The sequence below is a fragment of the Gnatocerus cornutus genome, unplaced genomic scaffold (genome assembly GCF_029298725.1).
Source record: "Gnatocerus cornutus isolate USDA-ARS CGAHR unplaced genomic scaffold, icGnaCorn1.1 ctg00000063.1, whole genome shotgun sequence".
NCBI lineage: Eukaryota > Metazoa > Arthropoda > Insecta > Coleoptera > Tenebrionidae > Gnatocerus > Gnatocerus cornutus.
This window is the reverse complement of record NW_028275408.1, coordinates 105,475-249,653: the sequence shown is the minus strand read 5'-3', so window position 1 is coordinate 249,653 and position 144,179 is coordinate 105,475. Positions and strand designations below refer to the sequence as shown.

Sequence of the window (144,179 nt, the reverse complement as noted above, 5' to 3'; positions counted from 1 at the left end):
AGATTTTTACGAAACCAAATAACGTTACCTATTGAGGTTTTTACATCTGAAAAACTAAAACTCGAGAAAATGTATAAATTGATGCTTCAAAAATTATAAATGCTAGTTGACTATAATCAGTAAAACATGTAAACAGTTTAGCAAATTTACCAACACTAGTATTGTTGCCAAATTTTTAATAGCACTAGGATTGTCAAATGTGCTTTTATACAATCTACTGCTAAAGTGATACTGTTACTCTAACAATTTAGAATGAAATGAAATATTTAGCATTATGTTAAAGTGGCATAAGTAAGTTGCAAGTTTAATTTCAATTATTGCATTAAACCGGCCTATACTTAGTTACTTACTATTGGTCGAATTAAAAATCGATTGTTCTAAAATTTACTTTTTTTAGCAATGAAAGTGAATTATGTGAAGAAAAATGAACGTTAGAATAATCAATAATTTTACGAAATAAATCAGAAATTAAAAATTACATCTTTAATTAAAATTAATATTTAATTCCATCAAATGTCAGAAATCAAACTGAATTAAATGCGTGATTAATTTAATCGCAATCAACTTAGAGTGGAAATGATTGAAACATTGAACATTGATTCAAAATTTCTTTCAATGTTTTTCAAATCATGTTGTTTACTCGACTCAATCTGCATGAGTTTTCAAGTGAGTTGGAAATAAAATTTTGCTTGGCTGACGCACCCCTGTACAAAAACTGACGCTCAGATCTCAAGCAGACGAACCCAAAAGTTCTAGGGGTAAAATGTATTGTTGGGTGCATATTCTATTCATACCATGGTGCATTATTTTTGGACGCTATTGTACTACATAATTTTCCAAAAAATCTATCCAAATCGAAGCAAATTGTTTAATGTTTATTACAGCCAAGATAGAATACAAAAATGGAAACATAATTACAACAAATTTACAAAGAACATACATAAAACAATTTAAAATTTAAAGAGCATATTTACAATATGGCTACAAGAGATAACTCATCAGCAGTAAGCTATTTTTCATAGTTACCTCACAATTATCAAATGAATTGATCGGTTAATAACAAAGCATTTTTCACTACTAGCTTCAGAACATATCATTATTTCGTCTGCTTTCAAACTATGAAATCTGATTTTTCTCCTACAAGGAGATGATGAAAAGTGTATTTTGGATTGCCTGTATAAGCAATTTAGGGAGGAGTGGGAATAAAAACAAACGTCATGTATACGTCAAAAATGAAGATATTTTAGATTTTAGGTTAGAAATTTGAAAATGAGAAATCACGAAAATTAATTGTACATTCATTTGTTTTAAAATGACAAGCTTTTAATGGCAACAGAGCTTTTAATGTATGTAACGTTTTAAGTATACCATAACACTTTCTATAGACATATGTAACATGACTAGACGTGCTAAGATTCTTATTTACAATTACACCTAACCTCTGAATCAATAGAAATATTACAATTATTAACACATATGTTTACAACATTAAATACAACATCGCGAATTTTTTAGGTCCAAAAATTATTACATGAGATTTATCGGAGTTTATTTTAAGATTACGTCTCATACAATGATCACTCAAATTGCTGAGGTTTCTATTTATTGTACTAAGACTAAGTGTATCAGTGTCGTTGTTAAATAACATATATAGCTGGGTATAATAGTGAGTGCAAATCAGAATGAAGTTCTGCTATATACAGGATAAATAACAGTGGGCCCAGAATTGACCCTTGTGGCACCTCATGAACCACAGGCAAGCAGCCAGGTATGTCATAGTTATGCTCGCTCACCACTCACTCGCTGTAACCTGTTATTTGAGTAGCTATCAAACCAGTAGCGCCCTTAGAAAAACCAAAATAGTGCAGTTTCGATAGCAATAATTGATGATCTACTGTGTCAAAAGCCTTGGAAAAATCGAGCAAAATCAAATCAAAATATTTTATATTTCGTCAAAAAATCTTGCTATTAATTTCTCCAAAATTTTTGACAACATTGTAAGATACAATTAGGTCTCAGATCATTAAGACAACTTGGTGGATTTACTTTTGCTAGAGGTACTAATTCACCAAGTTTCCACTGACTGGGAAAGACATTGCTTAAGATAGAAGTTTTAATAACATCTGTTAGTGGTTCTATAATATATTCTACAATTAACTCGAACATAATTTTAGATATTCCGTCTGCACCAGCGGCATTGCTTTTAAAAGTCTTAAAGACTAAATAAATTCTAAAAAATTCTTCGGCATGAAGACTTCCTTCTGCTACGAGGTTATAAAAACACAAGTGTGAACCTGCAAGTTCGTTTTGTAATACAGGGTAGTGACGTTGGATTTTGGGACCATAAGCACTCCCTATAAATCCACAGTAAACACGAATTTTTTATTATTCAATCATCGAATATAGAAGTCAGAAAGTCACGACCTTTAACTTTAACTGGTCTAATTTTTGATCTTGAGGAAGTCTTTTCACAAAATCAGAGAAGGAACTCTTCTCCTCTTCCTCTGAGGTCTGATCACTTCGATCATCATGGTCAGAGTCAATTACCAGCTCATCATCAGAGTCCTCTTCAACAGATTCACAGATGGAGATTATCACTCATGTTGAATAAAAATTGCCTGATTGTGTCATGATCTGAATGCGACAGTTCAACCTTTTGAGTAATAGCTGCTAGACTAGTACCCGACATTTCTTCGACTTTTCGAGTGAGAGTCGTACTAGATGTTATCTCTTGAGATTTCATAGGGAAGGCTAACAGTTGTGATTCTGGCAGGCTCTGGTGCTTCATTTCTGATTATTCCAGTGGGACTGATATAGGTACGTTCTAAAAAAACGTTTGCAGTTGTCGATGTTGTTACCAAACCAGATTTAATAATAAGTCTTGTTACTGCGTAAATTTAAATTAAAAGTTTTTTCACCGAAGAACTTTTAATTAAAATAATTGAGTTTTTCAAAATTCGTGGGAACTGTCACATCTGACATTTCGTGATCTGTCAATTCTGTCGATGCTTCACAAAAAGTTCACAAGATGGCGCTGTTAAAAAAAAATTCAAAATAACATCTTAATTACTAAAATAATTTGAGTAGATGCCACTTTGTTGACCAATCTTCATTATACCAAAGAGATTTTAATTTATAAACGCATCTGAAGAAGATTTGAAGTTGGCAGTTAGAACTTTCGAGACCTCTAAAGTCCGTTTTTTTATTAAAAAACCGCCAACACCGCACTCTCCCAGCACTTTACAACCGGCAACATCGTCGATGATGACTTTTTGGTCATAAAATCAATTAGGTTAGCTGCCTAATTGACAATTTGATTACACAAAACGGCATTTCAGGCTGTGCCGAGTCTTTTCACTATTAAATCCTTTGATTTGCAATCCAACAGGCTGTAAAAGAAACACGTTTTTAACGGAAACACTGCCTAATTTTTAGAAATGTCAAAAATTTGACAACTATTTTCTCACCAAAAATCTCCCTAGGCAACGTTACCGGTTGTAATGCAATGTTTAAAAAAAAACGGACTTTAGAAGCGGCATTATTTTATGGGAGTACAATTTGTCGATTATATTTTCCACAGATTTGAACGCAATCTGAACAATTCTCAGTAATAACTCAAAGCGATTTCTCGACATTACATTTTTGGCAAAATTATTACTGAAAACTTCATCATTACTTCAATATTCTGCAAATGATTTGACGAGACCCATACATACAATCAGACCGAACAAAATTCATACATACAGGTGGGTTTTATTATTAGACATATTTTCATTTCGTGTTTTGATTGGAATTATAATAAAAATTGCTCGTAGGTGGTTTTGTTTCTCTTTTTCTTTTTGTTGCAGGGAAACTTTTTTTTATCAAGTTATTCGTTATTTAATTCATGCCTAGTCTTACGACTCGCAGAGGATTGTATATCAGTACTAATCAACATAAACCGTGTTTCAAAATGATTTTCATCTATGTAGTTGCCTTCTCAAAACTCGCTCTACGATTGAGGTTAACTACAAATGTCATTGAAAAATCTAAACCCGCATTTAAAATGAGCGGCAGATTTCTCTGACATTTCATAGCCACCCTTGATGCTAGAAACATTTATAAACACCTTGTTCTAGTTCTTTCACTTTGGATTTTTGTCAATGGTGTCTCTTATCAAACGTTAAAATCGCCAATTGGGAAAGAATTTAAACAACAAATACCAAAATTAAGCAAAGGTTGAGTCAGTTTTATTCCCCCAGCGATCCAGCCGTCTAGGACACCTGTATACCTCGCAATTGAACCTATCAATTTTCAAAATGGCGAGGTTCTGATAGTGAATGGTGTTTTCTTATGATTTATCGTTCGTCTAATGTACGATTTTCTTGTTTGTTTCGTTTTATTTTGGCCAACATTTAAAACATTTTAATACCCTTTGGAGCTGTTTAATTTTTGTTCCAAGTAATGATTAGTAAAGATTAGTAAATCAGTTATTTAATTTGAGTAGACGTGAAAGATGTTTGCGTTTCTGAATAACCAATTGCGTTTGTGCTATATTTATTGTATTCTCGATATTTCAAAATGCGTCGAGACATTATTTACTCATATGGCCGGTTTTTCAATCGCTGATTAATTGTTAGTTAGTCTATAATTTGTAATTAACGAAATTTGTCAGTTTTTAAAGTGTCATTTAATCAAAAAGTTTATGTTAACGTGCAGATTACTTAATCATTGAAATATCTAATAATTAACTTCCAATTTTCTAATGTTAAAAAAAAGTTGAAAACATCAATCTGAATCTTCATTATGTGGTATTAAGATATAAACGCATACAGCAGTGACGAAGAGGTTCGTAGACCTAAAACTGTAAAAAATTTCTTTTCATTTATTAGCAGCTTTTGTTCTAAAATTTTTATCCTAAGTTCGTGTTCTTCTAAGAATTTTTCTCGCTGTAACTTCACAAAATTTAATTTTTCTTCTACAAGTATATGCCCAAGGCCAATATATTTTTTGGTACCACTTGTTTTAACAATTTTTCTACATGTAATCATGTTAATTAAAGATTTAAGAATTTGTGTTGGAGTAACTTTTACTTTGGAGTTTTTTGGTCACAGGTTCTCTCAAATTTCTTGTTGCATATGAACTCCAGTTTGTTTCAGAAGATGGCTCATCATTTGATGTACTGGGTCCTCCACCTGATTGATTAAATTAATTATAATCATTATAAAGTAAATGTATTTACTTTTTTATCATTTGAGTCGAGAATTGTAATCTTCAACGTCAACAGCACCAGAAACCGTGTCTATAACTGCTGGTTTTGTGATCAGATCGATCAGAGACTCTCTTCTTAAAGCAACTTCTAAAAAGTGTGCGTTAAAATAGCAGACAAACAAATTTAAATTATTTACCATTGGTGTTATTTGAGTCGCTGTCGTAATTATTACATAAACCTTCAATCTGTTCGCCCAACATTTCTTTGATTGCCTTAACTACCACAGTTAGTGTAACTTCTTCAGAATTTCCACCACCTGTTTTTAAAAAAATTTTGTTTGTTATGGGCGCATTTTTGTTTCGTCGTTCGCTTTAGGTTCGCATATTTTTCTTTTAGCCCTTCACATTATGAAAATAACTTTTGCCACTGCGGCAGTTAAATTCTCTTTCAATTTTCTTCCATACGTGTCCTTTTTCTTTCCAGACTTTTTACACTCAATAATATTTTTATTTTGGTCTACTAATGCAGCTAGCAGTGTTTCCTCTTCTACAGTAAAGTTGGTGGATCGTTTGCTAGGCTTTTCCATCGCACAGGAACACTTTTCCGTTTCACTTTTAATAAAATGTTGAAGCAACTTTTGTTTGACAATGTCAAATGTTTGATGCAACTTCACAGCTATACACGGTTGTACCAACTTAACGACTTTTTGATTAATTGAGAATCGGCTAATTAAGAATTAAAAAATCATTGAAAAATGCCATTTTCGATATCCAAACGTTAACTTTTGGTTAATCAAAAATTGTCAGTTACGTGATCAGCTAATTAATCAGTAATTGAAAAAACGGCTCTTAATGAAATTTTGAAATCAAACAATTGGAGCTATTTTATACAAATAAAGACGGCGTTTTTTGAATGTTCTAGAATCGCGGTTTCTAAAATGTAAACCACCGAGTAATCCGGCAACATCTCAATATCTACCAAAAATTAATAAATAATTGTGGAAACAAGACGATCACTCAATTTATTAGCAATCTTCACCTAGAAATTTCCACTTAAACCTTAGGCAAATTGGTTATTTACATAGGTAAGTGTTTCTGCTTGCCAAGTAACACAGCTGTACACTATAAAAACACTCAATAGTAAGTTTTCGTGACACTTTAATTCAAAATGAACCGAAAATACAAATATAAAATCAAAAAATAAAATAACAAACATAAAGATCAACAGAATGCAACATTAACTCGTAGTTCAGTTGTCGCGACGTAGCGAAAAAATCACTGCATTTCTATTGGCGGGGACTACAATATTGTGGAAAGCCGCCTCTTTAGACAGAAATATCATGTTGGGAGAATGACACAGTGGTCAACACGTTTCCTTCGGATATCTAGAAACATTTATGGGCTCTCGTCCTGCAGGTTTGGTAGAGAGATTTGAGACAGACGCTGCATGGAGTGATCTTGAGCTAAACGATTGATCGTTTTCTATGAGATGGTGCTAGGGCATATCTCGTCTTCAGAGTCCGATATTCACAACAACGGTTGTTATCCATATCTGAAAAATAAGAAGTGAAATTAATGAGCGTAATTTGAGATAGATTCAGGATTCAATGTCAAGTAATAAAATAAGCACTTTTACACATTTTATTAGAGAACTAGGTGGCCCTCGGAATTCTGTAGATCTCTTTTTTCGTGAACCTCGCTTTTCCGTGGCGTTGGATTTTAATTTGAGATTGTTTATTTGACATATGTACTATGAAACAAAGATGGCCTCGGAAAAATTAGGTTTACAAAAAACCGAGTTCTAAAGAATTCCGATGGCCACCTAGTTAATTGCATTTTGTCATTTAACATTTAACAAAGAAAGTGTTAAGATAACTTCATATTTTGTGGTTTTCGTTTTTTGAAACTCTGATAGAAATAAGTACGCATGGCAAAATGTAGATTTTCCTGAAAATTTTAGAATCAAAAAAAGAATAAAAGGTTTTAAGGTTTTTAAACCAACGCGCTTCGCTATTAAAAATTTAACCGTACTACGCAGAAAATTCATAAATCAGACAGGCTTCGTCTTTCGTGGTTTCTGAGTCTATTGCAAATTCTATTACTCATACAAGAAAAGAAGAAAAAATATAAGACACGTCCCTCATTTGGGCACCACGTCATAGCAAGAAAAAAATATACAACAGAATCTCGCAAATTTATATAAATTGGAGAGTTTCTATGAATACAGGCGATTTCTGAGTTGGTGTCCTCTAAGCCATAAAATGAGGCTGTTGTAAATCAGTAATAATCATCTCCTAATTACCCAATTTACGATTTTCTTTTGTGAATGTGATGCGGTACGACTCTCGATCTTTGTTCAAAACATCTGATGACAGGGGTGGAAAAGGAAAACAACAAACCATCGACAATAGAGCAGCAGTTACATAACTGGTCCAAAAAAGATTATAAAGAATAACATAGTTCGCTCTCTTACTAAATTTCTATTTAATCAAAGAAATAAAAAAAAATATAAATAAATAGAATATTGACGTAGCCCGTGATGTTAACGGAGATAGATGATTGAAGTTAGAAAATTTGTCTAATCTTTTACGGTCGCTTTTGCGTTTGAGAAGCTCTGGTACCTGTCATAGGTCCCAACCATGTTATGACTTAACAGAAATCGCCTGTAAATTCGTTAAATCGCAAATAAACATTGCATTTCAATATTCTCGATAATAAAAATTATTATACACTTTCGAGATTTTCGCTGTCATATTTAAAATGGACATACAGAAAAATGGTCGAGTCAAAAAATTTTAGAACATTTTGAGATGTGAGCAATAATTATAAATGGGTTACAGTAATTTATATTTTGGGATCCATTGTTTGGAAACGACCTGTTTGTTTAAGTTTATTCATTTATAAATTGGTATTGACCAGGGGCTGAGTTCACCTGATTTTGTCGCTGATTGTCTTGTGATTTTGTCTAACTTCCCCTGATTTCCGTGTGATTTCGTCTAACTTTCCCTGATTTTTTTTTGATGTCGCGTCTAACTCCTGATTTTCTATTGATTTCTTAATGATTTTCCCATATTGTCTGTCTGGTGATTTCTTATTGATAAGATGACTTGTCAAAAATGGCACACACTTAACTGCCTTTTATTTTCTCGCTAATTTCCCCTGATTTCCTTTTGATTTCGCCTAACTTCCCTGATTTCCTTGTGATTTCGTCTGACAATCCCTGGTTTCCTATTGAATGCCCCTGATGTTCTAATAATTTTCCATCGATTTCGTCTAACTGTCTTTGTTTTTTTGTATTTCGTCAAAGCTTCCCTGATTTCGTAATGAATTCCTCTGATTCATAGTGATTTCCTAAGACTAACACACTGATTTTTCAGGAAGATTAATCCTAGAAGTTAATATTTTTCAAAAATGGCATACGACAAACTTCCCTTGATTTCCTTGTGTTTTCGATTAACATTCTCGGATTTTCTTGTAATTTCGTCCAAATTCTCCTGATTTTCTTGGGATTTCGTCTAATTTTCCCTGACTTCCTAGTGATTTCCTATGATTTTCTAATGATTGGCCCCCGATGTTCTAATATTTTCTCCTGATTTTTAGTGATTTCCTCTAACTGCCCCTGATTTTCGAGTGATTCTCGAATATTGATAAGCAGACCCGCTGCTTGCAAAAAAGGTTATTTGCGGTTTTTTTTGAATTCATGCAATCACACAATAGATTCTCAATTTAAGAAGAAAAAATGCTGTTGATAATTTTTTATGGAATTCTCCAGTTACCTTTCAAAACATTCTTTTTTTACCGAAATAGGGACCTAAAAAACTCATATAGCTCACTCAAAGCGAATACTTGTATCCGAAACATGCGTGAAAAATCGTATTTTTTTGTAAATTGAGAGTACGGATCCGTAATTAATTAATGTCAGATTTTGTTTTCTTCACAGCTCGGACTGATTTTAATAAGTGCCGTTTCTCTCGAGGAAAACAATATTTTATGTATTTAAACATTGTTTAATTATAGACGTACTTTTTGGGGTATTTAAGGTTCTGTTTTTTTTTGTTAGATTAAAATAAAACGATTATCAGGATGTCCGGTCCCATTGTTCAGAGATTTCGCATTCTTCATTCCTTGTGAATTTATTGTTTTCTTCGAATTCATATTTATTTATCGGTTCATTTATACAACGAAAATTTATTGGATCAATTCTTGGTGATGTTGACAAATTTGTGATGATGGGATTCGGGTACCAAATAATCGAAGTCAAATTGCGGGGAAGTTCTATTCACACTTTCTTTACACATTGACAATACATTGATGGTGAGGACGATGACTCTTACTGACTATACATTTTATGGCAACTATTTATAACAAACCAATTCAGTTGTATCAGCAGATTTACCTGCAATAACCATTACCATATATGGAAGTATTTCGCTAAAGGTAATGGGTATTGAACTCATTACTCAATTGCGTTCTCAGCAATTGGTAGAGGTAACTGTCCGCTTTGTTGGACTTTAAACAATAGTTTAAATAAGCAAATTTAACATAATAAAATATTTTACCATTACACCTCCCCCGCAAGAGGAAAAAAAAAAATACAATTTACAATTTTTTTTTTTTTATATATAACTTAACATTACCTAACCCCATCTAAATTGTTCTTAAACTACTTTACAATTTTAATTATTAATTTATACAATCTAACATTATGTACTTAACATTTTACTTAAAATATGGCTTACACTGGTTTTTATGTACAATTATTTCCTTATCATTTAAACTTATAACTACATTTGGCGTATTTTCTTTAATTACACAATAAGGTCCTTTAAATAAATGTTGCATCTTATTTTGCACATTATTTTTTACTAAAACTAAATCACCTGTCTTATAACTAATTAATTTAGAAGTATGCTGATCGTATATTTCTTTACGTTTAATCTTTGCATTAACTAATTTTTGACTTGCGTCATGCCATGCTTCTTGCAACCTAAATTTGAGTTCTAAGGGGTAATTATCAAATGTGTATAAAGGATCTACTTTTGCATTGATATTAGACGGTAACCTTGCTATTTGACCAAACACTAACTCATACGGTGTATACTGAGTAGTTGTATGAACCGTTGTATTATAAGCAAAACACCAAAAAGGTAACCAAGTGCTCCAAGCATTCGGGTGATGAGCTACTTGCACTCTCAAATATGCACCCAAATGTTTATGATTATTTTCTAAAGCACCTATGGTCTGATGATGATATGCGGTAGACTTTAGTTGTTTGATGTTTAAAATCTTACACGATTCTGAAAAAATTAAGGATAGAAATTCAGTTCCTTGGTCGGTTACAACTTCTGCTGGTATTCCATATCTTAGAATGAAATTATCCACAAAAAAACGAGCTACAGTTATTGCTTCTTTGTTTGGTAAAGGATAAGCTTCTACAAATTTAGACAAGTCGCATTGTATTGTAAGTATATATTTATTATCATTTATATCAGGATCTAATGGTCCCACTAAGTCTAAGAAAATTTTTTGGAAAGCTGACGATGCTGTTGACGTTATAGTTAAGGGTTCTACATGAGGTTTTGCATGTTTATACCGTTGACAGTCGTCGCATTTTTTCACAAACTTTTCGACATCTGTGTGAAGACCTATCCAAAAATAATATTTTTTAATGTTGTTATACATTCTGTTAATACCTGCATGTCCACCCGTCGGTAGCATGTGAAAATCATTTAAAATAAGTTGTCTTGTTGGTAAATCATTAATAGTATTTACGTTTCTTAAAATTGACAATTTTATAGAATTTTCATTAATTATTTTGGAAAACTTACATATTTCTTTAATAAATTTTTCTTTCATTGTACACCTATCGTCTCTTACGATAATTATTTCCGGAATTTTAAATCGTGTACATATATGTTGAAGATCTTTCAACGACGCTCGCAGAGCAGACGCGGAACAAGAACTCCACTCGAAGTAAATTATATGCAACGTTGCATCATATATAAATTGTTTGTTTGAGAACTCGTATTGTTTTCCATTTAGTAATTTTTTGTACATTTGCAAAATGGGTCGCAATTCGATTGAATCTTTTGGTCGTTTGAGAAGTTCCACGGTTCCAGGGTGATCAGTCCCGGTTACGTTTTCTTCTTTTGTCTGGTTTTGTGTTTGATTGTCTTTCAATTGTTTTGAACGTGCGCGGGTTAAAATATTTAGTGATTCGGTAACATTTTTTGACATTTCTCGTAAATCATTAATTTTAATTCTTGATAAAGCATCAGCCGTCACGTTTTCCTTTCCTTTGATATACTGAATTTCAAAGTCGTATTCTTCCAAAGTTAAGCGAAATTTAGTTAGTCGACTTGACGGATTTGCCATACCAAATAGATACACTAATGGCCTATGGTCAGTTTGTATAAGAAATTTTCGTCCATACAAATAAGGTCTAAAATGTTTTACGCTCCACACAATCGCTAAAAGTTCTTTTTCAATAGTACAGTAGTTTCGTTCTGCAGGATTTAAAGCTCTGCTTGCGTAAGCTACTGGTTTATCGTTCATATTTGATAGTACTGAGCCAATGGCATTACCCGAAGCATCAGTTTTAAGTATGAAGCAATTGTTTTCTGAAAAATCTGGATATTGAAGTATAGGAGGGTTTACTAAAGCTGATTTTAAAAGTTCAAAGGAGTTTTGACATTCTTTAGTCCATTTAAATTCAATAGATTTCCGTGTTAAATAATTTAGAGGTGCAGCAATATCTGCAAAATTTTGAATAAAATTTCTATAATAATTTGAGAAAGCAACGAATCTTTTTGTTTCCTGTGCATCTTTTGGTACTGGAAACTGCAACATAGTTTGAATTTTTTCCGGATCTGGAGACACACCTGAAGCTGAAATAACGTGTCCTAAATACAAAATTTCTTTCCTCAAAAAATTACATTTACTTGGATTCAATTTTAAATTTACTTCTCTTAATCTTTGCAATACTTGTACAAGATTTTTATTGTGGTTTGATAAACTGTTTCCGAATACAATTAAATCATCTAAATAAATGAAACATCTTTCGTAATTTAATCCAGACATTGCAATTGTCATTGCTCGAGAAAAAACATTTGGACTAACTTTCAATCCCATCGGTAATCTTGTCATTTGATATTGTCCTTTATTAGTAGTAAATGCAGTATAGGGACGACAAGAAGGTTCTAGTTCAACTTGATAGTATCCTTGAGATAAATCTAAATGTGAGAAATACATAGCTCCCGACAGAGAATCAAGAATTTCAGCTATGCATGGTAAAGGAAATTTATCTTCTTTTAATCGCGTATTTAGCATTCGATAATCAACCACTACTCTCCATTTACGTGTACCATTATTATCTGGTTTTTTAGGAACAACTAAAAGAGGTGCGGACCACGCGGATCTCGCTGGTTCAATAATTCCATTTTTTAACATTTTTTCAATTTGATTTTCAATTACTGATTTCTGAGTTTGAGGTAATCTATAAGGTTTCACGTACGTTGGTGTCGCATTATCTTCTACTTGTATCGCGTGTTTATAAACATTTGTTACAGTTAAAGGATCGTCTGGTAAATGAAACACGTCAGCAAATTTTGCTATAATATGATCTACTGCACGTTTTTCTTCTTTATTTAAATGGTCTATTTTAATTAATGCAAGAACTTGTTCTACACGATTTACTGATGTTACACTTTTATTTTCGAAGTTGCATATATGATAATCATTAATGTTCCCGATTTTTGGTTTGAAATTTGTTAATTTTACTTCTTTGTCTGAAATATTTAGTATTCGAACCGGAATATGTCCTAATTTTCCATCTCCAAGACTACCCGCTATGAAAACACCGTTTTCGATTTCTTCTGGTAGAATTAAACACTCACCCGTTGTTTCTGTTTGACAGTATCTAATTACTTCGCACCGTGGCGGAATTAATATATCTCTAGTACAATTTGATTCTATAGGTAGTATAATTTTTTCACCGTTTACATAAAAAGAGAATGTGAATTTTTCGTAGTCAATTGACGCTCGATGTTTTTCAAAGAAATCTGATCCTAGAATGCCGTGCATATTATTACTAAGTGCTGAGATAATCATAAAATCATGACGTATGCGCTTGTCATTAACCTTCAATGAAATGTACGCTGATCCACTTGACACTGTTGACCCAGATATCCCGCTAATTCTTATTTTGTTCTGTGAATTAATTGTTTGATTTTTACTTAAAAATTTTGAGAAAAAAACACTTATAGAAGCACCTGTATCTAATAGTAATAAAATTTCTTGACAATTGTATATCATTCGAATAAAATTTAGACTGTTTAAATTAAAAATAACCTGATCTTTACTGATTTGGGGCCCGAAAAAACGTTTTTTCTTGATTTACGTTTTGGAATGTTTCACTTGTATCGGTACTTGATGCTGTAAATATTTGTGATCGTATGTTTCCACGATTATTTTCACTATTATTATTTCGATATGAATTTCCACCTTGTTGATTGAAATTTTTGTACCCGTTTCCCGATTGTTGATTACTTGAAGTGTCATTTCCGCGTTTAAAATTCTTTGACTGTTGACCACCAAAATTATTCTATTTATAGTGATTATTTCCTGATTGTTGCCTGTTAAAATTTTCGCGTTTATAATTATTATTTCCGGACTGTGAATAATTATTATAATATCGTTGCGAATTATTAGGATTTGAACGGTAGTTTTGCGATGAAAATCTGTTAAATTGTTTTTTAGCGTTTTTATAATGGAACACCGACTCGGTTGTATGATCAAGAACGGTTTCTTCCTTAGCCGCCGCTATCGCATCTTTCAATGAGTCATATTTTCGCGCTTTTATGATAGTGCGTAGCTCACCATTTCGAATACCTCGTGCAAAAACGTCTATAGCTACCTTTTCGTTTTCTCGACGGAACGTTTCCTTTTCGTTCATATTATCTCCCGCTTGTGTCAGTGTTAAATTTGACATTAACTCAGCAATTTTTTCACCAAATTGTTCAATTGATTTATTCCCTTGTTTTGTGGTTTGTAGTTGAGCTGCTAGTGCTGCAGCGGATTGCTTTGGTAAAAAGTTTTTCCTAATATCTGCCAATAAAGACTCGACTGAATTATAATTTGAATTTAAATAAATTTTGTCTTTATGCAGTATACACGCTTTTAACACGTAATTTATAAGTAAAGGTTTGCTGGTGTTTTCTAAGGCTGGATTGTATAGCTCAATCCCTTGAATTAATCGATAGGTACTCTCTACTGTACCATCTAATTTAGGAAGCAAGCTTGACGCCGTTTTAAAACAAAATTTTTCAGTCATTTTGACGCTGTCTGAATTACAATTTGTACGATCAGTATCTTCTTGGCGTTGTGATAAAACAGTGACTATTTCTACAATTTTCCTGTCTATCCGTTCTACAAAATTTTTAACTAACACGTCTTCTTCTTTTGAGACCGATTTTTTCGCAAATTCAGTTACTAACCTTTCTCTATAGTCTTTACACCTTGCGATTTCTTGTAGCTTGCGTTCGGTGACGGACCTATCCTGACGCCTTGCTGTGTTGTCCTTTTTGAGATTTTCCAAAAATGTCCTTAGCTCAGTATTGAATTCCTCAAACTTGTCCAACAACATCACTTTGGCACCAACACATAGCTTTATTTTCTTCTTTTTAGGAGAATTACACTATCTTATTTAATTGCCCATATTTAAAACACCACTTCACTTACACTAACTATAGGTATAATCACTAACTTTATCTTTGTGTTTTAATTGTTGTCAATACTTGCTGTTGACTTCCTTAAGGCTTCTATTTCAAATTCACGCCTGATTTTCGTCCTCTCTGATTTCCTCCATTTCTTAATACCGTACCATATAAACCCAGCAATAATTAAAGCGAAAAAGACCACCATCATCCATTCGGTTCTGTTCAGTTTCATGCTCTCCTCCGCTTGGTTTTGTCCCATACCAGCTGCTTCAATGATAATTTGTTCCTTTTTAGACTGTCTGCTTCCACACATTTTTTCTTCCGGTTTCTATCTTCTTACGGTCTGTCCAAGGTTTGTTCCGTTGGCAGGATCGCCATGTGATGATGGGATTCGGGTACCAAATAATCGAAGTCAAATTGCGGGGAAGTTCACTTTCTTTACACATTGACAATACATTGATGGTGAGGACGATGACTCTTACTGACTATACATTTTATGGCAACTATTTATAACAAACCAATTCAGTTGTATCAGCAGATTTACCTGCAATAACCATTACCATATATGGAAGTATTTCGCTAAAGGTAATGGGTATTGAACTCATTACTCAATTGCGTTCTCAGCAATTGGTAGAGGTAACTGTCCGCTTTGTTGGACTTTAAACAATAGTTTAAATAAGCAAATTTAACATAATAAAATATTTTACCATTACAAATTATCAAAATTACAATTTATTCCCCAAACACCAAATTTGACAAAAAATGCTGACGCGCGTTTCGATAGCAATGCTATCATCATCAGAGCGATGATTAAAACAGTTTTATTTAACACAGTTTTAATCATCGCTCTGATGATGATAGCATTGCTATCGAAACGCGCGTCAGCATTTTTTGTCAAATTTGGTGTTTGGGGAATAAATTGTAATTTTGATAATTTGGTTCATTTATAGTGAACATTATTTTAACAAATCCTTATATACCTCCTCCTTATCTCTGCTTGAACAGTGACTTTAAGTCTTAATTGGAGTACTCACTACACAATAGTACCAAACTACCAAATAGCAGATTTTGTTATTGATGAAAAATATCGGTAAAATGAGCCACCCGACTATCCCTGTCTGATGGTCGGTTTTTTTCTGGTGAGAAAGGGTGTGAAGTGGATGTCGGTACTTATAAATACTCATAAATAACAAAACTCAAGTGCTGTGATGGTGTACTCCTTTTGTGTAATAAGTACGTTAATTAAATCATACACATTTGCATTTTTAGTCTCTCTAATATCTATTATGTACTGCTTTAGAACAATTAAATGTCGGCCGAGTCGTAAATGGTACTTACGTTTCGGGGTATTTATGATGAACGGTTCGTTTTTCTTTTTTTGTTAAACTACAATAAAACGACCATCAGGACTTCTTAATCCCTTGTTAATTTATTGTTTTAGTCAAATTCATATTTGTTTATCGCGACTATCGCTGTGTGATGGTCGTTTTTTTAATTGTGTGAAGGGGAATGGGGTGACGCCGATTTAGAACTAATAATTAAATTATGAAGAATATTTAATTTATATCATCAGAACAGAATAAGTTAGGATTTCGTTGTAGATATGATTTTTTTTGTAACTTCTCCTCGTACCAAAATCACACGCTTGCGATAAAATTTCCATCGGTAGCTTTTCGAGAAATATCCCAATATGCGAAAAATTAATGAAAAATCGTATTATTTCGAAACGCTATTGTTGTAGTAGGTTGGGAATGGATTAAAATTTAGAAAGTCGAAATTGATTACACGTTCGTTTCTTTGATTATGCTTTAAGTAATAAAGTCTTCGTCACCCGGAAGGGGCAGTTTGTTTAGATACCACTTCAGATCCCAAGAAGAGACGTAAAAAATACTGGTCATAACATTCGGGCAGTATTTGAAGCTCCGTTGTCAAGTTACAGTTGCAGCAGGTACCAAATAGTGATTTTATGGCTTAATTGCAGTACTCACTATACAAAAGCATTAAACGGGTAAATTAGCAGATTCTTAAATTTTCTTATCTTTTACATCTTTTGTGTAATGAGTTCCCGCAATTACGCCTAACACACTTGCATTTTTTGTCTCTCTAATATCTACTGCCGCCGAACGATTAAAAATCGACCGAGTCGTAATAAAATTCGATACTCGTCGCGTTCATTTGATTTATCTGTTGTACTTTTGCATAAGTACCCCTAAAAAGAGCCTGTTAGATACTTGGTATTTATGCAAATTTTTTATGCAGAGTGTCAACAAATGTTTGTCCATCAAATGATGATCTGTGATTAAACAATTAATTCGCGCTTGTAAAGAGGAGTTCCGAAACATGCTTCCAGATTTTCAAGTGTAAGTTTCGCGCATACATACCGAAAACACACCTTGATGGTCAAAGAGATCCTGTATTAAAAATAAGCCGAACTCGATTAAAGAAATCAATCTCCGCGAATGTTTCCTTCGTTGCTCGGACCGATTTAAATAAGTGCCGAGACAAAAAAAACCGCTACCGTATATGTTGTGTATACAAAAAATCAGGCCCTTTTCTGAAATGTTTATTGCATCTTTATAGTCTCTCTCGACTTAATGGTTATGGTTTTGTCCCCACGAACAGCATTTTGAAACATCTACCACGTCAGCAAAGCCGGACGAACGAAAACGATTTTTAAAAATTTATTTGTCGAAAACCAAACGGCCGAAAAGGACGAAAACCGGCCACTTTGTTAGTTTGGAAACTCGTCGATTTTTCTAGCGGGGCAAAAGGAGCGAGAATGGTACGGTTCGGGAGGAGATAATTTTGAAAGTACGTACACGGTCGAACTCGAACATCTCAACTTTTAGAGTGAGGGTTACCCTACACGTTTTAGTATAGAGTTAACAACAGTTTACTTTTCTGTACGGATGCTCAACTTCTAAATGCTAAAAAAAAAATTAATTTTAAAAAAGAGTACAACTATATTTTTATTTATTTATTATTTATTTATTTATGAACCGATTTTAAAAATTTAAAAAACAAATTAAATGGCTTTTAATTTACTATAAGCTGATGATTTTAGAATGTTTCTAAATGTCTTAGTATATTTTGGGCAATATTCAACTTTCTTATTTTAAATTGGGACCCATATTTTTTTTTCATAATTTGGAAGATATTAATTTTCTTGATTCAGAAATGTGTAAAATGTTTTACTTTTACAAAAAAATATCAAAATTGAAAAAAAATAGGCAGTAAAAGTTAATAAAATCTTGGTGCGTGGTGTCAAATAAGAGAATGCCGTTATTGTAATATCAAAACTAAACTAAACTAGGCTAAACTAGACTAAACACACTCACTACAGGTCTAACGGTCCGTTGCATTGCTAGTTTTTCATTTTCCATGTTCTAAGTCACTAACTACACTAATTTCCCAAAGCAAATAACATCAATGATCAACGTTAACTAATACAGCTCTCCAACCCATTTGTTGTTTTATTTCTCTCTTCCGTTTGTGTCGCTTTTGCCCGTTGCACTAAAGAACCGAGGTCCGTTTACTAAATTTTCTCTAGTAATTTTGTTTTTCTCAAACACAACGTAGGTCCTAACCATTTTTGACAATCACAGCCAAACTTTGGATTTTAAATTTCGCGGTCTTTTAGCACCATTTTCAAATACAGGGTGATTTTTTTAAAACGACAGGCGTTGTAGAATTTTTATTTATGAACCGATTTCAAAAATTTAAAAAACAAATTAAATGGTTTTTAATTTACTATAAACTGATGATTTTAAAATTTTTCTAAATGTCTTAGTATCTTTTGGGCGATACTCAACTTTCTTATTTTAAATTGACACCCATATTTTTTTTTTCATAATTTAGAAGATATTAATTTTCTTGATTCAGAAATGTGTAATATGTTCTACTTTTACAAAAAATATTTAAAAAAAAAATCAAAAATGAAAAAATTTAGGCAATAAAAGTTAATAAAATCTAGGTGCGTGGTGTCAAATAACACAATATCCAAATAACAAAAAGAACAAGTTTTCTTTCAACAAGATGGTGCTACACCTTACAATGCACAATGCATTTCTCGTAGGTGTCAATTGTGCAATGAAAAAAACGGGATGGCGTTTCAACAGTATTTTAATTAAATTAGGTAGTTGTTTTTTCTGATTTTTAATTATTATTGTCTTTTGTTATTAATAGTTTCAAAAAAAAAAATGCCGATCCTTTCTGTTATTTGCTGCTTTTTGACATTACAATACGGCATTCTTTTATTTGACACCATGCAATAGATTTTATTAACTTTTATTGCTTATTTTTTTTCAATTTTGATAATTTTTTAAAAAATATTTTTGGTAGAAGTAGAACATATTGCACATTTCTGAATCAAGAAAATTAATATCTTCCAAATTATGAAAAAAAAATATGGGTTCCAATTTAAAATAAGAAAGTTGAGTATCGCCCAAAAGATACTAAGACATTTAGAAAATTTTTAAAATCATCAGTTTATAGTAAATTAAAAACCATTTAATTTGTTTTTTAAATTTTTGAAATCGGTTCATAAATAAAAATTCTACAACGCCTGCCGTTTTAAAAAAATCACCCTGTATATGTTTTGTGTGCATGTTAATGTTTTTGGCGGGCCTTTTGGGTTATTACAGTATCCTTTGATTAATATTATTAAGAATCACCTGTAGAACATATTACGCATTTCTGAATCAAAAAAATTACTATCTTCCCAATCATGAAGAAAAAAAAAGGTCAAAATTTAAAATAAGACTAAGACATTTAGAAAAATTCTAAAATTATCAGCTTATATTAAATTAAAAGCCATTGAAGCCTGACGTTTTTTAAAAATCACCCTGTACAACGAAAGATTTTTTCCTTACCTCTTTACTCTATGGTTCGCATTCATGACAATCACACTTGAGAATATCGGGCTGCATCTTCTTCCCTCTTAGACCCGGATACGCTCGCGCAACATCTCTAAGAAAACGATCATATTGAGCGGTCAAGTCATCGGAGAGCTTGTTCAAAATGTTGTGCCTATACATCCACTCTCCGATATAACCATCGGCTAGCTCAAAATTGTTCAACGTTCCCAGCGTCTTCTCTAAATCTCTCCATGAACGTTCAAATTTGTTTGTCGAAACGCAAAATGCTTCTTCCATACCTTGTGGACGAGGACCGATAAATGTTTGCAGACATCTGGGATGAAACGTGTCTGCCGGTGCCCAAAATGGATCTTCATCCTCCGGTGGAATCACAAAATTTTCGCAGTGATTGACAGTCAAGTGGCCGGCAAATGCTTGCCCCACTACATCACGATATGCTGGGAATTCGTTTGAAAATATCACCGAGTCACAGTCGACAAATTGTTGCAGCAATGGCAAAAGCGTGTCGCTGTCACGGCTAGGCACCAATACGCCAAACCTCTGCTGAGTAGTACGTGAAATTCCCCCAAATAACCAGTTGTGTTTCCATTCTGTCAATTTTCCAACACGATATTTTCGTTTGAAGAGATGAGTTTCGTCGATCTCGACAATATCGTGATCACCGCCGATCGGGGTAAAGTCGTGCCACGCAATTTTTCTTGCCACGTCGCGACAGTAACCGTACCACGCGTTGATGGTGTCGCTGGAGCAATGAACAGTTTGGTTGCACACAACTTGAGTAAGGTCTGAAATTCCAGTTATTATTCGAATCGTTTAAGTGGCGAGCTTGGTACCTTGCAACCAGCAACATATTATCTTAAGGATCCTAGATCCACCGATGTCGTTCAACCGGGCTCGCTCGAGAAAGGTACCACTGAAGCGTGAGCGCTTGTGGCCATGAGGACAACAAAAGCGCCATCCGTCCCTCGCGTTGTCTGTGACCGTCGTCATCAAAACAGGAGGATTTCGATTACAAACGGGACAAGGTGGATTTTGGTGGGCTCGACTCGGTACCACTTTACAATGCTCAAATAGTTTCATTGCTTGACTGTTGGCGTCCTGGCGGTTCCTGCCAGGGTGTCTGTCTCTTCCGCAGAACCACCCGAGAGAAGCAAGATTGATGCCGTCTTCATAGAGGGCGAACAAATCCATTTTGCTGTTTAGACATTATCAATGCATTATTAATTTAATTTGCTTCTTAATATCTAATAACAGTTGTGGGGGTCGATTGCCAAAAATTGAAAGAATTTAGAAATCTATGTCGTTGCAAAGAAAATTAATGAAAATTTCGGAATTTTAAGTTAAATGGTCTTCAAGAATGCTCGGATTTCGTTGCAAAAATTCTAAGATCCTGCACTTCTTAAAATCCATAAAACTTGTTTGATTTAACATAAAAATTTTTGGTTTTTCTGGTTTTGTCATTGAAAAAGAGGCAAGCACTAATAGGGAATAATAATTTCACAGACTGAATCACCTTTATGTTGACGATGACATGGTGCAAAAATGTTAACTTTTTTTTCAATTTTCTTTGTTGTAAATCTATTTACAAAATATAAAATGGATCGAATTTTTAATCTGACCATAACACCTGTCAGCAACAGTATTGCCAAACTGAACGCCGTTTTTGTCGTGTTGTTCTAACAGCATGAGAAGTGCACTCGTGTTTTACAACTTAAACTAGAATCTTAAAATAAAACCTAGAAAAATAATGTTATTGATAGAATTTTTTTTTGGAAAAATGGGCCACACAAGGTTGAGGACGAGAGCAGTGATTCCACTCCAATTACAGCCCAATTACATTCTCTTAATTGGAGCCCGTTGGGTAAAACTCTATGCAACGAATATATGGACATAGAATTGAAAATAATGTGTTATTCTAAAATTTAATGAGATAGGCTCGTTTGTTGGATAAATATTGACATGCGCCTGCACAAAACAATGGATTTAGTTTCACAAAATAAACTCAGTTTAAAATTTATGAAAAAAATTAAAGACGCCTCTACGTTTCAACGTTATGATCGCTGTATGATAAATTACGGAATAAAAACCACAAAAATTAAGGTTTTTCACATTCACATTCACATTTGATTAAAAACTATCAGTTCTTATCTGGTATCGGTTATGCTAAGTCGTCATTTTAGATTTTAAGAAAATTCTGTTCAGTATATGAGGAAAAGATGCTGTTTTATCAAGTTAGTGTTTAAATTTATAACACAACAATTCGTAATGATTTTGAAAACTAACTTGATAAAACAGATTTGATCTTCAACGGTCAAAAAGTGCGCCCCTCTGTAACTCTATAGAAACAGTTGAAGTGACCGGTTTTCGCCTTTTTTTCGACAGCGAAAGAGTAGAAAGTTCCATAGGCGGCGCGACAGAATTAAAATATGAGGTTTCTTGAGGCAATTCTCATGCTGAAATTTCGCTTTATTATCAATAGAAGCACGACTTATTTACAAGTGAATGTGTACCATAAAGAAAAGTCTCAAAAAACCGGAATGATAAACTTATTATCCTGTTTAACAGCGGTGTAACAAGAGTCGCTCATGTGCACGATAAATGTCGTTGTCGGCGATGTCAGTTGTCAAAATCAAAAATTATTAAACGCACGTCTAGCGTTCGTAACCACCGACTTTAATAAGTTTGAAACTAACGAATGAAAGTAAATTTATTGACAGTTTAGATGTTTTTTTTTACTTTTGTTTTTATAAATGAGTTCATGTAAAAATTTCTATTTTATTCTGATTCGTTGGCTTACAGGGCTTTCCACAAAAAGACTTACTTCTACTCTTAATGATATAATTTTCTATTTTTCACATTGTTTCAAACACAATTTGCATAAGAATAGAGCAAATAAAAACAGATTTTTTTTTTCAGATAGGGGAAAAAATGCGTTTTTTTTCTCCAATGTTTGTGTGGCTTCTGGACTCTGAAATCTTATTCGTAGAAATGTTGGCATGTCCGTTAACGTTTGACGTTCCATTGAATTTTCATATAATTCGTTGGTTCTGATATCCCATTTTTGGTTGTTACATGAATTTTTATAATTGGATCCTAAGAGTCAGTGTCGATAACCAAGTAACTTGATCGATTCTAAACATTCTTTTATTGTGTCATAGAAAGTTTTCAACTTTTCTGCAAATTCGTGGTTCAACACCCAAAGATCTATTATCTTATCCAATAATTTGGCTAGAGCTGATTTGGAAGTGCTGAATGGTCTTGCTTACTTCCCGTCTTACATTGGGTTTAAGGTTCTGTCTGCATTTTCTCCCCGTTCGTGAGCGTCGTATTTGTGTTATAATGGCTTTGGTGAATTTAATTGCTTGGTAGTTTGACGTTTGGCCATTAGACTGACTACTTATGGCACGAATCTACACGAAATCATAAAAATTGCTAAAACATGCTAAACGACGGTTACTCGCTGATTCTCGCTGTTTTCGCAAAGAAGAGCTCGAAATTTACAAAACCACCAGTTTTTATCAAGATTCAACGGCTGAATAGCGAGAAAACAGCAGACATCTGCACGAAATCATCAAAATTCTTAGAGAAATCCGCTTATTTCGATGCTAAACGACGATTTCTCGCTGATTCTCGTTGTTTTCTGGCTTGAGTTCGCAAAGAGGAGCTTGAAATCTACAAAACCACCAATTTTTATCTAGATTCAACGGCTGAAAGTTTTTCAGAAACGTTTGTATGTATTTACGTCTGATTTCAAGAAATCGATTTTTCAATAATATTCATCAGTGAATTTGCTTTCGTATTACAGCTATGTTGAAAACAATTTGAATTTCCACAAAAAACTCAAAAATCGCTAATAATTATATCTTTATGAGTCACGACGCTAAAATAAGGGTGCCAAAAATTGTTATTTTCGTACCAAAGCTAAAAGTGTTTCTTTGTTGGCTGAGCCTTATTTTAGACAAGGCGAGAGCAAAATGGCACTTTTGGGAGTAATAAACACAAGATTTTTTAGGCGATTTACAAGTTATATAATGTTTATTCATGATTTATTTAATCATTTATAACAATAATAATAATTGCAATTATTAATGGAGCCTTCAGAAAAGTATACATATTTGCTTTATTTACATTTGTAATTTCGGTCATTTTTCGTCCGCATTTGAGTTTTTCTTTTCTCCCAACGTCACAAAAGTCACTATTTTTCAGTCGTTTTTAGACAGTAAAGTAGGCAGTTTTGTTATATATTATAAATATTCTGGTGGCAAACAGCGAAATTGGAGAAAATATTTTTGCAAAATTTTTAAAACATGTTTTAAAAATTCACAAATAATTTCACAATTCTAGTAACAATGCGCCAAATGAAGAGAAAAAAAAACAAACCGCTGATTTTGGAGGTTAGCAGGGAAACATTTTTCTCCATTAATTTTGTGACAATTTGTCTGTTAATTCTTGAATATCAGTTTGAAAAAAAAAATCTCAAATTTTTATTTTTATTTGTAAAAATTCAATTTGCGTTCACTCATTGTTGGTCGTGGAAATAAATCTAAGGTTTGGAGAAAAAGTGGCATTTGTTATTTGACCGAAAAGTGGCTTTGTTTCGCTACGCTTCGCCTTGCCACTGCAGTTTAATTGCTGGACAAAAAGTACCACTTTTCTGCCGTATAACAAAATCTAATATACATGTCAAAATATTACAATGAGACAGAAGTTAAAAACAAACTGCTAAAAGCAGCGCCATCTTATCGACAGTAATGTTTGCCATGTGAGGTCGATTCGACGCTGCACGCCGGCTTGAAGGTTAATAGAATGATCGAGCGTTCATCTCTATTTAAGTTGAGTTTTCCACCCGATAAATCGATAAATCTTATATTTGAGATCGAATTTAACCTCGTTCGAATGATAAAGCAATAGTAATTTTCATTTTTACTTACCACGATAGAAACGCAGTGGTCGGGAGCCGGTCTAGACTACTAAAGTGACTCCCTGTCGGTTTGTATTGTATCGAGGTCGTAAGTTTTTATGTTGTGTCTCGGCAAGACCGGTCCTGCATAAACGATTATATATTATCTGAATGCGCAGCGCACGAATTTGTTCGTTTGAAAATTGTATAAAACCGTAATTTAAATGGTTTGTTGTTTCGCAATAAACTTAGAAAGTTTGTTTAAAATAAGCTGAAAAATAGTTTATACAGGGTGATTTTAAAAAAACGGCACGCGCTGTAGAATTTTTATTTATGAACCGATTTCAAAAATTTAAAAAATAAATTAAATAGTTTTTAATTTATTATAAATTGATGATTTTAGAATTTTTCTAAATATCTTAGGATCGTTTGGGCGATATTCAACTTTCTTATTTTAAATTGGCACCCATACTTTTTTTTTCATAATTTGGAAGATATGAATTTTCTTGATACAGAAGTGTATAATATGTTCTACTTTTACAAAAAATATTAAAAAAAAAATATTAAAAATAAAAAAAAACTTGCAATAAAAGTTAATAAGTAAAAATGGTTGCGAAGAATAACGGGATTTGCCCTCTACTCAAATTATCATTTAATTGAATAAATTAAATTAATAATAAGGAAATAGATATTGAAGTATTCCTGATGTTATGGGGGATGATTGAACTTCCAAATTTATTTATTTCGAATTTGAAAAAAGTCATTTTTTTTCCCTCTGGACTTATTTTCCAAATCTAGTTCGGTCGAAATCTCGCTTATTTTTGAAGCAAACTTGCGTTATTTGGTATTTCGCGCAGATTCTAAAACTGGGCTCAAAATCGACGTATAAAATAAAAAAAATAATTAACCGAGTCAATACCGTTTACCATCGTTCTTGCGTTTTTTTACACAAGAATAAAATCCTAACTCAATTTTTTTATTTATGGTTTTTGAGACTTTTGTTTTTTGATTTTTGAACTGGACAAATTTGAGATCGATCGGACAAATATTTTACTAGTTTTGGCCCAAAAACAAAAAATTGAAAAATTTTTATGGATTAAGTCGAAAATCGCCCATCGAATTTTGGGCATTTAAGACCTTTTTGGAAAGGAAAATGAGCCGAGAAAAGCGATGGCGCAAAGTATTGCTCAATATCTGTAATAGTTTCCAAGATATACAATAGGTGAAGTGAATATTTTTAGCTATTTTTACATAATAATAATAGCCATTTGTGTACCGAGGCCAAAAACTGATTCTTTTTTGGCCGAGCCTTTTTTTAATAGCCGAGGCGCTAGCCAGAAAGAAGGCGGGGGCAAAATGGCACTTTTTGGCCGTGATACACACAAGATTTTTTAGGCGACATCATTAAATTTACAAGTTAATTAATTTTTATTTATGATTTATTGATTTCATCGATTATAGCATCTGAATAATTGTAAATATTTATAAATCCTTCAAAAAAGTTCATATTTTCTTTATTTACATTTGCAGTTTCGGCATGTGTAGCTTCACAATTTGCATGAATTCGGTTTGATGTGCTTTTTGATGTTGTTGCAGCAGCACTGCTAGACATGTTCATTTTCAATAATTCAACACGTCTTTATTGCACTTTATAGCAGTTTGTGGATTTGATTTTAACCAAAAAATTAAAAAATTGGTGGTAATGTCGGTATCTTGATGTAATAAGCAAAACTATGGATAGATGTCGCCTCTATAGATCGGCCAAAAATGATTGCGGCCAGAAAAGAGTTACTTTTAGGCCGCTTTTGAGGCCTAAAAATTCCATTTTTAGTATAAGTCGCATAAAAAATTCTTTGTACGTCAAAGTTATTTCATTTGTTTATTAAACATTAAACATCGTTTTATATACAGGGTGTTTTTAAGAGGCATGTATAAGAAGAATGTGGTAATTCCTTGTCACAAATTGAGCCTATTAAGAGTTTTAGTAAAAAAAAAATTACACAAAAATTTCAATGAATTTCAAAAACATTCTGTATATGATGGTTGTAGCGGTGATGCACAAAATTTTTATTTATGTAGTGGGAGAAAAATATGCCGTTTGATTTATTTTCAATTGATTTTCAATAAATTACACAAAATTAGTTAATTACAAAATTAACAATAAAAGACAAGAAACAAATATTAAAGAAATACCTTTCAAATACAAATATAGGAAACTACGAAGAATATCAATTCTCAAGATCAAGAACAAACAGTAAGATGAAACAAAAAAAGGAAAGAACATGGAAAAAAATTAAGAAGAAAATAGCAAAAACAATCTTCAGAACGATAAACACTATCTCTTCTGTCACATTAGTCCAAAGCGCGCCAGCCGTGTTTAACTCTCAACGTCTCAACAGAATTTGTACTGTTTTTACATGTTTTAATTGTTAAAATTCTTATAGCGAAGAAAAATTAAAAATTATTGCACTTAAACTTGAATACAAAAGTTACCATTAAAGAATTAATAATGATTTATTACACAGCTCAACAAAAAAAAAAATTTTTTTTGTTTCCCTTAATATCTGCGGATTTCTATGTTTTTAAGACCATAGTTTTCGAATATATTCTTGAAAGTACTGAATTGGCTCTGGTTTTTATGATTTTGGCGTATTTTATATTTGTAATAATTTTGACTTTGAGTTGGCTCTTCAGAACACGAATTATAATAAAGTGTTATTATTATGATAAAATTCGCTTTTATGCACGCCACGTGACCAACAAAAGTTGAATTGCTTCAAGATTTTCAGTAAATAGGGGCATACAAAATTTAAAAGACGTGCTTATAAAATGCCTATTTTTAAAGTTTAACATAAGTTTTATATTTTTTTTTCTTTTTCAACTTCTATGTACATTAATTAACCATTCAAACGAAACAATTTGTAATAATAATATACTTGCTATTTCTTTCTCAATTTTACAGATTTTTAGTAAAATATGAAAAGCAATATTAAAAAAAAATAGTTTATTACAATTGTTTTGATATTTGCTCAATTACAATGTTGCATTTTTGCACCTGTACATTAAGATTGGCTGCTTCAGTGTTTAGTTTCTTTCGCTTCATGTTAATCACCTGAAGCAGCTTTTCTTCTTTTTTGTTGAGCTCTTGCAGGGCCCTCTCTATGCTCTCCAGATGGTAGAGATGTTTTCGTTTCTCTCCCATCAGGCGCTTCCTGCAGCTTCGCATAGTTGTCGTGGTGGAGTCTTCTGCTTCCACCACAGCTTCTTCTTCTAGGGAGCTCTGAGACGTTGGCTCCTCGTATTTAGCAAAGTCATTCTTTAATAAGGCCAAATTTTTCCCCCTTGATGCGGTTGGGATCGGAGATTTGACAAGTTTTCTTAGGGGAGGTGGCCAATTTTCCAAAACCATTTATAGCTTCGTGAATTGTTGGCATAGAAGTATTCTAAACCACTCTTACATCAAGGGCAACAAAATCACTGTTGACCAGTGTTATTATTATTAACTTATTAGTCACTGTTTTTCTTAAACTACGTACCTACTTCATAAAGAAACGTAACTACCTAAATGGAAGATTAGGCAAGTTACTGAAATAACAAAACTTTTAACACTAAAAGAATATTTTATAATAAAAATATGGCAGATTCAATATACATACATACAGGATGTCCGGAAAGTCGCGCACCACGGTGAAACTGTATCATCGGACAATGCCATAGATCACCAAAAAAATGTTAAAAAAAAATCCATGTCTTCAATTTTTCGAGATATGATGGATTGAAGAGTAAAAGTTTAATGTCAAAATTAACGATTTCCGAGCAATAATTTTAGGTTCAAATAAATTTGTTACCTAAAGGATATTTTGCGCAAAGGCATGCTGCAAAAAAATCGGAAAAATCTTGTACGAAATGCCTGAAAACTGTTAACAAGATTTTTGAATCAACAATCTCGATCAGTGTGGCATCGTTCACATGAAACCATAGTTACATGACTCGTTCATGAACCAACCTGACTAACGCCAACAATACAACAGCAACGTTACTATGGCTTTGAATACTAGAAATTTAAATTATTGGGGGAACAGTTGAGCAGTGTTGCCATTTTCCTAATTTTCTTTTGGTCATCCTGCGAAAACAGAGAGACTGGAATTTTTTTTAACATTTTTTGGTACTCTTTGGTATCACCCAATTACCCCCTTTCAAGGTGGTGCGCCACTTTCCGGACACCCTGTATGTACCAACATTAACATTAACTATTAAATTAATTAGTATAAGCAGTGAAGATTAGAATGCATGGATGTGTGTTGATGAAACAAAAATGAAACTTAATACAGTTGACTTTAACTATGGTTACAGGAAATACATAAAATTAATTCACAATTTTTCGCATTTTTCTTGCTGTTTTTTTTTCTTCTGCTGTTGGGTCATTTGATTTTCGCTTTAGAGTTTTACGTTCATGGCTTTTACCATTCAACCATTTGATTTTTATGTAGGTCTTCTGAAGCACGAAAGCTTAATCACTTCCTCGGGTAAATCAGTTCTATTTTTTATTGAATGCACAATGCGTTTTGTAATTAAATTATCTTTATTTATTCGTGTATTCGAAACCATCTTTTTCATTTGCTTTTTCATCTATCTCTGAAACGGACGTGGTTGACAAAGAGGAGCTAAGATCAGCAATATCTTTGCTATTTTCTGGAGGCTGAAGAGAAATGGTTACTCCAGCTTGAATAATAACGTTTGCCACTATATACTTATCCATTTGGTTCTGGTTGAGTATTTGTTTTCTCTTGTATAAATCCAGGATTTTTCCTTAACATAATTAATTTGATTCTATGGATTGCATTTAGGTGCGACGGATGATCGTGAAGACCTCCTGTATGTCTATTTTGTGAAAAAAAAATCTCTAATGTATCTTGATTTAAGCAATGTGTAATTAAATATGTGATGTTATATGTTTTCTTAGAATTTCTTTCTGAAAAACTTGCATTGCATTTTTATTGCTACATTTCATATTTCCGATTAAGGTAGCAGTTTCTTCTAAACTTGCGTTTTGTTCTTCTAGTAACAAACTTTTTTCACTTTTTCACATTTTCTTTTGGCTTTTTTATTAAATGTTTATAGGAAAGAAACCAGTACTCTTCGCAGGCTCCCATCATTGTCCTCAACATAAGATGGTGAGTCTGAATTTTCTTGTTTACCGGTTTTTGAATGTCCCATTAAACTAATTTAGATTAAAAAAAGAATAAAAATTAATTAAAGATGCTGCCAGGTGTAAAGGTTTCGATTCCAACATTGTTGATAAAATAGTTAGAAAATTTAGATTTTAAAATTTGGTCAATGAATGTTCTACTTTTCAGAAAACACCTGAGAAGACTTTTTTTGTAACAATTTCTTGCTCACCTTCAGTGACAAAAGGAAAGAATTTTCCAGGGTTTAGATCTCGAACATCGGGTCCTAGCCTCCAGTCTTTTAGGCGATCCTAAAGAACAAGTAGAAACAACAAAAAAGTGGGGGTTTATGAAATTAATTGTAAAGATTGTGATCAGAAATACAGGGTGTACCCGAATAAAGTGCAAAGATTTTAACCCCAATATCACACAACGCAGTTTGACATAATAGCCAAATTTCGGGTTCCGAAACGTCAACGTTTTCGAGAAAAAAAAAGATCATGATGTGCGCCACTGAGGTCTATTAGTTCAGGTCAGTTCGTTGTCAAGTTCAGTCCAGGCCATCAAAATAAGTTGGGAATAAAAACGCTAATAAACAAGTGGCAAAAGTGTCTTTATCGAAATTCCAGTCAGTTTAACATTAATAGTGGTGGAGAAATGTGAAATCGTCATATACTTTTCCAACTGAGCTAACGTTATATGGTTATCATAAAAGTCTGCTATTGTGTAAAAGTTTACATAAAAAAAATGTATAAACAATCTGGTCCACTGTAAAGATTGACGTTAGAATGACAGGCTTCAATAAATCTAACTCATATTGCACTTACTGGTTGACGAGCGTTGAATGACAAGTGACACAGCGGTAGGACAACTGACACAGTGGAAATCCAACGGCGTTTCTTTTGGTTTCCCTCGCTTGCTGGTTTCCTAATTGGTGTCTGGTGTTAACAAATATCTTAATACGGCTCATACGCCTCAAAATGTGTCTTATTTTTGGAGAGTGCTATCGAAATTCAGCGTTAGCAGCAACTAAACGGACAACTAAACGATTCCTTGTGTTATTTATCGGGCTAGACAGAGTGGTTAGTTATTAACAGATCGGCGCAAGCTGCTAGACTTCTTCCTCTGGGGTCAAAATGTTATTTATGTTGTGCCGCTAAATACTGAAGCAGAGCTCAGATAACGCATTCAGGGAGCTGCGGATGAGATCACGCATGACGTGATTTAAAATGCATGTTAATGTGTGGTTAGAAGACCTCATATGTGTGTCCAAAATAATGACAAAACAAATTGCATTTTTGGCGTCCTGATTGCTGTCGGCATTCGCTCTTTTTCGGCTAGCCGCGAGTTCTGGGACACCCTGTATATTTTAAATAAAGACTTTTAAACCTCGCGTGTGAGTTTAGAAGGGTAATTTAAAACCAATTTATACGACACGATTGAGTCACTCATTGAATGAGTCGTTTCAAAATTACACAACTCATGATTTAACTAGAAGTCTTTAAGCTATAATGGGGTAAAAATTTTAAACACTTTCTAACTGCCACAGAATTTTTATTTTTCTCGAACATTGCCATTCCAGAGCAGAATGTCGCTCAAATTAAACCTCATTGTTTCGTTGTCGTACATTTGTAAAATTTTGTGTGTTTTGAACACCAAATCAACAGTTTTAAACTACAAAATTACATACTCGGATTCGATTAAGAAAGAATTCTATAGTTCACAAATTATTTCTCTTCCACCTACTAATCATAGCCACACAACATTAAAAGTTTTAAATCGGAATATTCCGAAACATCTTTGCAACGTTTTAAATTTTACTCGCGATTTTCAAATTTTGTTTCTGTCAAACTGTGGAATTTCCATGTTAGAAGAAAATTGCTTGTCTGAAAAACTACGAAAGGTTTCCCGAAAACTTGACATGAGTTCCAATAAATTGAAGGTGATTAAAAGGGGAACATTTACAAATCTAAAATTAATAGAACTAGACCTCGATAGAAATTTCATTTCGACGATCGAAGATGCTGCTTTTGTCAATTTAACCAATCTAAGTTTGATAAACTTTGCTTTTAACCGACTGACTACTTTTAATTCGGCAGGTTTCATCAACATTGTCCAACTCAGCGTTTTGTCTTTGCAAAATAACTATATCTCTACTTTATCCAAAGGTTTCTTTGGTCATCTGCAATTTCGATCTCCGCAACTTGGATTAATGTGTAACAACATTTCTGAAGTTGATGAATATGTCTTTGATGATTTTAAAGTTAATGGTCTCATTCGTCTACAATTACAAGGTAACAACATCGAGGAATTACCAGAGCAAATTTTTGATAACTACAATTTTTCCCATGTTGTTTTAACTTACAATCCATTGAAACGGATTCCTGTTTGTAATCACAACTGTTTTGTGGAACGTGTGGTTCACGATTGCAATTGCACCACTGCAATGTTGCAAAATAATGTTGGTCAAAATGAAAATGTTTTTTTTGTAAAACGGGCTCGTAAAAGTATTTGTCCAAAGAGACAAAATGGTCAAGGAGCCATATTAGAACATAGCTTTATTATACATTTAGTTTTACTTGTTAACTCTTTTAACATTTTTTTATAATTTTTTTAGGTGTTGGTGCACGTGTATCTCAGAATTGTGCAAATAAATAAAATACCTTACCTATTTATGACCATTTAGTTATTTGCTCATAACGTAGTTTATTTAAAACTAGAACTCGTGTAGATGTGAAATTCATCGCGGGCTGTGATTGGCTAAAATCATTTAGTTATTGTTATAATTCAATGTTTTAACAATTTATCTTGGTAATCAATGAAAACTACTGTTAGACCTGTTGACAGTGGGTCAACTTGTCTTAGTTCCTGCTATATTGTGAATTATTTTGAGAATTCAACTAACTATACAGGATGTGTCGTAAGTCACCATGTTTGGAAAGTTAAATATAATCTATTGCTGAAAAAATTATTTTTGATAATAGCACACTCCTTGAGATGTTGAGTGGTATTCTTGAGCTAATTTAGCAACACTTGACTAATATGTACTTATTAAGATTGATTTTAATAAAGTAACGTAAAGTAAATTACTTAGTAACGTGCATTTTTGAATTCAGAATTAATAATGTATGTACTAGGTCATAATTAATTAATTGAAACTTAGTTATTTCATAACATGTTAGTTTATTTCTCAAATAACAAAAAACGCAAAACAAGTTATGCATCAAAAATTCTTTGTTGCAATTCGTAAACCATGTCTTTCATGTATCTCCAGAAGAAAAAATCCATAGGATTTAGATCCGGCGAACGTGGAGGCCAGGCATTTGGAGAACCACGTCCTCTCCATCTATTTTCATAATTCTTGTTCAGTCATTGCCTTACAAGCAGCTCAAAATGAGGTGGAGCGCCATCCATCTGCAACCATATGTCCCGTCTCACAGCTAAAGGAAGATTATCCAATAAGTGGTTTTCCAAATTATTTTGAAGGAAATGAAAAAATTCTACACCTTCCAAACAATTAGGTAAAACATGTGGTCCAATCAAATATGTATACTAATTCGATGCTGATGGCCATGTTCAAATGTCATATGTGGATTTTCCTCTTTTGGAACTGCGCTTCTATTGTCCCTTAGCCTTTGATCTAAGCTTCTTATGGCGTTCATGCTAGGTTGCCATCTCCTCGCATGATATTCTGAGAAGAGGTATCGAAGCATTTCCACCGCATTCCCCAAGAACTAGGTACATCTCACAATACTCATTTGCAGAAAATTACATGAGTGAATGTTTGCAAGTCAAAATTTTTGACAATTGTAAATTAAGTCCTTGTTCTTTCCTCCACAAGGAGGTTAATCGGAAGTTCTGCGGCCAGCACCTGAAGGACGACTGTCGGCGCAGTGCGATATGCGCTAACTATTCTCAGTAGTGCTTTGAGTTGAGTGCTTTCAAGTATCACCTTGTTTAGCTTAGAATAAAGTTAATTAAGTACATAGAGATGTTTTTCATTTGCAAGCAGGCGATAATTTTTTCCCACGTGGCTGTGTTAAAAGCATTTTTAACATCTAGTGTGACGAGGGCGCATCATTTTACATTTCGTTTCTTTGAATTGGCTTTGGCTCGCTGCGTCAGTTGTCCAAATTAATTTTCCTAAAGAATCCGTTCTTCTTTTACTTCTTGAACGACTATAGCTGCTATAAAGTTGTTCCAGCAGTTTGCTCACGGTGTTTAACAGACATATTGGTGTTTAGGATGAGGGAATACCTGGGCTCTTTCTACTTTTCGGGATCGCTTGTTTTCCACCCATCCGGAAATGTTTGGGAAACCAGTAGTTTATTCATCATGTCTTGCATGAGTTGCGGATTTGTTTCAACTATAATTTTGATTACCTCTGGTGGTAGACCGACCGGGCCAGGTGCTTTGCCGGCTTTCTGATCAAATGCTCAGTTGTTTGGATACGATCTTATATCCGTTCTGACCTGACCTGGCCTTTTTTTTTCATTTCCAGTCCATATTTTCCATGTAGTGCTTTAACCAGTTGTATCAGGTAAGAGTTTATATTATTTTTTTTAAGGGCCTGGATTATAAGCCCTCAGCCTGCTGAGTTGAATGCATTTTTTACATCTAAAGTGACTAGCATACAAAGTTTTCTATGTTTCCATGTTTTTTCTTTCACTTTATCAACAATTTTGGTGAGTTCTCTTAGAGCGTCTATTGTTGATCTTCCTGTCGTAAAACCACATTGATTTGTTGCTAGACCACCGTAGTTTTCAATTTCTTTCACCAGTCTTGTTTTAATTAAAATTTCAAATAGCTTACCCACTTCATTTAGGATGCATATGGGCCGATACTGTTGGGTACTTAAAGGATTTAACTTTAGGTAACTTTCCACTCTTTCGGAAAACTGCCTCTTTTAACCAAGTGGTTTATAAGATCTAGTACGGTCGTGGTCTAATTCTTTACCAAACTAACTATTATTTCCACAGGAATACCGTCCGTGGCTACAGCTTTCTTCAATTTCAAACTCCTAGCTGCCTGCATAAGTTCTGTTTCGTCAAACATATTATTAGTTTTCATTTTTATTATCTTTTCCTTATATGTATCACCTGTATGTATCACCTGGCTTTTCAGAAACAATTTTTGCGCTCTCTCTTTGCTTATCAAACACCTTGTTCTTAATTACGTCTTGTTCTAAGATATTTTTTGATTTAGCCCCGGTCCATTTGCGCCGTGCTCTTTGGCAGCTCGTCCGTGCTACTTTAATATCATTGTTTCACCAGTATACACTTCTTTTATGTCCACATCCCGCTGTTATATTTTGGAAACTATCCTTAATATGCATTTTTTAGAGCTTTACTAAAATTAAGCATCTTATCTTTTTTGTCTTCCCGCCCTATGTGCCATTGAAATTGTTCTACAAATTTACCAACTCTCTTTTCTTCAAAAATCCATTTAATATTCACTTTTTATTCCTCTAGTATAACATCAAACATAATATGTAGATGGTCAGTCAGGTTTTCATCTAAAAGTGTTGTCCATCCACTAACGTTTTTTGCAAACTTTTTAGTTGTTAGTGTAATATCAATCACGAAGGAAGAGTTGTTTCGAATGAAAGTTGGATCACTCGTCTTTTAGCTGCAAACCAGTCAGTTAGAAATTTTCCTCTTGTGTCCTCTTTCCTGCTGCCTCATGCTTCTGACTTGGCATTAAAATCCCCGCATATTACTGTTGTTTGAGGAAGTATAAGGGTAGAGGGTAGATGAAATGAGATAATCAACCACTCTCGATGAATGTTATTTTAAGACTGTCTATTCTGACTATTCAACAATAATTTACATACTATTGGCCTACTTATTTACAATTAATTCTACACATTAAACTACGTTTTGCTGAGTCGACAAATGAAACTATTGTTAAGGTGGCAATGATGCCTTAACATCTTTCCGGGACGAGAAAAAATAGATCTGCCGCAGTGTTGTTGAGCTCTTGTGGTTGCATTTCGACTTCGTCGATGACTGAGCACACTCCGCTGGCTGGTTGCGGCGGAGTCGCTCTCCTCTGCAACGAAGCAGTATCGTACAACTAAAGAACAGAACAATTATTAAAATGACAAGGACTACTACTATAAGTAGGCTTGTCAAAACGGCGTGATGAGTAATCTTGGTCCAATGAACGTTCCTGAGATCCTCGTCAATTGTCCGCTGACTCTAAGGACTGAAGATCGTCGGACGGTCTGATGACCTTATCTTGGATTGGAGTGATCGACGCTGGCCTTGATGATCTTTCAATATTCGCCCAATCTACCGGAATGGCCACAAGGCCATTTAACAATAAATGCGGCAACTACTGATATGCCTTCCATTCATCGAGGTGTTAATGTCATCTTCTTCGTGGCCACGATGCAGTTTTGTGAGATTGTCAGGAACCCAGTTTGGTTTAAATACACGGCCCTGCGATTGCCATTACAAGTAATTGCAATTCTAGCCACTCCAGGCAAGATAAACAACCAGGAGTTGCTCGGGTATAGTTGTTTCCAGATGTTCGGCGACAATTTTTTACGACTAATGGCTAATCAATGATGCACTGTGAACTATTCTCAATGTTAAGCACATTAGATAAAGAAACGATGAACGATCCATTTTTAATTTTGGTAGCAAAATTTAGCTCATTTTCGTTGACTTCAAAATAACTCTGCGTATTGTAATCAATCGCAATCAGATCTTTGTCAATATCTAGTGTCCAATAAAACGATTTTTGAATTTTATAGGGAATAGGGATGACCTTAATTAACAAAAATTCTGTGATTTCTATGACGATTCTTATCTATCTTTTTTCCAGTTCCTCTACTAGTTTTGAAACCTTTTCATGTTTGATGTTTGGACTGATATAACAGCCAATTCGTTTGCACTATTTTAACACGGCTTATTTTTTTATCTTATTCTAGAATGTCATGTGCCATAATTTTCCCCCTTTTTTTACTATTCCAGTTGTCTTTTTTGTTATGCAGGCTCTTCCCTATTTGGTTACAAATTTGTCATAGCTGCACGTCACCCCATGCTTGGGGTGTCGCGTTAATTGATCCAGCCAACTTGTTTTTTTCTTTCCTGGGGTTTTATGTTTTCCTTTTCTTTTCTTGGCGCGGCTTTGCTTCTTTTAACGTGCTACTTTTGTAGCTACATTGCAGATAGGGCAGAATGCTAGTTTAGTACATTCTTCTCTTTTGTGCCCTTTCTCACCACATTTTTCACAATTTTTGTTGTTGTCCATTGTATTCCTTATGTCCATATTTCCAGCATTTATAGCCTTTCAAAATGTTGACCTTTTCTTGTATTTTACACATAGACAAGCCAAGCCAATCCTAACTTTTCAATTTGTCCATAATCCTTATCTCCATACCAGTCTCTTCATATTCACTCCTTAGTTCTTGTTTCAAAACTTCCTTTATTTCTTTACCTTCAACTGTCGGGTCTAGGTCTAGCAGCAACACTGTTTCTTTCCTCATTTTGACCTTTACTTCGGCCACTTCCTTCATTTCTCCTGTTAATGTTGCTTTAAATGCTTCTTTTTTTTCCCGGCTGTCCGCCTTAATCTTTAGAAGCACTTCGCCGCTTTCGTTTTTTGTCAGGCTATCTACAATGACTTCTCCCGTGGCGACTTTTTGTTTCATGCTTTTTATTATATCCACGTTTCTGTCACGCTTTTGCTTCTATTTCTTCCCTTTGTGGTTCCGTAAGTTTTCATTTCTGGACCATACTAAACGTTATCTCTGACAGTTTCCTGACGTATTGACTTGACCTGACCTGACGTTTAAAATATCAAAGTATTGAGAAGTTGTCAATTCAGAATTGTCATGACTGAAGTATTTAAAGCCGATAAAATCAATCTTTTTAATACAGAGTGGTATAATCTCTCTGCTTAATAATGTCAGGTCCTTGGAAATACCGACAATTTTATCCATTTTGAAATTAAAAAATTAAAACTGGGAAAATTGACAATTTAAAAAAGTAAGGTTTCAAATTCTAAGTGGGGTTTTACACCATGTGACAATTAGATAACATTGACGTCCAAGATTTTTTGTCCCTGCCTAATTCATAAAAATTACTTTGAATAATGAATCCGTACTCCAGTTTTCAAATCAAGCGCTTTTTGACAAGTTTTTGACTCCACAATACGGAGTGATCATTTTAATTTGTGATCCAAGCGACTTTGACCCAAATTAACGTAGGTCTCCTGCTAACAATTTTAACAGTTTTAGATTTTTACCTTTGAAAGTGGTGGTACTCTAATAAATCGTCATGAAATAACCATTGTAACATCCTGTCGGACATTAAAACACTTTGAGCAGCAGTTTAGTACAGGCTTAACGTTTCGGCAGAAAATTTTTACCATGATTTGTAAATTTGAGGTTATGTCCAATTTGGTAAAGTAACTCTCAGACATGACTTGAAACAAAATTCGCAAAAATAATGTTTAAATTTTTATTAACATATTAGAAAATTACATAGCCATTTCTTTCACTTCAGTGAAATGCATTTTTTAACCATTTCTTAGTTATAATTTAACAAAAATGTTAATTCTAGTTTTTTAAATTTCGTAAAAAACTTTAGTTTTTACCCTGTTATTATTTTTGTTTGCCTAACATGTTCTATCTGTTTTTTTCAATTTAAAATAACTTAAAAACACATAATAATAAAAAAGAAAAGTCCGTAAAGACCAAGAAATGAAATTGTATAAACCACAAATTTTAAATATACAGTAAACCCTCAACATTTTCGGGGGTTCTGTTCCAACTTTTAGACTATTATTAACTTGTGTAATTAGATTTAGGGTTAAATTAAAAAAAACGCTATGTAAACTAAAAATTAAATTCTATTAGATAAAAAACGTAATTGATTATATAAATATTACTATATATATAAAACGTGTACAGGCGGAACGCCTCTAATAAAACGAGAATACCGCCGAACGAGTTACGTAGTTTTGCGCGAGTACCTTCTTTCACCGATTTTTTCTCGACACTTTCGCCGAGCTTTCCCAAACGTACACTTTCCCGAGATTCCGGTGGTTGTGGTTTTGTCCTTTTCCGATTTTTGCTTTTCGCGTGAGAGACTTTTGAAAATCGTTTTCGTTCGTCCGGCTTTGCTGACGTGGTAGATGTTTCAAATGCTTTAATGTTCGTGGGGACAAAACCATGACCATTAAGTCGAGAGACTCAGTCATAAACATCTCAAAAGGGTCTGATTTTTTGTACACACAACATGTACGGTAGCGGCTTTTTTTGTCTCGGCACTTATTTAAATCGGTTCGAGCAACGAAGGAAACATTAGCGGAGATTGATTTATTAATCGAATTCGACTTATTTTTAATACAGGATCTCTTTGACCATCAAGGTGTGTTTTGGGTATGTATGCGTAACTTACACATGAAAATCTTTAAGCATATTTCAAAACTTCAATTTACAAGCGCGAATTCATTATTTAATCACAGATTATTATCATTTGATGGACAAACATTTCTTGATACTCTGTATAAAAAATTTGCATAAATACCAAGTATCTAAGAGGCTATTTTTAAGGATACTTATGCGAAAGTTCAACAGATAAATGAAATGAACGTGACGATTATCGAATTTTATTACGACTCCGTCGATTTTTAATCGTTGATATTAGAGAGACTAAAAATGCGGGAAATCTTTACACAAAAGGAGTAAAAAATAAGAAAATTTCAGAATCTGCTAATTTACTGGTTTAATGCTTTTGTATAGTGAGTTCTGCAATTAAGCCATGAAATCACTATTTGGTACCTGCTGTAACTTGACAGCGAAGCTTCAAATACTACTGTATTTTTTACCTCCTCTGTTGGGATCTGAAGTGGTAAACAAACTGGACCGCCGCTTTCGGGTGACGAAGACTTTATTACTTAAAGCATAATCAAAGAAACGAACGTGTAATCAATTTCGTTTTTTTAAATTTTAATCCATTCCCGACCTACAAAGTCGTACTTTATTATCTCTCGAAACCGTAGCGTATCATTTTTCATTAATTTTTCGCATATTGGGATATTTCTCGAAACAGTTACCGATGGAAATTTTATTCCAAGCGTGTGAATTTGGTACGGGGAGAAGTTACAAAAAAAACATATCTACAAATAAATCCTAACTTATTCTGTTCTGACGATATAAATAAAATATTCTTTATAATTTAATTCTTAATTCTAAATCGACATCACTGCATTCCTGTTCACACAACTAAAACAACGACCATCACACAGCGATAGTCGCGATAAACAAATATGAACTGGACGAAAACAATAAATTAACAAGGGATTAAGAAGTCCTGATGGTCGTTTTATTGTAGTTTAACAAAAAAAGAAAAGGGAACCGTTCATCATAAATAGGTACCCCAAAACGCAAGTACCATTTACGACTCGGCCAACTTATAATCGTTCTAAAGCAGTAAATAGATATTAGACGAGACTAAAAGTGCAAGTGTGTAAAGTTTTGCAGATAGAAATTGGTTTTTATGGTAGGGTCCCATTGTGCCGCAGTTAAGTATGCCAACAATGGAGCAATACCGCAAATATTACCCTGTCATAAATAATATGCTGAAGCGTAATATTAACGCAAAATTTTAAAATTCACCTACTTTGAAAAAATAAGTAACTTTTTGTAATCTTGGATCATTCATACAGTCTGATCTTTGGATATGTGATATGTAGCTACTTTAGACTACCTACTTATATTTATTATTGGTTCTTAATGATCTGATAATGCATTTAGAAATATTAAATATTGTCGTCATTAATCTGTAGCAGAATTTATTGTGACAAATTTTTGCCGTTTCACTTTTATCTGTTGAATGATGGTACCAACCCTTACTATTACAACGTAGCTCGCAGGTAGTACTCTCAGCGTGTAAACAATCCCGGCCCTGTGGAATATCGGAACAATATGATTTATTGTGGGTACGGTCAGCTCTCGGAGGGCTGTGGTAATGACTAGATAATTTTTATTTCGCTGCCATAAAACCAATTTCTATCTGCAAAACTGTATGACTTAATAAGGTACTTATTACACAAAAAGAGTACATCATCTGAGTTAGTTTTGTTATTTATGAGTATTTATAAGTACCGACATCCACTCCACACCCTTTGTCACCAGAAAAAAAACGACCATCAGACAGGGATAGTCGGGTGGCACATTTTACCGATGTTTTTCATCAATAACAAAATCTGCTATTCGGTAAATTGGTACTATTGTGTAGTGAGTTTTAAAGTAATGCCGACAACTGTTCAAGCGGAGATAAGAAGGAGGTATATGAGAATTGGATAAATAAAAGTGACTTTGCTGTTCGCAATTTTGCATACGCTACGCTTCGCCTTGCTACTACAATTTAATTGCTCGACAAAAAGTAGCACTTTTCTGCCGTCTAAAAAAATCTATTTTTTCAAACGTCAAAAATTTGACAGTTTTCACGACCGAACTATTCTATTCTATACTATTCTCGCTCCTTTTGCCCTTTTGCCGACGAGTTTCCAAACTAACAAAGTGGCGGGTTTTCGTCCTCTTCGGCCGTTTGATTTTAGCAAAATCAATTTTTAAATATCGCGGTACGTCGGTCGTCGCGGGGACAAAACCATAACCATAATGTGGAGAGAGTCATAAAGATCTATCACCGTTCCAAAAAAGGGTCTGATTTTTTGTATACATAACAAGTACGGTAGCTGCTTTTTTTCTCGGCACTTATTTCAATCGGTCCGAGCAACGAAGAAAACATCGGCGGAGATTGATTTATTAATCGAGTTCGGCTTATTTTTAATACAGAATCTTTTTGACCGTCAAGGTATGTATGTGTATCTTACACTTGAACATCTGAAAGCATGTTTCGAAACTCCTCTTTACAAGCGCGAATTAATTGTTCATTTGATGAACAAACATTTGTCGACACTCTGTATAAAAAATTTGCATAGATAGCAAGTATCTAACCAGGTCTTTTTTGAAATTTCGACTATCAAAAAATAGATTGCCGTGATTTTATCGAAAGTCAAGGCAGATCTCCACGGTCCACACCCATCCTCACCTGAAAAAACGACCATCAGACAAGCGACTGGTGAATTTTACCGAATTTGCTAATTTACCGGTTTAATGCTTTTGTGAAGTGAGTACTCTAATTAAGCCATAAAATCACTATTTGGTACCTGCTGTAACTGTAACTTGACAGCGGAGCTTCAAGTGTTGCCCGAGTATTATGACCAGTATTTTTTACCTCTTTTCTTGGGATTTGAAGTGGTATAAACAAACTTGACCGCCCTTTCTCGGTGACGAAGACTTTATTACTTAAAGCATAATCAAAGAACCGAACCTGTAGTGAATTTCGTTTTTCTAAATTTTAATCCATTCCCGACCCACTACAACAAAGTCGTACTTTATTATCTCTGGAAACCGTAGCGTATCGAGACAAATACGATTTTTCATTCATTTTTCGCATATTGGGATATTTCTCGAAACAGTTACCGATGGAAATTTTATTGCAAGCGTGTGATTTTGGTACGAGGAGAAGTTACAAAAAAAAATCTTCAAATGAATCCTAACTTATTCTGTTCTGATGATATAAAAAAATATTCTTCATTGTATAATAATGAATGAACGGATAAACAACTCGAAGAAAACAAAAAATTCTCAAGGAGCCTGTTCGGCGCTTATTTTTAATATGTAGTACACAATATTGATACATTTTCAATGCCAAGTAGCAAGCTATTTTTTTCAAAGTGTCAATTCCGACTAAATATCAACAAACAGATTTGCACAATCTTATCGAAAGTCAAAGCAGACGTAAAAAGGATACTATATACTTGCAGTTAACAATATTTCAACAGATAAATTAAATTGACGCGACGAGTTCAAATTTTGGTGAACATTTACGATTCGGTCAAATTTTTAATCGTTGTGAGACAGCAGATATTAGAGGGATTAAACAAATTAAGCGAATTTTACCGATGTCTTTAACAATGAGAAAATTTTAGAATCTGCTATTTGGTGGTTTTGTTCTATTGGGTAGTGACTACCCCAATTAAGCCATAAAATCATTATTTGGTACCGACAACTAGAAGTTCATAGCCGAGCTTCGAATGTTGTTCGATTCTTTCGCGGGGTCTGTAGTAATTTGAGAGGAACTGATGGAATTAATGATGTACGATCGAATAAAATAATGTTCATTACGATTGAACTGATAAACAAATATGAACTCCAAGAAAACAATAAAATAACAAGAGATAAAGAATGCTAAACCTATATAAAAAATGCGATCGGACGTCCTGATAGTCGTTTTATTTTAGTTTAAAAAAAACAGAATCGTTGAACATAAATACCCCAAAACTAAGTACTATTTACGACTCGGCCGATTTTTAATCGTTCTAAAGCAGTAGATATTAGGGAGACTAAAAATGCAAGTATGTATGGCTTAATTGGGGTACTCATTACACAAAAAGAGTAAACCATCACACTACATGATTCTTAATTAGTTTTGTTATTTACGACAAGTATCGAGATCACTCCACACCCTTTCTCACCAGAAAAAACTGACCATCTTGATGGTCGTTTTATTGTAGTTCAACAAAAAAAAAACAGAACCTTTGGACAAACCCCAAACCGTACATCTACAATTACACGATGTTTATACAAAATGTTTAAATACATAAAATATAGTTTACGGTAGCGGCTTCTTTTCTTTGAAAGAATCTCCACTTATTAAAATCAGTCCGAGCTCTGAAAAAAACATAATTTGACATTAATTAATTACGAAACCGTACTCTCAATTTACAAGAAAATACGATTTTTCATGCATGTTTCGGATACAATTATTTGCTTTGGGTGTGCTAAATGAGTTCTTTAGGTCCTTATTTCGGTAAAAAAAAAGAATATTTTGGAAGGTACAGGCGATTTCTGAGTTGGTGTCCTCTAAACCATAAAATGGAGCTGCTGTAAATCAGTAATAATCACATCCTATTTACCCTTTTCTTTTGTGAATGTGGTACGGGTACGACTCTCGATTAAGTGTTTTTCATCTTCGTTCATAACTTATGATAACAGGGGTTGGAAAAGGAAAACAATAAACCACCTAAACGGTATTGATAATAGAACAGCAGTAACAAAACTTATCCAAAAAAGGTTGTCAAGAATAACAGAATTCGCCTTCTGCCTACATTTTCATATAAACATAGAAATAAAATAATACAAAATAAATAGAATATTGAAGTAGCAATGATGTTATCGGGGATAATTGAAGTTACAAAATTTGTTCAATTTTTTGCTGTCGGTTTTGCGTTTGAGAAGGTGTGAGACCTGTCATGGGTTCCAACCATTTTATGACTTAGCGGACACTAACTTAGAAATCGCCTTAATTACTGTGGAATTCTATGAATTGAACTGTCGTCATAAACAAAAATTATCAACAGCGTAGTACTGTTAAATTTTTAATAGCGAAGTCCGTTGGTTATTTTTTTTAAACCTTTCAGTCTGTTTTTTCTCTAATATTTTCAGAAAATTCTTCATTTTGCCATGCGTAGTTATTTGTATCAGAGTTTCAAAAATCAAAAAACAAAAAATATTTTTAAAACTTTCTTTGCTAAATGTTAAATGACAAAATACAATTAAAATTTTACAAAATGGCCCTCGGAATTCTGTAAAACTCGCCTTTTTTGTTTCTTAATCTAACAAATAAACAATTTCAAATTAATATGCAACGCCACGGAAAAGCGAGGTCCACGAAAAAAGCGAGTCTACAGAATTTCGAGGGCCACCTAGTACTTAATAATATTTTTTGAAAACCTACACCCACTTTTACTCTGTCTAAAATTTTTTTTTTTTTCCTAAGGAAAAGGACTATTTTTTCCCTTTATTACGAACTTGACTTTGGTCAACATTTCATAGAATTGTTCCAAAAACACATAAAAGCCGTATGACATGCTCATAATAATAAGATTTTAATGAATTTCAATTTAATGTTTTATTAAACTTTTATGGTATCGAGGAAGTGAAGTTTAGATTCTTAGTTAAGTCTTATTAGAAGCATTTGCGTCCCAAGATGTTATTTATCGTTTCAGGGGGGTCTCGAACGTTGAATTCGCAAATGAAACCCGCGAATGTTGAGGAATATCTTCTTCCATATGTTGTTCAAAAAACTGGCGTCAACATTAATATAAATTATTTGAAAATGAATTATCATCACAAATAGGTCATTGAAGAAATATTCAAAATTCTAGGTAACTAACTCCTAAAAACGGGTAAAACATTGATAACATTTTTTTTAATAATTCGATAGCCGTAAGGTACTTATTTTGTCACATAGGCGTAGCCAAAAATTTGGCACAACACAGTTGCAGTCTTGATAAATAGAAACTTGAAATTTTTCCTTGTCATCAAATTTTATCGAACGTTTTTTCATGTTCATTTTGAATGCTATTATATTTTCTGCAATAACGTAGTGTTATAAACTCTTCTCTTCTAAACATATTTCCCTCATTTTCTGTAATTAGGCGAAAATGTTCACATTCCTATAACATGAAACGAAAATTTTAGTTTCAATAAAATAAATTTTAATTGGAAAATCTTGTTAAGTTGATGGCGAGAAGTGCGGGAAAATAGAACTACTAATAAGGCAATTGCAATGTGTGTGTGAAGAAAAATACGTACCACAGTAAATTCAAAAAAGCTTTGAAAATTTCCATTAGCAGCTTTGCTATTGCAATTTATAATACAACAAACACGCGTCATTTTTAATTTGTCCACGAAATGTCATAAGTTGACCATGTGATGCGCCGTAGCCAGCCGTAGCCAATATTAGAGAGGATGCGCAGACGCTACCGCGCAGAGCCCGGCAAGCTCGCGACGATTTCTGACTCGCGTATTCCGACGCGCGGCATACATGATTGACAGATTCTGAAGTTGAAAAAAAAGATGTTGAAAACTGTGACGTTTCATGGGAATCCCATATCAAATTTGACTTATTATATGAGCTACTAATGACGGTTTTGCCTTAGGTTATTACAGGATTTTGTTTTTAGTTACTTATCACGGACTTCTAGATTGACAATTTAGATTTTACTTCAGTTTTGAAAAATGAAAACGAGGCGGCGAAGAGTTATGACTAGAAGTTGTTAATTTCGGGTTTGAATTGGTTAAATTAGGGGGACAAGATACACAAAAATTCAAATAATATTTTATTTAAAATATAAAAATATAAACTCTGAATACAAAAACATCGAAAAATTTGATCACACAATCTGTTTTTTAATAAATTCGTTCCAACATTATTAACACATTGACCATATCCGGCCGGTTCTTCGCCAACGAATGCACACACCCCTTCCCTATATTAATAATTTTGTTAAAATACTCCTCACCTCCTGGAGCCCTCGGATCCTTCAACTCCAGAATTTGTCCTTCTCCATAATTTACAACATAATCTCTTAAAAACCGATCCTCCCTTTTCCGTGTCCTTGAAAAAGCACTCGCCCCCGTAGCCAATTCAAGCAGAACAACCCCAAAACTATAAGTATCAACTTTAGCGGAAAATTTTTTGTACCGCATGAATTCATCGGGAAGATACGGTCTAGTCCCGTGAACTGTCGTAATCTTCACGTAGTCCTGGGAAGGACCCTCTCGAGCTAACCCGAAATCGCCGATCCGAGGAGAGTCATTGGAGTCCAAAAGAATGTTGGCTGATTTGATATCACCGTGGACCAAAGGCTTTCCGCGAATTGTGTGGAGGAATTGGAGGCCACGGGCCGTTCCGGTGGCGATTTTGAGACGGGTGGGCCATGGCAGGACGGAGGAGGGGTTTCGGATGTGGAGGCGGGACTCCAGGGAGCCCCCTGACATGTATTGGTAGACGAGGCACGGCTGAGGGCCGCCGACGCTAAACCTGAAAAAATTGTTTCATTTAAAATGGTGGAAACACTTCGTGTAGGACTAATTGACTAATTCGCGGAACAAACAGGAAGAGAGTCCAAGACAAAATGATGGATTGAACATGGCGGAAACTCTAGAAATTGAGAGATTTATGTAGGAACAAATACTAAATCGCGAAAGTTAAGACAGATTTTGAATCGCAAGACAAAGTGGCTTATCGAAGGTAGCGGAAAACTTCAAAAATAACGCTTTTACAGTTTAACAAACGCTCTAGTGCGGTAATGGCTGTGACTTTTTAAATCGTTTGTAGCCACCTTACCGCAAACCCCCATAAACAAAATAACGCTCAAACGGTTGGGTCTCATCTAATAAATAATTTTTCCCAACTGGTCAGTCTTACAAACCAATTACTTACAGGCCTACATTTCGAGGTGATTTTGTTACTCAACTGACCCAAACTTACTCAAATTGATGATAAACGCAATTATATTAATTGGGGATATTAAAGAAACAAATACTTGTATTGGAACATTTGGAAATTTGTGGAGTTTATAAGTCTTGACTGTCTTATTAATAATACCAATTTAGAAAAATGTAAACCAAAAAGGAGTATATTTAGAAATTTTTATTTGGACAACTGAAAATGTCAATATTTTAAACACTGTAATTTCGTTATTTCTAGTGCGAGAGGAACGAAATTTATGCATGTCGTTTCTTTCGTTTGTTTTAGTAATATCACTAATTTACAAAAATTTAGATCAAAAAGTCTAATTTTTACAAATTTTCAAAAAAATGCCACCAATTTTTTTAATCCTATAATTTCTTTATTTTTTATGCGATTTTAACGGAATTTGTGTCGATTATCACTCTCGACTGCCTTATTAAGAGCGTCGATTTAGAAAAATTTAGACCAAAAAAGAGAATTTTTTGAAATTTTGATTTGTACAACAGTGAAAATGTCAATTTTTTTCAACACTGTAATTTCGTTACTTTTAGTGCGACAAGGACGAAATTTATGCATGTTGTTTCTTTTGTTTGTTTTAGTAATATCACTAATTTGCAAAAATTTAGATCAAAAAAGATGGCACCAATTTTTTTTAATCCTAAAATTTCTTAGTTTTTTATGTGATTTTAACGAAATTTGTGGAGATTATCACTCTCGGCTGTCCTATTAAGAGTGTCGAATTAGAAAAATTTAGACCGAAAAACAGAATTTTTAGAAATTTTGATTTCGAGGAGTCAAGAAAAATTTTTGTTTTCTGACCAAAAATTTTTAACGATCTGTAAGTTCTTCATTTTTAATGCTACTATAACCAAATTTGTGGACTTTATAGGTCTTGACTGTCTTATTAAGTGAACCAATTTAGAAAAATTTGGAGCAAAACGGAGAATATTTAGAAATTTTTATTTGGACAACTGTAAAAATGTCAATTTTCTTCAACACTGTAATTTCGTTACTTTTACTGCGACAAGGACGAAATTTATGCATATTGTTTCTTTTGTTTGTTTTAGTAATATCACTAATTTGCAAAAATTTAGATCAAAAAGTCGATATTTTAGAAATTTTTGTTGTAAGACCAAAAAAAATCCACCATTTTTTTTTTAAGATTTTGTAATTTCTTTATTTTTTATACGATTTTAACGACATTTGTGGAGATTATCACTTTCGACTGTCTTACTAAGAGTGTCGATTTAGAAAAATTTAGACCGAAAAAGAGAATTTGTAGAAATTTTTATTTCGAGCAGCTAAAAAAATTACAAAAAAAACTTGAGTGCGCTTTAATTTCGACATTTTTGGTGTCACAAGAACGAAATTTGTGGGAGTTTTATTTAAGGTTGAATTAATTATTAGAAGTTGCTAAATTTGGGTTAATTAATATATCTTCATTAGCCATTATTTCTAATAACGTATTAAGTTTTTTTTTATAAAAACGTTGTTTTTTTTTTGAAAATTTCTCTTACTAAGTGGGACTTAGGTTCAGATAATCTAATTTTTCTTAGAAGCATAAGGAACCAAGCGTAACAATATGCCCAAAAAATATTTTTGGATAAAAAATTACGACTATTACGCACGATTTGAAATAAATAGTCATCAATAACTCGCAATTCGCTTTTAAATTGCATATTTGAAAAGGGACTGAGAATATTTATTGCGGTTCATTTCAAGCCAGATATAAAACCCAACCACTCGAGGGCTATTATTATTATGGGGGTTTGCGGTTAGGTGGCTACAAACGGCTTAAAAAGTCAAAGCCATAACCGCACTAGAGCGTTGGATAAACTGTAAGTATCCACTCACCCATATAGTGGTAAAATGTTATCATGCCGATAAGCATTCAAACAGTGCAGCTCAGTGTTGGACTGCACAATCTGCTCGCAAGTCGACTTGGGAGTGTCTTCCTTCTTCTCAAGCCTCTTTATGGCCACCTGCGTGAACTTCCACGTCCCCCTGAAGACAATCCCGAATCCTCCTTTCCCCAGGATATTCGCGTTGTCCCAATTATTCGTAGATCTTTGCAACTCCTCATAAGGGATCTGTGGAATCAGCCCTGCAGACTCCATCATTATGGAAGTATCGGAAGCTCCCACAAGTCCCCGGAAAGCCGACCTCGTATTAACCAAATCCTTCTGGTCAGTGGTGACATTTTCATCACGAGTTTGGATAGTGTCATGTGGAGCCCCATTTAAAATTTTTACCGATTGAGGGGGTTGCGTAACATCCTTAATGTACTGATGAAACTTTCGATCAACGAATGGTTTTAGTACCTTCATGGCTTCAAACTGTTTTATTTTATAAAGGAGAATAAACAGCTCTAGGACTGTGTGTCCGAAAGTATTCCATTCGCTCAAAAGGGTGTCTATGGGGGTGCGCCTGGACTTGTTACATTCTAAAAGAATAGCCTAAGGGAAACAATTGTAGATGGAGAGTGTTTTGAGGGCTTTACCTGTAGTGTTGGGACTTCAAACTGCATGTATTTGGAACCCAATTCGTGAAAACAGTTCTCGGATTCCAAAATGGTGCAAATTGTGCGTCTTTCGTCGTAGGGCAGGTCGCTAATACGCATTTTTGGAACCTGGAAGAGAATAGTTATTTGTTTCATTACGCTAGAAAATGGTCTTATGGTAGTGTGACCACTAACGTCATTCCGTCATTTAGGTGAATTTCATTAGCTGGAAAATAGGTTGGTAGCACCCCATTTAAATCAAACGATTGCAGATTGATTTAAATTCAAATATGTTTCAGCAAATTTTTGTGGTATCTTTGCTTAATTTATCTACCTTTATTATTTTCGAAGGTCATTGGCCTCCAAATCGGCACACAAATTGACACAATTGATATTTATACAGCGATGCCAACTTGCAAAATAAAACCAACTATTCGAAATGTCACGTTTGACTGCCTAGACATTCAAAAGGTGATTTTCTTGCCGCAAATGAGTATCACAAATCGCATGAAAAATGACGGAGGCGCACAAAATATTTTATTATTTTCAGTTGTAAGAATTTTGTTAGTTTTGGTCAATTATAAAAACGGCTGCGCACGCAAATTTAAGTCTTATTTGATAAAAGGTGAATAATAAAAGATTTCTATACCTCATGTGGGTGTTTTGTTGACTAGTAAACATGTTTGTAAACAAATCGTCTATTTTTCTGAATTGAACTTTTAGGCAACCATTTTGCATTCTTGCCCAAAAAGATGCATTGATCTGAACGTGCACTGTTTGAACTGTATTTTGTTCAAATTCAGAGTAAAATTCCAGTGGTAAAAAGTGATATTTTCTCGATAGCTCTGAATGAAGTGATAAATTTTGGAGACATAACCTCGAAATTTATGTCAAAATAGAAATTCAAAATCGTAATTCTGAGTTAAAATTCTTAAAATTAAGGTAATTGTAAACTTTTGAGCATTTGATAAGCTTATAAACAAAGAATAAATGCAAACAAAAGTTTAAAAGCCACGCAATGACATTTATTGTTTCGATCGAGAAACAAAATCACACCCCAGATTTTATATAATATATCCAGGGTGGGGTAACGAAAACGCAACAGAGGCCTTTCGTTTTCGTTGGCCCACCTCGTAAAATATATATAACATACCTTTATGAAAATAAGGATCTTCTATTGTTAGTCTTGAGAAAGACTGTTTGAAACTCGAACTCGAAACTCAGGAACCAAAGAATACACAGAAAAAACAGAAAGACACACGTTGGCGAAGCTGAATTCTACTAGAGACTGATTATTTTCAAAAGTGGATGCAGTAAAGTGAATGCTCACCCCCACCATTTGCCCTTTTACTTTAACTTTAAACCGACATGATAAAAGACACTGAAAAGTTCCAGAAACTTGGCGCCTTGGTGAGTTTATATACCTGGGATAATCAGATTATGCCATCCATTTTCATCCACCTTCCAAGAAAAATTTTATACTCTCATTAGCCCTTGCCTGCAGGTTATGAGGGCCAAAGATCAAAAATGCCAAAAAAAACATAGAAACTCCCCGTCATCCTAGACGTGTTTTGAATGTAGTGTCTTGATTATTATAGGTCAATTAAATTCAGTATAGTAATAAACTAGACGTCCAAAATCAGATATGTAGTTTCAAAAGTTAACGATAATAAAAAATCCATTCCATTGTCGATAATGATTTACTCAAAAAAGAATTATGTTAAGAATTTCTCCCGCTGTATTCGTACGACTATTAATAATTGTAATTGTAGAATTTCTAATAACTGCTCTATCAGAATGATAAACGCTAGATATTTTGAGGAACTTCATTGTTTCGATTTGTAAGATGACCAGCTAGGTAAAAATATTTATTACTGTTCATTTCAAGGCAGATAAAACCCAACTACTTCAGGGTTATTATGTTTATGGGGGTTTGCGTTAAGGTGGCTGTAAACGATTTAAAAAGTCAAAGCCGTAACCGCACTAGACCATTTTTGGGTAAATTTTCTATTTCAAAAACTTCATCTGATTACTCTGACTCAAAACTCTTTTGGAAGTCGTCCTAACATTTTTCATAACCAGTAATGGGATAAAGTAGTGGAGCTATCACCCTCTAAAAGTCTTTTTTAAAGTAGGTATACTAAGAAAGCGAAATCCTTTTTTAATTGCTTTTGAATGATTTGAAGTTTAGGGATTTACAATATTTTCTTGAAATTGGAATTATATTGTTCGCTTCGGCATTTTTGAAAGCAAAAAGTCTTTTTTGGAATCGTGTCAAATCCACCGGTTGCAGGTAATGATTAGCTTGTTTGAGAGGGAATTTTCATGTACAATTCGTAGGATTGAAGACACAAGTGGATAAAGGTATCCTATTTAGAAAAAAGTTTTTGCATAATTATAATTTTTTGGCTTAAGGCTCTGTCCTACCCCGGCCGAAGTGCATAGGAAATAGCGGAAAACGCCATTACTTTTGACGGCCACAAATTAAGAGTTGGAGTTTTTATTTTTTTTGTACGTGGAGATAACATCGAAATGTACCCGGGAAACTCTTTGATTTTCAAATATTTCTTATAAATTTATTTAAAAAAAATAAAAACTGAAAAAACGCCATGTCGTTTTACGGGCGCAGTTTTAGGAATTTTTGCTTGAACTACGACTCGATAGATGAGGAATTTGATTCTACATCCGGGAAACTCCTTGATATTTTCCCCACATGAATAGTTTGTTTCGAAAAAAATAAAATGTAATGTAAAAATGATTCTCAATTTTCTAAAAGTCGGGAACCAACACTTCAATGTTCCCATGATTTACAGCCCCTCACAACAGGGGGTCTCTAATCCTAATCACGGTGCGACGACTACAGCTCGACCGACCGGCGATTGACCATTGGGACCCCGAATTTATACCTATTTCCTACCAAGAATTGCAGACTGCCGCATCTGAATATAAAAACATTTTAACCCTCATGCAAGATTTCTAAAAATAAATTTTAATACATTTTGTCGACATTTTAATAATTAGATTAACGATTGCAAGAAATTTTTAATCGTTAATCTAACTAAAAAGTCACTGTTCAAAACCTTTTTTTTTCTCAGTTGAGTGTGGAATTTTGAGTTTAGATTTAGTGCAATCAAACTCATCTTTATTGACAAAAAATTCGCTTTTGACTCTTGAAGCAAACCTCAATTAACAACTTGCATTACAACATTGCATTTAAACAGTCTATTGTATACAGGACAACGGATTAATTGCATTTCATACATTGATTGTTATGCATTTTATTGCAACTTTGACCATTTGGTCCTTTGCCGCAAGCAGGGTGGAATGTTTTCTCAAGTAGCCATAAGACCAAAAAGGTCAGCACCGAGTTGTCTCCCATACATGACCGTCAGGTTAAAATAAAAAAATTAGACGATTGAAAGCTTTTTAGCGCTCCCGTAACTATTTGATTTTTAGATACCAACATAGCTCTATATTGTTACTTCTGTGTTTTAGCAATTTTCCCAACTTTGTTACAATAATTACCCAAAACATGATTTTACATTTTCAATGATTTCTGTATACATATCTCAAATTGTGCTACTTTAGCAACTTTTTAAACTTTTCCAAAATGATGAAAACATTCATTGAGGTGGACATTTGTTTTCAGTTTTTGAAATATTTAGTTATGTCAAGATATATTATTTTTTAATTTTTCGTGATGCTTATAAAATGTATAGTTTTTTGACGTCCACGTATAAAAAGTAAAAACAAATTATTGTTAAAGACACGTTAATACAAGTAGCTGATGGCAAAAGTACAACTACACAAATTTTACTAGCTATTTGTGTATTAAGAGCGTAAAAATTACATTGCCGATTGAAAGAGACAAAAAGACTAAAGTTGCGTGGCAACCTCTCGAAAACGGCAATTTGAATTTGCGCTCGAAATACACACAATATTTTTTCTACAATCTTGGATCTTTTTTTATTAAAAACAACTTCTACATCTAATTTTTAGATTATAAACACCCAACCGCACACCACCTTCTATGTTGCCATGGATAAAAATACCTATGGCAAAAGCGATTTATCGAAAAAAAAATTGTGATCGAGTGTTTTTTCAATTTTATAAAAAAAATTGTAGCTCTAGAACATATGTATTCTTTACCTACCTGTAATATTTTGTGTTATTCGGAAGTATCCAAATATCCGTTGTAAAATTTGATAGAATTGATTTTATTAAATATCCGCGGATGCGTTGAAACACAAGAAATGACAAGATGAACTAATATCTAAATCTAATTTATTTAAATTTATTATCAATTAAAACACTGCGTGACAAAATTTTAGTAGCAAAAAAACTGTTATGTTCTATAGGTAACCCACCTTTTGAAAAAACATATGCCGTTAACAGCAAGTCACCACCAAATTTTATATTTAATTTTAAAAGTAAAATTTTATGACTTTGTAAGTTTTAAACATTTTTGTTTCCAAAATATTTAAATGTGTTTACATTATCAAATAGAATCAATTTCAAATTACTGTAATAAAATCGAATTTTGTAATGAAAAGTAAAAAAATCGTATTAAAGTTGGCGGCTAAATAAGTTATGATTTGCATATAATTTTTTGAAATTTTAGTATTTTATATGTGTTTTAAATATTGATAACCATTCCATAACATTAAAATCATAAGTAAAATAGAAAAACAATCTCTTTTCTATGTTTTTTTTTAACTACTTATGTTAAAAATTGACGTAACAAAAAGAACGTGAAGGTTATTAGGTAAGGACTAGGTGGCCCTCGGAATTCTGTAGATCTCTTTTTTCGTGAACCTCGCTTTTCCGTGGCGTTGGATTTTAATTTGAGATTGTTTATTTGACATATGTACTATGAAACAAAGATGGCCTCGGAAAAATTAGGTTTACAAAAAACCGAGTTCTAAAGAATTCCGATGGCCACCTAGTTAATTGCATTTTGTCATTTAACATTTAACAAAGAAAGTGTTAAGATAACTTCATATTTTGTGGTTTTCGTTTTTTGAAACTCTGATAGAAATAAGTACGCATGGCAAAATGTAGATTTTCCTGAAAATTTTAGAATCAAAAAAAGAATAAAAGGTTTTAAGGTTTTTAAACCAACGCGCTTCGCTATTAAAAATTTAACCGTACTACGCAGAAAATTCATAAATCAGACAGGCTTCGTCTTTCGTGGTTTCTGAGTCTATTGCAAATTCTATTACTCATACAATAAAAGAAGAAAAAATATAAGACACGTCCCTCATTTGGGCACCACGTCATAGCAAGAAAAAAATATACAACAGAATCTCGCAAATTTATATAAATTGGAGAGTTTCTATGAATACAGGCGATTTCTGAGTTGGTGTCCTCTAAGCCATAAAATGAGGCTGTTGTAAATCAGTAATAATCATCTCCTAATTACCCAATTTACGATTTTCTTTTGTGAATGTGATGCGGTACGACTCTCGATCTTTGTTCAAAACATCTGATGACAGGGGTGGAAAAGGAAAACAACAAACCATCGACAATAGAGCAGCAGTTACATAACTGGTCCAAAAAAGATTATAAAGAATAACATAGTTCGCTCTCTTACTAAATTTCTATTTAATCAAAGAAATAAAAAAAAATATAAATAAATAGAATATTGACGTAGCCCGTGATGTTAACGGAGATAGATGATTGAAGTTAGAAAATTTGTCTAATCTTTTACGGTCGCTTTTGCGTTTGAGAAGCTCTGGTACCTGTCATAGGTCCCAACCATGTTATGACTTAACAGAAATCGCCTGTAAATTCGTTAAATCGCAAATAAACATTGCATTTCAATATTCTCGATAATAAAAATTATTATACACTTTCGAGATTTTCGCTGTCATATTTAAAATGGACATACAGAAAAATGGTCGAGTCAAAAAATTTTAGAACATTTTGAGATGTGAGCAATAATTATAAATGGGTTACAGTAATTTATATTTTGGGATCCATTGTTTGGAAACGACCTGTTTGTTTAAGTTTATTCATTTATAAATTGGTATTGACCAGGGGCTGAGTTCACCTGATTTTGTCGCTGATTGTCTTGTGATTTTGTCTAACTTCCCCTGATTTCCGTGTGATTTCGTCTAACTTTCCCTGATTTTTTTTTGATGTCGCGTCTAACTCCTGATTTTCTATTGATTTCTTAATGATTTTCCCATATTGTCTGTCTGGTGATTTCTTATTGATAAGATGACTTGTCAAAAATGGCACACACTTAACTGCCTTTTATTTTCTCGCTAATTTCCCCTGATTTCCTTTTGATTTCGCCTAACTTCCCTGATTTCCTTGTGATTTCGTCTGACAATCCCTGGTTTCCTATTGAATGCCCCTGATGTTCTAATAATTTTCCATCGATTTCGTCTAACTGTCTTTGTTTTTTTGTATTTCGTCAAAGCTTCCCTGATTTCGTAATGAATTCCTCTGATTCATAGTGATTTCCTAAGACTAACACACTGATTTTTCAGGAAGATTAATCCTAGAAGTTAATATTTTTCAAAAATGGCATACAACAAACTTCCCTTGATTTCCTTGTGTTTTCGATTAACATTCTCGGATTTTCTTGTAATTTCGTCCAAATTCTCCTGATTTTCTTGGGATTTCGTCTAATTTTCCCTGACTTCCTAGTGATTTCCTCTGATTTTCTAATGATTGGCCCCCGATGTTCTAATATTTTCTCCTGATTTTTAGTGATTTCCTCTAACTGCCCCTGATTTTCGAGTGATTCTCGAGTATTGATAAGCAGACCCGCTGCTTGCAAAAAAGGTTATTTGCGGTTTTTTTTGAACTCATGCAATCACACAATAGATTCTCAATTTAAGAAGAAAAAATGCTGTTGATAATTTTTTATGGAATTCTCCAGTTACCTTTCAAAACATTCTTTTTTTACCGAAATAGGGACCTAAAAAACTCATATAGCTCACTCAAAGCGAATATTTGTATCCGAAACATGCGTGAAAAATCGTATTTTTTTGTAAATTGAGAGTACGGATCCGTAATTAATTAATGTCAGATTTTGTTTTCTTCACAGCTCGGACTGATTTTAATAAGTGCCGTTTCTCTCGAGGAAAACAATATTTTATGTATTTAAACATTGTTTAATTATAGACGTACTTTTTGGGGTATTTAAGGTTCTGTTTTTTTTTGTTAGATTAAAATAAAACGATTATCAGGATGTCCGGTCCCATTCTTCAGAGATTTCGCATTCTTCATTCCTTGTGAATTTATTGTTTTCTTCGAATTCATATTTATTTATCGGTTCATTTATACAACGAAAATTTATTGGATCAATTCTTGGTGATGTTGACAAATTATCAAAATTACAATTTATTCCCCAAACACCAAATTTGACAAAAAATGCTGACGCGCGTTTCGATAGCAATGCTATCATCATCAGAGCGATGATCAAAACAGTTTTATTTAACACAGTTTTAATCATCGCTCTGATGATGATAGCATTGCTATCGAAACGCGCGTCAGCATTTTTTGTCAAATTTGGTGTTTGGGGAATAAATTGTAATTTTGATAATTTGGTTCATTTATAGTGAACATTATTTTAACAAATCCTTATATACCTCCTCCTTATCTCTGCTTGAACAGTGACTTTAAGTCTTGATTGGAGTACTCACTACACAATAGTACCAAACTACCAAATAGCAGATTTTGTTATTGATGAAAAATATCGGTAAAATGAGCCACCCGACTATCCCTGTCTGATGGTCGGTTTTTTTCTGGTGAGAAAGGGTGTGAAGTGGATGTCGGTACTTATAAATACTCATAAATAACAAAACTCAAGTGCTGTGATGGTGTACTCCTTTTGTGTAATAAGTACGTTAATTAAATCATACACATTTGCATTTTTAGTCTCTCTAATATCTATTATGTACTGCTTTAGAACAATTAAATGTCGGCCGAGTCGTAAATGGTACTTACGTTTCGGGGTATTTATGATGAACGGTTCGTTTTTCTTTTTTTGTTAAACTACAATAAAACGACCATCAGGACTTCTTAATCCCTTGTTAATTTATTGTTTTAGTCAAATTCATATTTGTTTATCGCGACTATCGCTGTGTGATGGTCGTTTTTTTAATTGTGTGAAGGGGAATGGGGTGACGCCGATTTAGAACTAATAATTAAATTATGAAGAATATTTAATTTATATCATCAGAACAGAATAAGTTAGGATTTCGTTGTAGATATGATTTTTTTTGTAACTTCTCCTCGTACCAAAATCACACGCTTGCAATAAAATTTCCATCGGTAGCTTTTCGAGAAATATCCCAATATGCGAAAAATTAATGAAAAATCGTATTATTTCGAAACGCTATTGTTGTAGTAGGTTGGGAATGGATTAAAATTTAGAAAGTCGAAATTGATTACACGTTCGTTTCTTTGATTATGCTTTAAGTAATAAAGTCTTCGTCACCCGGAAGGGGCAGTTTGTTTAGATACCACTTCAGATCCCAAGAAGAGACGTAAAAAATACTGGTCATAACATTCGGGCAGTATTTGAAGCTCCGTTGTCAAGTTACAGTTGCAGCAGGTACCAAATAGTGATTTTATGGCTTAATTGCAGTACTCACTATACAAAAGCATTAAACGGGTAAATTAGCCGATTCTTAAATTTTCTTATCTTTTACATCTTTTGTGTAATGAGTTACCGCAATTACGCCTAACACACTTGCATTTTTTGTCTCTGTAATATCTACTGCCGCCGAACGATTAAAAATCGACCGAGTCGTAATAAAATTCGATACTCGTCGCGTTCATTTGATTTATCTGTTGTACTTTTGCATAAGTACCCCTAAAAAGAGCCTGTTAGATACTTGGTATTTATGCAAATTTTTTATGCAGAGTGTCAACAAATGTTTGTCCATCAAATGATGATCTGTGATTAAACAATTAATTCGCGCTTGTAAAGAGGAGTTCCGAAACATGCTTCCAGATTTTCAAGTGTAAGTTTCGCGCATACATACCGAAAACACACCTTGATGGTCAAAGAGATCCTGTATTAAAAATAAGCCGAACTCGATTAAAGAAATCAATCTCCGCGAATGTTTCCTTCGTTGCTCGGACCGATTTAAATAAGTGCCGAGACAAAAAAAACCGCTACCGTATATGTTGTGTATACAAAAAATCAGACCCTTTTCTGAAATGTTTATTGCATCTTTATAGTCTCTCTCGACTTAATGGTTATGGTTTTGTCCCCACGAACAGCATTTTGAAACATCTACCACGTCAGCAAAGCCGGACGAACGAAAACGATTTTTAAAAATTTATTTCTCGAAAACCAAACGGCCGAAAAGGACGAAAACCGGCCACTTTGTTAGTTTGGAAACTCGTCGATTTTTCTAGCGGGGCAAAAGGAGCGAGAATGGTACGGTTCGGGAGGAGATAATTTTGAAAGTACGTACACGGTCGAACTCGAACATCTCAACTTTTAGAGTGAGGGTTACCCTACACGTTTTAGTATAGAGTTAATGTCCTTTTGGTATGTATAGTGGGCAGATTTTACCATGGCGTACCTGACTTTTAGAGTCGAATATTATCTTATTGCGCTCATAATGTGGAGGGTGTAAACAGGCTATTGTGTCCGAAAATTAAAATTTACGACATCTCCAAGTAGGTAGAAAAATGTGGACCCGTGCCTCTTCCAGGTATTAGCGTGGAGGCTCAAGGTGATTGTTGATCCCTTCACCGTGTTTTTTTTAATGAGGTTGATAAGCTTTTAATTTTTGTTTATTAATTTAAATTTTAAAGAAGTTAAAAAAATCGACTGCTATCAAGTTTTTAAAATTTTACAATGAGAACGAAAAAATTTCATCATTTTAATGTGGAACGTGTATTTCACACAATTATAAAGAATTTTCGAATCCTAACACAAATACATGTAAGTAATTCAAAATGTAATATCAACATAATACTTCTGAATTTGTGAAATGAATTATAAACATTCGTTTCCTTCTCATTGTTTTCTCATACGCAAAATTAGTTTTCTATCGCAATCCAATTTTGCTGTTTAATTAATCCACAAATAGGTACTTTCCAGAATCTTTTGTAAGAACTCTGTTTACCTATTTGTTCTTAATTCTTTAATTCTTAGAAAAAGTGGGGACTTTAAGTGGAACATTAAAATGTTGTTAAACTAAAAGGTTTTTGTAAACAATCTATTTGGAGTGATAATATGTATAAAGACGATTTTGAAACGCCACCAAATAGAGGAAAGAGGATCGTCCTCTTGGCAGCAGGTAATAAAAATGGATTTATTCCTAATTCATTTATTTTAGCGACCAATAACATAAAGGACAGCAGCGCCGATTACCACGATGATATGAACAATCAAATTTTCGAGGATTGGTTCAAGAATCGGCTTCCTCCAGAATTAACACTGAACTCTGTAATTGTTCTGGATAACGCTTCGTACCACTCCAGACAATACCGAAAAATCCCAATTAAATCTTCAAAAAAGGATGCCTTATTGAAATTCGTCCAGGAAGAGAACATTCCCATTCCCGAAGGTCTAAAGCAGACAAAAAAGAATTTGGTTGCATTAATTACACAAAGTGACGTGGATAAGTCCAAATCATATGCAATTGACAACTTTGCTGAAAACTGTGGACACCAGGTTTTTGCGACTTTCACCATACCACTGTGTGCTAAATCCCATCGAGTTGGTGTGGAGCCAACTCAAACACAGAGTTAGGAAGGGTAATTTAACGCCAAATTTGACTAATTTTGTCGTCAATTTGATTCGCGGAGAGGCTCAAAAAATTGACGGTATTCTTTGGTCCAATTGTATTGACCACACAGTTCACGTGGAAAACAATTTCCTAAGTCGAAATGACTTTCCAGAACTCATCATAAACACTAATGATGACAGTGATGGTTCTGATGAGAAATGATTAATTTGTAGTTTTTTTATAACTTTATATAAATTTCATAATTTTTGTTTAATTTTTAATTAGATAGATAGGATTAGTATGTTCTTTATAATTTTTTATATAATTATGTAAATACACATGTTCCAATATTATTTTTTTTAATTTTTTTGTTCTTATCGTAAAAACTTGATGTCTCTCGGTTTTTTCAAATTAATAAACAAAAATTAAAAATTTAATAACGTTTTTAAAAGAAAACATATTGAAGGGAGCAATAATAATCATCTTGAGCTAATATCTGGAAGAGGCACGGGTCCACATTTTTCTACCTACTTGGAGATGTCGCAAATTTTAATTTTCGGACACAATAGCCTGTTTACACCTTCCACATTATGAGCGCAATAAGATAATATTCAACTCTAAAAGTCAGGTACGCCATGGTAAAATCTGCCCACTATAAATCTGCAGTTCAAGCGACTGTTTTCATAAAGTTTATGACCCCCTCAATACCAAATCCTTGGTAATCCCTCGGTAATGAGGGGATCATAAACTTTGTAGACACGGTCGCTTGACCTGCACATTTACCAAGAAACCCAGCGCCAGCGGTTGGAACAATAAGTTCATGTTGGGCCAGAGATGATTTCAGACCCCGAACTATACTATTGAGCATAACAGCTGTTTGACAAAATTGAAATTTTACCTAATAAGAAATTTAAGGAAATTAATTAAATAAAAAAATCCAAAATTATCGATTCTAATTAAAGGGATATCGAACAAATTTCAGTATAGGGCAAAATCAATGTATTTTAGATTACTCGAAAACTATTTGAGTAAATTGCTTTTTGTTTTTTGCATATGAATCTCTTCAACGTGCACTATGTTGAATGCTATACAGGGTGGCCCATCTAAGACTTTCGAGCTCAATATCTTTGTTATTTATGAACGGATTTTTCCAAAATTTAAAATATAATTTCTTGAATAGGTAAGGATGATGTGACATTACTAGCATCATCCTTGTCTCAAAAATGTTAATTTTACTTGTCTTATTTTAAATTTTAATTAGTTAAAAGTTATGTCATTTTATAAAACAGCAATAATTATACGCGTGTGCCAAAAATCAACCGTCTAGCAAGTCAAGTTGCCGAGAAAAAGACAAAAAAGGACCTCAACATTTCCAAAAGATACAAACTGATAGTCTATGAAACAATCGACTTCTACAGCGAGTTTAGATTTTGGACATCCCTGACTTGTTGATGAATCCGTGACGTTCATGACATTTGTGATATTCATTTGAGGTTATGTTTATTTTTGAGCATTATGATGAGGACTATTGATTTAAACTTGCACATTCACGATTTTTTATCTCGATCTTTTAGTAACTAATCACAATGCATTGATCCGAGCATCGTTTCTCGACATTTGTGATATTTCTCGTTTGAGGTTATGTTTACTTTTAAGCATGATGATGAATATCATTCATTTAAACTTGCGCAGAACGATTTATCCCGATCTTTTGAAATTGAAAACTAATCACAATGCATCAGACAGCGTTTTGGTGCAAAAATTTCATAGGCACAAGGAAATGTGAGCGAAAAACTTGCTAAAAGTTGGTCGTCACCAGAAAAATGATTGCAGAATGGTTCGCTATTAGGTGCAATTAGTATTCACGAATTCTTTAGCACTGTCACAGATTTATTGGAAATGCACTATTACCAATCGTGTAACACGAAAACTCTTAGAATTGGAAAATTTAACTTTTTTATTAAAAAAAGGGTGCAAATTCGAAAAAATAGTATAAAGGACTTGTTTTATAAGGGCATTGGTGCACTCGTTCTATACAAAACTCGCCTACGGCTACCAAATTGGCCACTATAAAACACGTTCTTTAATACACTAAAATAAGAGTCCGACCAAGAATTAAATAAGTAGTATTACTGTTTGAAAAAAATTCTAAATAATTTTCTATGATCGAAAAAAATGTCTTTTTAAGAGCAAACATCTGCAAATGAATTTTCAACTTTTAACTCTGTCCGTGTCTGCCAAAGTAAAAAATTACATAAAATTATTACATCTGTAATATATTAAGAAGAACATTTTATTGATCAGATGCAGAGAACGTCTAAAAACTAACTTTGAACGACCGCTTTAGTTTCCTTCAATATTAATAAAATAAATACTGGTTGTTTAAACTCTCACGATGAAAAAAATTAATTATTATTATTAACGACAATTTTAGGGGTGGCTACAATTATTGCCAGACCCTATGCAGATATTATGAAAAACGGATTACATTTTTATTGTAGTTGATGCTCTTATTGTGTAATCAAATTATTAGGGACAAATTTGCAATTAACCGGGAGACAAATTGACCGGGGACTAAAAGGTTTGGGGACGAATTGTCCGCAAATCATAGTTGATTTCCAATTGCGTGCCGGACAGTTTATTTCCATACTTAAAAAAAAGTTGTCAAAATGCTTATTTATTTCCAGTCATGGACTCAAACTGAATAACTACTGATAAGTAAGTGCAGACCGCTGCAGTTATCTAAAAATTCTTATTTAGAAAAAAACATAAATAAACTATTATTAATTACGGAAAGTAACAGTTTACCGTCCATTGTTAGTAAATTAAAAACCGTAAACTGAATCGGTTCATGAGTAAACTGAGAAGAAACATGGAGAATCTGAAACCTTAATATTAGTAGGTACCTAAGAAAGCATCTTGCGAAATACTTTTAGCATTACAGCTTCCGCCGAAATATGGAATTCGAATAGCGCTTGACAGATTTTGTGAGCGCCTTGTTTCGCAGAAGAACACACAAAGACCAGCATGATGATCTCCAACAACTCTTTGACAAATGTTGACATCATAACTACTTGGTCTCCAATTCCTTGCGTCTTTAAGACAGTGTAGGCCACTATAATCAACCGAATGATAGAATTCAGTGTTGTTATAAGCAGAGGTCCCGAAAATATTGAGTTTAGTTGTTCAGAAAGCAGTCGCAACTTGTGGCTCGCTACTCGGATAATTTCTAGGGTCTTAATTATGTCAGGAGTCGTCTGCTCGAGTTTCAAACAGCGTAAATAAACGTCATGCGTTTTATGAATGATGGTTTCTAATACGAAGAAACGATTTTTAATAAAGAGTATAAGTATGAAATACTGGAGAAAAAATAAATCGTTAATTATAATACCGAGGACTGTAATAGTAGTGCCTATAAACTTAACTTCAAAACGTTCTTTCCATGATTGATAAAACTGTGCTCCAAATTGCCGAAGAATATGTCCAAAGAAAAACAACAGGAGGATTTTTACGTGTCTGTGATCGACTTTGTCTGGACCGGAGACGTTAGATTGATTGTGCAAAAAAGCGTCAAAATTGGTAAAGTTCTTCATGAGCGCAATCATCTACAATGTCAGTATTAAAAATTGTTGTTTTTCTCATTCCGTACTTTGTTACAGAGCGGCGTTTGAAGATTCCGAAAAACAACACTGTTACAACTTTAAAGAAAAACAGAAAAACAGCACTGTTGAAGAGACCACTCATAACTTGCGAGACTTTTGAGAAACTGTGCCAATTCTGGGTGCAAAGCCATGCGGTGAAGATTCCTAGGAGAACGATACTCCATATTAGACGTGGTACGCTTCTTGCACACGAAGGATAAAGTGTGAATGGTGCTAAACCAAATATACTGAAAATATGAAACACGTTTTTAAAGAACTGGGAAAAAGAGTACGTTTGTGGGGGCATGTTTGAACAATACAGGTAAACCAGTTTCATTAATCCTGTTTATCATGCAGCTAAACGGAAATTAATTTGTTTTCTTTATAAATGAGTGGAAAATAATTATGTTGTGAGCATTCCTAATTGATTTTTTGTTCTTAGTTTATTTGTTTTAGGTATGGAACTTATTAACTCTATACTAAAACGTGTAGGGTAACCCTCACTCTAAAAGTTGAGATGTTCGAGTTCGAGCGTGTACGTACTTTCAAAATTATCTCCTCCCGAACCGTACCATTCTCGCTCTTTTTGCCCCGCTAGAAAAATCGACGAGTTTCCAAACTAACAAAGTGGCCGGTTTTCGTCCTTTTCGGCCGTTTGGTTTTCGAGAAATAAATTTTTAAAAGTCGTTTTCGTTCGTCCGGCTTTGCTGACGTGGTAGATGTTTTAAAATGCTTTAATGTTCGTGGGGACAAAACCATAACCATTAAGTCGAGAGAGGCTATAAAGATGCAGTAAACATTTCAGAAAAGGGTCTGATTTTTTGGATACACAACAGATACGGTAGCGGTTTTTTTTGTCTCGGCATTTATTTAAATCGATCCGAGCAACCAAGAAAACATTAGCAGAGATTGATTTCTTTAATCGAGTTCGGCTTATTTTTAATACAGGATCTCTTTGACCATCAAGGTATATTTTCGGTATGTATGCGCGAAACTTACACTTGAAAATCTGGAAGCATGTTTCGGAACTCCTCTTTACAAGCGCGAATTAATTGTTTAATCACAGATCATCATTTGATGGACAAACATTTGTTGACACTCTGCATAAAAAATTTGCATAAATTCCAAGTATCTAACAGGCCCTTTTTAGGGGTACTTATGCAAAAGTACAACAGATAAATGAAATGAACGCGACGAGTATCGAATTTTATTACGACTCGGTCGATTTTTAATCGTTCGGCGGCAGTAGATATTAGAGAGACAAAAAATGCAAGTGTGTTAGGCGTAATTGCGGTAACTCATTACACAAAAGATGTAAAAGATAAGAAAATTTAAGAATCTGCTAATTTACCCGTTTAATGCTTTTGTATAGTGAGTACTGCAATTAAGCCATAAAATCACTATTTGGTACCTGCTGCAACTGTAACTTGACAACGGAGCTTCAAATACTGCCCGAGTGTTATGACCAGTATTTTTTACGTCTCTTCTTGGGATCTGAAGTGGTATCTAAACAAACTGCCCCTTCCGGGTGATTACTTAAAGCATAATCAAAGAAACGAACGTGTAATCAATTTCGACTTTCTAAATTTTAATTCATTCCCGACCTACTACAACAATAGCGTTTCGAAACAATACGATTTTTCATTAATTTGTTGCATATTGGGATATTTCTCGAAACAGTTACCGATGGAAATTTTTATTGCAAGCGTGTGATTTTGGTACAGGGAGAAGTTACAAAAAAAAAACATATCTACAAATAAATCCTAACTTATTCTGTTATGATGATATAAATAAAATATTCTAAAAAATAGTTATTTGTTTCACTAGGCTAGAAAATGGTCTTTTGGAAATGCGAGGAAAGTATTGAAATCCGAGCCCGGAGGGCGAGGATTTCAATTTCCGAGCATTTCCAAAACATTTTCTAGCCGTGTCAAACACGAAATTTTGTGCGCCGACAATTATTAATAGTTATTTATTTTGACTTTTGATTTGAATTTGAAACGTCATTCCCTCATTTAAGGGAATTTTATCAGCTGGGAAATAGGTTGGTAGCATGCCACTCAAATCAAACGATTGCAGATTAATTTAAATTCAAATGTGTTTCAGCAAATTTTTGTGGTATCTTTGCTTAATTAGTCTACCTTTATTATTTTCGAAGGTCATTGGCCTCCAAATCGGCACACAAATTGACACAATTGACATTTATGCAGCGATGCCAACCTGCAAAATAAAACCAACGATTCGAAATGTCACTTTTGACTGCCTAGACATTCAAAAGGTGATTTTCTTGCCGCAAATGAGTATGACAAATGCTATGAAAAATGACGGAGGCGCACAAAATATATTTAATTCTTAATTCTAAATCGACGTCACCCCATTCCCCTTCACACAATTAAAAAAACGACCATCACACAGCGATAGTCGCGATAAACAAATATGAATTTGACTAAAACAATAAACTAACAAGGGATTAAGATGTCTTGATGGTCGTTTTATTGTAGTTTAACAAAAAAAACCGAATTGTTCATCATAAATAAATTAAGAATGCGACCGGACGTCCTGATAGCCGTTTTATTGTAGTTTAAAAAAAATCGTTGACATAAAATACCCCAAAACGTAAGTACTATTTACGATTCGGCCGATTTTTAATCGTTCTAAAGCGGTAGATATTAGGGAGAGTAAAAATGCAAGTAGGTATGTATGGCTTAATTGGGGTACTCATTATACAAAAAGAGTAATCTATCACACTACATAGTTCTTGATTAGTTTTGTTATTTACGACAAGTATCGACATCACTCCACACCCTTTCTCACCAGAAAAAACTGACCATCTTGATGGTCGTTTTATTGTAGTTCAACAAAAAAAAACAGAACCCTTGAACAAACCCCAAACCGCACATCTACAATTATACGATGTTTATACAAAATGTTTAAATACATAAAATATAGTTTACGGTAGCGGCTTCTTTTCTTCGAAAGAAACTCCACTTATTAAAATTAGTCCGAGCTCTGAAAAAAACATAATTTGACATTAATTAATTACGAAAGTTTACTCTCGATTTACAAGAAAATAGATTTTTTACGCATGTTTCGGGTACAAGTATTTGCTTTGGATGGGCTAAATGAGTTCTTTGGGTCCTTATTTCGGTAAAAAAAGAATATTTTGGAAGGTACAGGCAATTTCTGAGTTGGTGTCCTCTAAGCCATAAAATGGGGCTGCTGTAAATCAATAATAATCACATCCTATTTACCCGACTTACGATTTTCTTTTGTGAATATGGTACGGGTACGACTCTCGACTAAGTGTTCTTCATCTTCGTTCATAACTTATGATAACAGGGGTTGGAAAAGGAAAACAACAAACCACCAAAACGGCATCGATAATAGAACAGCAGTAACATAACTTATCCAAAAAAGGTTGTCAAGAATAACAGAATTCGCCTTCTGCGTACATTTTCATTTAAACATAAAAATAAAATAATACAAAATAAATAGAATATTGAAGTAGCAATGATGTTATCGGGGATAATTGAAGTTACAAAATTTGTTCAATTTTTTGCTGTCGGTTTTGCGTTTGAGAAGCTATGGGACCTGTCATGGGTCCCAACCATTTTATGACTTAGCGGACACTAACTCAGAAATCGCCTTAATTATCGTGGAATTCCATGAATTGAACTGACGTCATAAACAAAAATTATCAACAGCAGTCTTTCTTTAAAAACTAAGAATCTATTGTGTAATTGCATGAGTTTAATAAAGAGCGCAAATAAACCTTTTTTGCAAACAACGATACCCGAGAGGTTAACCTCCCAGAAAAATCACGAGAAAATCAGGAAAATTAATGAGAAATCACTTGAAAATTAGGGTCAATCAATAGAAGATCAGAGGAAATCACTAGATCAGGGGAAGTTAGACGAAATCACTAAAAAATCAGGGAAAAATATTAGAACATCAGAGGCCAATCAAAGGGAAATCAGAGGAAATCATAAGGATATCAGGGGAAGTTAGACGAAGTCATAAAAAAATCAGGGGAATTTGGACGAAATTACAAGAAAATACAAAGAAATAAAAGAAAGTTTGGCGTACGCCATTTTTGAAAATTTTAACTTCTGAGATTAATGTTCCTGGGAAATCAATGTATCAGTCTTAATAAATTACTATGAATCGGAATTCGTTACGAAATCAAGGAAACTTAGACGAAATAAAAAAAATCAAAAAATATTAGACGAAATCATTGGAAAATCATTAGTATATCAGGGACAATCAATAGGAAGCCAGGGAAAGTCAGACAAAATCAGAAGAAAATCAGGGAGTGTTAGACGAAATCTAAAAGAAATCAGGGAAAATTAGCGAGGAACAATGTTTCGGTTTTCGCGAAATAAATTTTTAAAACTCTGGGTAAGAGTCCGGTGTTTTCTGGATCATCGCCGTGTGGGGACAAAACCATGACCATAAAGTCGAGAGACTCAGTCATAAACATCTCAAAAGGGTCTGATTTTTTGTACACACAACATGTACGGTAGCGGTTTTTTTTTGTCTCGGCACTTATTAAAATCCGTCCGATAAACGAAAGCGGAGATTGATTTATTAATTGAGTTCGGCTTAATTAATTAATTCAGGATCTCTTTGACCATCAAGGTGTGTTTTCAGTAAGTATGCGTAACTTACACTTGAACATCTGGAAGCATCTTTAGAAACTTCTCTTTACAAGCGCGAATTCATTATTGTTTATCACACGTCATCATCATTTGATGGACAAACATTTGTTGACACACTTTGTATAAAAAATTTGCATAAATACCAAGTATCTAGCAGGCTCTTTTTTGAAATTCCGACTATCAAAAATATAGATTGGGGCGATTTTATCGAAAGTCTAGGCAGATGTAAAGGAAATGATGAACGTGCAGTAAAAAGAATACTTATGCAAAAGTTGAACAGATAAATGAAATGGACACGACGAGTATCTAATTTTGGTGACTATTTATTAAGGCTAGGTCGATTTTTAATGTTTTTACGGCAGTAGATGTTAGAGAAACTAAAAATGCAAATGTGTATGGCTTAATTGCAGGAACTCATTACACAAAAGAAGTAAATCACCACAAATTTTGTTATTTTATGACAGGTACCGACATCACTCCAGACCTCTCCTCACCCGAAAAAACTGACCATCAGACAAACGGGTGGTGAATTTTACCGAATCTGCTACTTTATCAGTTTAATGCTTTTGTGTAGTGACTACTCCAATTAAGCCATAAAATCAGTACTTGGTACCCGCTATAACTGTAACTTGACAGCGGGGCTTCCAATGTTGCCCGACTATTATGACATGACCAGTATTTTTTACCTCTTTTCTCTGGATCTGAAGTGATATGTAAACAAACATATGGACCGCCCCTTCCGGGGGACGAAGACTATTACTCAAAGCATAATCAAAGGACCGAACGTGTAGTGATTTTCGTTTTTCTAAATTTTAATCCATTCCCGACCTACCACAACAAAGTCGTACTCTATTATCTCTAGAAACTGTAGCGTATCCAAACAATTCGATTTTTCATTCATTTTCGCATATTAGGATATTTCTCGAAACAGTTACCCATGGAAATTTTATTGCAAGCGTGTAATTTTGGTACGGGGGCAAGTTACAATAAAACATATCTACAAATAAATCCTAACTTATTCTGTTCTGATGATATAAATAAAATATTCTTCATAATTTAATTCTTAATTCTAAATCGACATCACCCCATATGAACTCAACCAGTTCATATGAACTCGAAGAAAACAATAAATTAACAAGGGATTAAGAAGTCCTGATGGTCGTTTTATTGTAGTTTAACAAAAAAAAACCAAACCGTTCATCATAAATACCCCAAAACGTAAGTACCATTTACGACTCGGCCGACTTTTAATCGTTCTAAAGCAGTCAATAGATATTAGAGAGACTAAAGTGCAAAATGTGTATGATTTAATTAACGTACTTATTACACAAAAGGAGTACACCATCACATCACTTGAGTTAGTTTTGTTACTTTTGACAAGTACCGACATCCACTCCACACCCTTTCTCACCAGAAAAAAACCGACCATCAGACAGGGATAGTCGTGTGGCTCATTTTGCCGATGTTTTTCATCAATAACAAAATCAGCTATTCGGTAGTTTGGTACTATTGTGTAGTGAGTACTCCAATTAAGTCTTAAAATCATGCCGACAATTGTTCAATGAGGAGGTATATATACAGGGTCCGGCAACACTTGTGTCCACCCCCAAAATCGTCTTTAATTTTAAAGATAAAATTTTGAAAATTTGCATTCGCTCACAGTTGACAAAGCTCTAGAAAATGACGTAAAAATTTGTTTTCTATCACTGATAGTTTTGGCGTCGCGACGCCTTAAAAATGTATTTTTTAGTTAATTGTGAGGGTTTGTGACATTAACCCCTAAATTAATTTTTTTTCAATATAAATGTGTTAAAAATATCTCAGCTGTTAATTTAGATTCAATGCAAATTGTGTTCAAAATTTGAGAAAAAAATGCGGTTTTATCAAGTTAGTTTCCAATTTCATTACGTCAAAATTGGGAACTATGTTTACACCCTTCTGTCAACATCTTGTGTCACAAATGACATCTATCTTTTGGTTCGCTTTAGATTGTAACAAAAGTCTTACTTGGTGAAATTGTCACTTTGTCGATGTTAATTAACGATTTCTGGTCTCCAAAAACTGCAACATGCCCGTGTTAATCAGAGTTAACCTTTATAAGAGTGAATAAAGTGACTTGTGAAATTTTGGTGTAAACGTAGTTTGCCGCTGCGCTGTCAGAATTTTGAAAACTAACTTGATAAACCAGCGTTTTTTTCGCAAATTTTAAACACAATTTGCATTAGATTTAAAATAAAAACTCAGATATTTGTATCACAGTTATGTTGAAAAAAAATTGAATTCGCGAATATTTCCGCAAAAACTCAAAAATCGCTAAAAATTATACTTCTTAGGCGTCGCGACGCCAACCAAACCGTGATAAAAAACAAATTTTTGCTTCAGCTTCTAGAGCTTTGTCAACTATGAGCGTATGCAAATTTTCAAAATTGTAACTTTAAAATTAAAGACGATTTTGGGGGTGGACACAAGTGTTGCCGGACCCTGTATAAGGATTGGATAAAATAATGTTCACTACAAATGAACCGATAAATAAATATGAATTCGAAGAGAACAATAAATTTACAAGGAATGAAGAATGCGAAATCTCTTAAGAATGGGACAGGACATCCTGATGGTCGTTTTATTGAAGTTTAACAAAAAAATCAGAACTCTGAATATCCCAAAAAGCAACATCTATAATTAAACAATGTTTAAATACATAAAATATAGTTTTCCACGAGAGAAACGGCACTTATTAAAAATCAGTCCGAGCTGTGAAGAAAACATAATCAGACATTAATTAATTACGGAACCGTACTCTCGATTTACAAAAAAAATACGATTTTTCACTCATGTTTCGGATACAAGCATTTGCTTTGAGTGTGCTAAATGAGCTCTTTAGGTCCCTATTTCGGTAAAAAAGAATGTTTCGAAAGGTAACTGGGGAATTCCATGAAAAATTATCAACAGCATTTTTTCTTCATAAACTGAGAATCTATTGTGTGATTGCATGAGTTCAACAGCAGATCTGCTTATCAATACTCGAGAATCACTATAAAATCAGGAGAAGTTAGACGAAATCACTAAAAAAATCAGGAGAAAATATTAGAACATCAGGGGCTAATCATAAGAAAATCAGAGGAAATCACTAGGAAATCAGGGTAAATCAGATGAAATTACAAGAAAATCCAAGAAAGTTAATCGAAAACACAAGGAAATCAAGGGAAGTTTGTCGTATGCCATTTTTGAAAATAATTAACTTCTAGGAGTAACCTTCATGGAAAATGAGTCTTAGGCAATCAATATGAATCAGAGGAATTCGTTACGAAATCAGAGAAACTTTGACGAAATACAAAAAAACAAAGAAAGTTAGACGAAATCGATGGAAAAATTTTAGAACATCAGGAGCATTCAATAGGAAACCAGGAAATCAGGGGAAGTTAGGCGAAATCAAAAGAAAATCAGGAAAAATTAGCGAGAAAATAAAAGGAAGTTAAGTGTGTGCCTTTTTTTGATAAGTATTAACCTCTGACAAGTCATGCCATCAATAAGAAATCACTAGACAGACAATAAGGGAAAAACATTAAGATATCAATAGGAAATCAGATATATGACTTGAAAATCAGGAGTTAGACGCGACATCAAAAAAAAAAATCAGGGGATGTTAGACGAAATCACACGAAAATCAGGGGAAGTTAGACAAAATCACAAGAAAATCAGCAACAAAATCAGGTGAACTCAGCCTCGAGTCAATACCAATTTATGAATAAATAAACTTAAACAAACAGGTCGTTTCCAAACAATGGGTCCCAAAATATAAATTATTGTAGCCCATTTATAATTATTGCTGAAATCTCAAAATGTTCTAAAGTTTTTTGACTCGACCATTTTTCTGTATATCCACTTTAAATATGACAGCGAAAATCTCGAAAGTGTATAATAATTCTTATTATTGAGAATATTGAAATGCAATGTTTATTTGCGATTTAACGAATTTACAGGCGATTTCTGTTAAGTCATAAAATGGTTGGGACCTATGACATGTACCAAAACTTCTCAAACGCAAAACGGACCGTAAAAGATTGGACAAATTTTGTAACTTCAATCATCCCGGTTAACATCATGGCTACGTCAATATTCTATTTATTTATAATTTTTTTTATTTCTTTGATTAAATAGAAATTTAGTAAGAGAGCGAACTCTGTTATTCTTTATAATTTTTTTTGGACCAGTTTTGTAACTGCTGCTCTATTATCGATGGTTTGTTGTTTTTCTTTTCCACCCCTGTCATCAGATGTTGTGAACAAAGATCGACCACACTTAGCCGAGAGTCGTACCGCATCACATTCACAAAAGAAAATCGTAAATTGGGTAATTAGGAGATGATTATTACTGATTTACAACAGGCTCATTTTATGGCTTAGAGGACACCAACTCAGAAATCGCCTGTATTCATAGAAACTCACCAATTTATATAAATTCGCGAGATTCTGTAGTATATTTTTTTTCTTGCTATGACGTGGTGCCCAAAAGGGAGACTACACCCTGTGTCTTATATTTTTTCTTCTCATATTGTATGAGTAATAAAATTTGCAATAGGCTCAGAAACCACGAAAGACGAAGCCTGTCTGATTTATGAATTTTCTGCGTAGTACTGTTAAATTTTTAATAGCGAAGCCCGTAGGTTCTTAAAACCTTTTATTCTTTTTTTGATTCTAAAATTTTTAGGAAAATTACATTTTGACATGCGTAATTCATTTGTATCAGAGTTCTAAAAAACGAAAACCACAAAATATGAAGTTAACTTAACACTTTCTTTGCTAAATGTTAAATGACAAAATGCAATTAACTAGGTGGCCCTCAGAATTCTGTATCGGTTTTTTTGGGAACCTAATTTTTCCGAGGCCATCTTTGTATCATAGTATAACAAATAAACAATCTCAAATTAAAATCCAACGCCACGGAAAAGCGAGGTTCACGGAAAAAGTGAGATCTACAGAATTCCGAGGGCCACCTAGTCTTTATCTATAAATTTGAAGCCACGAAATCCAAATCTCTGAATTTACCGAAGCTGGTTTCACAGGAAGTCGTTATCAAGTCAAAATGAACTTTTTGACAGAAGCCATAGATACCTGTTTGTCTAAAATTTAAAAATTCTCAATAAATTTTCAAAAATATAAATATATATGTAAGACGATAAAAATGTGGTATTTGTAATAATGGTGATGACGTAACTGGGAGTCATTAATGTCGTAATTAAGAGCCCTTGGACTGGCTCAGTAACTTGTGCGCACTCCTGGTTGGGGTGAATGACGCCAGAATGTGTAGCTTCAGGCAGTAAGGAATTGGGCGGTGAACGTGAAGGGTAGAATGAGTGTCGTGCGTGAAGGTGTTCTGGATGGGAACAATTTCCAGAACACCGGTGTGTTTACCTGGGCGTGATTTCCAGGTAGCGTTCTGGATGGGTACAATTTTCAGAACGCTGGTGTAATAACTTGAATGGGCACAATTTCCAAGTGGCGCTCTGGATGGGCACAATTTCCAGAGCGTTGGTGTATTGACTTGGATGGGCACAATTTCCAAGTAGCGTTCTAGATGGGTACAATTTCTAGGACGCTGGTATGGTGACTTGGATGGGGATAATTTCCAAGTTGCGTTCTGGATGGGGATAATTTCCAGAACGCGGGTATTATTGCTTGGATGGGTACAATTTCCAAGTAGCGTCTGGATGGGCACAATTTCCAGTACGCGGGTGGGTACGGTAATGGTTGACTTTGCCGTGCTCGAAGAAAGAAAAGATGTCAAGATGTCACCAGGGTCGGAGTGAGAACATGGGTGTCCTTCAGTTGCAGGAAAAGGGGTCAATGCCAGTAATCCGAGCCGCTATCCAGCGATGGGGCAGGGGGCGGAGCTCCCCCGGTAAGTTATTTCATTAATAAATGATTAAGGCCGATAAGGCAGGTGGCAATATGTTTTGTTGCGAGAATTCCGTGACTTCCCAGTCGAGCTCAGCCCGGACCTGACTAAATAAGGGTGTTCCGGAAGGGGTGAGTCAAGTAGCATTGTGTTGGTAGTTAGAAGTACCCTTTCAAAGAAAGAAAATGAGTACAACCCTGTAATGAGGGTTGGTTTCGTAAATTCAGCATTTAAGTGTAAAAAATCGATTTACATATATATGCATAAAAAGTTAAAGCAAAATCCGCTCTTTCTAGGTGTTGCATTTTTGCTAGACAGTGGACCCTCGACCTTGAGTATTAAAAGTGACTCATAAATAAAATGTCTTATCTTATTTTAAAAAAATCTGTACCAAATAAAATTATAAATTCAAATCATTTTTTAAAAAATCGTCCGTTTCAAAAATTAAGAAAAAATTTAAAACCGTGTTGTTAAATCTGTTTTGTTGTTATAACGCTAAATCCTATGTTTTGGTAGAACACAATCACAAAAAAGTATAAAACAATAAACAATTCTCCTTCAAAGAAATCACGTTATCACAAAATAAGTTTAGCTTCTCATTATAAAATCTTGACCACTAGATGGTGTGTGACGACCATCTTGAACGATAGGTGGCGCTAGCGTTTTTTCTGGCGCCCACTGGTGTTCAAGTCGTTCGTTTGGTTACAAAAATTAGCATTGGGTGGTTTCTCTGTTATTTTTATACTCAATGCCCTCGATTATTCGAAATGGTCGGAACGAAGGGTGTTTTGGATAACCTATTTAAATTTCTATATTATTAGAAGTAGCAAGTAGTACTTGACAAAGTCAATAATGTGGTTTCAAACGTATTTAAGGCTCTGTCCTACACCGGTCAAAATGCATAGGAAATAGCGCAAAACGCCATTACTTTTTACGGCCACGAATTAAGAGTTGGAGTTTTGATTTTCACAATGTCCTTCTAATTTATTTAAAAAAAATAAAAACTGAAAAAACGCCATGTCGTTTTACGGACACAGTTTTAGGAGTTTTTGCTTGAACTACGACTCGATAGATGAGGAATTTTATTTTACATCCGGGAAACTTCTTGTTTTTTCCCCACATGAATAGTTTCTTTAGAAAAAAATAAAATGTAATATAAAAATGATTCCCAATTTTCTAAAAGTCGGCAACCCAACTTTATACCTACTTCCTATGAAGAATTGAAGACTGCCTCATCTGAATATAATAACATTTTAACCCTCATGCAAGATTTCTAAAAATAAATTTTAATACATTTTGTCAAAAAATAGATTTAACCGTTGCAAAAAATTCTTAATCGTTAATCTAATTAAAAGTCACTGTTCAAAATCTTTTTTTTTTCAGTTGAGTGTGGTATTTTGAGGTTAGATTTAGTGCAATCAAACTCATCTTTGTTGACAAAAAATTCGCTTTTGACTCTTGAAGTAGACCTCAATTAATAACTTGCATTACAACATTGCATTTAAACAGTCTATTCTATATAGGGCAACGGATTAATTGCATTTCATACATTGATTCTTATACATTTTATTGCATCTTTGACCATTTGGTCCATACATGACTGTCAGGTTGAAATTTTTAGATACCAGTATAGCTCTATATTATTACTTCTGTGTTTTGGCAATTTCCCCAACTTTTTTTAAAATAATTACCCATAACATGATTTAACATTTTTAATGATTCCTTTATACATATTTCAAATTTCAAATTGCAGCATTTTTTAAAACTTTTCCAAAATGATGAAAACATTCATTGAGGTGGACATTTGTTCTTAATTTTTGAAATATTTAGTTATGTCAAGATTTGTAATTTTTTAAATTTTCGTGATGCGTATAAAATGTATAGTTTTTTTGTCCCGTATAAAAAGTAAAAACAAATTAGTGTTAAAGTTTAATAAGTAACACTTAGAATCCTTCTAGATTGATGAATATCTTTTAAAATTTTGAAACTCACGTTAATATAAGTAGCTGATGGCAAAAGTACAACTACACAAATTTTAACAGCTATTTGTGTATTAAGAGCGCAAAAATTCACATTGCCAATTGAAAGAGACAAAAAGTCTAAAGTCGCGCGGCAACCTCTCGAAATCGGCAATTTGAATTTGCGCTCGAAATACACACAATATTCTTTCTACAATCTTGCATTTTTCGCGATTAAAAACAACTTCTACATCTAATTTTTCGATTATTAAGACCCAAGCGCACACCACCAATCAATGTTGCCATCGAAAAATACACCTATGGCATAAGCAATTTATCGAAAAAAAATCGTGATCGAGTGTTTTTTCAATTTTATAAAAAGCTCTAGAACATATTTTTTACCTACTGTAATTCGATTTTTTACACTTAAAAAATGAATTTACGAAACCAACCCACATTACAGGGTTGTACTCATTTTCTTTCCTTGAAAGGGTACTTCTAACTACCAACACAATGCTACTTGACTCACCCCTTCCGGAACACCCTTATTTAGTTAGGTCCGGGCTTAGCTCGACTGGGAAGTCACGGAATTCTCGCAACAAAACATACTGCCACCTGCCTTATCGCCCTTAATCATTTATTAATGAAATAACTTACCGGGGGAGCTCCGCCCCCTGCCCCATCGCTGGATAGCGGCTCGGATTACTGGCATTGACCCCTTTTTCTGCAACTGAAGGACACCCATGTTCTCACTCCGACCCTGGTGACATCTTGACATCTTTATCTTTCTTCGAGTACGGCAAAGTCAACCATTACCGTACCCACCCGCGTACTGGAAATTAACCATCCAGCACGCTACCTGGAAGTCAGCCATCCAGGCCTTCTGGAAGTAAACCATCCAGGCCCTCTGGAAGTAAACCATCCAGCTCTCTGAAAGTAAGCCATCCAGCCCGACATGTAGCCCCTCGCCTTCTGGAAATCTACCATCCAGAACACTTCCTGGAAATCAGCCATCCAGGCCGCCTGGAAGTCAACCATCCAGACACCACATGTCCCTCACTCAGCGCATTCTGGAAATCTACCATCCAGAACACTTCCTGGAAATCAGCCATCCAGGCATCACACCCCACACACACACACACACACGCTCATCTCCGCCTCTCTTCGTCCCGATCTCTTTATATCGAGAGATTACCAAGCGAGCCCCGACCACGTCGCACCACGGGAGGCCTGTCACTGTCCCTTTTCCTTCAGGGCTCTTTTCTCTCTCCCTCTTACCCATCGTAAATAAAACATCTGTTTATGGTTAAGAGATTTATTGACTAACCCAGAATATTTATTTGTGGTCGTATTACACTACATGTAATATTTTGTGTTATTTTTGTACTGCTTTTTGACATTACAATAACGACATTGTCTTATTTGACACCACGCCTCTAGATTTTATTAACTTACTTTTATTGCCAATTTTTTCTTCAATTTTAATATATTTTTCGAAAAAGTAGAACATATTACGCATTTCTGAATCAAGAAAATTATTATCTTTCAAATTATGAAAAAAAAAAAAATATGGATGCCAATTTAAAATAAGAAAGTTGAATATCGCCTAACAAATTTACAAAAATTCTAAAATCATCATTTTATAGTAAATTAAAAAGGATTTAATTTGTATTTAAAATTTTTAAAATCAGTCCATAAAAATTTTTTATGTTTGAACTGATGTCTAGCTTATGTTGATTTTTTTCATGGAAATTCCACAGTTTGACAGAAACACAACTTCAAAATCGCGAGTAAAATTTAAAACACTGCAGAGATGTTTGGGAACATTTTGTTTGAGAATGTTGTGTAGCTATGATTAGTGAGTGGAAGAGAAATAATTTGTGAACCATGCAATTCTCTCTTTTTCTTATGCCAATCCAAGTATGTTATTTTGTAGTACAAAACTGTTGACTTGGTGTTCAAAACAAACAAAATATTATAAATGCATGACAACGAAAGAAAGAGGTTCAGTTTGAGCGACATTCTGCAAGGCACTGTTCGAGAAAAATAAAGTCAGTGGCAGTTAAAAAGTGATTAAAAGTTTTACCACACTACACAAAGTTATGCCATCAATTGTGTAGTTTCGAAACAAACCAATCAACCAGTGGGTCAACCATAACCGTATAAATTGGTTTTATACTGATTTGCGTCAAGAAAATCACCTTTTGAAAGTCTAGGTAATCGTGACATTTCGAATAGTTGATTTTATTTTGCAAGTTGACATCGCTGCATAAATGTCAATTGTCAATTTGTGTGATTTTGAAAGAGAAGCGGGAAAAATATCACGGTTTTACGGAAATACGTAGAAGACGTTTTCAGTGGTTTTTATTATTTTAAGGTAAAAGTGAAAATTCCAAAATCCTGATCTCACTTGGCACCACTTATATGCCCAAACTACAAAAAAATTACTGCACCGACATGATTTTGAAAACTAATTGATAAAATAGCTTTTTTTTCCTCAAATGACTGCATGATTTGCATAAGGTTTAAAATGAAAACAAAGATATTTTGTCCAGTTATGTCATAAAGAATTTGAATTAGCGACTGCTTTCTCAAAAACTCAAAAATCGCTAAATATGTATTCCAATTCTTAGGTGTTGCGAGGCCAAACTAACACTAATAAAAACACATTTTTGCATTCGATTCTGAAGCTTGATCAACCGTAAACGTATGTAAATTTGCAAATTTTTATCTTTTAAATGAAACTTTTAGAGTTTAAGCTATTAGAATTTGTTAACTGAAATGAATTAATTCTTGATTTCCAAAAAGCTAACTTGTTGACTCAAAGAGTTTGCGATCTTTATCGAACATCAAACTTTCAAAGCGATTTCGTAATCAATTTAAAAAAAAACACATAAAAAAACGATAAGTTTAAGATTACAAAAATTACTACCAACAAAAAAAATTTCTCTTAATAATAAAACTAAAAAATATCCATAACTAACCTAACGAAAAGACAGAATAGAATGAAATCCTTGACGAGCAAAAATAGTAATTCTTCCATTCGTTGGATCAACATAATTCTGCCTTGACGTACCAAAGCTATTGAGAATTACAACAGTACTTATAAAACCAGCTTAGCTGATTAGTTCTGCTATGTTATTGCACAAAGCAGAAGCTCCGTTGCGAATGTGTTCCACGTCCCACACTATGACCTTCAAACGTTGCTCATCCTGCAATAAATATATTCAATCAAGAGTCGAACACACAAATCATTACATTATACGTATCCATTTTAGCTCTGCAAGTGAAAATAAACGTCTTGAAAGCGGCTTCTTGGAATAGGGAAATGGTAGCGTCCGAGTGGTGTTCATTTTCCATTGCTAGACCAACTTCTTGCGCAGTTTTGTTGAGAATCTTCTCAGCAGTTGCAGAAAACACCGTCACCCAATGAGATCCACTAAAATCGGCAATGAGCATCTGAAATCAATAATTAAGGAATATAAGTAGTGCATGTAATTAAAGTAGAGATGTACCAAATTTGGTTGTTCGAAATTTAAAACTGTCGAAGTTACGAAATTTTATAGACAAATTTTGACTTTGAGTTAGTCCTCCATTTAAAAAATTCTAAAATTCTTACTTCTCGTTCTAAAATGCTATAATTTAATATACTTAATAAGCATCTCCAAACCAGTAAATATACCAAATTAAACTATTCTAACTTTAAAACTGTCAAAGTTTCGGAATTTAAGGAAATTTGTGTTTGTTTTTCAACATAAAAAAATTCTAAAATTCTTACTTCTTGTTCTAAAATTCTATAATTTAATACACTAAATAAGCATTCTGAAAGTAGTAAAAGTACCACATTTGGTTGTTCTATCTTTAAAACTGTTGAAGTTTCGAAATTTTATAGACACATTTTGATTTTGAGTTAATCCTCCATTATGAAAAGTTCTAAAATTCTTACTACTTGTTCTAAAATTCTATAATTTAATACACTAAATAAGCATTCTAAAAGTAGTAAAAGTACCAAATTTGGTTGTTCAAACTTTAAAACTGTCGAAGTTTCGACATTTTATAGACAAATTTTGATTTTGAGTTAGTCCTCCATATGAAAAATTCTAAAATTCTTGGTTCTTGTTCTCAAATTCTATCATTTAATACACTAAATAAGCATTCTGAAAGTAGTAAATGTACCAAATTTGGTTGTTCGAACTTTAAAACTGTCAAAGTTACGAAATTTTATAGACAAATTTTGATTTTGAGTTAGGCCTCCATATGAAAAATTCTAAAATTCTTACATCTTGTTCTAAAATTCTATAATTTAATACACTAGATAAGCATTCTGAAAGTAGTAAAAGTACCAAATTTGGCTGTTCTATCTTTAAAACTGTCGAAGTTTCGACATATTATAGACAAATTTTGATTTTGAGTTAGTCCTCCATATGAAAAGTTCTAAAATTCTTACTTCTCGTTCTAAAATGCTAGAATTTAATATACTTAGGGGTTCAATTTCAAATTATTTAGCGACGTCGCTAAACGTGTTTGCGACGTAGCAACGTCAATCACATCACAGCTACCTTAGCAACGTCGCTAAATAGCGACGTCGCAAACGACTTGAAATTGAGCCCTTAATAAGCATTCTGAAAGTAGTAAATGTACCAAATTTGGTTGTTCTATCTTTAAAACTGTCGAAGTTACGAAATTTTATAGACAAATTTTGATTTTGAGTTAATCCTCCATTATGAAATGTTCTAAAATTCTATAATTTAATTACTAAATAAGCATTCTAATTAAAGTAGTAAATGTAACGAATTTGGTTGTTCTATGTTTAAAACTGTCGAAGTTACGAAATTTGATAGACAAATTTTGATTTTGAGTTAGTCCTCCATATGAAAAATTCTAAAATTCTTCTTTCTTGTTCTAAATTCTATTATTTAATACACTAAATAAGCATTCTGAAAGTAGTAAATGCACCAAATTTGGTTGTTCGAACTTTCAAACTGTCGAAGTGACGAAATTTTATAGACAAATTGTGATTTTGAGTTAGTCCTCCATTTGAAAAATTCTAAAATTCTTACTTCTTGTTCTAAAATTCTATAATTGAATACACTAAATAAGCTTTCTGAAAGTAGTAAATATACCAAATTTGGTTGTTCTATCTTTAAAACTGTCGAAGTTACGAAATTTTATAGACAAATTTTGATTTTGAGTTAGTCCTTCATATGAAAAATTCTAAAATTCTTACTTCTTGTTTTAAAATTCTATAATTTAATTCACTAAATAAGCATTCTAAAAGTAGTAAATGTACTAAAATTGGTTGTTCTATCTTTGAAATAGTCGAAGTTACGAAATTTTATGGACAAATTTTGACTTTGAGTTAGGCCTCCATATGAAAAATTCTAAAATTCTTACTTCTTGTTCGAAAATTCTATAATTTAATACACTCAATAAGCATTCTGAAAGTAGTAAAAGTACCAATTTTGGTTGTTCTATCTTTAAAACTGTCGAAGTTACGAAATTTTATAGACAAATTTTGACTTTGAGTTAGTCCTCCATATGAAAAATTCTAAAATTCTTACTTCTTGTTCTAAAACTCTATAATTTAATACACTAAATAAGCATTCCGAAATTAGTAAATGTACCAAATTTGGTTGTTCGAACTTTAAAACTGTCAAAGTTACGAAATTTAATACACAGATTTTAATTAAGTTAGTCCTGCAAATGATTAATAATTATAAAAGAAATTGTCTCACTCGGAGAAGTAGACTGTACTTGAAGTTTGGATATTCTTTCTCACATCTGTCACATCTGTACATTCTATTATCCAGTTCGATGACCTTTTTGTTGCAGTCATTAAAAGGACAGGCTTTATAAACCGCGTTCTCGGAAATAACAATAAGGATTGTCGCCGAAGTTCGAAAATACTGCAAGCCATCCAAATTCTGGATTTCTTGCAAGTTGATCCATCGCGCTGGCACTCTTTTCTGTTGTGTGAAACTGCAGTACTGTCCTCTAGTGCTAAACCACTCTTTAAGTTCTTTACTGCCTTCATTGTCGGGGTCAACTTTCAGATGACTGTTCATTCCAATGGACAATTGTTTCGCGCCACCAAACTCTCCAATTCTTACTCCTCTGAGAAGAAGAACCGGATGTTCGGAACCGTTGAAGTTTTCAGCTTGGGCTCCCCACAATGTTAAATTGATCTGAAAAATCAAGTCACTTTATAAAAATAGCAAGTCTTACGTACGGTGGTTTCTGATTGGTCCACTAATACGACGTCGCGTTTGTGAAGATCCTCATTGGTTCGTCTTGACGTCACGTTTTGTAGCTCTGAAGAGTTTAGACAAACGGCTATGACGTCGATGATGGTGTTTACATCCATTTTGATGACATCGGAAAGGTTTGTGAAGTTGTATTTCACTTGAGGGATGTCCTCAATGTCGTTGGTTTGTTGAACAACACTTCTTTCACACATCTTAATTTCGTACTCATGTTTTAGAGAATTGAAGTTTTTTTTCGCTGAAATCACGTGACAGTTACTCAAATAGTAAACTTTGTCCACCTCCACGGCATTGAAAAACTTTTCCGCCACGTTATTGAATGCCACACATCTTATTTCTCCACTGCTATCAATGAGGTCAAAGTTAAAAACTTTTATGTTACTTCCTGGCCGACGAGAATTCTTCATCTCGGATTTATTCGTTACTCTAGCTTTAATCATCCATTTTTTTCCATAAGGGTTAAGTCCTTCTATCGGGGTTATTTTTTTACTTTTTGATTCCGCTGAAGGGGTCACCTGTGCGTTCTCTTTTAACATTTCTTCGTTAAATACTTCAGGATTCCCAATTCTACCTCCAACTAGAGAACCAGATAGCAAAGTTTCGAGGTTTAAAACCACAAGAATTTTTGTGCCTGATGGTATACTGGTGATTCTGTACTCTTTTAGTTTGACCACCGAGAACTCTTCAATTTGTATAGTGGGATCAGCAACAAAGACCACTGTACCTGAGGAGAACTTTCCATCAGAAAGCACAAGCCTGTAGCGATGTTTGTCGGAATTCTCTTGTATAAGTTTGAAGCCGATAATTTGTAGAATTGGGTCGAGGATTTCTTCGTTCTTCATGATGGGCTGGAACAATTTATAAAATTTACAAAGTAGATCCGGCCAAAATTAAAATAGTATATTATGAAACGCGTTTCATAATGAACATTTTGCCGCACGTACGTTTTTTTACATAAAGTAGTAAGTGCGGCAAAATGCATTATGAACAAGTATCATACGCTATATTTTCTATTTCGCCTTATTTTAAACGAAAAAACTTTATTTCGAAATCTAGTGAATTTTAGGGTAGTTGGCATTTGCAAAATGTTCGGGAAAAAAATTCCAAGTAGCCAAACCCAATTTCAGTCAGTTTGACAGGTGTGACGTTTTGAGGTTACCGGACCGCAAGGGAGCCAAGAGAGCGAAGATGTTGATCATGACCATGATGGTTCTCTTGCATCCAAAGAGTTTTTCTCTGATGAATTATTAAGCCAAGTACAACAAGAAATAATAGTGTATTGATCGATTTATCATGGTTTATCAAAACCAAAATCTAAATTGTCAACGTTGACGGTTTGTCTGCTGCAAGCCTAAGAAAAATATATGTTCCTGGAAATATTGGCACGGGATTGGTCCATTACGATACCGAAATACGCTCGAACGCGTATCGAAATATCTTCATTATGAACGCGAAATAGATAAATGTTTATTAAAGAACGATTGAAGAACGAATAATTTGTTTAATTCTGTAATACTGTTTTCTCTTTCATATTCAGAAGATGGCAAAAAATAGAGTAATCAGTGAATAGGAATCCAAAAATAAAAAAGCTAAAGGATTTAAGAATTTAGAAAATGTAAGTAACAAAAACTTGAAATAAAACTCTGGACAATATAACGGGAATCTGTAAAGTTAAAGAAAATTTAAAGACTTCTCAGGATTTATAAAAACTAAATACAATTTGAGGAAAAATTCAAGAGGTTCTAAAAAAATCTTTAGCAAAAAAGCAAACATATTTGATTAAATTTCAATTTTGACTTTGATTGATTAATCAAAGTCAAAATTTAGAGACTCTAAACAGAATCTACAAAAACTCTAAAAAACTTTAAAGAAAAACCTAAACAGGCTCAAGATGATCTAAGAAAATAGAGAAATTTTACTCTTGAAATTGGAGACTATCTTAATAAAACAGCATTTTTTCCTCAAATTTTGAATACAATTTGCATTAAATCTAAAATGACAACTGAGATATTTTTAACACATTTATATTGAAAAAATATTAAATTAGCAGTTGATTTTACAAACCCTCACAATTAACTAAAAATTAAATTTTTGAATCGTCGCGACGTCAAAACTATCGGTGATAAAAAAAAACACTAATTTTTGCGTCAGTTTCTAGTGTTTTGACAAGTATGAGCGTAAACAAATTTTCAAAATTTTATCTTTGAAATTTAAGACGATTTTGGGGGTGAACACAAAAATATTGCCGAGCCCTGTAAAAAAAGCAAACGTAATCTACAAATAAAAAAAGTGTCAAAAACTCAAAAAATCTACAAAAACTGTAGAAAACTTTAAAGAAAAAACCTAAACGGGCTCAAACAGGTTTAAGAATTATTCAAAGAAAATTTATATGCACAATCTAGAGAAAATTTAGATATAAACCAAAGAAGAATCGATAACATTTTTACAGAATTGGAACAAAAATCTAGATCATCTAAGGAGCACTAGACCAAATTTAAGATAATCCAAAAGATCTACATCTAAACAAATTGGAAATTCTAAAATTCAGCATAAGAAATAAATTTTAAAAGAAATTATAGACTATAGACTAGCCAGGGGAAATCTAAACATGATTTCGGAAAAAAATTGTGGTGGGGAAGTGAAGTAATTTCTAAAAACTCTCTTATCGTTTAAAAGATACAAAACCAAAACGTTGAAAAAACTTTCAAATAATTAAAATCAACCTAACGGGACTTTAATTTGATAGAGTACTTATAGGATAATCCGAAAATGCAAATTTGACTTTTGTGTTAATTCAAAAAAAAATTGATTTTAAATTGTCAAAATAGTTTAGTAAACATGTATAAGGGAGCAGTTTAGGAAAACAAAAAGCTTATTAAAAAAAAATAAATTTTAAATTTTGCGGCGCAGTGTACAATATTCCAATTATGCATCATTATTATGCATTTGATTATAAAAGAAGCAGGATAGGTAAAGTTTGCCACTATTTTCTCAATTTTGATTTAAAAAAGCATATAAAATAGCATATTTCTTGAGATATTGAGTGGTATTCCTGAGCTAATTTGGCAACACTGTGACTAGTATGTATAAAGGTTGACTTTAAGTCTGATTGAGCCTCTTGGCCATCTAAGCATTTCCCCTGAACTCCTCAAGCACTAGATAAATCTTAAATCTGGAAACATCGAGTAAAAAATTGATATTGAACTCAATTTTAACAAGAGCACAATTACATCGATCTCCAATACATCGATTTTGAAAAATAGTAAATAAAAAACTCAATATAGCATAGTTTATTGTGAAAAACAAAAATAAATAAAAACCTTAAATAATAAACAAAATAACAAGTAAATAAATTATAAAAAAAAATAACAAATTCGAGATTAATACGAATAAACAAAATTCTAAAATATACGTTGACAACCAACCAAACGAAATATCACCAAAATCAAGAGTGTAAAATAAAATACATACATCGAAACCGCAATCAATCGAGTTGTAATGGTAATGATACATCGAAAATAAAAATATTTGTATTAAAAATCGATGTTTTTTTGGCAAAATCGATATTAGTAAAAAATCGATGTAAAGGTCCCAGATTTAATACATGTCGATGTCACAGTAATCGTTTGCAAGCCAATTCTAGGCTTTTGACAATTCTAGGCACACAATCTTTTTTTCAAATTTAACATTTTTAATAGCTAATAGTACTGATGTTTTGTTTACTAAAATTGGTCGTATTCAATTTCCTAATATGTTTCAGCCAATTCTATCTGATGAAGTGAAACTAATAAAAGAAGGAAACCCAGGTTTTTATGTTTTTTATGACCTGCCTTTATGAACTTGTCAAGTTTACCCGCGACTTAACCACACATTCTGATTAACACTGGCGTTCGTTAACCGCTTCGTTTCCTCTACATGTATAAAACAAATTATTTTACTATTGTATTCAAGTTTGAGTGCATATTTTGCCCTTTGCTAAGAGTTTTAACGATTGGAACTTGTAAAAACAGTAAAAATTGTTTTGTTTTGAGTCAAACACGACTAGCCCGCTTTAGACAAATGTGGCCTCACTCTCCCACTATTATTGTGTTATTAACCTGTCACTGTTGCAACGCAGGTCAAAATTATGCTGGCTCAGATAAAATTAAATCTATTTTGTTCAGAATCCCTCAAATTTTAAAATAAATAAAACCAGTTAAATCTAATAATTCAACCTACGCACTGATATTTTGTAAACTCATCAACGTAATAATAATTACAGTGATTCAAGACTACTTTGAATTAAATTTATGTACATACCAAAATAACTCCTTCAGAGAGATCCAACTTCATTTTGAACGAACTCATGGCTAAACACAAATTTGCAAATAGTAACCTCGTCTTCAGAACGTCACAAATTGTAATTATGTTTCGCTTTTCACTCACTAAATCTTATCGAAGGTTAATAATAACAACAACGCAACTAAGTCGGTGCAGCGCGCGCGCCTTTCTTATCCACTAGGTTGACCTTCGCATAATTACCACTTATTCCAGCTTTCTCGCTCTGAAGGTCACATGGAAATGCACATGTCGGACCGCCAGTCGTCTTTCAGCTCTCGAGTTGAAAGTTTCAACAACACTAATAATTACACTAGGCGACATGATTTTTCTAACATTAATAAACCCTGGCGGTATAATTCATTTATTGCATTCTAATTACGAATATGAATATAAAATATATCCAACACGTCACATTTTAAAAATTTGATTTTTTTTGTAAATTTTCAAATTGTAATTTATTTCGCTTTATTTTCATTTTTAAAATTTTTATTTCAATTATTATTTTTTTGCGTAGTAAGCCGTGATCAATTATTGTAATGTCAAAGCAATTGTCGATTTAATTCGCTAAAATCGGCGACGCAAAAGTTCGAGAAGGAATTTTTGTTGGGCCGCAAATCAGGAAACTGATTAAAGGTGAAATTTTCGACCAAAAACTTAACCAACAAGAGCAAGCTGCCTGGAATTCATTAAAAAGCGTTATAGCGCGATTTCTTGGGAATAACAAGCACCCAGAGTACAGAACATTAATTGAAACTTTATTGAAGAGTTATAGAAAATTGGGAAGCCGTATGTCACTAAAAGTTTACTTTCCTCCATTCCCACCTGGATTTTTTCCCAGAAAACCTCGAAGCTGTTAGTGATGAACAAAGACCAAGACATTGGTGCTATGAAGAGGCACTATCAAGGCAGATAAGATCCTGCAATGCTTGGAGATTTTTGTTGGAGCCTCTAGAGACAAGATAATAGTCCTCATAAGAGAAAAAAAATAGTCTCTACATTAATTTTTCTATGTTCAAATTTTTTATTTCTTGTTTTTTATGTTGAATAATTGTTGTAATTTGAAAAAAATAACTTTTTTTTAATTTTTAACTGATTTTCTACCATTACAGTAAATTACTTTATCTATACATATACAATTTTGTTAAGTTCTATAACAAAAAAACTGTACGTCATGAAAAAATTTGGTTGTCATATCTGATCTCTATTAACATTATTTGACTGCGCATAGCTTATTCAGTTAATGTTAGAGACCAAAAATTTCAAAATGTCGGCTAGTGTTATTATTATAGAGGGTGATTTTTTAAAATCGGGATGGCGTTTCAACAGTATTTTAATTAAATTAGGTAGATTAAACACAAAAACATCTTGCAGAAACACAATTTTGTTAAAAATCGAATATATAAATCTTAAGTTAATCAAAACCATGAATGGTTGAATTGTTTGCTACTTGATACTTTAAATAACCAGCTTCTTTTAACTACTCTTTCGTTCATCTACTTTAATTAAATTTTTCACTTCACTTCACTCAAAATATAAATTCCAAGAATTTAAAATTAGTGGACAAATCAGTTTGAACTATTTACTTAACACATCAGATACTGAATACATAAAAAAGTAATTTCATAATTTGTTTTTGGATTAAAACTTTGTTAAGAAAATTTGTGACACCCGTGACAACATTTTAACAAAACTTGGCAAAACTGGTTGAAATCTGTGGAGTTTAAAATTGATAATTTGTATACAAAGTAACAAATTGATAATGTAGTTTTTGCACTAATTAAAGTTAAAAGATATATCAGTGAAATATTAAAAATAAATGTCACGGGTGTGACAATTGTTAGATCGGACTTTCCAAATTTGATGATTTAAGGCTTTTAAACATGTACAGACAGTTGGTTTTAACAACTCCTATTAAAATGCTCACACGTTAAAGAAACTCTGGATGGTATGGGAGGCACAAATAAACGTATCGTTCACAGAAAGGTAATCAACAATTCTGCAAAGGATTTCTTCTTGAAAGCAAGAAATCAATTAATAGTATAAATATTTTGTATACTGGTGAATTCAAAGTCAAAATATCTGAATCAACTAAGAAAAAATATTCAAGCAATCAATACCAAATATCCAACAATATCTCATATTTTGTCCAAATAAAGAAGTTAGTTTAGGGTGGATGTACCTACGTATGTCTAGCAGATATACAAAGTGTCCGGAAAGTCTCGCACCATCTTGAAAGGGGGTAATTGGGTGGTCCTCCAGAATACCAAAAAAATGTTAAAAAAAAATCCAGAAAATTAGGAAAATGGCAACATTGCTGAACTTTTCCTCCAATAATTTAAATTTCTAGTATTCAAAGCCATAGTAACGTTGCTGTTGTATTGTTGGCGTTAGTCAGGTCGACTCATGAACGAGTAATGTAACTATGGTTGGTTTCAAGTGAACGATGCCAGACTGGACTGATGGAGATTGTTGATTCAAAAACCTTGTTAACAGTTTTCAGGCATTTCTTGCAAGATTTTTCCGATTTTCTTTGCACCATGCCTTTGCGCAAAATGTCCTTTAGGTTACAAATTCATTTGAACGTAAAATTATTGCACAGGAATCGTTAATTTTCGCATAAAACTTTGCTTTTTTAATCAATCATATCTCGAAAAATTGAAGACATGGATTTTTTTTTACATTTTTCTGGTGATCTATGGCATTGTCCGATGATACAGTTTCACGGTGGTGCGCCACTTTCCGGACACCCTGTAAGTACACTCGACTAATTGGTGAAACCGAAACTGGGGGCTGTGGGCGCCTTCGCCTGTGTAAAATATAACTTACTTTGATGAAAATGTTACAAGCATTAATAAAATTAGTCTTTCTGCTACATTTTTTTTTATTTTTTAGCAAAGTTTATTTAACAAGTTTTGCTTTGTCGCGCCCGTTACAGTTTTCTAAAAAATACAGTGCACAGCTGAATTGGTTATTCTAATTGCAAAGAGGCTTAAAATGTGTGCCTATAGTTCATATATTTGTGTACTAAAGGAGACGGAATCAGACTTTTGTTATTCGCAGAAATACAGAAAAATGTAATTACAAACAATAAATTTAATTTGTACACGTCACACCCGTGACACCACAAATTAATTTGTTGCTCTATGATCTGCAATCGTAACTTAACAAATTTTATTTAGATAATTTGCAGCACTTTAACCTACCTGATAGCAGTGTACTTCTGCTTGAAAAAGCTCTTGGTCGTAAATAAATTAAAAAATTGTTGTCACTTTGTTACACCCGTGACATATGGAATTGCTGATTAATAATTTCAAAAAAGATTGTCAATCCTTTCTGTTATTTGCTGCTTTTTGACATTACAATAACGGCATTCTTTTATTTGATACCATGCACCTAGATTTTATTAACTTTTATTGCCTATTTTTTTTTCAATTTTGATAATTTTTTTAAAAATATTTTTTTGTAAAGTAGAACATATTGCACATTTCTAAATCAAGAAAATTAATATCTTCCAAATTATGAAAAAAAATATGGGTGCCATTTTAAGATAAGAAAGTTGAATATCGCTCAAAAGATTTAGAAAAATTCTAAAACCATCAGATAATAGTAAATTAAAAACCATTTAAATTGTTTTTAAAATTTTTGAAATCGGTTCGTAAATAAAAATTCTACAACGCCTGCCGTTTTTAAAAAATCACTCTGTATTATTATTCTACAACATGGCGTTGGATAATTAAATATGAAGTAAATCAGAATATCCAAATTATGTACCTAGTCGTTGTATTCGGCAAGATTAGCCCACATTCTTTGTAGACAAAATTTTATAATTTATAATTTAAACAAAAAAAAATCAAACAACTAACAGATATACAGGGTGATTCACGAAGTTATGTAAATATTTAAACCAGTAATGGTCCCTAATATGGGGAGGCCTAAAAAAATAATAAAAAAAAATTACTGCCAAAAAGGACCCAAGATATAACGCTTCAAAGTTTTGGCCAAAACCGTTTGAGAACCGCTAGCGAGAGTGAAAGTTTTAATGTAAACAAACCCTTATCTCTTAGCTTCAACAAAAACTGACTTTTTGCGGCTATTAATCAGGTGGGACGATAGTCTTTTTAATTGCTTCAGTGTTAGTTTGACTCTGTGATGGGGATTTTTAAAATGTTTTCCAATAGTGAAGTGATCATGATCTACGGAGAAACTAGAGGAAATGCTCTTGCGGCTCGCGAGTTGTACAGTTTACGTTTTCCAAATCGACACATTGCTGATTCTCGTGTGTTGGCAAGAATTATGCAGAAATTACGAAAACATGGTTCTTTTAAAATGATCACAAGAAACATAGGCCCCACCGAAAGTGATCGCAGATTAGAAGTTGAAGAGGAAGTGTTAGATACCGTTGAAGAAACTCCGGGTACCAGCACCAGACGATTACGACGAAAATGAGCTAGAAGATTTGTTAGACGACGTTCAGTTAAACATAAGGGCTCAAATGTGGTATTTACAAGACGGAGGTCTTTCCCATAGTGCGCGCATAGTGTCCGTGTGGTTGAATAATAATTTCCACGAGCGGTGGATCGGAAGAACTGGACCAGTGTTGTATCCCCCATGTTCTCCAGATTTAAATCGAGCCTACATTGACAACGGGGGGCGGCATTTTGAGCAATTTTTGTGATTTCAAGGTAACATTTCCATGCGTAAACACAAGGTTTTGTTGAAATCGCAAAAAACCACATTCGTTTTTTGTTCGGTCGTCGTTCCAGTGACCACCAAAAGTTCTTTCCCGTGCACATTTTTTTCAACTTGATGGGAAAAAATTTTTTTTGGTGCCAAGTAAATGTATTTAACGTATACTATCCCCAGTTTAAATATTTACATAACTTCGTGAATCACCCTGTATCAATGACTTAAAAAATCTAATAAAGCATAATGTGAAACTGAAATACAGTAGTTGCTGGCGGCTATGAAAAATCATCTAATTGAGTTCTCTTGATGATTCGATTATTGATAAATAGCAATTGCATAATGTGAATAAACTTAGTGATAGGAAATATCGCAACAAATTATTCTAGATTTCCCAAAATTATTAAAAACGTTATTTATGACTTGATTAAAGAGTACTGATTTTAAGTTAAAACATTATAACATTGAGTTATAAAATTCTTGTAGAATGTAGTCATTATCTGCAGCAGACTAGGGACGCTGACCTCTCATTTTTGTGCAGTCTTTAGGAATTTTTATGGATTATACAGATGTTCGGTAACGTTACTGCCATAACCTAATGGCTAATCATGGAAGGTAAATGATTTTGGAATCTGTAATTATATTTTTCGCTTTATTTTAAAAGTTACAAGGTTCTAAAGTCGTCCAAATTCATTCAATCCAATTTCGAAATTGGCGAAAATCCAAGTATGTAGTCTTTTGACCAAATGAATAATTTGTCACTGAAATCACTGGCGCCAATAAGAGGAAGAAATAGTAGTGCAATGTTTGCAAAAAGAAGAGAATGTAAATTTTTAATAAATGTTTAAAGTGGCCATAACGTGACTGCCGTAATAACGATGGGGCAAATGAGTTTATTTTCACAATCACGAAGCAACTACGGTACTGGTATAAAATAATAAAGTGTCAGTTTTACATTAATCAAAAAACTACCTGGGATAAGTTTGATTCAAAATTCGGTGGTTCTTTGCAAATTGATCTTTGATTGGTTACTATCGGCGACCCTAAAACGACTTTTTCGTTGTCATGGATTTTTCTCTGAATATCCATAATGTAAATCAGACTTTGACCAGTGGCGTTCTTTTTGATTTTTCTCTAAACATTTTATTTTACCTATACAACTCTTAATAATCGGCAGCGACTATCTTAGCGACCGATTTTCATCAAATTTTGCAATAACTCTTGGATTTTCGACTACAGTTCAATGTTTAGCCGATTTTAACTAACGACTGTCATCAATGGTTAAATAAATGACAATTAGAAGTGCGCCTATGATTTAAAGAGAAAGTTACGCTAGACAATTTTGCCGAACACATTTCGTTGTCGTCAATAGTAGAAATAAAAGCTTCTAGTTCTTAAACGGTTTAAGATAACTCAAAAACAACTTCAAATAATTATTTTTTACGGCTGCCTTCATCACCTTTTGCTATGGACCTGTATTGAAAATGTTGAAATTTTTGGCGGAGTCGTTAGATTTATTTTTTGATTTACTGGAGGAATTTGATTTAATTGGTTTTACTTTTAACTTAAATTTTGACAGACAAAATCATTGTTGACCAGTGTAATTTAAACGTTTTAATTACAACGAATTCATGCAGCGGGAGCAGCAATTAAATGCTGACATGTAAATCTGGGACTTTTCCATCGATTTTTTATTAATATCGATTTCGATAAAAAAAAAATCGATTTTTAATACATGTATTTTTATTTTCAATGTATCATTAAAAATCGATGATTGCGGTTTCGATGTATGTATTTTATTTTACACTCTTGATTTTGGTAACATTTCGTTTGGTTGTTGTCAACGTATAAAACCAAAGTAAAACGGGATTTACTTGTGTGCTACGGTCTAAATAAAGTTAAATAAAGTTATATTTTTAAATTTTGTTTATTCTTATTCTCGAATTTGTTATTTTTTTAAACCGAAGAATATTGTGTATTAATTTTTTCGTAAAATATAGTAAAGAATGGTGTACATTACAGGCGATTACTGAATTGCTGTCCGCTAAGCCATAAAATGCTTGGGAACCATGACAAGTACTAGGTACTGCCTCCAAGTTCTATTTTATTAAGATATGAAGATTATATAAAAACAGTAGAGTACATTTCGAAAAAAATTTCATCTAGTACCATCATACTACTGGGCGGCTTTAATTTACCTAATATCTTGTGGAGTTTTGATGAGGATACGCATAGTTTAGTCTCCTTTGTAATAATAATCATGTTGCTCAGTCAAATTAATAATATGTCTAACAATATAAATAGCAACATTTTAGACCTAATATTCGCCACTCGCCATGTAGATGTTTCAAAATGTGATTTTAATTTAGTCAATGTGGATAACTATCATCCACCTCTATTAGTTTCTATTTCAGATTTTAATGTGCATAATTTTAACACCCAGTTTTTAAAACCTAATTTTAAAGCGGCCCCGTATGATTTTATAAATAACTACTTTTTTAGTCTTCCTTGGTCCGTTATATTTAACAATTGTGATGTCAATCAGTGTGTCGTAAAATTTTATAATATTTTGTACAGTGTCATCGATTTATATGTTCCTACTTTGAAATGTAACAGGGATACTCACCCACATTGGTACTCTGCTAACCTTAAGTACTTAATTAAAGAAAAGGAAGTTGCTTATAAAAGGTTAAAGCTTTCAGGACTAGAAGTAGATTATCCCAGTTTTAAAAATTTACGTATGGAATGTAAACGGCTATCAAAAGAATGTTACGAAATTTTTTTATCTGACGCAGAATTCAATATCAATAATAATCCAAATGTTTTTGATAAGTTATCGAATCTTGACATACCTGGGAGTACTGGTCCAGACCAAATTCCTAACTCTAAGTGGGAATTGTCAAATATCGTACCAGTGTACAAGAGTTCATATAAAAATATTATCCAACGATCGGCCAATCAGTATAATCTCTTCCTTACCTAAACTGTTTGAAGATATTTTGGCTCCCCAGTTTGCGTCAGCCTTCAGAAATATTATCCGCCCAGAGCAACATGGATTTTTTAGTGGTAGATCGGTTGAAACCAACTTGTTTAATTTTGTGTCTTCTGTTGTTTCTTCCCAGGTTCAGGAAACTCATGTTCTCTCTGTCTTTAATTTCGAAGTTAAAGCAGTATGAAGTTGGTAATTCTGTCACTGATTGGTTTCATAGTTATTTAAGTGATCGTGAAGTAGTTGTTAGAGGTTTGGTATCGCCCACAATCAAAATTACCTCAGGTGTCTCTCAGGGATCTCATTTTGGTCCTCATTTATTCCCTGCTTTTATTAACTATGTCTCTACTAGATTAAATTCCAATTTTCTTCTTCTAGCCGACGATCTTAAAATTTATAGAAGTATTTCATCTGAATCAGACATTGTTTGTCTTCAACAGGATCTTGATAGATTATCTAAATGGTGTGTGGACAACGATTTGCACCTGAATATCAAGAAATGTAAAGTAATTTGTTTCTCAAGGAAAACTCTACCATCTCGTCCAGCTTACTTTTTGTCAAATACAGCTCTTGAGGTCGTCAATTCTTTACGGGATCTTGGTGGTTTACTGCATTCCAAGCTTACCTTTTTCGAACAATTCGATTTCATCGTGTCTAAAGCAAATCGAATGCTTGGATTTGTTTTCCGTCATTGCACTGAGTTTAAGAATATTAGAACATTGACTTTACTTTATACTTCCCTTGTAAGATTTCATCTTGATTAATGCAGTATTGTGTGGTCTCCATTATATCAGTGTCACATAAACCGATTAGAGACTGTACAAAAGAGATTTTTGCGTCTCGTTCGACACAAATTGCTTACCAGTAACGATGTACTTCTGGAGAGACCGACGACGTAAGGAAGTATTTGGGGATAATGACCCTCCAAAATAGAAAGATTTATCAATCTCTTCACTTTTTCTTTAAGTTAGTGAATGGGTTTTCGGATTGTCCAAATAGTTTGGCAGATCTAAAATTTCTGGTACCTACGTATCATGTAAGATTGAATCGTTTGATAATGCTCAATTACGCTAGAACTGATTACTATGAAAATAGTCCTATAATTCGAATATTAAAAAATGTTAACGCATGCCATGATAAAAAAAATTGAATTATTTGGTATGTCAAAGGGTAAATTTAAAAAAAAAACGCTTCTGTTTCCTAGTCTAGTTTGTACTATTTTCTTGTATTATTTTTAATCTGTTTTTTGTGTTACTATTTCTATTATTTTATCTTATGTATAAGTTCTGCGTAAATAAACATTTAATTAATAAATTAATTAATTAGTAAATCTGGGAACATCGAGTAAAAAATATCAATGTGGAACTTAATTTCAACAAGAGCACAATTACATCAATCTTCAATACATCGGAGAAAACATCGATTTTGAATAACACTAAATAAAAAACTTAATATAGCATAGTTTATTGTAAAAAACAAAAATAAATAAAATTTTTAATAAAGCAACAAAATAAAAAACAAATACGAAAAAAACAAAAATTAACAAAAACCCACTGCCCCCTGGATCGTTGCAGCGCCCACTTTGGGGATGACTGCACTACGCCGTGCAACGTTGCCAAATTAATTTTTTTAAAAGTTCGATTTTCTCGAAAAGTAGAAGCCAAAAATTTGTTTACAGTCTATTAAGGTATTTCAACAATGTACTGTGTAACATATCCGCCATTGCACAATTGGTTTTATTGGAGTTGTTAAGGCGCAACTCTGATTTGGAATGCCGCAAGTCAACATGAAATCGGGCCCTAAGAGTAGTATAAGAATGGGGAGGCAAAGCAAGGTCTCTCCAAGGCCATTCTAAGGTCATCTCCCACCCTGTTTTTTTCCAAGGCCAACGGCGGCAGTGTCCTCTCGACCGCCGACCGGTGACAGTCTTCCTTCAGCTCCCTATAAGCCGATGGTGCGCAACCATGGACTGTTTCATGAGGGGTGGTAGTTTGTTCAGTGAAAGTTATTATAATCCATTTAATGAGTATTCGGAAGAAGAAATAGTTATCTCTCCATAGTGTGGTTTCGCGAAAACATTTCCGACAGTCGGTAGTGAAACCATTATCGAATCCCTGAAGTGTTTTGAAGATCGGTTGTTGCAATTTCGCGATTGACCGCTGCAAGATGTTGATCCATTAACTTTAGCCCACAACGGTTTTACATATTTACTACCTCAAGAAGTTCGATATTGTGCGCTGTTTTCACTGCAACGTTGAGCTGGGCGCATTTCGCTCAACGAACATAATTTCCGAAGAACATATCAAGTATTCAAAGGATTGTTGTGCAAAACTCTGTATTAGTAATAATAAAAAAAATAATATGTCATAGGACTGAATATATTTTGAACATCCTACTTATTATAAGACTTTCATGTATGATGATGTTGATTTATAATAAATACTGTTAAAGAAATGTTGTTTTTTATTGACCTTGAACACGAGACGTTGACCGGACCAACACAGGCGGTCGAACCGGTAGGTTGCGCGAATTCCACGCGTATACAGCATGGTCCAAATTTATTGCACACTTTTCATTGCAGCCTGCAACCTAAATCTGGGACTTTTACATTGATTTTTTATTAATATCGAGTTTGCCAAAAAAACATCGATTTTTAATACAAATATTTTTATTTTCGATGTAATCGATGATTGCGGTTTCGAAGTATGTATTTTATTTTGCACTCTTGATTTTGGTGATATTTCGTTTGGTTGGTTGTCAACGTATATTTTAGAATTTTGTTTATTCTTATTAATCTCGAATTTGTTATTTTTTAAAAATTTATTTACTTATTATTTTGTTTATTACTTAAGGTTTTCATTAATTTTTGTTTTCTCCGTATTTGTTTATTATTTTGTTGCTTTATTAAGAATTTTATTTATTTTTGTTTTTCACAATAAACTATGCTATATTGAGTTTTTTATTTACTATTTTTCAAAATCGATGTATTGGAGATCGATGTAATTGTGCTCTTGTTAAAATTGAGTTCAATATGGATTTTTGTTCCCAGATTTACTGCAACCCTAAAATTGTCTTAAATTTTGAACATTTGCGCTTATTGTTGGCAAAGCTCTAAAAGCTGACGCAAAAATTTGTTTTTATTACCTTTCGTTTGGCGTTGCGACGCCTAAGAAATACAATTTTCAACAATTTTTGAGTTTTTGTGAAAATACTCGCAAATTCAAATTTTTTTCAACATATTTGTAATTCAAATATTTAAGTCTTTATTTTAAATCTACTTCAACTTGTGTAATTCGATTTTTTACGCTTAAATGCTGAATTTACGAAACCAACCCTCATTACAGGGTTGTACTCATTTTTTTTTCCTTGAAAGGGTACTTCTAACTACCAACACAATGCTACTTGACTCACCCCTTCGGGAACACCCTTATTTAGTCAGGTCCGGGCTTAGCACAACTGGGAAGTCACGGAACTCTCGCAACAAAACATATTGCCACCTGCCTTATCGGCCTTAATCATTTATTAATGAAATAACTTACCGGAGGAGCTCCGCCCCCTGCCCCATCGCTGGATAGCGGCTCGGATTACTGGCATTGACCCCATTTTCTGCAACGGCAGGACACCCATGTTCTTACTCCGACCCTGAAGAGTTACTCGAACGGCTGGTCTGCACCCACGCCCTGGCAGCATCTCGGCATCTTTTTCTTTCTTCGAGTACGGTGAAATCTACCATCACCGTACCCACCCGCGTACTGGAAATTATCCCCATCCAGAACGCAACTTGGAAATTATCCCCATCCAAGTCACCATCTGGAAATCTACCATCCAGAGCACCTGGAAATCTACCATCCAGGTGCGACATGTAGCCCTGCGCCTTCTGGAAATCTACCATCCAGAACACTTCCTGGAAGTCAGCCATCCAGGCCGCCTGGAAATCTACCATCCAGACACTACATGCCCCTCTCCCTCAGCGCATTCTGGAAATCTACCATCCAGAACACTTCCTGGAAATCAGCCATCCAGGCCCCGCACTCGCGCACGACACTTAACTTCCACCTTCTCTTCCTACGGTCAATTCTTCACTGCCTTAAGCCACACATTCTGACGTCATTCACCCCAACCCGGGGTGCGCACAAGTTACTGAGCCAATCCAAGGGCTCTTAATTACAACATTAATGACTCCCAGTTACATCATCACCATTATTACAAATACCACATTTTTATCGTCTTACACTTGTATTTAAAATTTTCGAAAAAAACGCTGTTTTATTAAGTTTTCAATAATATGACGGCGCAGTGGCAAACTACGTTTACACCCAATTTTCACAAGTCATTTATTCTCTTCAATTTTGTCAATTTCGATTAACTAGGGCATATTGCACTTTTTTGACATCAGAAATCGTTAATTAACATCGACAAAGCGACAATTTTAGCAAGTAAGACTTTTGTTACAATCTAAAAAGAACCAAAGGATGACATTTGTGACAGAAGATGTTGACAGCTGGGTGTAAACGTAGTTCCTAATTTTGACGTAATGAAATTGAAAACTAACTTGATAAAACAGCATTTTTTCCTCAAATTTTCAATTCAATTTCTATTAAGGTTGAACTATCCATATTTGAAGATAGGGCGTTTCAATGTAAAAGTTCGTAAAAAATTGCCCGAAAACGAAAAGAGCTATTTAGATGCGGTTTTTTGTGTTTGAAAGAGCACAAAAAGTTGTAGTGGCGTTACCCTATGAGATTTATATCTTGGTTTTATAAATTTTTTTTTCGATTTTAGAAAGTTATATTTTTCTTTATTAAAATTTGACTTAGTAACAACGCTACACATTTTCAAAACAAATTGATTGGCGCAAAAAAAAGTCAATTTATTAATTAGGGCGGCTGTAGTTTTGGTTAAACTTTTGAAATTTTAGCGATTTCGGAATGATGTCTGTCTTTTTCTTTCGCCTCAGGCAAAGACGACCCTCAGTGTAAAACCGTCAATAAAGGTTATTGCTACGTAATTATTGTCTTTTGTGTGGCGATTTGTTGTTTTACAACATAGTTATGGTCAACTAACTTTTAACTAACTTTATTAATGAATGCTGTTCAATTTTCGGGCGAAGGCGGGTGCATTATCAAATTAAAAATCAAGAAAATCATCGCCACTCTTGATCCATTCTTGATGCCAAATTTGATAACAAAAGTGGTCAGTTTTCGACCCGTCGGCGTGGATAGAAAACTATAATTCTACCTTTTTGGGTATTAAAAGGATTTAATTTTGAGGAAAAGAAGATCATATTTTTAAATGACTTGCGGAAGACACCGGAAAAAGTTTTAAATATTTCATTGGCCACAACGGATCAAAGAAACAGTGTTTTGTGGCACTGTAAACGAGAACAAAGACTGACGGCTAGTAATTTTGGTAGAATTTGTAAACTACGACCAAGTACAAGTAGGGCGAAGGTGGCAGCAGGAATAATAAAAATCAAAATTTTGCGTAACAAATACACGTTTTGTGGCATTGAAAACGAACCCAAAGCTTTGGCTTGCGCGTAGGTATAAGTTATTAGAAGAAAAGAAGAAAGGATGTTGTCCAGAACAACAAAAAAATCTGAACCTGGACATTCACTGTGGAGATTCACCCCCACATAAACCAAAATTTCTCCCGGGTAGACTCTTCATATGTCAGAACAATCCATTTTTGGTAGCCTCACCAGATGGGCTGATAGGCGACAATAGGCTCGAAAATTTGACACTGCAGGAAAGAATTGTTGCAAAAAAAATAAAATTTTGTTTGATCACTGGAGCAAACACGATTTCACTAAACAAAAACCATCAGTATTTTTATCAAGTCCAAAGACAATTCCTAGTTATGAGAAGAAGGATCCAAAGGGGTGTTTATATGATATTATTTTCAAGGATGAAGAATTTTGTGATGTAATGTTAATCAAACTAAAAGACTTTTATATGTCATGTATGTTACCCGAAATGGTAAAGAAATGCCTTTAGTGGGCTTTTCACATATTTTTTGGTTTTTTTCTTTCTTTTCTTTCTTATTTTCTTTTTGTTTTAGTAATTTTTTTTTTGGTTTTGTAGTTTTTTTTGTGTTTTTTTGTTTTTTTTTCGTTATATTATTTGTTTTTATAAGTTTTATTACTATTTCAAATTTCTTTTAATCATACACCTGAAACTAATTTTGCTTATTATGTAAGCAAAACTTATTTATAAAAAAACATTTGTTTTAAAAAATGTGTCCCTTTTTTGTTTGTGAAATATTTGTGCAAAGAACTTTCAAACTAATGCTGCATTTCTTCTCCGTTAGATTTATGGTTTATTTACTATTTTATGATCTGACCCTCGATTTGACCATACCCCAAACTTTACCTACTCAGACGAGTGAGACGAGTGAGACCGATGCATACAGTCTATTTCACCAACTTATCCCGATCTCTCATAAAAATTTAAGAGTACGGTTCAAGTTAAACGAAAAGTTTAACGACATTTTAATGTTCGACTTAAAGTCCCCACTTTTTCTAAAAATGAAAGAATTAAGAACAAATACATAGTTAAACAGACTTCTTACAAAAGATTCTGGAAACTACCTATTTGTGGATTAATTAAACAGCAAAATCGGATTGCGATAGAAATCTAATTTTGCGTATGTCAAATACGAGTGCAAATGGTAGCGTTCTGGGAAAAAACAATGAGAAGGAAACGAATGTTTATAATTTATTTCACAAATTCAGAGACATCTTGTTGATATTAAATTTTGAATTACTATCGCGAAATTAAAATTTTCCACATCAAATTGATTGATGTTTAAAAATTGTAAACTGTCCTTTGTCTTTATAACCTTAAAATTTATAAACGGCACAGCAAGTGTCAAAAATTTACTTTGTATGTCAGTCAGTCAGTCACAATGACAATAAAGGTTGCTACATTGCCATGTCAAAAAGTGATTAAAAAATTCTTTATAATTATGTAAAATACACGTTCCAACATTAAAATGATGCGAATTTTTTCGATCTCATTGTAAAATTTTGAAAACTTGATAGCCCTCGATTTTTTTAACTTGTTTAAAATTGAAATTAATAAACAAAAATTAAAAGCTTATCAACGTTATTAAAAAAAACACGCTGAAGGGATCAATAATCATCTTGAGCCCCCGCGCTAATACCTGGAAGCGGCACGGGTCCACATTTTTCTACCTACTTGAAGATGTCGTAAATTTTAATTTTCGGACACAATAGCCTGTTTACACCCTCCACATTATGAGTGTAATAAGATAATATTCGACTCTAAAAGTCAGGTACGCCATGGTAAAAGCTGGCTACTATACCGACATCCCGCTCTGTCTGTATTTGACAGAGTACGCTGTCAAATATTACTTTATTTTTAAAAATTTAAATTCTCATTATTTTGTTCCAAGTCAGGTTCAGTGAGTCACGGGTACTAATCCCTCAGGTACTCAAGTGAACTTACATGGAGGTAAATTTTTTTATGTTTTCTTAGAGTAAATTTTGTGCAATTCTTTAGTGATTTTTGTGTTCTATTGTTGTCGGTGTTCGCATTCCTAGTTGCACCCTGAGAGCTGATCTAACACTCGGCATATTTGAGAGCTTCTGTCTCTCTTTACTTCTTAAATTGGAAAAGAACAGAGAGAAACACAATCTTAATGCTATACGTTCTTGGTTTGCTTTAGCTTCAGTTATCGGATAGAAAGAGATAAAACCATAAACGTATTTCATTTCTTGCTACGAACGCTTTTATGAGAGATCGGGATAAGTTGGTGAAACAGACTGTAGTTGTTTCGAAACTGAAATTTACCGTTAAGGGCCCCACAAACCTCGTTCTTGCACGACGTTTCTGAACGACGGTTTCGACGGTTGGAACGAAACGGTCTGAAAAACCGAGGTCTGTGGGCAAAAACCGTCGTGTTGAACCGTCGTTCTAAAATATCAGAAATCTTTGAAATCCGTCCGTCTTCGTTCTATCGGTTCGGGTAAACACGAGGTGTGTGGGCAAAAACCGTCGTGCTTTTTCAGTGTCGTTCGTGCTATTTTGCTTTCAACAGTCTTCTGCTGCTGCATATCTCAACTCTTCTATAATAATAGTTTGACTGGCCAACAGTCACTCGTTTTGTTAACTCTTTCGTCCATAATTTGGAATAATCCGAGTGCGTTTCAGAAAATGTCAAGCGTATTAATTGAATATGTACTCATTATTTAATTTGATTTCGGAAATCATCAGCTGTGATTCAAATTAACCACTTTAATTTTGAAAAACGTACATTCAACTCACCCGTCAAATTAATATCAGAAAACACTATTTGAAAGTCAGATTTGATCATTTGCACATATTTTCCTTCGGATTGCAATTGTGGTAGGAAATTATATACCTATATACCTAGAATATTAATTTATAAGCGCTAATTTCTTAAGCTTAGTAGTAAAAAAGGCCCATTATTAATTACATCTTAATGACGTAATAATTAGTGATCAACGGGGAAAGTTTTAATTAATTTGATTAGAAATTTAATCAGACTCATCATCACTTTATTTAACAACAAATTAATGAACGAATAATGATAAATTAATTTGACATCAAATTAGAAAGCCCTAATTAATTTCTAATCGAATAAATTAAATTTTGCCATTAATTAATTAATTAATTTGATTAATCTTTGATTGACCTTGAATTGATCTCTGATTAATCACTAATGAATTCTCTTTGTTCAATCTTCGATGAACAATAGTATAATTTATAACTTTTCAATAATTTAAATTTTTTGTGAAAGTCAATGTTAACGTAAATTTATTTTTTATCTGAAACAAGTCAATGTAAGAAGATTCTATTACGACATTTCCTGTTAAGAAGTTCAATCACTTAATTGCAAGTTATCAAGAATCAAAGGCGTCAACAGGAAAAGAATCAGCAAATTCTCCAAAGCCGTCAGCGACAACCAAACAATCAAACCGTCAGCAATCATCAATAGCGTGTTAGCTTTAGCGTTAGATTCACCAATTTTTAGAGTCACTGGTTAGTTATTAATTATTATCATGTATATATTTGTGTAAATTTAGAAAAATAGACAGTATTAATAATCAAGTCGTTACGCTGTCACTCTGCCCGACCACCTATCCATTCCCCATCTGAACACTCTTACTACTAGCTCATTTTATATTTTCCGAAATTTATTGATTCATTTTTTTATAATTTGGTTATATTTCACTTTATTTAATTTAATAAATAAATCTTGTTAATCTGAAGTAAGAGAAATCAACGCATTCTGAAATTATAACAATTGGTATTTTCTGGAATTTTTTAAAAACATGTAGGAGCCACGGCGCCGCTACTGACGACACTATGATTCTGTATATCACTTCAAAACCGACCAAAAATTACCGAAGGTGTGTGGCGCCGTCCGGCTTCGTTCTTCGTTCCAACAGTTTGAACCGTCGTTCAAAAACGTCGTGCACGAACGAGGTTTGTGGGGCCCTTTAGGATTTTAGCAGTTCAACCTTAAATCTGAAATGACAACTGAGATATTTTTAACACGTTCATATTGGAAAAAATTAAATTTGCGGTTCATTTTACAAGCCCTCATAATTAGTTAAAAATTGCATTCTTAAGCCGTCGCGACGCCAAAACTATCAGTGATAAAAAACAAATTATTGCGTCAGTTTATTACACCCAGCATCTGAAATATCAGTGCCTGTTGTTTAAAGAGTATTAAAAAAATGTTGCAAAACCTGTTGACCCCATGGAAGAAAAGAACGCGTTTTATTGCCAAGTATATACAGGCTGGGCCAACGAAAACGAAACAGAGGCGTTCAAAAATGCAATGCCTTTGCAAAAATGGAAGAAAAAATCAACTAAATACGTAAAAGCAGCTACCTGTCCTTCGGAATGCAAATTTATACTATTCAATGGTTTTCGTATGAAGAAAAACTTGATTTGTCCCAAAATATTCACTCTGTTTTGTCTTTTTGTTAGTAATCTCGTGTTTTTCAATTTTTGGGGTGATTTTCACCCCTTTAATAGGGTATACCAAAAGTTTGTTAATTTTTTAAATACAATTTACGTATTTTAGTCTTATTTTAATTAATGTTTTAAAAAAATTAGATATACACTGGCCGCAAAATTTATGTAAAATTTAAAATTTCACTTTTTTTTTAAATAATTTTTTTTCAAAATTGATTACTAATAGTGATAATTGCTGTCATTTTTATCTCGGGTTTTATAGTTGGTTTTGACAGAGTGTTTTGTCTTCTTGAATACTGATAATAGTCAGTGTTCATTGTGGCATACAGTCAATTAATTTCATGACTTATTATTTAGTTAATGAAACTATTAGTTCTGAAGGCATTGCTGAATGTTGCCACAAAGTTTACAATTGTTGTTTCGAAATTTTGGTTCAGAGTTGTTGTCTCCATAAGCCTTTTTTGTCTGGGTCACGACATCTGGGACACTTGTATATTCTATAAGGCACTAAACTAAAAAATTCAACGTTTTTTGTATATTGTAAATTTGTCAAGAAGTCAAAACCTATCCATGTTTTGAACACTTCAAGGAATATTAAATCTTTCGAAAATGTGAATACCGTCAAAGGACATTAACTCCACATTCTCAAAAATTGTTTATTTAGTTTCAATATGAACACGTAATTTTAAAATACTTTCATCTTTTAGCCAAACACTTCAATTAGATAAAAATTTCAAAGTCTCATATAAGAAGTACCTGCACACTCTCAACTGACAACAGTTCAAACATGAAACTCGTCGCGGTTATCTTTGTACTTATCTCTCTGACATCAGCTGCTCCAAAGGTAAAATCAACGAAAAATCCCCCAAATTGTCACATTTCCAACAGGTGCGACCTTTGAAGTACCGCAATTTGTTCAAAGAGCCTATCAAACTTGTCATCTTCCACGGACCGAGAATCATCGGAGGACAAGAGGTTGCACCTCATTCAATTCCGTGGCAGACATTTCTTGAAATTTATAGCAAAACTGAAGGATGGTACTGTGGAGGCTCGCTCATTTCGGAAAAATATGTTGTAACGGCTGCACATTGCATTGATGGGTAGGTTTAGAACAGTATTTATTGATGATTTCGCTACTACGAAGTCCGAACACTAAAAATTTTGTTTTTGTAGAGCTCATCAAGCATATGTGACTTTGGGAGCCCATGCAATCCTCGAATCTGAACCATCCCAATTGGAAAAAGTCAGTCAAGCGTTTATCATCCATGAAAAGTACGATAGGGCTACAATAGAAAACGACATCGGCGTTATTAGTCTCCCAGAAAACGTGGTCACGTCTTCATCTATCAAGCCAGTCAAGTTACCATCAACTGAATATAATTTCACGGGAGAATTTGGACGAGCTAGTGGTTGGGGGTTGACCAACGCGGAAGACAACAGAGTTTCTGAAGTTCTTATGTACATAGACGCGAAAATTATTGATAACAATGAATGTGAAGAAACTTTCGGTTCTCTTAACGACTCCGTTTTGTGTGCTAATGCAAATGGTGGTACCATTTGTGGAGGAGATGCAGGTGGTCCGTTAATATTTAGTGATACTCTTATTGGCATTTCGTCATTTGGGTTGCAAAATTGTCCTACAGGGTATCCGATAGGTTTCAGCAGAGTTAGTAGCTTTGTTACGTGGTTGGAAGCAAATACTGACGTCTCACCAGATTAGTCATGGTGTTTGTTTCATGATAAATAAATTTCGCAAGTTTGATATTTTATCATTGCAACCTGAGCAGTTGTTACTTCCGATACCTTTATCAATTGAGGCAACATTTGGCAGTTTTGCAAAATTTTGAATGTTTACAAGTTCTGTTCAGAGCCTCCGGGGCTGCAAATGGAGCCACAGCCATAGAAATCCATAGTTACTTTTCATCAATTTTACATATGGAAAAAGTTTACTGAGTAAACTCTAGTGAAAAAAATACGAAAATAAACTGCCAAATTCAAAAGGACATGCCAATGTTTCATTCTAATTGTAAAAGGAAAAAGAAGAATGCGAAACATAAATATACAGGGCGAACTCCACCAAATTTACAAACCTGAAAGGAGGCAACATTTTTAAAGTGGTGGCTAAGTACTAAAGCTTTGCTGTTTATGAGAAGAAATATTTAAAATTTGTTAAAATTTTTACTGCAGGGGTATATTGTGTTTAATGCCAGGCTCACTAAAAAGTTGGAAATAAAAACAAGTTGTAAGAGATGTTTTATCGGAGTTGCATTCTTAACATGGTTAATAAACTTTAATTTTGAAATTTTTGATGCCACTGCAATCGAATTTTGTTTTGTCCATTGACTAATTTTTTTTAATATTCCTAATTATGGATTTCACAATATAATAACGAGACAAGGTGGCCCTCGGAATTCTGTAGATCTCGCTTCTTTCGTGAACCTCGTTTTTCCATGGCGTTGGATTTTAATTTGGGATTGCTTATTTATTAAATCCACAGAATTCCGAGGACCACCTAGTTAATAGTATTTAGTCATTTAACATTTAGAAAAAGAAATGTTAAGATAACTTCATATTTTGTGTTTTTCGATTCTTGATAGAAATAATTACACATGGCAAAATGTAAATTTTCCTGATAATTTTAAAATGAAAAAAAGAATAAAAAGTATCTTTTTCAAGGGAAGAAATGTGTTATTCGTCTCAGTAAATTATGAGTTCAGGCGTACTAACTGCTCAAATAAATTTTCAAACACTAATTTATAATAAAAAAAAGGACAAGTTTACAAGCAAAAAATTTGGCTGGATTCAACGTAGATATATTTTTTTTCTATTTATTTACCCAAGATTGCACGATTTATTAGGTATTTCTTTCGAAGATATTATGCATTTTGTAAAATAATTAATATTTAAACAAATGTACAAGATTAGAATTTTTTACCAAGTTAGCGTCCTTTATATTGACTTATCAAATGTTCATACCAATTTTGTGTCATTCTATGAAAATATGCTTCTCATTTATTTTGAATACCGCATCTCAAGGTCATAATTTGTGAAAATTGTGGGGTTTTTACGGCAAATTTGAGAAGATTAATGCATTGGATTGAACATAAACGAGTACTTGAACACCCAAACACCCGTTTGTGATTCAATTTAATACATAAATCCTATCAAGTTTGACGTAGATCTCCACAATTTTCACAAATTATGACCTTGAAATGCGGTATTCAAAATAAATGAGGAATAGAGTATAAATTATGAAAAAGCATGTTAAAAACCTGTTTTTTGCTTTAACTACAATACAAAAAAACTGAATCAAGTTATAACATGACATCCTCCCTACAAAATGAAAAAAATACACAGTTTGATATAAATTGATTTGATATTATATGAAAAAAGTAGCAAAAAAAGCGAAAAAAAAAAAGATGTAAGCAACCATTGATATTGTCAACTAATTTAGTTTCTGTCATCAACTGTCAGTCGCTAAAATAACCGTTTTAAAGATGCAAAAACAGAAAAGACAGTGTTTATCCGTTCTGAAGGATATTTCTGCTATTTTATTCTTAAATTCTTTCCTTACTGTTTGTTCTTGCCCTTGACAATTGGTATTCTTCGTTGTTTTCTATATTTGTATTTGCAAGGTATTTCTTTAATATTTGTTTCTTGTCTTTTATTGTTAATTTTTCGTTGTTTGTCTACTAACACTAATAATAATTTTTTACTATTTTTCCTCTCTTTGTAAAGATTCTGATTGAGGTACCGTCAGAAATTGTCTTTAATTTGTGATTCTTTCAGTTTACACCTCTTTCATTATTGTTTATGCTCTTTACCTTGTCCCACATTTCTTAATTATTTATTATTGATTTTTCGTTTCGGTTGGTAAATTCTCTGGTAATTTTGTGTATATTCGGTGTGGCTAATTTTTGTCTTTAGGTCATTGCCTAGGTACATTTTCAATCCATTTCGATCTAATCAACATTTTTGATAAAAACAACTTTTTAAAAAAATTGTTGCCAGACAGGGCGACTATATCGAATGTTCACTGTATGATATAAAGATTTAATCATTAAATATGAAACATGTTGAAATATTTCGTTGGATAATTTGAACAAAACTTTGAATTTGTGCTTGATTAGTTATATATTATATATAGTTTATTCGTTGCTTGCTAATAATTGTTATTTATTATTATCAAAATTACAATTTATTCCCCAAACACCAAATTTGACAAAAAATGCATTTTTTGCCAAATTTGGTGTTTGGGGAATAAATTGTAATTTTGATAATTTGTCAACAACACCAAGAATTGATCCAATAAATTTTCTTTGTTATTTATTATGTTAAATGTAATAAATTCTGTTAAAAAAATTACCATTGAAATCGTTGTATTTAATTCTATATTTAACTACATATTTATTTTACTATGTTAACATGAAATAATCGTTGATTAATTAATTAATTAATAATCAACGATTGAACATGAAATAATCGTTGATTAATTAATTAATTAATAATCAACGATTAATTAATTAATTACATCCAAATTTTAATGTTATTTTCATTGGATGTACCAAAACCAAAATTTTACGAATAATTAAAATAAAAGTGAAAATAAATACTTGACAACTTGAAAACTTTCCTTTTAACGATTAGATAATAATAGATGTAATTCTTAATTAAAGTTTATAAGCAGTATCGTGGTTATGCAACCAATCTTATAACGTTTAACACAACCAGTAGATAGGAGTCCTCAGATAAACAATATTTATTTTGGGAGAGATCGTCATGCGCTTCCATGGTCACCACACAGAGATTAGATATGTTAAGTTAACCGCTCACTTCTATCAGCTGTCGTAATAATTTCTTCTACTACATCACCGTTTATTTGGCTGTAATTATAAATCAAAAGGGGAATATCAAGACATTTACCTACAAAATCAAGGTAAGTGAATTTTAATTCTATTTTAATTATCATAACGTCTGAGACAAATTGTATTGATAGTTGTATTGGATGTTTCATTTAATTTTCCCCTTTAATTGTCTTCTTGGACACGATATTTTAAATATTCTGGTTTCATTAGGAGACATCAGCGCGTAATTTTAGCTGTTGTTGATGTTTTCTTGGTTTATTCGTGTACTGTTTCCATTTGAATATCTATTTTACTTATTTTATTTTTTGTGTAGTTAGTAGAAAATAAATTCGATGCACCCACATACGTTAGTTTTTCATGGATCACTAGACATTAAATTTATTTGAACAACTTCAAGACACGTGGTCGAAGGAGGTGCCAGTTCAGGTTCACATTTGCCATCTGTATTGCTGTCGGTACCCTCCCTTGCTTTCTGGGGCGCGAGTTCTGGAACACCTTGTATACAGAATTCGTAATCCAAAGAAAAAACGCAACAATTCTGAACCAAACTCTCGAAACAAAAATTTTCAAGCTCAAAAAATAATCGAGTTAAGACAAAAAAACGGTAGCCAATCCGGAAGCTGAACAGAATTTGAAAATCGGTAACGATGGACCATACTATCGTTCATTGGTCAGACTCTCGTTGCCTAGGAAATTGGGATGGCCTTTTACTCCCCCTCTAGAATAAGCTTTCAGGATTGGTTGGTAATTGTTTATCCTTTCTCGAAAACTATATTCGTATCAAAGAAGGCAGTCAACAATAATTATGATTTGCATAGATTTTCATTTTTTTTAGAACTTTTAGTTTTTCTGATATATTTTGAATCTTTATAACCATAACGACTTTAATATTTTAAATAAACCTGAAAAAACAAACTCTTTGGTATGTTTTTTTACCTATTTTTCAAAGTTCAAAATTATTTTGAATTTGTCGCGCAGTGTATAATTTATTTTTTTAAATAAATACTTGTTAAAATATCTCATTTCTCATTTGCACACGTCCGAAATGATCAAAATTGACCTTTACATGATTTAATAAACGCTTTTTTAAACTACACTTTCATACTTGACTAATGGATTACATCATAGAAATAAATCTTTAATAAAAATTAAACCTACTATTCGTATACTAAATTAAGTTACTTTCAAAATCGGTCAAAAGAAATGGAAATAGATGAAACTCTTTTGTCTGCAAAATTGCAAAATTATATTTAATATTTTTGTTCTATCAATAATGTTACAGAATTGTATATTGCTTTGGATATTTTTTAACACATTTTATCCAATGTGTCATATTAATACAATCAAGTCTTGTAAGTTAACTATACCTCTTTAAAATAAGTCTTTAAAAAAACCACTTATACCAGAAAAAACTATTGATTTATGAATCATTTTTAAAATAGAAATAAAAAGACATTGTTGATTCATACAAACTTAACAAGACCGAATAAATTAAAGTTTTCCCACAATGAGCGTTTCAGTCGATTAACACTAGATGGCGCCCCTTTGCAATTTTCGCAAATACAGGGTCCGGTAGGACTTGTGGTCCCCCAAAAATCGTCTTTAATTTTAGAAATAAAATTTTCAAAGTACGCTCGTGAACAAAGCTCTAAAAGCTGACACAAAAATTAGTTTTTAGGCGACCCCTACAAAACATTTTAGTTTTTGTTGTCAAAACAGACGAAAAATGACCGTTTTCTATCACCATCTATTAATGATTTTTTTTATCTTAGATCATGACACCGACTTTACCCCCAGTTTTATAATAATTTAGATAAAATCAAATCGACAAACTGCTGTCTAGTGCAATAAAGCACTAACTTAGTTCATACAAATTCGGAAGCTACAGTTGCCGATATTACAAGTGCAAATAAAGAAAATACTATAAATTTTATTGAAGGATCCATAAAAATTCATAACTTTTTTTGGATTAAGTAGAAAAATTTGAAAAAAAATCTGAGAACTGTTTTTCATCGGGTAGAAAAAGATGAAAAACTTTCAGTCAAAGGTGGGGGTCAAAAGTAGTCGATTTGGTGTGGAATACGTAAAAGTAGCCACTTCCATTTATAGTATATCCGGTGAGAGATTGGGCGATTTCGACAGTTGACATGTAGGTTGGTAGCAAATTCTACTGCAAAACACACTAAAAACACTAAATTCCTACACGAAATGGGTTGACAGGGTTGTCAGTAACTGGGGTGTGTTCATAAAGTGAAACGTCTGTGGGAGCGTGTGACGTCAGAGTGATGTGATTAACACTGAGATTCGCCAGTGTGTTGTTGCGTTTATGAACGGTTTCCGTAGTTATTTAAATGTTTGACAAATAAGTACATCACCTACATACAAAACGCAATTTTCGCGAAAATTCATGACTAAAACTATGCCAAATTTCCGATATCGATATCTCGCTTATTTTTTAGAGTATACTCGAGTTATTATACATCAGTGTACGCACAATTTTACGCAGATTCCAAATCTGCGATTTAAATTTAGATCCGACAACAGATAACTGAGTTATGGCCGATCAAAGTTTCGGAAAGTTGATTCTCAGTTCTCCTCTATTTTTCGTAATTTTTAAAGTTAAATAACTCGAAAACTATTTGAGATATTGAGATGCAGTTTGCGCCATTCTTGTTCCCGGCTCATTTTACGTTAGAAAATGTTTTCAAAAGCTCAATATTCGATAGTCGATTTTTCGCGAAAAAAAAAATCCGACTCAAACGATGAAATTTTTTTTTTAATTTTTGGCCATAATTTGTAAACTATTTGTCCGATAGATCTCAAATTGGGCCAGTAGATAGATTCTGAGCTCCTATTTCGACTGATGTATAATTCAAAGCTATTAAAGGTCGTTTTCACTTTAAAAACATTGATTGAAACTCATCCTAAAATGACGTTTTCAAAACAGTTTTTGGCCAATGCCTCGTTTATTTATAAAGAAAACTCAACAAATTTGGGTCTCATTTTATGCAGAATGTCACGCTGAATCCAAAAACATAAGAATTTTTAATTTTCGTCAACAAATAACTGAGTTATGGCCGTTTGAAATTTTGGGTTGCCGCCAGAGGGCCAAATTTTTGAAGGTTTCGGGGTCTATATCTCGGAAACTATTTGAAATATTTTTTACATAAGAAAAAGTTCATAGATTATTCTAAAGTCGAAATTTGCAAATTTTTCTCAAAGTCGAAATTCTCAAATTTGGCCAGTAGATAGATCTCGTGCTTCTTTTTTGATTTAGGAATTTGACCAAAATCATTGGTGCTGGAGAACCTGGTTGATATTATAAAATGTACATTTTTTTAATAAACAAAAAATTTTTAAAATGTATTTTTCTAAACGAAAAATTGAAGCACAATTTTTAACGGGGTGTGCAGACTTGTTTTCAGGTTCAAAGAGGTGCGGCTTACTTGAAAGGTTAAGAAACAATGATTTATGGCAACAAATATTTGACGTGCATTTTTCATACACGGAGCGTTTTTCATCGGGTTTCTGAGTCCGGCGATTTTCGAGCCGTGCGTTCTTAACGTGGTATTTATGAACGCTCAAAGTCGAGTGACAGAAAGCATTACGCATCTTTATGAATGCTGAGTGATTTTTATGAACGCAGCCCTGGGGTTATTTTGTCATTTTAAATTTCGCACGTATGGTACACTTTTTATTGCGTAGATATAGTGACTTTTCTGTCATTCAAACTCTCACTGTACGACCTATATCAAATTCATTTTTTAACATTCGAAATTTATTTTTTAAATAAATTTGACTTTTTTTTTAGAAATAATGGATGAAAGGGGGAGATGTTTTGACACAACGTTTCTATTAAGAAAATTATACTTTTTGATCAGTCGCATTGAGAAGCTGTTTTTGTGAAAAAATTTACATCCGAAAGAGTAAAGCGTTGCCTTTAACAAAGAGTATTAGGAACAACATCGACGTGAGTACATTTTTATATTGCCACTTTAAATATATTGCAAAATTATTTTGTAGATTATGGAAACCTATGTGAAAAGAAAAGGAGTGATTGACCTTGGTAAAGGCTATGAGTACTTAACTGCGGCTCTTCATGCTCTGAAGTTTATCACTGATGACGATGTTGATGACTTTCAAATGATAACAAACAACGACAACACATGCGATAAATTAGATGACATCGAAATTAAGGTGGATTTTAAAAATGGTGAAAGAAAAACATTTCTGTGTCAAGTAAAACACAAACTTGACAAAGAACAAGTCACAAATGACATGCTGACAAAAGGAAGTTATAAATGTGGCAAAAAAGAAATCAAAAGTAAATTTTTCCTACCAGATTATTTCAAGTCGATGCAGGCATTTGAAAAAGATCACAACACTGTCTTTATTTTATACACCAACAGACCAACTAGTATTGAAGATGGCACAGTTTTGTCTTTCAAAAAATATCCTTCACTTCTGGCACTGGAGTATAAGGGTGGAAAAGACCAAGTGCTACTAGCCAATACTGAACATCCTCAAAACATGTTTCAATTCCGAGTAAAAGAAGAAATAAACAATCTAGACAAAACCGATGAACAAATAGAAATAGAAAAGTCTTGCCAACAGTTTTATTTTTTTTCACACCAATTGGACATCGAATCTCTTAAAAAACAAATTCGAGAAAAATTGGACGCGATCTTTATCAACAGATGTGATATCTATTCTTTGTTTGTTCAGTTTATGGAACACTGGTGGAGCGAAAATTTCGCGTTGACAAAACATTTAGTTCTTGCCAAATTGACAGAATTTAGTTTATCGTCACACATTAAAACTCTTTCTGATAAGAGTGTCAACACCAAAACCGATATACTGAAGAAAGCGATAATGGAATTTGAACTGACGATAGTAGACTCAACTGAAGAGACGATTGTTCGAAACATGTGGACTGAAATTCAAGAAGACTGCGACTTGGAATTGATAACAACGTTGCTACAAACGAGTCCACCATTGACTGAACAACAACAGACATTAATTGTGTGGCACTTGAATAAAGGTCCGTTGATTTTAAAAGTCGAAGAAGAAAACGAAGACCTGATCAAGACTGTGTTAAAACTGCTCAAAAGAAAAATTGATAGGAAGAAGATAATTTTGTTGGGGAAATGTAAAAGATGTGATTTCAAAGAGTGGAATGTTTTTGAAAATTTATTGGATTTGACTAACAAGTGTAGCGATCAAGAATACCACGTCATCAAGGAATTCTATGTTTCACTTCAAGGAAAATCTAAGATTTGTTTGCAAGATTTTATCGACCAAGATATAGCCGAACATCTAAAAGTATCAGACTTACTCAAAATGACTCAGCTTGACCATTTACTGATTGGGAAAGCAATGGAAAAGTTTTGCGACTTACACATCCCAAGAAATGTTTCCGTCACTTTAATAAAAATCAAAAACATCAAGAGTCTTTTGCACCACGCCGTAGATGCCGTTGTCATCATCAACTGCAGTTATCTATTTCAAGAAAAATGAGGAGAAATTTCAAATACGAAAATCAAGGAACTGTCCAATTACCAAACATTAAAGAATGAGACCGGAAGTTGTATTCTTCTTTCATCCAATCGGAAGTGCACATATGCTGAGTTTGAAAAGATAGTTAGACTAGGTCACTCTAATGTCTACTTACTGGAAAAACTCGATAACGACAAATGCGTTCTCCTACGCCAAAAAGGAAGTCAGAGCCCTAAATTCGAAGAAATGTTCATTTCTGAAAACAACGTCATTGAGTATTGTCATGGTTTTCTCAAAGTATTCTGTGCATCACCTGGAATGGGAAAATCAAGAATCATGAAACTTTTCAGCCACAACTACACACCAAAAGAAAATTGGATCATCCACGTCAATCTGATAAATTGCAATGGTTTTTTTGCAACTAATCCAAATTTTGCAGCAACTTGGAAGTATTTCATTTCGTTAGATAAATCCGAAGATGCTCTAACTGCAAAAATAAAAACCATCCTTTGGAAAACCAAGAAAATGCACTTGTTTCTTGATGGTTTAGATGAAATGGACAGCAGCTTTGTACCACTTGTTTTGAAATTTGTCAAAAACATTTTGGATGACGGAGTGTAAGTTTTCGTTTCGTCAAGAGAAAATTTGCGACAACAAATAACTGACACACTGCACGTGATTCCAGCCAAAATAAAACCTTTGGATCAAGAACAACAAACAAGATTTATTACCGAGAAACTCACGACTTTCAATGCTGAACAGATAGAAAACATTATCGCTGCGATTTTTAGTAGCACCGATCTTAACAACAGTCAAGATTTACTAGGAGTTCCGCTACAGCTGCATATTATAACCGAAATGTTCTTATCTAAACCAGAAATTTATAAAAGTCTCCACCAGAAAAACATGTTCGTGTTAACTCGGATGTACGAACATTATTTTCAAGGCCAACTTGAAAATTACTTTAAAAAAGTCGTCTCTGAGGATCTACTATATCATCTTCGATCAAGCAGAACCAGGATCTTGAAGGAGTATGAGAGAGTTGCTTTGGATAGTTGCTTAGACAGATCAGACCTCGAAAAGCTTTACGTAGACGACGAAACCGGGGAATTTTTGGACGATTTAAAAAGAAATGGAGACAGGTATGGAATTGTCACGGTTAGTGAACATGACGAAGTTACTTTTAACCATCAAACGTATGCCGAATTTTTTGTCTGTGTGTGGTTTAAAAGAAATACAAAGAGAATTACATTGCTGAAGGAGAAGATATTTTCTACTCGATATGAAAATATACGACTCATGTTTGATTTGATGATGGCTGAAGATAATCCTTTACATTTGGCTGTGATTTACAAAAGTGTTGAACATGTCAGACGGCACAAAGACGAGCTTCACATTAAAGACAAATGTGGTCGGACAGCTTTACACTTGGCATCTTCCTACGGAATGAAGTATCCTGAGAACGTGATGGAGCAAACCTTTGAAAGAAGAGAAAATGCACAATGGTTGGAAATCATGGACATTGTTGCACAGGAAGACACCACTTTAACTGAGACTAACGATGGTTTATTCGAGTTTGATGTGATAACTTATGCTCTCAAATCCAACTGCTTGTATCCTTTCGAAAAATTTTTGGAAAAAAAACATAAGTTTGAAGAAATGAAAAATGCTCTCTATACTGTCTACCATGTGGACACAATAGCATACTACGCTGCCAAATTTGGATACGTAAACCTATTAACTCATTTGGTTCAACAAAATCCCACACTTATAAACCAACAATTGGTTGATAGACAATTTTTGCTTACACTAGCAGTGTTTGGCTGTCAAGGTGATGACTATACAACTCCTAGAAAAGGAAACGTCGCTGTTGCAAAATTACTTCTTGAAAATGGAGCTAATGCTAACCAAGAACTCTGGAACTCTTTATCACTTTTAGATCACTCTTGTCGCCTTGGAATACAAGACATGCTAATGATTTTATCAGATAATGGAGCTAGATGTTCTAATGGAGACACAGTGTTACACCGCTTGGTAGCACCGATGGATATCGAGCAACTAAAATCCGTAATTAGTAGGTCCACTTTAGACATAAATTTAACAAATAAAAAAGGAACAAGTGCTTTTCAACTCGCTTGCAAAAATGGTAATTTCGAGACGGTAGAGACACTGCTTGAAAATGGGGCAGACCATCAGCATTTGGACAATACTAGCCAAAGTGCTCTACACTATTCTGCGAGGAATGTCGGATTGAATCGACAAGTAATAAACTTACTTTTAGACAAAAAACTCAATATTGACGCTCAAGATAACAATGGACATACAGCTTTACACTTGGCGTGTCTACATGGCTCATTGCCAAATTCGATTTTATTACTTCAAAGAGGAGCTAATCCAAAAATTCGAAACCGCAAGAGCGAAACTGCGTTGCATTCTGCAGCAAGGCATCCCAATTCTTCCCTAATACTATGGTTAATAGAAGAACACCACCTAGATGTGAATGACAAAAATTCCGATGAATTAACAGTTTTTCATTTGGCGTGCCAATCAAAATCTCTATATAACCTCCAAATTGTTTTAAATTACGATATTGATTTAACAATCGTTGATGCGGATGATCAAACTCTGTTACATTATGTGGTAAAGTTTATTAATGAATTTGACAATCACTTAATTCAACGTTTGTTGTGTCGTATTGATATTAACGCGCAAGATAAAAACGGAAGGACAGCTTTACTTATAGCGTGTAGAGAAAATAACTTGGAAGGCATAAAATTGTTACTTGACAATGGTGCGGACGTGAATATTCCAGACAAAATGGGTAGAACGGTGTTACACCACGCCGTGGATGAGGAAGACCCAAATACGGATTTAATTAGGTTGTTGCTCTCCAACGATGCCAACATCAATGCGAAAAATTCTTCAGGTGCGACAGTTTTACACTTGGCGTGTGCAAATTGTGACTACGAACTACTAGAGATCCTAGTTGATAATGGCGCTGATCTCTTTGCGTTAGATAAAGATTCGCAAAATGCGTATTTTTATTTTGTGGATAACGAAGAAGTGGACGAAAATATAATCAGATTGTTAATAGAGCATAAAGTTGATATTAACCACAAGAATATATTTGATGTAACACCGCTAGCTGAAGCAATTGCTAATAACCACGAAGAACTTGAACAACTTTTGTTAAAATATGGAGCTAAAAACTCAGAAGAGACGTCGACATTTCTTCAAGACTGCAATACGGGAGAGTTTGAGAAAGTTAAGAACTTTCTTGAAACTCGTGATTGTTTTAACATCGTTGATAAAGACGAAGACAATGGTTTACATTACGCTTCGTTGTCGGAGCAAGACAATGAGAAAATCATCAGATTGTTGATAAACAAAGGCTTTGACGTAAATGTAAGAAATCGCAGTGGAGAAACTGCGTTACATCGTGCATGCGAAGTTGGGAATGATGCAAATGTGGAAGTTTTGATTTGTAATGGAGCAAAAGTAAATGCTTTGGACGATTTTGACAACACTCCTTTGCTTACAGCATTGTCTGAGGAGAACTCAAATCCAAAAATCGTCAATTTGTTATTACGCAATGGCGCAGTTGTTAATCTTCCAAATAAAGATAAAAACACTCCTTTACATTTTGCTTGTGAAGAAGGGGTCATCGAACTTGTTCAAGAGTTGCTTAACAGAGGAGCTGATATAAATGCTTTGGATGGAGACGGTTGTAATTCGTTACATTATGTTTCATGGGGCCTAGATGAGGGTACAAAATTAACCCAACTTTTGCTGGAACGAGGCAGTGATGTAACTTTTAAAAGTAAAAGTGGGTTCACTGCTTTGCATTACGCAAGCGCAAATGAGAATTTAGAACTAGTAAAGTTTCTGGTGGATGGACATATCGATATTAATGTCCCAAACAATGAAGGTGAAACGGCTCTTCACTTGGCTTGTAAATGTGGCGACCTTCAAGTGGTAAGGCTGCTAATAACAAATGGTGCTCAAATAACTGGTACAAATGACAAGAATCAAACAGCATTACATTACGCAACTTTCGAACACAATTCAAGTACAGACCTAATTGACCTGTTACTAGAAAAACTAGACATCGATTGGTGCGATCATAGCAATTCAACGCCTTTACATCATGCATGCGTCAATAACAACCCGAAAATTTGCAAGTATTTACTTGAAAAAGGTGCTGATGGAAACATTCGGAATAATCTAGGTGAAACTGCATTACATTTGGCTTCTTTAAGCGGACACAAAACAATAGTAGAATTGTTATTAAAAAATGGTTTTGATCCAAATGTTAAAGATTACGATGGGGTGACTCCGGTACATCTTGCATGTTTTAATGGAAAAATTTGGACGGTTCAAACTTTAGTTCAAAAGGGAGCGAATATTAACTGCTTGGATAAATACAGTCAAACCCCCTTGCATTTTGCTGCAAAATCATTGTACAAAAATACAAAAGTAATCAATTTTTTGTTTGACAAGGGTATTGATTTCAATGCTAGAAATGCAAATGGAGATACAGCTCTAGAGTTGGCACTTGAGCTGAAGAACAAAAACGTTTATATACTGCAAGAAAAGATAGCTTCTTGAACTATGAGTGAGTGTGTATGTTAAGTAATGAAAAATACCTCTAAATTCTTCTTTGTTTTAGGTTCTGCATTATAACGAAAAATGGTGGTGTGGAAAACACACTTCTTTATTAATGATCTGAAACTGAAGATTTGGGACTTCAGCTGATGATCCAAATAAAACTTAACAACATATTAATATACAGAGAAAGAAAAGTTAAAAGTTGTAATAATTTTAGTTATTGTCGATGTTAGATATTACATTGTAATGGGTATTTTTAGGATGATAAGATAATAATAAAAATAATACCCTATATTTCCTTTGCATAAAAAAAAACAGGAAACGTCAAAAAAAAAATAGCAATGGTTAGATTTTCTGAAGAAATGCTGCTCATAAAGAAAATTTGCAGTAATGCTGCACATATTTTCGATGTATTTTGTCCCTTACAAACCTCAAATATTCCTCTAAAAATATCATTTTTAGGTTCACGCCATACTTGTTTTCAGAATTCTACTTGAATTCGACAAGTCTGGTTGCGTGAAAACTCCTGTAACGAAAGGTCGTCGAAAAAGTAGATTACAATCCGAGGTGGGAAGTCCTTCATTCTTCTCGAGAGAAAGATAGTTTACCGAGGCGACAGCCGAGGTGAACTATTTCTCGAGAGACAAGAACGGAACTTCCACCGAGGGTTGTATACGATTTTATTCACAATCATAAATAATAAAATTTCTTAACAGATGAGTTGTGACAATCAAGAAACTTCAATAATTTGACTCTTTAGGAGTTCCAAAAAGGATAAAATCTGAGCACAAAAGGTTTACGATTCTTCACGCAGGTACTGCAAGTGGCTTTTTAGAAAATTGCGATCTCATGCTAGGTTCTGGTATGGAACATAGAGATTATCACAAGAACATGAATGCCAAAATATTTACACAATGGATAGAACAACAGTTACTTCCAGCCTTGATAAAACCAAGACGTTTAACCAAGTAACTCGGAAAATGTCACAGCAGGTGCTTAAGATTTTTGCATAAGGAGCAGAGTCAGCAAGCATGACATAACCGGGTCACTTGGTCAGCGGTAACTAAACATACTGTTGTAACACATAATTAGTTTAGTAGGGAAATTAGCATAATGTGAACAAATGATTTAGAATCTCTGTTGTCGAATAAATTATTAATTGCGTATATATTGTGAATAGTTTTGGTAATAAATTTACTATTGAACTTAACCCCGAGTTCTTTACTCACTCCTGTTTGATCACAACACTGAAGTATTGTCCATGAGACGTGAGATTGCGTCTGTGATCGGACAATTGAATTTCTTGTCGTTTTTTATAAAATTTGCTTTCAACTGCAGCTTTTCTGACCTTCGAAAATTTCCGACCAAAATGTCTAACTCGCCATAACCTCAAACCTGATCTACGGAGATTTTAATATAGGTATTATGACATTCTAAGTGATTCTGTTTAATTAATTGATTATACTAATCGTTTATAATTCTACATATTTGTATTTTAAATGAGTTCAGAAGGAGATCCAGGGCCATTTAAGTCCAAACGAAAATGCGATCAGAACTTGGAAAGATGTTTACGTCGACCACCTCATGGAAGTTCAGAAGACGCGAATAATAAACAAGAGAGTATAGTTGCTAATTGGATAGCTCACACAGAAGAAACACCAAATGAACTAGAAGTGTTGAATTTTACCAGAAAACGGCAAATGTTAAAACCACGTCCAGGACTTTTTTGCCATACTATTCGACGACGACTTTATGGAGTTTATAATGGAAGAAACAAACACATATGCTGTGACTGTTTTATCGACCAGTTTGTCAGCAAATTCAAGAATTAGCGGATGGAAAAACCTTAGTGTGGATGAACTAAGAGTATTTTTCGGTCTACTGTTCCACATGCGTTACCATTCAGTTATCTAGAATACAAGATTATTGGAAAACCGATCGCAGGAAGAGTGCAAAAGTAAGCTCATTCCACTGTGGTGCTATATGGAAGTTAATAAAGCGATAACCAAGGAAAAAAATAAGTTAAAAACTGTGAAATGCGATGACCTCTGTTCAGTAGTTTTTCCTAGCAAAACTTGGTAACCGCAAATAATTATCTGCATTCTTGAGATTAGTTTAGGGTTTTTAGGCGACAACGCATCCCTAATAAATCATGTTTGTTCGATTCGATCTTGAAGAAAAAATAATCAGGTAGCTGAACCGTTATTTACAACTCGAAATCTTCGTCTTTTGTGAAGTGGTTAGCTTTTACACAATGGTAGAATTCTATGACAATCATATAGTCAAATAAAAAAAAGGTTTTTATTCATACGGCACAGCTTCTGATGGTGAATGCATATAAATTATACAATCCCATTCTGGAGACAGAATGTTGAATTTGTATGACTTTAGACTCTGTATTGTAAAGGGACTTTTACCAGTAAAACTGCCAAGTCAAATGGTTTCGACAGAAAAACATGTACTTTCTGTAATAAGCAAAAAATGTCAAAACAAAGAAAATTTTCAAAGGACAAAACGAAAACGCTGTCGCTTATGCAGCAAAGAAGGAAAAGGAAGAAAACTGACCATTTATCACTGCAATAATTGTAAAGATAAGCCAGGGATATGTGAGCAATGTATTGACAAATATCATAGATTATTGTAGTGTTTTCATTTTAATAAACTTTTTTATACGTGCTAATAAAATTGGCAGTTGTTGCTTATGATTTTAATTTTTCGAAAAAAACACTTTATGTTATTTCTTGTTTTTTATTCTTTTTTTTACATGAAACAATGTTAATTACTGTCTTATTAATACCATTTAGAACTAAAACGAAAAAAAAATTAGTTGGCTTCTGGCAACCACTAACTATTTCAACGTGGCACTGCTGGTAGCGAACGTGTTAACGAACAAAATGCTTTGCGTTGTTAAGGTTATTTTGTGCATATCAGTGGCGCCGAGAAAGGTCCAGGTTTTGGAATTTTTACCTTTACCTTAAAATTAATGAAAATCACCGAAAACGTCTACGTATTTTTGTAAAGCAGTGATTTTTTTTCCGCTTCTATTTCGAAATCACCCTGTATGTATATGAAATCAGGTAACTTAAAAGTATATTCTCAATTGATGCATTGACATTAATGGCCGATGAAGGGATATTTATAGTCGATCGGGGATTTCGGGACTTCGTAGCCCATATTTAAAATAACAAAAAAATCTAATATTTATGCCCAATTTATTGGCAAAGAGGCAAAAACAATTCACCACGAACGAGGCTAATGCTTTTAGAATGGTGACTTTTATAAGATATTTGTTGAAGTCAGCAAACGGGTGTGTCAAAAAAAAATTTTTTATATCTAATAAGTTATATCTAATAATCATTTGCCCAATTTAATGGATTTTTCAAAATTTGATGTGCGCTAATTAATGAATCTGAGCAACTCAAAGATAAAATTAATCGAGCCGTGCACAGGTAGTTAAACACTATAGATATGAAATGAAAACAACCTTCACCACTACACAGATTAATGTGTCCCAACAATTTGCAACAAATGGTTGAGCCAGAATGTTTAGACACCAGATCAACCCCCTGAAGAAATTCGGACTTCAAAATTTTGACTTTGGCAAAGTTTCAAGGCAAAATATACGTGGATCCCTTATTTTGTGTTAAAATTCACAAAACCAGACGAATTATTCAAACTTGCATTCAATCGAAATACGTTAAATCTAAAAAACATCAATGCTTTTTGGGTTTTGATTCAAGTAAACAAGGGCATAAAGCAAGTTATTGGCAAGTACTTTTTATTCTTTTTTTATTTCATTATAATTATTGAATTGAACGTATTCTAAAAATTTTTGTTTTAGGTTATTTTTGTAATTGTAATTCAGCTGCTCGCTTATTGCGATATTAGTTCGCCAGAAATTAATCCAAAAAAGCGTCACTTTTTCAAAAACATAATTAATGCTATAAAGTAACTCTGAATTTTCAGCAAATGAAGAAAATGGTGGAAAACTCAACTTGTCTTGTTCCATTTTTCACCAAAAGGATGAAGATGATATTGAAATGTGAATTAAAATATGTGGTATCGAGATATTAAATTTTTCTTAAAAATAGTCTAGTCCCTAAATTTTCGTGTTGAGCTCCACAGTTTTCACAACTTATGACCTTGGAATGTGGGATTCAAAATAAATGAGATTGTCGCATCTGACGTTTATCGATTTAATTGATAAAATCTTCAAATTTAGCGAACCCAAATAATAAGGAAAGTAGTACAAAGAAATAGCAAGAAAAAATTGCAAAAAAAAACGGGAAAATACGATTCAGTTAAAGCCAAAAAATTTAATGTTTTCAAATAAACACGTTCAGTTTTAAACTCGACTAATCCAAAAGATTAAGATTTTATCTCAGATAACAATAATCGAGTTAAATTCGATATCGTTGCCTAAACAAAGAGACGATAAAACGTTAGTAATTGGTTGGTACGCACAGGCCAGCATAAATTCTATTCAAAGTGAAAAAAAACGAACAAGAATCATGTATTTACAACCGAAATTCTGGGGTGAGTTGAATATTACCCATCATTTCACGACTAAAATTGATAACATTGATCAATTTATCAAAAACCTTATAATTATTTTCTTTTAGTTTTTTAAACGACCCGGCACAACCGACAAAGGTAAAAACTATGAAGACTTGTTGATCGCTTTTTTGGCACTAGACTTGACTCTAATTGACGACGTCACAAATTTTTTCTTATCATCAAACGATAAAAAGTTTGGAAATTTCGATGACGTTGTTGTCAGAATTGTCTACAAAAATAATAACTAAAAACCATTTGGCAGCAACGACAAACGATTTTAGTCTACAGAAATACTAGCAATCGTACGAAAAAATTCAAAGCGAGTTTGGAAACGCTGACTCGTACTGAGTTTATATACTTGCGGTGTCTTTGAAAAGTCCCAAATTTCTATTTGTCTGATCACAAAGATCTTAAAATGGAAGCAAAAGTAAACCACATTAAGCATCTTCTTGACACTTCTGATCAAAGCTTGGTTGGTTGATTTCTCGGGATAAGATAAGAAGCTACAGAAATTTTTCGAGCATTTTCTGTTTCTTCCCAACCAGAAGAACGTGGAGGAACTTGGTTGATGAGAACTTCACTTTGACTGACATGATGAGATATTGCATTAAAGAAAAAATCAAGTTTGGACATTTTAAGATAGTGTCAGGGGAACAAAGTAACTTTTTTAATGAAACGTTACAACAAAGCAGAAGATATAAAAGCTCAGCAATACGAAATTCTTGCTCTAAAAACGTATCTGTTTGAAGAAGATCTAAAAAATATACAAACATCATCCTGAACAAGGCCAGAAAACCAAAAATCGACAAAGGCAAAATTATAACAAATAGTTGCGGGGAGTACTTTGTTGCATCTTGGTTTTCTAAGAACTTCAAAGAAGTAACTAACTTTGAAGACTTTACAACGTATTTTAAAAACGGTGAGGTCGCTGAAAGACTAAAGGCAAAAGGAGCGGATGTTGACATAGTCGATGTTAATAGAATCAGTCCAAAAATATTATAAGATTTACTTTGAACCAACTCTTTTAATAACATGGATTTTTACGATGGTAAGTTTTCATTATGAACATTTACAAACTATAAATGTTTTTTTTTTTTCAGAAGAACAACATCAAGCTTCACGGTTTGAAGTGCTTATTTGTGCCATGCCTTGGTTCAAACTGTTTGAACTGATCTAGATTCAATTAAAAATGAAATTAAGTTTTTGTTTTTCAACTCCTTTCTGGGATTTTAAAGCAGCAAATATTCATGTACCAATTCTGGTATATAATTTTCTCTCCCATTTCAGTATAACAATTAATGGTAAAATCAAAACTCTTAACTTTCTTAAACATTTTACTAATCAAAATCCTACAACAATCTCACAGAACCAAATTTTCCAATTGAAAGAAATTGATAACCCATTTAAACAATTATTATTCAAATTTTCTAATTTAATTAAATTTGATATTAACAGACCCACAAAACATATCACATTTTACAAAATTCAAACTGCAGATCCTCTAATTTCTGCCAAATGTAGAAAAATGAATCCTAAACAGCTTTCTTTTCTAGAGCAACACATTAAAGAGACTTAAATTTAGATAAGTGTATTTTTGGGAAAACAGAAATTGATTTTCTTGGTCACCATGTTTCAAAAAATGGATTTTTATCTCAATCTTTAAAAATTAAAGCTATTATAATTTATCCAGTTCCACAAACCCAAAAACAATTAAGACATTTTTTAGGTCTAATTTTAAACTTTTTAATTTTAAATGTATTATTTTTTTGGGTCACATGCGTATTTTTAACTTGTGGATGTTTTATAAATTTTAACCATAAAAAAAATGACTGGACATGAAAAATGTACTTTTTCGTTTTTGGAAAAATGTACCGTTTCAAAAAAACAATTTTTTTTTGAAAGATAATAGGAAAATTGATTATCTAAGTGATAATATTGACTTATACAGTGAATATATATTTGCATAGATTCCATAGAATCCATCATTTTGTGTGTTTGTTCACTTTTAAAATGATATTTATTGATTTGCAAGTTTATCATATTTTCACTTTGTAATTAAATGTTTTTAAATCTACTGAATTCAATCTTCCAATTTACAAAGTTTTACATCATTTTCAAGCAAATTGCATTATTGAATTTTAATTTAGGCCTAAAAATTGACTGGGGTCTGGCAGACCCCACCAGACTAATATCGTCCGGCTGAGCTAGCAGACTACTGGAAGGTTAAAACCACTTAACAATTTAGTTCTTCCTGGTAAATCCACATCAAAACTTGTGTTCATTTAAATGCTAGTGAAGTTCAAGTATTTAATGAAGCTAAAAATGCACTTGCAAAAGTAACTCACCTAAGAAATAATTCGAAAATTTCAATTGCATGTGATTCCTCTTCAACTTGCATTGCAGGTGCTTTACAACAATTTTATAAAATTTCTTTCTAGTACGGAACAAAAATAGTGTTTTTTAATTATTAACAATTTACTTTAGTATTTAAAAAATTAAAATTTTAGATATTGGATCGAAGGTCAAAAGTTTACTATTTTTACAGATCATAAACCTTTATGTAATGCCATTAAAAATCATCTGAAAATTATTTACTTCGTGATTTCAGATATTTAGAATTTATTTCTCTTTTTACAATTACAACAGATATTCAACATATTAAAGGAGAAACTAATATTCCCACAGATGAATTAACAAAAACTTGCCTCTTTAATGATTCAATAAACATTGATTTCAAAGCAATAGAATGTGCTCAAAATGACAAATAAATGATGAACTTAAAACTTTGTTAGAATACCCAAATTTTGATTTTGCCTAAATAAATATTAAAGGTGATATAATGTTATGGGTAGACAAAAGCAATAATTTGTTAAGACCATAAATTCCTTAACAGTTTAGATTTTTAATTTTTGAAAAAATTCATAGTTTGGCTCGTCCAGACATAAAATCTTCTCAACCTTTAATTTGTAGACGAATTGTAGTCAAATATGCAAAACGATATAAAAAAATGGGTTAAATCTTGCAATAACTGTCAAAGAAGTGAAACAACAAAACATTCATTTTTACCATTTCAAGCTAGATTGTAGATTTAAACAAATTTATTGAGATAAGACGCATCTTGATAAAATCGTCCAGAAAAAAAAAACAAAAAAGGTTAATTTGGTACTTAATGGGTACTTAATGTGAATTAGGTATTTAAGTACATATATCCTAATAAAAAATTGAATTTTTAATTTGGGAACCCTAAGCAAATTTATAAAAGAGATAAAAATGAAATTTATCCCATGTGTAGAGCCAGTTCTTTTTACGAAAGGGAGCTATGCACACTAAAATTGTTAAACAATTAGTAGAGCCAATTTTCCTCGTATTGGGACAGTGCATACTGATTGATCCCTCATCGGCCGCCGCGCGATCTCCCACTCCTACCTACCGTAGCTACGGCACTGCAAAATAGCGCAAACCGTCCGAGCCTTAGTCATAACACTCGGGCAGTATTTGAAGCTCCGTTGTCAAGTTACAGTTGCAGCAGGTACCAAATAGTGATTTTATGGCTTAATTGCAGTACTCACTATACAAAAGCATTAAACGGGTAAATTAGCAGATTCTTAAATTTTCTTATCTTTTACATCTTTTGTGTAATGAGTTCCCGCAATTAAGTCTTTCATACTTGCATTTTTTGTCTCTCTAATATCTACTGCCGCCGAACGATTAAAAATCGACCGAGTCGTAATAAAATTCGATACTCGTCGCGTTCATTTCATTTATTTGTTGTACTTTTGCATAAGTACCCCTAAAAAGAGCCTGTTAGATACTTGGTATTTATGCAAATTTTTTATACAGACTATCAACAAATGTTTGTCCATCAAATAATGATCTGTGATTGAACAATGAATTCGCGCTTCCTGATTTTTAAGTGTAAGTTACGCATACATACGGAAAACACACCTTGATGTCGAACTCGATTAAATAAATCAATCTCCGCTAATGTTTCCTTCGTTGCTCGGACCGATTTAAATAAGTGCCGAGACAAAAAAAAACCGCTACCGTACATGTTGTGTGTACAAAAAATCAGACCCTTTTGAAATGTTTATGACTGAGTCTCTCGACTTAATGGTCATGGTTTTGTCCCCACGAACATTAAAGCATTTTGAAACATCTACCACGTCAGCAAAGCCGGACGAACGAAAACGATTTTTAAAAATTTATTTCTCGAAAACCAAACGGCCGAAAAGGACGAAAACGGGCCACTTTGTTAGTTTGGAAACTCGTCGATTTTTCTAGCGGGGCAAAAGGAGCGAGAATGGTACGGTTCGGAAGGAGATAATTTTGAAAGTACGTACACGCTCGAACTCGAACATCTCAACTTTTAGAGTGAGGGTTACCCTACACGTTTTAGTATAGAGTTAATTGTTCACCTTCCTTTTTATGACGAAATAGTTATTTACAGTCGCGTGTGGTAACTTACATTTTACAGCGCAAAATCAGTGCTTTAGTTATTGAGCGCTGTAAAATGGTTAACGCAAGTTGTATTAAGTTTTTAGCCGAAAAACTTTTAATCGAAATAATTGAGTTTTTTAAAATTCATGAGAACTGTCACATGAAATTTATAAATTTCGTCATCTGTCAATTCTGTCAATTCTGTAGTTGGTCCATAAAAAGTACACAAGATGGCGCTGTATTAAAAAATGTTTTAATATGACTTTAAAAATAGTAATATTGTCTTAATTAATATAATAATTTAGGTAAATACCCCTTTGGTGATCAATCTTTATTGGAAAACGACCATACCGCCCTGGATGCTTAAATAACTATTGGGAAAAATCCAAAAAGAATCTACATAACAAAATTCAAAAAGAAAAGATACTAAATCAATTCAAAAAATTGTCTTGGAATGTGTTCAGAAGTTTATTATTATTACTATTATTAGAACATATTATAGACCCACTAATGTCTAGTTTTATCTAGATACATAGTCTTTTCCTTATCACAAAAACGTCTGTTTTCCTCGTCCAATTTTATTTATTGCAATAATAAATTGGTCACCACTAATAGATTATGTTATATCCCCAGATCAATTAAAAATCCTTCAAGTAAAACACATCTCTGACATTGTTTTCACCATGAAGAAGCTTCTAGTGTTGTTGATTCTGTTCAAACCGACAATAAGTGTTTGACAAAGTATTGAGAGTTAAAAAAAGTCATCAAGTAGTAGTTTCTCTTTCGAGAAAGATGTCTGTTATTGGATTTTTTTACATCGGATAGCAACGCCAATTTGATGATTCTTTAAATTATATGTACCATACCTCTTTTTACACATTTTTTTTAGTACGAAACACGCATTATTGGAGGAGAAGAAGCTTACATCAACAAATACTTCTTCACTGCTGCAATTACAGTCCAAACCAATACAAGTCGGTTCTTCTGTGGTGGCGCGATCTTCACAAATCAGTGGATAATCACTGCCGGACAATGCGTTTATGGGTATCCTAAAAATTTTGGTTTCATAGTTTGGTGACACTGAAAAAATAATCAAAATCAAACGTTTCACATTCAGTGTCATCAAAATGTCATTGAAACTTGGTAGTAAAAGTATGTACTTTTCAGGGCTACTCTTTTTACCATAAAACTAGGCTCGGTGCACCTTGAAAAAGAGGACCCAAATCGGGTAACACTTGCGACCTCTGAGTATATTTTACATCCGGACTTCAATGCTTTGACGTTGGAAAATGACATTGGTTTGATTAAATTGAGAATTCCAATACAATATACAGGTAGGTGGGATTTAAGTTGGTAGTACTGGAGTCCAAAGACATTATAGATTATATAAGGCCTCTCATTCCTCTTGCGACGCACGAATTACCTGCCAAAACGAATCTGAGGATTATTGGATGGGGACAAACCAGCGATGGTAAGTGAATTTTTTATATCAGGTGGTCTATTAAAAATGTTTTTACGGTAGAAAATGCATCTTGGTTATTAACTCACACTATTTTTTACGAAAAATCGATGTTCGATTTTCCGAATTTATCACAGACTTACGTTTTCAATGAAACATCACCAACTTTGTTAGTTAATTTTTAAACTTTTTTTTGTTTTTGTTTCCGTTAGAAGTTTTTTTTTAGGATGTGTATACAGGGTGATTTTGAAATAGAGGCGGGAAAAAAAGCCAACTAAAAAATAAAAAAAATCGTGCAGGCATAAACCTATAGGCCCCATGCAAACGTGTGTCCGAACTTGACATAAAAACGTCAAATAATATACACATGTTAGGAACTGATAGATATCAAGACATACGTTCTATTAACTATTAATCAACTAAATCATTCCATTGATCACCTTGTACATATTTTTTAATACAGTGAACATTCGATATAGTCTCTTTGAAAACAATTTTTTTAAAAAGTTGCTTTTATCAAAAATGATTATATCGAAATGGCTAGACGATATTTTAAGAATAATATTATGGTATCTCTATGTATATGCAGACACAGAAAAGACAAAGAGCTTGCCTAGGCAATAACTTAAAGATAAAAAATAGTCACTTTATATACCGAATATACATAAAATAACCAGAGAATTTATCAACAGGAACGAAAAATCAATAATAAATAATTAAGAAATGTGGGACAAGGTAAAGAGCATAAACAATAACGAAAGAGGTATAAACTGAAAGAATCACAAAAGAAATACCTTGCAAATACAAATATAGAAAACTGCGAAGAACACCAAATTGTCAAGAGCAAGAACAAACAGTAAGATAAAACAAGAAAAGGAAAGAACATGAAAAAAATTAAAAAAAAATTAACAGCAACATTCTTCAGAACGATAAACTGTCTCTTTTGTTTTTGCATCTTTAACACGGTTATTTTAGCGACTGACAGTTGATGTGATTATATCGAATGACAGAAACTAAATTAGTTGACAATATCAAAGGTTGCTTGTATTAAAAGCTTCTTATATCAAAGGTGATGATATCGAATGTTCACTGTATATATATATTTTTCAACTGTCAACAGGCAACTCATCATTGACCGATGACCTTCAAGTGGCAACTGTCAGTTCCATTACAAACGAAGAGTGCAAGATTTATTACGGAAACCAAATTACTGATAAAATGGTTTGTGTTGTCGGCAATTACAACGAAGGAGCTTGTCATGTAAGTTATGTCAAACTAAGATGCAAAGTGTACAATACAGTAGTGACAAGAAGAAAAACTTGATTGCATTATAGTTACTTTCGGTTTTTTACGTTTGCAGAAGACCGGAAACTTAGTGAAGCGACATTTCGAAAATGTAGGCTAGATGTCGCTATTGTTTTACACTGTGGTCATAACAGAAAGACCAATTCATTTCAACTTTCAAAGCCCACTTATATGTTGTGTCAATTCAAACTGTTATTTTAGGGAGATACCGGTAGTCCTTTAATCGACAGTTATAGCAAATATTCTGCGATCCACGTTGGAATTGCAAGTTTTGTGAGCGGAAACGGATGCGAAAGTACTGATCCTTCTGGATATACAAGGATGTATGCTTATGTGAATTGGATATACAATGTTACCCGCGTTTGAAATTGCATAAAAATAATACATATGTTACTGATTTATTTGTTTCTCTTTCTTTTTAAAATTACCAGCCGCAACTGAATTTCAACTTGACTGCAGGTCTTCAATTTTTTCTATTTTTTTTCTTAACGTTGGGCCGAAAACTGTATTTGAAATACTCGGGCGATGTATGCATACAATCTGGTCTCGTGCTTCAGCAGTTCTATTTGTACGAAATGCAGTAGTCCACGTGCTCGTTATGAAATATAAACTTCACGATTTTGTGTTTTGAATGTTTCGCAGCCTACGAACTTTATTTTTATTAAAGAGTATTTGGTTTGCACATAATTTTCAGTTGTCATGCATTTTAGTAAGAAATCTTCTGACATTTATTATCTTTGCATTCCAATCCTTTGTCACAGCGAGCACTTGGTGGACTTGGTCCTCCGACAGTAACAAAACAGGACTCATTCAACTCTATAAATAACCAATTATAAACAATAAATATTTACATCTAATTTCACAGATAAGTAAATATAATGTCTATGTGTGTATACAGTATGTTCATATACTAAATGGGTCGGTTATTTGCTTGCAACCCAAATTACTTATATTATGACATGTGTATAGTATACTGGACTTCTATCAAAAAATATAACAAGAGAAAATGTGCCGATTTTTGGCAACATGAACAAACTCTGTTTTCGTTTTCGTTATTTCGAACTTAAAAATTGATTCTTCCAACTATTCCAAAAAAAAAACTGTGAAATTGTTGACTATTTGAAGTAAGTGGCAAATTAAGGCTAGAGCTTACTGGATGTCATCTTTTTATCGAAACCTCGTATTTTGGATTGCAGGCAACGGACACATATAGTGGTGGATAAGTATATTAAGACATCCTGTATATTTACAATAACTTACGAAGTAAGTGAACGCATTGTTCACAACAACCACAGAATCCTCCAGGACCCAGTACTTCATGTGGTCCTTCACATTTTGGAGCCGGATCACACTTGACGGATTTACAGGGATCTGGTGGACAAACGATACTAAATGCAGTCGCACAAAGCATGTAAAATATGAACAGAACAATTAAGAACCTCATGTTGACGTCTAATGTGTTTCTACAGAAGTTCTGGTATTTAAAACGAGTATGACGTCAAGCTAGACCGCAATCGCTTGTGATAAGAAAAAAGTACACTTACTTAGTATTCACTGATTGTACAAAAAAATATAGAAAAATATGCATCAAGTAATTTGAAACTCTTTTTTTGCTTTTGTACAGGGCCCACGCCTGACTTTTTTTAAGGGCAGTGCATTTTACGTTTCAGTAACGAAATTTCAGTAAAGAAATGTAATTTTCCTACGACCCCATATGAAAGTGACATTTTCCACACGGTTAAATGACTCCGAAAGTTGATGTTTTCGTACATCCATTTCCGAAAGTAAAAGTCACTAGTGTGATATGTGTGGCGGCATTCTGTCGCCAATTGTAAATACTTTTGTATAAAATGTAAAATAGTCCGGTATTTCCCATCCTTCCTAACCGAGTACCCAAGTCCATAAACCCATCCGGTCTTCCCATACTTTCCGCCATCTGGTCAACACTCCTACACTTTCTTTACCTGATCATCCCTTTATCCTGACCAGTCTTCTCCCGACACTCGCAAAGAAAAGTACGAAATAAACGTTGTACTGAAAATTGTGAGAGTATCATTCACTAACCACCGAGCTGAACTTTAGTCGCTAAAGTGGTGACCCCGACGTGATATTTTACGAAAAGGAGTTAGTGATCAAGTGAAAAATACGTGCGCGAAAATGACTGACGGAAATTCCGGTGGTAACGCAGTTGACCGCGTTTCGGTCCGAATTCCGCAATTCATGCCAGAAGATCCTGAAATCTGGCTGGAACTTGTGGAGAGAAATTTTGCAATCAGCCGGATTACCTGCGAAGAAACGAAATTTAATTATGTGGTAACGAATATGGAATCGCGGTACTGCGCGGAAATTCGCGACATCCTCATGAAGCCACCAGATGCACCGTATACTGCTCTGAAAACGGCGCTTGTGACACGATTCAGCCAGTCCCAAGAAAAGAAGACCCGTCGACTTCTCGAACAGGAAGAAATTGGAGATTCGACACCATCACAATTCCTGAGACGATTGCGAGCTCTTGCTGGATCCTGCGTCAATTTACAGGGGATTTTGGCGACACAGAAGAAAGCGTCGCTCGAAGAAGTGGCCGAATTAGCAGATGCCGTCGCAGACGCCGTTCCAAATAAAAACGTGTTGGAAACATCGGTTAAAAGAATCGATGACGACCGTCTTGGCAGACTGGAAAAGCGCATCGAAGAGCTGGCACAAATGATGGGTAAGTCCCAAATTCGCGGCCGTAACCGCAACTATGAGAGATCCCCATCGCGATCGCGCGGAAGATCACCGCATCAACGAGAAGAAGAGTTTGACCATTGCTGGTACCATAGGAAATTCAAAGAAAACGCCCGTACCTGCAGGAAGCCGTGTAAGTTTTCCACAGACGAATCTTCGGGAAACGCAGCGGGCAGTCGTTGATGGCGACCGGCGACATGAGCCCGACAAACATCCGCCGCATATATGTGACTGATAAACTTTCAAAAACTCAATTCTTAATAGACACTGGTGCGGATCTGTGCGTATTTCCAAAAACAAAGGTGCGAGGTGCGCGAGAAAAATCGACGTATGAACTTTCAGCAGCGAATGGTAGCGTAATTGCGACGTATGGGACAATAACGCTCAATTTAAATTTTGGCCTACGTCGCGACTTTACTTGGCAGTTCGTGGTAGCCGACGTGGCGAAACCAATTATCGGCATTGATTTTTTAAGATATTTTAATCTCCTCATAGATTCGCGAGGTAAACGCCTTTTAGACGCGACGACTCATCTTTCCTCTACAGGCCAGGTAGTTGGGTCCGAAGTGATTCCTAGCGTGAAGATTATTACGGGATTATCGCCATTCCATTCTTTGCTTGCCAAGTTCCCAGAAATAACACGTCCGCGAGGAACAATTTTCCCCCCGAAGCACGCGACAAAACACCATATTCAGACGACACCGGGACCACCAATTTCACTGAAACCGCGACGCCTGGATCCAAGTCGCTTGGGTGCTGCAAAAAAGGAATTTGACGCTATGCTTAAAGCCGGAACCGCTCGTCCTTCCAAAAGTTCGTGGTCGTCACCGCTACACATGGTACCAAAAAGCCAGAATTCGTGGAGACCATGTGGAGATTACCGTGCTCTTAATGCCAGAACGGAACCTGACCAATATCCGGTAAGACATATCCACGATTTTGCCCAGACCCTCCATGGAAAAAAGATTTTTTCCACTATTGATTTGGTGAAAGCATTTAATCAAATTCCGGTCGCTGAAGAGGACATTCCCAAAACAGCCATTACTACTCCGTTTGGTATGTTTGAATTCCCATATATGACTTTTGGCCTTCGCAACGCAGCCCAAACATTCCAACGTTTTATAGATGAAGTGCTCCGTGATTTAAACTTTTGCTACGCGTATATAGACGATATTTTAGTGGCATCATCTTCCGTGGACGAACACTGGACACATTTAAACCTATTATTTAGCAGGTTGCGCGAATATGGTGTCGTGATTAATCCCTCAAAGTGCGTATTCGGACAAACAAGTGTAAAATTTTTAGGATATTTAGTTTGTGAGAACGGAACGAAACCACTTCCCGAAAAAGTAGACGCCATTCTTTCATACCCGCGACCGAAAACTATTAAGAAACTTCGTCAGTTCTTAGGCGTGTTAAAATTTTATCGACGATTTATTCCGGAAGCAGCACGAACCCAAGCTGCCCTGAATGCATATCTTCAAGGGAACGCGAAAGGACGTACTCCCGTCCAGTGGACGGAAGAAACCGTTTCAGCCTTCGAGATGTGTAAGAAGAGTTTAGCGGAAGCTGCGATATTGACACATCCCAACCAACAAGCTTCGTTAGCTTTATTTTGTGACGCGTCAGATACGACCATCGGTGCAACAACATTGCAACAGTACGTTGACGATTCTTGGCAGCCACTAGGATTCTTCTCGAAAAAATTGAGCAATGCCGATAAAAATTACGCCACGTACGATTGTGAGCTTTTGGCAATTTATGAAGCTGTAAAATATTTTCGATACATGGTGGAAGCGCGAACGTTCACCATTTTTACAGATCATCGCCCAATTACATTTGCGTTTAGGAAGAAAAACAAGCAATGTACTCCTCGACAGTTTCGGTATTTGGACTTTATTGCTCAGTTTACAACTGACATACGACATGTTGCCGGAAAAGACAACGTTGTTGCAGATGCTCTGTCCCGCATTGAAGAAGTTGATGCTTCCTTGGATTTTGCAAAACTCGCTCTATCACAAAACGATGATGAAGAACTGCAAAATTTAATTTCAGCAAAGTCCACATCGCTTCAACTTAAGCGTATTACAATGCCCGGAACCAACGTATCATTATATTGTGACATTTCGACACAAAGGGTCCGACCATTTGTCACTTCTGAACATTGAAGAACAGCTTTTAATTCGGAGCATCGCCTGGCTCATCCCGGAGTAAAAGCGACGGTGAAAATGGTTACCGACCGTTTTGTTTGGCCATCAGTGAAAGCTGATTGCAGACAATGGGCACAAGCGTGTGTGCAATGCCAAAAATCAAAAATTTCGGGACATGTTTCTTCGCCATTGGGATCCTTCACTAGCCCATCTTCGCGATTCGAACACGTTCATATAGATATCGTGATCATGCCACTATCGCAGGGTTTTCGGTATTGTCTAACTTTGGTCGATAGGTTCACGCGATGGCCGGAAGCAGTTCCAATGGAAAATCAAGAGGCCGAAACCGTTGCGAAATTATTCTATTCGAACTGGATCTCAAGATTCGGTTTGCCCCTACGTATCCACTACTGACCAAGGAAGGCAGTTTGAGTCGCATTTATTTAAACATCTAAATAATTTATTAGGTACGACTCATTTCCACACAGCGGCATATCACCCCGCAGCCAATGGCATGGTGGAGCGACTACATCGGCAGTTAAAAGCTGCAATCAAGTGCCACCAGAACGACCGCTGGACCGACGTTTTACCAACGGTAATAATGGGAATCCGAGCCGCGTGGAAGGAAGACATCCAAACCAGCGCTGCCGAGATGGTTTATGGCGAGCCAATCCGACTTCCGGGAGAGTTTCTAGTATCCCGAGATCCACCAATCCAGAGTGAATACGCCACCGACTTTGTGAAGGAACTGCGAAAACACTTCAAAGATCTTCGCCCCGCTGAAACACGACGTCACGGCGAAAAGAAGATTTTCGTGTTAAAAGATTTGGCAACGACTCAACAAGTATTCGTCCGACACGACGGTCCGAAAATTGGTCTACAGCAACCGTATGATGGTCCTTTTCCGATTGTCACACGTGGTGATAAAACATTTACCATAAATATCCGAGGCCGCGATGTCAAAGTTTCTATCGACCGACTGAAACCGGCATACATCATGAACGAGGAGCTTTTACAAGAAGAACGCCAAAGACAATCACCTATGTCCGCGCCTCAAGAAGTCCCTCCAGATCCACCTATCACGAGAAGTGGAAGACGTGTCAGATTCCCAGAAAGGTTACAAGTTGGGATACGTAACCACTAGCAGGGGGATGCTGTGGCGGCATTCTGTCGCCAATTGTAAACACTTTTGTATAAAATGTAAAATAGTCCGGTATTTCCCATCCTTCCTAACCGAGTACCCAAGTCCATAAACCCATCCGGTCTTCCCATACTTTCCGCCATCTGGTCAACACTCCTACACTTTCTTTACCTGATCATCCCTTCATCCTGACCAGTCTTCTCCCGACACTCGCAAAGAAAAGTACGAAATAAACGTTGTACTGAAAATTGTGAGAGTATCATTCACTAACCACCGAGCTGAACTTTAGTCGCTAAATATGAATATATCCGCACAGACTTGTCAAAATTGACAGTTATTTTCAAATACAAATGTAACTCCTGAATTTTTGTCTCAAATATCTAGACAATTCACTGTAAAACAACATGCATAATGATAAAAATGAATTGGTTAGGTCATTTTTGACAAATCAGTTTTAACAGATCTGTGCGGATATATTCATATCACACTAGTGACTTTTACTTTCGGAAATGGATGTACAAAAACATGAACCATCTAAATATGTGGAATACGTCACTTTTTTATGAGGTTGTAGAAAAATGACACTTAGAATAGATAAGAAATGAACTATTGTCGAAACTTATGGTTTCTTTCTGATGATGAAAGGTCGTAGGAAAAATAGCGTACATAACTCGTCGGAAAGTGTCTTTCTTGCACTCGTGTAAGATCTGCACTCGGCTGGCGCCTCGTGCATCTACTTTTACACTCGTGCGAAATTGGTCACTTTCTGTACTTGTTATGTAAATATCTATTTTGACCCTTAGAGTAACGCAATGACATAGAAGAAATGGCGGAAAATGCTTTGTTTCCACCACGGCCTCCTCCACAAAAAGCTAGATTTTTGTCTATCCGGCCTCGCGCGTGGAGCCAATCTTTGTGTTTGACACATGACAGATAACCGGGAGTAGGGCAGAGTCATGTATTGGGCTTAAATAAAAACTTAAAATCTTAGTGCTTAATGGGATCACCCATCCGTACTTTCGATCAGTTACGTTCGTACTTGAGCTTACCATTTATTTGGATTAAAAGCACGGACTAAGGAATATTTTCTTTGTTTAAAAGTTTAAATTTTAACCAAGTTATGCAACTGCAAATGCACCGTATGTCGGCGCCCCTAGCGTCAAAATCACTCCCACGCGCGAGGCCGGATAGACGAAAGTCTAGCTTTGTATCGAGGAGGCCATGGGGTCGTATGAATAAAAACGAGCACGTGAGCCTGAAGTACTAGCATCTTCTCTCATTCATATGAATAAAAAAAGCATGTGCTCCAGTCAGTACATACTCGCTTGAATCGGAGCAAGTGCTCTTATGTAATAAATGTCATATAGCTGTCACGACTGCATCAAGTCAAAAAGTCGCATTAACAGAAAGTGCTTAGAATGGATACCAGCTCAGAAGAAGATGACGTTAAAACGCAAGAAACAACATTTTCCCAAAAGGCTTTTGTGGAAGTACTTTTGAGTCAGTTTCCGGTAGTGTTTAGCAAATCGCAACTACCTGTCGCAAGAAGAAAAAAAACCGAAGCACTGCTAAATATTAAGACAGAGTGGAAAATAAATTGGGCATCAAACTGAGTAATGGCCAGTTACTAAAAAAAATTAACAATATGAAGAGCAGGCTTAAGAAGAAGTGCGATATTAATCGAACCGGCAATAAGCCGATTGTCTTGCAAGCATGGGAAAAGCGGTTGATAGAAGCTATGAATGAAGGTGGTAGTAATCCTACCCTTTATAAAATACCTGGTATGGAAAAGAATGCTTTGATTAATTAATAAATAGTTCAGTTCTGTGATCAGTAGCCATAGCTCCTAAGAATAAAGTTATATTCAACTATATTCTTAGGAGCTATGGCTACTGATCACAGAACTGAACCAGAAGAAGAGATAATTGCTGGGACATCAGTTGAAACTGATTTCCCAACAGAGAAAAAAAAACAAAATTAGAAAAATATGAAACATATGAAACAAGAAGTTTAACTAACCAAGAACTTCATCGTTTGGTACTTCTCAAACAGTTGAAGGTTTTAGAGCTTAAGGAAGTTCTTTTAAGAGAAAAAATCCAAAGCAATGAAAACTTGTTACCATAAAATAATAAATACAATTTATACTTTCAAAAGTTGCGCGCATGTATAATTGTAGCTAATTCGTTGCGCTTTTCTCGACCTCTAGGTCCAAAATTGTCGTAATTTTCTTCTAGTTGAAATCCAATCAGCATGTCTTCTATTGGTGCAAGATTTTCGGGTTCAAGGTTGTCGTTCAAAAATTTTGCTACGTTATGTAGAATGAAACAAGCTACAATTAGGTTAGGTACTTTATCTAATTTTACGCGAACTTTGTATTGTAAAACTGGAAATCGTTGCTTAAGTTGCCCAAAACATCTTTCTATAATTACTCGTTCTCTACAGAACAAATTATTAAATGAACGATGTTCCGGAGTTTGTGGATTTTTAAATGGTACCATTAGCCAAGGTGTAATTCCGTAACCTTCATCACCCAGAAGAATTGCTCGATTGTTTGAAAAGTGTTCTCTTGTTAGGGTATAAATTCCTGAATTTTTCCATATGCGGGATTCGTGGACAGAACCCGGCCAAGAAGTGTCGACACTGGTAAACCATTCATCTGCATTGCATGTCGCTTGAACATTAATACTTGCGTAGCCTTTTCTATTGATGTACTCATCACCGAAAAGAGTTGGTGTTTTATCCTGACATGAGTGCAATCTATTACTCCTACAATACATGGAAACGTAAATTTTGTTTGCCATTTTTCCTTTTCTTCCAAAATTGTTGCTTCTGATTTCGGGAATTTTATTCACAAATTGGTTTTCTCAACTATTTTGTTAACCACGTTCACTAAAATTTTGGAAACTGAAGTTTGATGGACACCAATGTCTTCCCCAACCCCCACTTGAAACCCAGGATCGCCCACATAACGTAAAAATATTCGGAATTGATTATATTTTGAAATAGCACCACCTCTTTGTTTCCCCTGATTCCGGTCCCAAAAAGTTCTCCGCCATCCACTTTACATTTTCTTGTTCAAATCTATGTAATTGTTTGAAATGTTTCCGTTTTTGGTCTCTTCTATTACAGTAAAACTTTTGGTAACGAAGGGGCCCCATAAATTCGGTCATAATTTTTTCTCAAACGATGTGAGTTTGACACTGAACAAACTCTACTTTTAGTGAGTATTAGTCTGTCATTGTTAAGCATTTGCTTACTTTTATTCATAGGAAAATCGAGTACTTGCTCATGACAGTCAGTACATAAATGCACATGCTCAAGCAAACATATGCTCATACTCTTTTTATTCATATGAATTGGAGTTTATACTCAAAAAATGTGAGAATTGAGTATATGCTCACTTTTATTCATACGACCCATGGTATCCACGCCACTTTCGATTTAACCGCTATTGAAGTCAAACGTGCCACCTTCTTGGTTTGACAAGCAACGTCAAATTTCAAAAATTCAGAATGTACTTGGAAGTTAGAGAAAAATGTTTCTGGAATAGAATGTTCCCATGGCACAAACTGTCACAAACTTACAGGTTATGTGCCTTTTTCTGTCTTGCATCAAGCATATAATTCTCTTACATTTCGTCGTGGTGAAATTGACGAGCAAACTCAAGTCAAAACCCCTTAGCACACGATTATTTGACAAATCAAAATATTCATGCACTGTTAGAAAACCTAGAATCGAAATTCTTGTAAACGCTAGAATAGAAATTGATCATTTATTATTGATCGCCTCACACTCAGAAGAAGTAATAAAACATGGAAGGAATCAATGAAAATGAAACAAAGAAAAAATTAGTCTCAGAATAAAATTTTCGATTATTGAATAAAAAAAAACAGAACTCATAGTTTTGACGACTGCACGAAAAAGGTTGTAAAATTAAAATTATTGTGTTAATTAATTTATCAATTTATTTCAATTCTTTATCGCTTTCAATGGGAGACCCCAAACAAGGTAAAATCTCATCCTCACTATAAAATTAATACAAAAAAAGAGAAGTGTAAACAAACTCATATTGCAAAATGCACAATCACTTCACAACAAAATCAAAACGTCTCTTAAGACACACAAGAAGGTATCAGAACAAGAGTCCTGCGTCATAAAATTCTGAAACGAATCTGAATTCAACTCCTCGAAAATTTGAATCACGAATCTCGACTTTCAATTTGAATGCCTAGTTTGAATCTCAATAACGAATCCCGACTTTTCTACTCCCGAATTAGAATCACGAATCCCCTAAAATTTGTAGTTTCAGCCCTTTATAAAGCTCGGTCGTACCCGACGCTATCTTTCGACCAATCAACACTACCTTCCCAAAGAGAACGCTGTTCCCATCTAAGAAATGAAATTCTGGTTTGCTAATGCTATTTGCAATCAGTGTTTAGAAATATTTAATAGTTTTAAAATAAAAATTTCTAAAAGAAAAACCTTATCTTTCGTATAATTGAGACGCACTCTTGTTTTGAGACGTCAAATTTTGAATTATCTATTGGATCTCAATTTATCCCTTGGATTTCAAAAATATGTACCTAATAAGTAATTCAGTAATTGCTATGCTTTTTCCATCTGTTAGACTTGATCTTTGACCCAAAATTTTTGTTGTTTGTTAGTTTATTTTCCAAAGGGATGAAAATAAATAAATAAATGAATGAATGAATGAATGAATGAATGAATGAATGAATGAATGAATGAATGAATGAATGAATGAATGAATGAATGAATGAATGAATGAATGAATGAATGAATGAATGAATGAATAAATAAATAAATAAATAAATAAATAAATAAATAAATAAATAAATAAATAAATAAATAAATAAATAAATAAATAAATAACAACACATATACAGGGTCCGGCAACACTTGTGTCCACGCCCAAAATCGTCTTTAATTTTAAAGATAAAATTTTGAAAATTTGCACGCTCATGCATTGCATTTTTACGCTCACAGTTGACAAAGCTCTAGAAGCTGACGCAAAGATTTGTTTTTTATCACTAATGGTTTTAGCGTTGCGACGCCTTAAAAATGTAACTTTTAGTTAATTGTAAGGGTTTGTGATATCAACCTCTAATTTATTTATTTTTTAATATAAATGAGTTAAAAATATCTCAGTTGTCATTTTAGACTCAATGCAAATTGTCTTCAAAATTGGAGAAAAAAATGCTATTTTAACAAGTTAGTTTCCAATTTTATTACGTCAAAATTGGGGACTATGTTTACACCCATCTGTCAACATCTTGTGTCACAAATGACATCTATTCTTTGGCTCGTTTTAGATTGTAACAAAAGTCTTACTTGGTGAAATTGTCGTTTTGTCGATGTTAATTAACGATTTCTGGTGTCCATAAAGTGCAACATGCCCGTGTTAATCAAAATTAACCTTTATAAGAGTGAATGAAGTGACTTGTGAAATTTTGGTGTAAACGTAGTTTGCCACTGCGCTGTCATAATTTTGAAAACTAACTTGATAAAACAGCGTTTTTTTCGCAAATTTTAAACACAATTTGCATTAGATTTAAAATAAAAACTCAGATATTTGTATCACAGTTATGTTGAAAAAAAAATTGAATTCGCGAATTTTTCCGCAAAAACTCAAAAATCGCTAAAAACTATACTTCTTAGGCGTCGCGACGCCAACGAAACCGTGATAAAAAACAAATTTTTGCGTCTGTTTCTAGAGCTTTGTCAACTATTGAGCGTATGCAAAGTTTCAAAATTTTATCTTTAAAATTAAAGACGATTTTAGGGGTGGACACAAGTGTTGCCGGACCCTGTACATACAGGTGTCCGGAAAGTGACGCACCACCTTGAAAGGGGGTAATTGGGTGGTCCCCCAGAGTACCAAAAAAATGTTAAAAAAAAATCCCAACTCTCTGTTTTCGCAGGAGAAGCAAAAGAAAATTAGAAAAATGGCAACATTGCAGAACTGTGCCCCCCTATAATTTAAATTTCCGGTATTCAAAGCCATAGTAACGTGGCTGTTGTATTGTGGCGTTAGTCAGGTCGGCTCATGAATGAGTAGTGTATAGTAGCCAGCTTTTACCATGGCGTACCTGACTTTTAGAGTCGAATATTATTTTATTGCACTCATAATGTGGAGGGTGTAAACAGGCTATTGTGTCCGAAAATTAAAATTTACGACATCTTCAAGTAGGTAGAAAAATGTGGACCCGTGCCGCTTCCAGGTATTAGCGCGGGGGCTCAAGATGATTGTTGATCCCTTCACCGTGTTTTTTTTAATGACGTTGAGCTTTTAAGTTTTGTTTATTAATTTAAATTTTAAACAAGTTAAAAAAATCGAGGGCTATCAAGTTTTCAAAATTTTACAATGAGATCGAAAAAATTAGCATCATCTTAATGTTGGAACGTGTATTTTACATAATTATAAAGAATTTTTTAATCCCTTTTTGACATGGCAATGTAAAGCAACCTTTATTGTCATTGTGACTGACATACAAAGTAAATTTCTGACACTTGCTGTGCCGTTTATAAATTTTAAGGTTATAAAGACAAAGGACAGTTTACAATTTTTAAACATCAATCAATTTGATGTGGGAAATTTTAATTTCGCGATAGTAATTCAAAATTTAATATCAA

General features: G+C 33.8%; 7 protein-coding genes across 8 annotated transcripts; 4 read left to right on the top strand and 3 right to left on the bottom strand.

The window, feature by feature from the left end:
• Positions 1-6,329: 6,329 nt before the first annotated feature.
• LOC148165975 (uncharacterized) lies at positions 6,330-24,803 on the bottom strand. The gene is made up of 4 exons (XM_088049549.1): positions 24,715-24,803; positions 20,617-20,978; positions 19,778-20,568; positions 6,330-6,742 (listed from the first exon to the last, which is right to left on the bottom strand). The coding sequence occupies exons 2-3, from the start codon at positions 20,972-20,974 to the stop codon at positions 19,787-19,789; spliced, it is 1,140 nt and encodes a 379-aa protein (XP_087905675.1). The 5' UTR covers positions 20,975-20,978; positions 24,715-24,803; the 3' UTR covers positions 6,330-6,742; positions 19,778-19,786.
• A 21,260-nt stretch (positions 24,804-46,063) lies between these two features.
• LOC148165974 (serine/threonine-protein kinase pelle-like) lies at positions 46,064-49,875 on the bottom strand. The gene is made up of 3 exons (XM_088049542.1): positions 49,697-49,875; positions 49,051-49,652; positions 46,064-46,764 (listed from the first exon to the last, which is right to left on the bottom strand). Exons 1-3 carry the CDS (start codon positions 49,850-49,852, stop codon positions 46,131-46,133), a joined length of 1,392 nt encoding a protein of 463 aa, XP_087905668.1. The 5' UTR covers positions 49,853-49,875; the 3' UTR covers positions 46,064-46,130.
• A 29,580-nt stretch (positions 49,876-79,455) lies between these two features.
• LOC148165973 (replication protein A 70 kDa DNA-binding subunit-like) lies at positions 79,456-87,350 on the bottom strand. Of its 2 annotated transcripts, none has more exons than XM_088049540.1 (5): positions 87,120-87,350; positions 82,787-83,668; positions 82,293-82,742; positions 79,823-80,016; positions 79,456-79,769 (listed from the first exon to the last, which is right to left on the bottom strand). In XM_088049540.1, the coding sequence occupies exons 1-5, from the start codon at positions 87,165-87,167 to the stop codon at positions 79,754-79,756; spliced, it is 1,590 nt and encodes a 529-aa protein (XP_087905666.1). In that variant the 5' UTR covers positions 87,168-87,350; the 3' UTR covers positions 79,456-79,753. The 2 variants fall into 2 exon arrangements, with proteins under 2 accessions (XP_087905666.1, XP_087905665.1); XM_088049539.1 differs by having other exon boundaries at positions 79,816-80,016; positions 87,120-87,349.
• Positions 87,351-105,548: 18,198 nt separating this feature from the next.
• LOC148165972 (brachyurin-like) lies at positions 105,549-106,561 on the top strand. The gene is made up of 3 exons (XM_088049543.1): positions 105,549-105,627; positions 105,672-105,883; positions 105,957-106,561. The coding sequence occupies exons 1-3, from the start codon at positions 105,571-105,573 to the stop codon at positions 106,501-106,503; spliced, it is 816 nt and encodes a 271-aa protein (XP_087905669.1). The 5' UTR covers positions 105,549-105,570; the 3' UTR covers positions 106,504-106,561.
• A 2,989-nt stretch (positions 106,562-109,550) lies between these two features.
• Positions 109,551-115,176, top strand: LOC148165971 (uncharacterized). Its single transcript, XM_088049541.1, has 3 exons — positions 109,551-109,719; positions 113,460-113,618; positions 113,672-115,176. Exon 3 carries the CDS (start codon positions 113,675-113,677, stop codon positions 115,163-115,165), a length of 1,491 nt encoding a protein of 496 aa, XP_087905667.1. The 5' UTR covers positions 109,551-109,719; positions 113,460-113,618; positions 113,672-113,674; the 3' UTR covers positions 115,166-115,176.
• A 44-nt stretch (positions 115,177-115,220) lies between these two features.
• LOC148165970 (uncharacterized) lies at positions 115,221-120,044 on the top strand. Its single transcript, XM_088049548.1, has 4 exons — positions 115,221-115,235; positions 115,286-115,706; positions 115,767-119,759; positions 119,814-120,044. The coding sequence occupies exons 1-3, from the start codon at positions 115,221-115,223 to the stop codon at positions 119,750-119,752; spliced, it is 4,422 nt and encodes a 1,473-aa protein (XP_087905674.1). The 3' UTR covers positions 119,753-119,759; positions 119,814-120,044.
• An 8,775-nt stretch (positions 120,045-128,819) lies between these two features.
• LOC148165969 (brachyurin-like) lies at positions 128,820-131,876 on the top strand. The gene is made up of 9 exons (XM_088049547.1): positions 128,820-128,842; positions 129,275-129,303; positions 129,380-129,477; positions 129,508-129,570; positions 129,636-129,790; positions 129,914-130,080; positions 130,128-130,217; positions 131,326-131,465; positions 131,712-131,876. Exons 1-9 carry the CDS (start codon positions 128,820-128,822, stop codon positions 131,874-131,876), a joined length of 930 nt encoding a protein of 309 aa, XP_087905673.1.
• The last annotated feature ends 12,303 nt before the right edge of the window (positions 131,877-144,179 follow it).

Coding starts and splice junctions, on each gene's coding strand:
- LOC148165975 (XM_088049549.1), bottom strand. CDS start 20,974: ATGGATTTGTTCGCCCTCTATGAAGACGGCATCAATCTTGCTTCTCTC. Junction 20,569..20,616: donor AATATGTTGCTGGTTGCAAG/GTACCAAGCTCG, acceptor CTGGAATTTCAG/ACCTTACTCAAGTTGTGTGC.
- LOC148165974 (XM_088049542.1), bottom strand. CDS start 49,852: ATGAAACAAATAACTATTCTCTTCCAGGTTCCAAAAATGCGTATTAGC. Junction 49,653..49,696: donor TTGAAGTCCCAACACTACAG/GTAAAGCCCTCA, acceptor TGTTTCCCTTAG/GCTATTCTTTTAGAATGTAA. Junction 46,765..49,050: donor AACATTTTACCACTATATGG/GTGAGTGGATAC, acceptor CAATTTTTTCAG/GTTTAGCGTCGGCGGCCCTC.
- LOC148165973 (XM_088049539.1), bottom strand. CDS start 87,167: ATGAGTTCGTTCAAAATGAAGTTGGATCTCTCTGAAGGAGTTATTTTG. Junction 83,669..87,119: donor TCTCTGAAGGAGTTATTTTG/GTATGTACATAA, acceptor AAATTGTTCCAG/CCCATCATGAAGAACGAAGA. Junction 79,770..79,815: donor CTAAAATGGATACGTATAAT/GTAATGATTTGT, acceptor TATTTATTGCAG/GATGAGCAACGTTTGAAGGT.
- LOC148165972 (XM_088049543.1), top strand. CDS start 105,571: ATGAAACTCGTCGCGGTTATCTTTGTACTTATCTCTCTGACATCAGCT. Junction 105,628..105,671: donor TGACATCAGCTGCTCCAAAG/GTAAAATCAACG, acceptor CATTTCCAACAG/GTGCGACCTTTGAAGTACCG. Junction 105,884..105,956: donor GCTGCACATTGCATTGATGG/GTAGGTTTAGAA, acceptor TTGTTTTTGTAG/AGCTCATCAAGCATATGTGA.
- LOC148165971 (XM_088049541.1), top strand. CDS start 113,675: ATGGAAACCTATGTGAAAAGAAAAGGAGTGATTGACCTTGGTAAAGGC.
- LOC148165970 (XM_088049548.1), top strand. Junction 115,707..115,766: donor TGGTTTAGATGAAATGGACA/GCAGCTTTGTAC, acceptor ACGGAGTGTAAG/TTTTCGTTTCGTCAAGAGAA.
- LOC148165969 (XM_088049547.1), top strand. CDS start 128,820: ATGGTTAACGCAAGTTGTATTAA. Junction 129,571..129,635: donor GGATTTTTTTACATCGGATA/GCAACGCCAATT, acceptor CATTTTTTTTAG/TACGAAACACGCATTATTGG. Junction 131,466..131,711: donor ACAACGAAGGAGCTTGTCAT/GTAAGTTATGTC, acceptor CTGTTATTTTAG/GGAGATACCGGTAGTCCTTT.